The sequence below is a fragment of the Toxotes jaculatrix genome, chromosome 6 (genome assembly GCF_017976425.1).
Source record: "Toxotes jaculatrix isolate fToxJac2 chromosome 6, fToxJac2.pri, whole genome shotgun sequence".
NCBI classification, from domain to species: Eukaryota; Metazoa; Chordata; class Actinopteri; family Toxotidae; genus Toxotes; species Toxotes jaculatrix.
The window spans coordinates 23272519-23377952 of NC_054399.1; the positions used below are offsets into that span (position 1 = coordinate 23272519).

A 105434-nucleotide genomic window follows, 5' to 3' on the forward strand; every position below is an offset into this window, starting at 1 on the left:
GTAAACAAATTAAAACAAACAAGTACTGTTGAGAAACTATAATACAAAAGTTAAATTAAAATTCTCAACAACAAAAACAACAACTGGTCAAAATGTAAATAATAGTGTTTCCACTATACTTGACTAGCTTTTTACAAATCCCACATTTTGCTGTTGTCTCGTTTTCGGTATGAAAATACAGCCACACGGCACTCCTCTTCCTCTCTGCCATTCTTCTGTTGTATTTTCTCCCTGTGCTGATGAACCTGAGCCGGCAACTTGCTTGTTTGCTTTGTGCGTCTAAGTCACGTCACGTGACTCACATGATGGCGCAACATCCAGGGGGGAGGGGGAGCAAAGTGTGCCTGCTCTGCGCTGACACAGCAGCGAGTACGGCGACCTGGCTGTTTCCTCTTTGCTGAAACCGCAGCATTGCAAACAAGAGCGGAGCTTAAAGTAAAGAATCAATCTCACCAGGCTAGTATCATTCCAATACCAATACCAACTTGGTATCGATACTATCAATATTTTGATTGATCTGCCCACCACTACACCGCTGGAGGTAGCCGGTGGCCTTTGGATGTAGCTGCCTAGCCCAGTCGAAGCTTTAGCAAAGAGCTAACTGCCAGTGCCTGACTATGAAGCTGTCGCTCAACGTAACCACGCCAGAATTTATGTAAGAATTTTAAGCGGGTGAATTTTTTTGTACCACAACCATTTTATTGTTATTTAGGCTTTGAGGTCTTACTAAAATATGACTTTTTTTGGCCGATTTTGACGCCTTACTATACTATGTCCATTTATATGACATTTTTAGGTTAAAAAAAATTGTTACTTTTTTTGGCCGATAAAAAAACGCCTTACTATACTATGACGTTTTTCATGACATTTTGAGGTCATGCAAAAATATGACTTTTTTTGGCCGATTTTGACACCTTACTATACTATGTCCATTTTTATGACATTTTTAGGTTAAAAAAAATTGTGACTTTTTTTGGCTGAAAAAAAAAACGCTTTACTATACTATGACGTTTTTTATGACATTTTGAGGTCAATTTTTTTTTTGACTTTTTTTGGCCGATTTTGACGCCTTACTATACTATGTCCATTTATATGACATTTTTAGGTTAAAAAAAATTGTTACTTTTTTTGGCCGATAAAAAAACGCCTTACTATACTATGACGTTTTTTATGACATTTTGAGGTCGAAAAAAATTTTGACTTTTTTTGGCCGAAAAAAACGCCTTACTATACTATGACGTTTTTTATGACATTTTGAGGTCGAAAAATTTTTTTGACTTTTTTTGGCCGATTTTGACGCCTTACTATACTATGACGTTTTTTATGACATTTTGAGGTCAAATTTTTTTTTGACTTTTTTTGGCCGAAAAAAACGCCTTACTATACTATGACGTTTTTTATGACATTTTGAGGTCGAAAAAAATTTTGACTTTTTTTGGCCGAAAAAAACGCCTTACTATACTATGATGTTTTTTTTATGACATTTTGAGGTCGAAAAAAATTTTGACTTTTTTTGGCTGATTTTGACGCCTTACTATACTATGACGTTTTTTATGACATTTTGAGGTCAAAAAAAGTTTTGACTTTTTTTGGCCGAAAAAAACGCCTTACTATACTATGACGTTTTTTATGACATTTTGAGGTCCAAAAAAATTTGGACTTTTTTTGGCCGAAAAAAACGCCTTACTATACTATGACGTTTTTTATGACATTTTGAGGTCGAAAAAATTTTTTGACTTTTTTTGGCCGATTTTGACGCCTTACTATACTATGACGTTTTTTATGACATTTTGAGGTCAAATTTTTTTTTGACTTTTTTTGGCCGAAAAAAACGCCTTACTATACTATGACGTTTTTTATGACATTTTGAGGTCGAAAAAAATTTTGACTTTTTTTGGCCGAAAAAAACGCCTTACTATACTATGATGTTTTTTTTATGACATTTTGAGGTCGAAAAAAATTTTGACTTTTTTTGGCTGATTTTGACGCCTTACTATACTATGACGTTTTTTATGACATTTTGAGGTCAAAAAAAGTTTTGACTTTTTTTGGCCGAAAAAAACGCCTTACTATACTATGACGTTTTTTATGACATTTTGAGGTCCAAAAAAATTTGGACTTTTTTTGGCCGAAAAAAACGCCTTACTATACTATGACGTTTTTTATGACATTTTGAGGTCGAAAAAATTTTTGACTTTTTTTGGCTGATTTTGACGCCTTACTATACTATGACGTTTTTTATGACATTTTGAGGTCAAAAAAATTTTTGACTTTTTTTGGCCGAAAAAAACGCCTTACTATACTATGACGTTTTTTATGACATTTTGAGGTCAAAAAATATTTTTGACTTTTTTTGGCTGATTTTGACGCCTTACTATACTATGACGTTTTTTATGACATTTTGAGGTCGAAAAAAATTTTGACTTTTTTTGGCTGATTTTGACGCCTTACTATACTATGACGTTTTTTATGACATTTTGAGGTCAAAAAAATTTTTGACTTTTTTGGGCCGAAAAAAACGCCTTACTATACTATGACGCTTTTTATGACATTTTGAGGTCAAATTTTTTTTTGACTTTTTTTGGCCGATTTTGACGCCTTACTATACTATGACGTTTTTTATGACATTTTGAGGTCAAATTTTTTTTTGACCTTTTTTGGCCGATTTTGACGCCTTACTATACTATGACGATTTTTATGACATTTTGAGGTCAAAAAAATTTTTGACTTTTTTTGGCTGAAAAAAACGCCGTACTATACTATGACGTTTTTTATGACATTTTGAGGTCGAAAAAAATTTTGACTTTTTTGGCCGATTTTGAGGCCTTACTATACTATGTCCATTTATATGACATTTTTAGGTAAAAAAAAAATTGTTACTTTTTTTGGCCAAAAAAAAAAAAACGCCTTACTATACTATGACGTTTTTTATGACATTTTGAGGTCGAAAAAAATTTTGACTTTTTTGGCCGATTTTGAGGCCTTACTATACTATGTCCATTTATATGACATTTTTAGGTAAAAAAAAAATTGTTACTTTTTTTGGCCAAAAAAAAAAACGCCTTACTATACTATGACGTTTTTTATGACATTTTGAGGTCAAATTTTTTTTTTACTTTTTTTGGCCGATTTTGACGCCTTACTATACTATGACGTTTTTTATGACATTTTAAGGTCGAAAAAAATTTGGACTTTTTTTGGCCGAAAAAAACGCCTTACTATACTATGACGTTTTTTATGACATTTTGAGGTCCAAAAAAATGTTGACTTTTTTTGGCCGAAAAAAACGCCTTACTATACTATGATGTTTTTTATGACATTTTGAGGTCAAATTTTTTTTTAACTTTTTTTGGCCGATTTTGACGCCTTACTATACTATGACGTTTTTTATGACATTTTGAGGTCAAAAAATTTTTTTGACTTTCTTTGGCCGATTTTGACGCCTTACTATACTATGACGTTTTTTATGACATTTTGAGGTCAAATTTTTTTTTGACTTTTTTTGGCCGAAAAAAACGCCTACTATACTATGTTGTTTTTTATGACATTTTGAGGTCGAAAAAATTTTTGACTTTTTTTGGCCGAAAAAAACGCCTTACTATACTATGACGTTTTTTATGACATTTTGAGGTAAAAAAAAATTGTGACTTTTTTTGGCCAAAAAAAAAACCGCCTTACTATACTATGACATTTTTTATGACATTTTGAGGTCAAAAAAAAATTTGACTTTTTTTGGCCGATTTTGATGCCTTACTATACTATGACGTTTTTTATTACATTTTGAGGTCAAAAAAAAATTGTGACTTTTTTTGGCCGAAAAAAAACGCCTTACTATACTATGACGTTTTTTATGACATTTTGAGGTCATAAAAAATTTGGACTTTTTTTGGCCGATTTTGACGCCTTACTATACTATGACGTTTTTTATGACATTTTGAGGTCAAAAAATTTTTTGACTTCTTTTGGCAGAAAAAAACGCCTTACTATACTATGACGTTTTTTATGACATTTTGAGGTCGAAAATATTTTTGACTTTTTTTGGCCGAAAAAAAAAAACGCCTTACTATACTATGACATTTTATATGACGAAAAAAGTCCAAAAAAAATTTTTGACTTTTTTTGGCCGATTTTGATGCCTTACTATACTATGACATTTTTTATGACATTTTGAGGTCAAAAAAAAATTGTGACTTTTTTTGGCCGAAAAAAACGGCTTACTATACTATGACGTTTTTTATGACATTTTGAGGTCGAAAAAAATTTTGACTTATTTTGGCCGAAAAAAACGCCTTACTATACTATGACGTTTTTTATGACATTTTGAGGTCCAAAAAAATTTTGACTGTTTTTGGCCGAAAAAAACGCCTTACTATACTATGACGTTTTTTATGACATTTTGAGGTCAAAAAAATTTTTGACTTTTTTTGGCTGAAAAAAACGCCTTACTATACTATGACGTTTTTTATGACATTTTGAGGTCGAAAAAAATTTTGACTTTTTTGGCCGATTTTGAGGCCTTACTATACTATGTCCATTTATATGACATTTTTAGGTAAAAAAAAAATTGTTACTTTTTTTGGCCAAAAAAAAAAAAACGCCTTACTATACTATGACGTTTTTTATGACATTTTGAGGTCATAAAAAATTTGGACTTTTTTTGGCCGATTTTGACGCCTTACTATACTATGACGTTTTTTATGACATTTTGAGGTCAAAAAATTTTTTGACTTCTTTTGGCAGAAAAAAACGCCTTACTATACTATGACGTTTTTTATGACATTTTGAGGTCATAAAAAATTTGGACTTTTTTTGGCCGATTTTGACGCCTTACTATACTATGACGTTTTTTATGACATTTTGAGGTCAAAAAATTTTTTGACTTCTTTTGGCAGAAAAAAACGCCTTACTATACTATGACGTTTTTTATGACATTTTGAGGTCGAAAAAAATTTTGACTTTTTTTGGCCGAAAAAAACGCCTTACTATACTATGACGTTTTTTATGACATTTTGAGGTCGAAAAAAATTTGGACTTTTTTTGGCTGATTTTGACGCCTTACTATACTATGACGTTTTTTATGACATTATGAGGTCGAAAAAAATTTGGACTTTTTTTGGCCGAAAAAAACGCCTCACTATACTATGACGTTTTTTTATGACATTTTGAGGTCCAAAAAAATTTTGACTTTTTTTGGCCGAAAAAAACGCCTTACTATACTATGACGTTTTTTATGACATTTTGAGGTCGAAAAACATTTGGACTTTTTTTGGCCGAAAAAAACGCCTTACTATACTATGACGTTTTTTATGACATTTTGAGGTCAAATTTTTTTTTGACTTCTTTTGGCCGATTTTGACGCCTTACTATACTATGACGTTTTTTATGACATTTTGAGGTCGAAAAAAATTTGGACTTTTTTTGGCCGAAAAAAACGCCTTACTATACTATGACGTTTTTTATGACATTTTGAGGTCCAAAAAAATTTTGACTTTTTTTGGCCGAAAAAAACGCCTTACTATACTATGATGTTTTTTATGACATTTTGAGGTCAAAATTTTTTTTGACTTTTTTTGGCCGATTTTGACGCCTTACTATACTATGACGTTTTTTATGACATTTTGAGGTCAAATTTTTTTTGACTTTTTTTGGCCGAAAAAAACGCCTTACTATACTATGACGTTTTTTATGACATTTTGAGGTCGAAAAAAATTTTGACTTTTTTTGGCCGAAAAAAACGCCTTACTATACTATGATGTTTTTTATGACATTTTGAGGTCAAATTTTTTTTTGACTTTTTTTGCCCGATTTTGACGCCTTACTATACTATGACGTTTTTTATGACATTTTGAGGTCGAAAAAAATTTGGACTTTTTTTGGCCGAAAAAAACGCCTTACTATACTATGACGTTTTTTATGACATTTTGAGGTCGAAAAAAATTTTGACTTTTTTTGGCCGAAAAAAACGCCTTACTATACTATGACGTTTTTTATGACATTTTGAGGTCAAATTTTTTTTTGACTTTTTTTGCCCGATTTTGACGCCTTACTATACTATGACGTTTTTTATGACATTTTGAGGTCAAAAAATTTTTTGACTTTTTTTGGCCGAAAAAAACGCCTTACTATACTGTGACGTTTTTTATGACATTTTGAGGTCGAAAAAATTTTTGACTTTTTTTGGCCGAAAAAAACGCTTTACTATACTATGACGTTTTTTATGACATTTTGAGGTCGAAAAAATTTTGACTTTTTTTGTCCGATTTTGAAGCCTTACTATACTATGACGTTTTTTATGACATTTTGAGGTCAAATTTTTTTTTGACTTTTTTTGGCCGAAAAAAACGCCTTACTATACTATGACGTTTTTTATGACATTTTGAGGTCGAAAAAAATTTGGACTTTTTTTGGCCGAAAAAAACGCCTTACTATACTATGACGTTTTTTATGACATTTTGAGGTCAAATTTTTTTTTGACTTTTTTTGGCCGATTTTGACGCCTTACTATACTATGACGTTTTTTATGACATTTTGAGGTCGAAAAAAATGTTGACTTTTTTTGGCCGAAAAAAACGCCTTACTATACTATGACGTTTTTTATGACATTTTGAGGTCAAATTTTTTTTTGACTTTTTTTGGCCGAAAAAAACGCCTTACTATACTATGACGTTTTTTATGACATTTTGAGGTCAAAAAAAATTTTGACTTTTTTTTGCACGAAAAAAAAAACGCCATACTATACTATGACGTTTTTTATGACATATTGAGGTCAAAAAAAATTTTGACTTTTTTTGGCTGAAAAAAACGCCTTACTATACTATGACGTTTTTTATGACATTTTGAGGTCGAAAAAAATTTTGACTTTTTTGGCCGATTTTGACGCCTTACTATACTATGACGTTTTTTATGACATTTTGAGGTAAAAAAAGATTTGGACTTTTTTTGGCCGAAAAAAAAAAACGCCTCACTATACTATGACGTTTTTTATGACATTTTGAGGTCGAAAAAATTTTTGACTTTTTTTGGCCGAAAAAAAAAAACGCCTTACTATACTATGACATTTTTTATGACGAAAAAAGTCCAAAAAGATTTTTTGACTTTTTTTGGCCGATTTTGATGCCTTACTATACTATGACATTTTTTATGACATTTTGAGGTCAAAAAAAAATTGTGACTTTTTTTGGCCGAAAAAAACGCCTTACTATACTATGACGTTTTTTATGACATTTTGAGGTCGAAAAAAATTTGGACTTTTTTTGGCCGAAAAAAACGCCTTACTATACTATGACGTTTTTTATGACATTTTGAGGTCGAAAAAAATTTTGACTGTTTTTGGCCGATTTTGACGCCTTACTATACTATGACGTTTTTTATGACATTTTGAGGTCAAAAAAATTTTTGACTTTTTTTGGCCGAAAAAAACGCCTTACTATACTATGACGTTTTTTATGACATTTTGAGGTCCAAAAAAATTTTGACTTTTTTTGGCTGAAAAAAACGCCTTACTATACTATGACGTTTTTTATGACATTTTGAGGTCGAAAAAATTTTTGACTTTTTTGGCCGATTTTGAGGCCTTACTATACTATGTCCATTTATATGACATTTTTAGGTAAAAAAAAAATTGTTACTTTTTTTGGCCAAAAAAAAAAAACGCCTTACTATACTATGACGTTTTTTATGACATTTTGAGGTGGAAAAAAATTTTGACTTTTTTTGGCTGATTTTGACGCCTTACTATACTATGACGTTTTTTATGACATTTTGAGGTCAAATTTTTTTTTTTACTTTTTTTGGCCGATTTTGACGCCTTACTATACTATGACGTTTTTTATGACATTATGAGGTCGAAAAAAATTTGGACTTTTTTTGGCCGAAAAAAACGCCTTACTATACTATGACGTTTTTTATGACATTTTGAGGTCGAAAAAAATTTTGACTTTTTTTGGCCGAAAAAAACGCCTTACTATACTATGATGTTTTTTATGACATTTTGAGGTCAAATTTTTTTTTGACTTTTTTTGCCCGATTTTGACGCCTTACTATACTATGACGTTTTTTATGACATTTTGAGGTCAAAAAATTTTTTGACTTTTTTTGGCCGAAAAAAACGCCTTACTATACTGTGACGTTTTTTATGACATTTTGAGGTCGAAAAAAATTTTGACTTTTTTTGGCCGAAAAAAACGCCTTACTATACTATGACGTTTTTTATGACATTTTGAGGTCGAAAAAAATTTGGACTTTTTTTGTCCGATTTTGACGCCTTACTATACTATGACGTTTTTTATGACATTTTGAGGTCAAAATTTTTTTTGACTTTTTTTGGCCGATTTTGACGCCTTACTATACTATGACGTTTTTTATGACATTTTGAGGTCAAAAAAAATTTTGACTTTTTTTGGCCGAAAAAAAACGCCTTACTATACTATGACGTTTTTTATGACATTTTGAGGTTGAAAAAAATTTGGACTTTTTTTGGCCGAAAAAAACACCTTACTATACTATGACGTTTTTTATGACATTTTGAGGTCCAAAAAAATTTTGACTGTTTTTGGCCGATTTTGACGCCTTACTATACTATGACGTTTTTTATGACATTTTGAGGTCAAAAAAATTTTTGACTTTTTTTGGCCGATTTTGACGCCTTACTATACTATGACGTTTTTTATGACATTTTGAGGTCAAAAATTTTTTTGACTTTTTTTGGCCGAAAAAAACGCCTTACTATACTATGACGTTTTTTATGACATTTTGAGGTCGAAAAAAATTTTGACTTTTTTGGCCGATTTTGAGGCCTTACTATACTATGTCCATTTATATGACATTTTTAGGTAAAAAAAAAATTGTTACTTTTTTTGGCCAAAAAAAAAAACGCCTTACTATACTATGATGTTTTTTATGACATTTTGAGGTCATAAAAAATTTGGACTTTTTTTGGCCGATTTTGACGCCTTACTATACTATGACGTTTTTTATGACATTTTGAGGTCGAAAAATATTTTTGACTTTTTTTGGCCGATTTTGACGCCTTACTATACTATGACGTTTTTTATGACATTTTGAGGTCGAAAAAAAATTTGACTTTTTTTGGCTGATTTTGACGCCTTACTATACTATGACGTTTTTTATGACATTTTGAGGTCAAATTTTTTTTTGACTTTTTTTGGCCGAAAAAAACGCCTTACTATACTATGACGTTTTTTATGACATTTTGAGGTCCAAAAAAATTTTGACTTTTTTTGGCCGAAAAAAACGCCTTACTATACTATGACGTTTTTTATGACATTTTGAGGTCCAAAAAAATTTTGACTGTTTTTGGCCGATTTTGACGCCTTACTATACTATGACGTTTTTTATGACATTTTGAGGTCAAAAAAATTTTTGACTTTTTTTGGCCGATTTTGACGCCTTACTATACTATGACGTTTTTTATGACATTTTGAGGTCCAAAAAAATTTTGACTTTTTTTGGCTGAAAAAAACGCCTTACTATACTATGACGTTTTTTATGACATTTTGAGGTCGAAAAAAATTTTGACTTTTTTGGCCGATTTTGAGGCCTTACTATACTATGTCCATTTATATGACATTTTTAGGTAAAAAAAAAATTGTTACTTTTTTTGGCCAAAAAAAAAAAAAACGCCTTACTATACTATGACGTTTTTTATGACATTTTGAGGTCATAAAAAATTTGTACTTTTTTTGGCCGATTTTGACGCCTTACTATACTATGACGTTTTTTATGACATTTTGAGGTCAAAAAATTTTTTGACTTCTTTTGGCAGAAAAAAACGCCTTACTATACTATGACGTTTTTTATGACATTTTGAGGTCATAAAAAATTTGGACTTTTTTTGGCCGATTTTGACGCCTTACTATACTATGACGTTTTTTATGACATTTTGAGGTCAAAAAATTTTTTGACTTCTTTTGGCAGAAAAAAACGCCTTACTATACTATGACGTTTTTTATGACATTTTGAGGTCGAAAAAATTTTTGACTTTTTTTGGCCGAAAAAAACGCCTTACTATACTATGACGTTTTTTATGACATTTTGAGGTCGAAAAAAATTTGGACTTTTTTTGGCCGAAAAAAACGCCTTACTATGCTATGATGTTTTTTATGACATTTTGAGGTCGAAAAAAATTTTGACTTTTTTTGGCTGATTTTGACGCCTTACTATACTATGACGTTTTTTATGACATTATGAGGTCGAAAAAAATTTGGACTTTTTTTGGCCGAAAAAAACGCCTCACTATACTATGACGTTTTTTATGACATTTTGAGGTCGAAAAAAATTTGGACTTTTTTTGGCCGAAAAAAACGCCTTACTATGCTATGATGTTTTTTATGACATTTTGAGGTCGAAAAAAATTTTGACTTTTTTTGGCTGATTTTGACGCCTTACTATACTATGACGTTTTTTATGACATTTTGAGGTCAAAAAATTTTTTGACTTCTTTTGGCAGAAAAAAACGCCTTACTATACTATGACGTTTTTTATGACATTTTGAGGTCAAATTTTTTTTGACCTTTTTTGGCCGATTTTGACGCCTTACTATACTATGACGTTTTTATGACATCTTGAGGTCCAAAAAAATTTTGACTTTTTTTGGCCGAAAAAAACGCCTTACTATGCTATGATGTTTTTTATGACATTTTGAGGTCGAAAAAAATTTTGACTTTTTTTGGCTGATTTTGACGCCTTACTATACTATGACGTTTTTTATTACATTTTGAGGTCAAAAATTTTTTTGACTTTTTTTGGCTGAAAAAAACGCCGTACTATACTATGACGTTTTTTATGACATTTTGAGGTCGAAAAAATTTTTGACTTTTTTGGCCGATTTTGAGGCCTTACTATACTATGTCCATTTATATGACATTTTTAGGTAAAAAAAAAATTGTTACTTTTTTTGGCCAAAAAAAAAAAACGCCTTACTATACTATGACGTTTTTTATGACATTTTGAGGTCGAAAAAAATTTTGACTTTTTTTGGCTGATTTTGACGCCTTACTATATTATGACGTTTTTTATGACATTTTGAGGTCAAATTTTTTTTTGACTTTTTTTGGCCGATTTTGACGCCTTACTATACTATGACGTTTTTTATGACATTTTGAGGTCGAAAAAAATTTGGACTTTTTTTGGCCGAAAAAAACGCCTTACTATACTATGACGTTTTTTATGACATTTTGAGGTCAAATTTTTTTTTGACTTTTTTTGGCCGATTTTGACGCCTTACTATACTATGACGTTTTTTATGACATTTTGAGGTCGAAAAAATTTTTTGACTTTTTTTGGCCGAAAAAAACGCCTTACTATACTATGACGTTTTTTATGACATTTTGAGGTCCAAAAAAATTTTGACTTTTTTTGGCCGAAAAAAACGCCTTACTATACTATGATGTTTTTTATGACATTTTGAGGTCAAAATTTTTTTTGACTTTTTTTGGCCGATTTTGACGCCTTACTATACTATGACGTTTTTTATGACATTTTGAGGTCAAATTTTTTTTGACTTTTTTTGGCCGAAAAAAACGCCTTACTATACTATGACGTTTTTTATGACATTTTGAGGTCGAAAAAAATTTGGACTTTTTTTGGCCGAAAAAAACGCCTTACTATACTATGACGTTTTTTATGACATTTTGAGGTCGAAAAAAATTTGGACTTTTTTTGGCTGATTTTGACGCCTTACTATACTATGACGTTTTTTATGACATTATGAGGTCGAAAAAAATTTGGACTTTTTTTGGCCGAAAAAAACGCCTCACTATACTATGACGTTTTTTTATGACATTTTGAGGTCCAAAAAAATTTTGACTTTTTTTGGCCGAAAAAAACGCCTTACTATACTATGACGTTTTTTATGACATTTTGAGGTCGAAAAACATTTGGACTTTTTTTGGCCGAAAAAAACGCCTTACTATACTATGACGTTTTTTATGACATTTTGAGGTCAAATTTTTTTTTGACTTCTTTTGGCCGATTTTGACGCCTTACTATACTATGACGTTTTTTATGACATTTTGAGGTCGAAAAAAATTTGGACTTTTTTTGGCCGAAAAAAACGCCTTACTATACTATGACGTTTTTTATGACATTTTGAGGTCCAAAAAAATTTTGACTTTTTTTGGCCGAAAAAAACGCCTTACTATACTATGACGTTTTTTATGACATTTTGAGGTCAAATTTTTTTTTGACTTTTTTTGCCCGATTTTGACGCCTTACTATACTATGACGTTTTTTATGACATTTTGAGGTCAAAAAATTTTTTGACTTTTTTTGGCCGAAAAAAACGCCTTACTATACTGTGACGTTTTTTATGACATTTTGAGGTCAAAAAAAATTTTGACTTTTTTTGGCCGAAAAAAACGCCTTACTATACTATGACGTTTTTTATGACATTTTGAGGTCAAATTTTTTTTTGACTTTTTTTGGCCGATTTTGACGCCTTACTATACTATGGCGTTTTTTATGACATTTTGAGGTAAAAAAAGATTTGGACTTTTTTTGGCCGAAAAAAAAATGCCTCACTATACTATGACGTTTTTTATGACATTTTGAGGTCAAAAAATTTTTTGACTTTTTTTGGCCGAAAAAAACGCCTTACTATACTGTGACGTTTTTTATGACATTTTGAGGTCGAAAAAAATTTTGACTTTTTTTGGCCGAAAAAACGCCTTACTATACTATGACGTTTTTTATGACATTTTGAGGTCAAATTTTTTTTTGACTTTTTTTGGCCGATTTTGACGCCTTACTATACTATGACGTTTTTTATGACATTTTGAGGTCGAAAAAATTTTTTGACTTTTTTTGGCCGAAAAAAACGCCTTACTATACTATGACGTTTTTTATGACATTTTGAGGTCCAAAAAAATTTTGACTTTTTTTGGCCGAAAAAAACGCCTTACTATACTATGATGTTTTTTATGACATTTTGAGGTCAAAATTTTTTTTGACTTTTTTTGGCCGATTTTGACGCCTTACTATACTATGACGTTTTTTATGACATTTTGAGGTCAAATTTTTTTTGACTTTTTTTGGCCGAAAAAAACGCCTTACTATACTATGACGTTTTTTATGACATTTTGAGGTCATAAAAAAATTTTGACTTTTTTTGGCCGAAAAAAACGCCTTACTATACTATGATGTTTTTTATGACATTTTGAGGTCAAAATTTTTTTTGACTTTTTTTGGCCGATTTTGACGCCTTACTATACTATGACGTTTTTTATGACATTTTGAGGTCGAAAAAAATTTGGACTTTTTTTGGCCGAAAAAAACGCCTTACTATACTATGACGTTTTTTATGACATTTTGAGGTCGAAAAAAATGTTGACTTTTTTTGGCCGAAAAAAACGCCTTACTATACTATGACGTTTTTTATGACATTTTGAGGTCAAATTTTTTTTTGACTTTTTTTGGCCGAAAAAAACGCCTTACTATACTATGACGTTTTTTATGACATTTTGAGGTCGAAAAAAATTTGGACTTTTTTTGGCCGAAAAAAACGCCTTACTATACTATGACGTTTTTTATGACATTTTGAGGTCGAAAAAAATTTGGACTTTTTTTGGCCGAAAAAAACGCCTTACTATACTATGACGTTTTTTATGACATTTTGAGGTCCAAAAAAATTTTGACTGTTTTTTGGCCGATTTTGACGCCTTACTATACTATGACGTTTTTTATGACATTTTGAGGTCAAAAAAAATTTTGACTTTTTTTTGCACGAAAAAAAAAACGCCATACTATACTATGACGTTTTTTATGACATTTTGAGGTAAAAAAAGATTTGGACTTTTTTTGGCCGAAAAAAAAAAACGCCTCACTATACTATGACGTTTTTTATGACATTTTGAGGTCGAAAAAATTTTTGACTTTTTTTGGCCGAAAAAAAAAAAACGCCTTACTATACTATGACATTTTTTATGACGAAAAAAGTCCAAAAAAATTTTTTGACTTTTTTTGGCCGATTTTGATGCCTTACTATACTATGACATTTTTTATGACATTTTGAGGTCAAAAAAAAATTGTGACTTTTTTTGGCCGAAAAAAACGCCTTACTATACTATGACGTTTTTTATGACATTTTGAGGTCGAAAAAAATTTGGACTTTTTTTGGCCGAAAAAAACGCCTTACTATACTATGACGTTTTTTATGACATTTTGAGGTCGAAAAAAATTTTGACTGTTTTTGGCCGATTTTGACGCCTTACTATACTATGACGTTTTTTATGACATTTTGAGGTCAAAAAATTTTTTGACTTTTTTTGGCCGAAAAAAACGCCTTACTATACTATGACGTTTTTTATGACATTTTGAGGTCCAAAAAAATTTTGACTTTTTTTGGCTGAAAAAAACGCCTTACTATACTATGACGTTTTTTATGACATTTTGAGGTCGAAAAAAATTTTGACTTTTTTGGCCGATTTTGAGGCCTTACTATACTATGTCCATTTATATGACATTTTTAGGTAAAAAAAAAATTGTTACTTTTTTTGGCCAAAAAAAAAAAACGCCTTACTATACTATGACGTTTTTTATGACATTTTGAGGTGGAAAAAAATTTTGACTTTTTTTGGCTGATTTTGACGCCTTACTATACTATGACGTTTTTTATGACATTTTGAGGTCAAATTTTTTTTTTTACTTTTTTTGGCCGATTTTGACGCCTTACTATACTATGACGTTTTTTATGACATTATGAGGTCGAAAAAAATTTGGACTTTTTTTGGCCGAAAAAAACGCCTTACTATACTATGACGTTTTTTATGACATTTTGAGGTCGAAAAAAATTTTGACTTTTTTTGGCCGAAAAAAACGCCTTACTATACTATGATGTTTTTTATGACATTTTGAGGTCAAATTTTTTTTTGACTTTTTTTGCCCGATTTTGACGCCTTACTATACTATGACGTTTTTTATGACATTTTGAGGTCAAAAAATTTTTTGACTTTTTTTGGCCGAAAAAAACGCCTTACTATACTGTGACGTTTTTTATGACATTTTGAGGTCGAAAAAAATTTTGACTTTTTTTGGCCGAAAAAAACGCCTTACTATACTATGACGTTTTTTATGACATTTTGAGGTCGAAAAAAATTTGGACTTTTTTTGTCCGATTTTGACGCCTTACTATACTATGACGTTTTTTATGACATTTTGAGGTCAAAATTTTTTTTGACTTTTTTTGGCCGATTTTGACGCCTTACTATACTATGACGTTTTTTATGACATTTTGAGGTCAAAAAAAATTTTGACTTTTTTTGGCCGAAAAAAAACGCCTTACTATACTATGACGTTTTTTATGACATTTTGAGGTTGAAAAAAATTTGGACTTTTTTTGGCCGAAAAAAACACCTTACTATACTATGACGTTTTTTATGACATTTTGAGGTCCAAAAAAATTTTGACTGTTTTTGGCCGATTTTGACGCCTTACTATACTATGACGTTTTTTATGACATTTTGAGGTCAAAAAAATTTTTGACTTTTTTTGGCCGATTTTGACGCCTTACTATACTATGACGTTTTTTATGACATTTTGAGGTCAAAAATTTTTTTGACTTTTTTTGGCCGAAAAAAACGCCTTACTATACTATGACGTTTTTTATGACATTTTGAGGTCGAAAAAAATTTTGACTTTTTTGGCCGATTTTGAGGCCTTACTATACTATGTCCATTTATATGACATTTTTAGGTAAAAAAAAAATTGTTACTTTTTTTGGCCAAAAAAAAAAAACGCCTTACTATACTATGATGTTTTTTATGACATTTTGAGGTCATAAAAAATTTGGACTTTTTTTGGCCGATTTTGACGCCTTACTATACTATGACGTTTTTTATGACATTTTGAGGTCGAAAAAAATTTAGACTTTTTTTGGCCGATTTTGACGCCTTACTATACTATGACGTTTTTTATGACATTTTGAGGTCGAAAAAAATTTAGACTTTTTTTGGCCGATTTTGACGCCTTACTATACTATGACGTTTTTTATGACATTTTGAGGTCGAAAAAAATTTTGACTTTTTTTGGCCGAAAAAAACGCCTTACTATACTATGACGTTTTTTATGACATTTTGAGGTCAAATTTTTTTTTGACTTTTTTTGGCCGATTTTGACGCCTTACTATACTATGACGTTTTTTATGACATTTTGAGGTCGAAAAAAATTTTGACTTTTTTTGGCCGAAAAAAACGCCTTACTATACTATGACGTTTTTTATGACATTTTGAGGTCGAAAATATTTTTGACTTTTTTTGGCCGATTTTGACGCCTTACTATACTATGACGTTTTTTATGACATTTTGAGGTCGAAAAATATTTTTGACTTTTTTTGGCCGATTTTGACGCCTTACTATACTATGACGTTTTTTATGACATTTTGAGGTCGAAAAAAAATTTGACTTTTTTTGGCTGATTTTGACGCCTTACTATACTATGACGTTTTTTATGACATTTTGAGGTCAAATTTTTTTTTGACTTTTTTTGGCCGAAAAAAACGCCTTACTATACTATGACGTTTTTTATGACATTTTGAGGTCCAAAAAAATTTTGACTTTTTTTGGCCGAAAAAAACGCCTTACTATACTATGACGTTTTTTATGACATTTTGAGGTCCAAAAAAATTTTGACTGTTTTTGGCCGATTTTGACGCCTTACTATACTATGACGTTTTTTATGACATTTTGAGGTCAAAAAAATTTTTGACTTTTTTTGGCCGATTTTGACGCCTTACTATACTATGACGTTTTTTATGACATTTTGAGGTCCAAAAAAATTTTGACTTTTTTTGGCTGAAAAAAACGCCTTACTATACTATGACGTTTTTTATGACATTTTGAGGTCGAAAAAAATTTTGACTTTTTTGGCCGATTTTGAGGCCTTACTATACTATGTCCATTTATATGACATTTTTAGGTAAAAAAAAAATTGTTACTTTTTTTGGCCAAAAAAAAAAAAAAACGCCTTACTATACTATGACGTTTTTTATGACATTTTGAGGTCATAAAAAATTTGTACTTTTTTTGGCCGATTTTGACGCCTTACTATACTATGACGTTTTTTATGACATTTTGAGGTCAAAAAATTTTTTGACTTCTTTTGGCAGAAAAAAACGCCTTACTATACTATGACGTTTTTTATGACATTTTGAGGTCATAAAAAATTTGGACTTTTTTTGGCCGATTTTGACGCCTTACTATACTATGACGTTTTTTATGACATTTTGAGGTCAAAAAATTTTTTGACTTCTTTTGGCAGAAAAAAACGCCTTACTATACTATGACGTTTTTTATGACATTTTGAGGTCGAAAAAAATTTTGACTTTTTTTGGCCGAAAAAAAACGCCTTACTATACTATGACGTTTTTTATGACATTTTGAGGTCGAAAAAAATTTGGACTTTTTTTGGCCGAAAAAAACGCCTTACTATGCTATGATGTTTTTTATGACATTTTGAGGTCGAAAAAAATTTTGACTTTTTTTGGCTGATTTTGACGCCTTACTATACTATGACGTTTTTTATGACATTATGAGGTCGAAAAAAATTTGGACTTTTTTTGGCCGAAAAAAACGCCTCACTATACTATGACGTTTTTTATGACATTTTGAGGTCGAAAAAAATTTGGACTTTTTTTGGCCGAAAAAAACGCCTTACTATGCTATGATGTTTTTTATGACATTTTGAGGTCGAAAAAAATTTTGACTTTTTTTGGCTGATTTTGACGCCTTACTATACTATGACGTTTTTTATGACATTTTGAGGTCAAAAAATTTTTTGACTTCTTTTGGCAGAAAAAAACGCCTTACTATACTATGACGTTTTTTATGACATTTTGAGGTCAAATTTTTTTTTGACCTTTTTTGGCCGATTTTGACGCCTTACTATACTATGACGTTTTTATGACATCTTGAGGTCCAAAAAAATTTTGACTTTTTTTGGCCGAAAAAAACGCCTTACTATGCTATGATGTTTTTTATGACATTTTGAGGTCGAAAAAAATTTTGACTTTTTTTGGCTGATTTTGACGCCTTACTATACTATGACGTTTTTTATTACATTTTGAGGTCAAAAAATTTTTTGACTTTTTTTGGCTGAAAAAAACGCCGTACTATACTATGACGTTTTTTATGACATTTTGAGGTCGAAAAAATTTTTGACTTTTTTGGCCGATTTTGAGGCCTTACTATACTATGTCCATTTATATGACATTTTTAGGTAAAAAAAAAATTGTTACTTTTTTTGGCCAAAAAAAAAAAACGCCTTACTATACTATGACGTTTTTTATGACATTTTGAGGTCGAAAAAAATTTTGACTTTTTTTGGCTGATTTTGACGCCTTACTATATTATGACGTTTTTTATGACATTTTGAGGTCAAATTTTTTTTTGACTTTTTTTGGCCGATTTTGACGCCTTACTATACTATGACGTTTTTTATGACATTTTGAGGTCGAAAAAAATTTGGACTTTTTTTGGCCGAAAAAAACGCCTTACTATACTATGACGTTTTTTATGACATTTTGAGGTCCAAAAAAATTTTGACTTTCTTTGGCCGAAAAAAAACGCCTTACTATACTATGATGTTTTTTATGACATTTTGAGGTCAAATTTTTTTTTGACTTTTTTTGGCCGATTTTGACGCCTTACTATACTATGACGTTTTTTATGACATTTTGAGGTCAAAAAAATTTTTTGACTTTTTTTGGCCGATTTTGACGCCTTACTATACTATGACGTTTTTTATGACATTTTGAGGTCAAATTTTTTTTTGACTTTTTTTAGCCGAAAAAAACGCCTTACTATACTATGACGTTTTTTATGACATTTTGAGGTCAAATTTTTTTTTGACTTTTTTTGGCCGATTTTGACGCCTTACTATACTATGACGTTTTTTATGACATTTTGAGGTCGAAAAAAATTTGGACTTTTTTTGGCCGAAAAAAATGCCTTACTATACTATGACGTTTTTTATGACATTTTGAGGTCGAAAAAATTTTTGACTTTTTTTGGCCGAAAAAAACGCCTTACTATACTATGACGTTTTTTATGACATTTTGAGGTCTAATTTTTTTTTGACTTTTTTTGGCCGATTTTGACGCCTTACTATACTATGACGTTTTTTATGACATTTTGAGGTCGAAAAAAATTTTGACTTTTTTTGGCCGATTTTCACGCCTTACTATACTATGACGTTTTTTATGACATTTTGAGGTCGAAAAAAATTGTTACTTTTTTTGGCAGATTTTGACGCCTTACTATACTATGACGTTTTTTATGACATTTTGAGGTCGAAAAAAATTTGGACTTTTTTTGGCCGATTTTGACGCCTTACTATACTATGACGTTTTTTATGACATTTTGAGGTCAAAATTTTTTTTGACTTTTTTTGGCCGATTTTGACGCCTTACTATACTATGACGTTTTTTATGACATTTTGAGGTCAAAAAAAAATTTGACTTTTTTTGGCCGAAAAAAAAACGCCTTACTATAGGCTACTATGACGTTTTTTATGACATTTTGAGGTCGAAAAAAATTTTGACTTTTTTTGGCCGAAAAAAACGCCTTACTATACTATGACGTTTTTTATGACATTTTGAGGTCCAAAAAAATTTTGACTTTTTTTGGCCGATTTTGACGCCTTACTATACTATGACGTTTTTTATGACATTTTGAGGTAAAAAAAGATTTGGACTTTTTTTGGCCGAAAAAAAAAACGCCTCACTATACTATGACGTTTTTTATGACATTTTGAGGTCGAAAAAATTTTTGACTTTTTTTGGCCGAAAAAAAAAAACGCCTTACTATACTATGACATTTTTTATGACGAAAAAAGTCCAAAAAATTTTTTTGACTTTTTTTGGCCGATTTTGATGCCTTACTATACTATGACATTTTTTATGACATTTTGAGGTAAAAAAAAAATTGTGACTTTTTTTGGCCGAAAAAAAACGCCTTACTATACTATGACGTTTTTTATGACATTTTGAGGTCGAAAAAAATTTGGACTTTTTTTGGCCGAAAAAAACGCCTTACTATACTATGACGTTTTTTATGACATTTTGAGGTCCAAAAAAATTTTGACTGTTTTTGGCCGATTTTGACGCCTTACTATACTATGACGTTTTTTATGACATTTTGAGGTCAAAAAAATTTTTGACTTTTTTTGGCCGATTTTGACGCCTTACTATACTATGACGTTTTTTATGACATTTTGAGGTCCAAAAAAATTTTGACTTTTTTTGGCTGAAAAAAACGCCTTACTATACTATGACGTTTTTTATGACATTTTGAGGTCGAAAAAAATTGTGACTTTTTTGGCCGATTTTGAGGCCTTACTATACTATGTCCATTTATATGACATTTTTAGGTAAAAAAAAAATTGTTACTTTTTTTGGCCAAAAAAAAAAAACACCTTACTATACTATGACGTTTTTTATGACATTTTGAGGTCGAAAAAAATTTTGACTTTTTTTGGCTGATTTTGACGCCTTACTATACTATGACGTTTTTTATGACATTTTGAGGTCAAATTTTTTTTTTTACTTTTTTTGGCCGATTTTGACGCCTTACTATACTATGACGTTTTTTATGACATTATGAGGTCGAAAAAAATTTGGACTTTTTTTGGCCGAAAAAAACGCCTTACTATACTATGACGTTTTTTATGACATTTTGAGGTCCAAAAAAATTTGGACTTTTTTTGGCCGAAAAAAACGCCTTACTATACTATGACGTTTTTTATGACATTTTGAGGTCGAAAAAAATTTTGACTTTTTTTGGCCGAAAAAAACGCCTTACTATACTATGATGTTTTTTATGACATTTTGAGGTCAAATTTTTTTTTGACTTTTTTTGCCCGATTTTGACGCCTTACTATACTATGACGTTTTTTATGACATTTTGAGGTCAAAAAATTTTTTGACTTTTTTTGGCCGAAAAAAACGCCTTACTATACTGTGACGTTTTTTATGACATTTTGAGGTCGAAAAAAATTTTGACTTTTTTTGGCGGAAAAAAACGCCTTACTATACTATGACGTTTTTTATGACATTTTGAGGTCAAATTTTTTTTTGACTTTTTTTGGCCGATTTTGACGCCTTACTATACTATGACGTTTTTTATGACATTTTGAGGTCGAAAAAAATTTTGACTTTTTTTGGCCGAAAAAAAACGCCTTACTATACTATGACGTTTTTTATGACATTTTGAGGTCAAAAAATTTATTGACTTTTTATGGCCGAAAAAAACGCCTTACTATACTGTGACGTTTTTTATGACATTTTGAGGTCAAAAAAAATTTTGACTTTTTTTGGCCGAAAAAAACGCCTTACTATACTATGACGTTTTTTATGACATTTTGAGGTCAAATTTTTTTTTGACTTTTTTTGGCCGATTTTGACGCCTTACTATACTATGACGTTTTTTATGACATTTTGAGGTCGAAAAAAATTTGGACTTTTTTTGGCCGAAAAAAACGCCTTACTATACTATGACGTTTTTTATGACATTTTGAGGTCCAAAAAAATTTTGACTTTTTTTGGCCGAAAAAAACGCCTTACTATACTATGACGTTTTTTATGACATTTTGAGGTCAAAATTTTTTTTGACTTTTTTTGGCCGATTTTGACGCCTTACTATACTATGACGTTTTTTATGACATTTTGAGGTCAAATTTTTTTTTGACTTTTTTTGGCCGAAAAAAACGCCTTACTATACTATGACGTTTTTTATGACATTTTGAGGTCGAAAAAAATATTGACTTTTTTTGGCCGAAAAAAACGCCTTACTATACTATGACGTTTTTTATGACATTTTGAGGTCTAATTTTTTTTTGACTTTTTTTGGCCGATTTTGACGCCTTACTATACTATGACGTTTTTTATGACATTTTGAGGTCGAAAAAAATTTTGACTTTTTTTGGCCGATTTTCACGCCTTACTATACTATGACGTTTTTTATGACATTTTGAGGTCGAAAAAAATTTTGACTTTTTTTGGCCGATTTTGACGCCTTACTATACTATGACGTTTTTTATGACATTTTGAGGTCGAAAAAAATTGTTACTTTTTTTGGCAGATTTTGACGCCTTACTATACTATGACGTTTTTTATGACATTTTGAGGTCAAAAAAAAATTTGACTTTTTTTGGCCGAAAAAAAACGCCTTACTATAGGCTACTATGACGTTTTTTATGACATTTTGAGGTCGAAAAAAATTTTGACTTTTTTTGGCCGAAAAAAACGCCTTACTATACTATGACGTTTTTTATGACATTTTGAGGTCCAAAAAAATTTTGACTTTTTTTGGCCGATTTTGACGCCTTACTATACTATGACGTTTTTTATGACATTTTGAGGTAAAAAAAGATTTGGACTTTTTTTGGCCGAAAAAAAAAAACGCCTCACTATACTATGACGTTTTTTATGACATTTTGAGGTCGAAAAAATTTTTGACTTTTTTTGGCCGAAAAAAAAAAACGCCTTACTATACTATGACATTTTTTATGACGAAAAAAGTCCAAAAAATTTTTTTGACTTTTTTTGGCCGATTTTGATGCCTTACTATACTATGACATTTTTTATGACATTTTGAGGTAAAAAAAAAACTGTGACTTTTTTTGGCCGAAAAAAAACGCCTTACTATACTATGACGTTTTTTATGACATTTTGAGGTCGAAAAAAATTTGGACTTTTTTTGGCCGAAAAAAACGCCTTACTATACTATGACGTTTTTTATGACATTTTGAGGTCCAAAAAAATTTTGACTGTTTTTGGCCGATTTTGACGCCTTACTATACTATGACGTTTTTTATGACATTTTGAGGTCAAAAAAATTTTTGACTTTTTTTGGCCGATTTTGACGCCTTACTATACTATGACGTTTTTTATGACATTTTGAGGTCCAAAAAAATTTTGACTTTTTTTGGCTGAAAAAAACGCCTTACTATACTATGACGTTTTTTATGACATTTTGAGGTCGAAAAAAATTGTGACTTTTTTGGCCGATTTTGAGGCCTTACTATACTATGTCCATTTATATGACATTTTTAGGTAAAAAAAAAATTGTTACTTTTTTTGGCCAAAAAAAAAAAACACCTTACTATACTATGACGTTTTTTATGACATTTTGAGGTCGAAAAAAATTTTGACTTTTTTTGGCTGATTTTGACGCCTTACTATACTATGACGTTTTTTATGACATTTTGAGGTCAAATTTTTTTTTTTACTTTTTTTGGCCGATTTTGACGCCTTACTATACTATGACGTTTTTTATGACATTATGAGGTCGAAAAAAATTTTGACTTTTTTTGGCCGAAAAAAACGCCTTACTATACTATGACGTTTTTTATGACATTTTGAGGTCCAAAAAAATTTGGACTTTTTTTGGCCGAAAAAAACGCCTTACTATACTATGACGTTTTTTATGACATTTTGAGGTCGAAAAAAATTTTGACTTTTTTTGGCCGAAAAAAACGCCTTACTATACTATGATGTTTTTTATGACATTTTGAGGTCAAATTTTTTTTTGACTTTTTTTGCCCGATTTTGACGCCTTACTATACTATGACGTTTTTTATGACATTTTGAGGTCAAAAAATTTTTTGACTTTTTTTGGCCGAAAAAAACGCCTTACTATACTGTGACGTTTTTTATGACATTTTGAGGTCGAAAAAAATTTTGACTTTTTTTGGCGGAAAAAAACGCCTTACTATACTATGACGTTTTTTATGACATTTTGAGGTCAAATTTTTTTTTGACTTTTTTTGGCCGATTTTGACGCCTTACTATACTATGACGTTTTTTATGACATTTTGAGGTCGAAAAAAATTTGGACTTTTTTTGGCCGAAAAAAACGCCTTACTATACTATGACGTTTTTTATGACATTTTGAGGTCAAAAAATTTATTGACTTTTTATGGCCGAAAAAAACGCCTTACTATACTGTGACGTTTTTTATGACATTTTGAGGTCAAAAAAAATTTTGACTTTTTTTGGCCGAAAAAAACGCCTTACTATACTATGACGTTTTTTATGACATTTTGAGGTCAAATTTTTTTTTGACTTTTTTTGGCCGATTTTGACGCCTTACTATACTATGACGTTTTTTATGACATTTTGAGGTCGAAAAAAATTTGGACTTTTTTTGGCCGAAAAAAACGCCTTACTATACTATGACGTTTTTTATGACATTTTGAGGTCCAAAAAAATTTTGACTTTTTTTGGCCGAAAAAAACGCCTTACTATACTATGACGTTTTTTATGACATTTTGAGGTCAAAATTTTTTTTGACTTTTTTTGGCCGATTTTGACGCCTTACTATACTATGACGTTTTTTATGACATTTTGAGGTCAAATTTTTTTTTGACTTTTTTTGGCCGAAAAAAACGCCTTACTATACTATGACGTTTTTTATGACATTTTGAGGTCGAAAAAAATATTGACTTTTTTTGGCCGAAAAAAACGCCTTACTATACTATGACGTTTTTTATGACATTTTGAGGTCTAATTTTTTTTTGACTTTTTTTGGCCGATTTTGACGCCTTACTATACTATGACGTTTTTTATGACATTTTGAGGTCGAAAAAAATTTTGACTTTTTTTGGCCGATTTTCACGCCTTACTATACTATGACGTTTTTTATGACATTTTGAGGTCGAAAAAAATTTTGACTTTTTTTGGCCGATTTTGACGCCTTACTATACTATGACGTTTTTTATGACATTTTGAGGTCGAAAAAAATTGTTACTTTTTTTGGCAGATTTTGACGCCTTACTATACTATGACGTTTTTTATGACATTTTGAGGTCGAAAAAAATTTGGACTTTTTTTGGCCGATTTTGACGCCTTAGTATACTATGACGTTTTTTATGACATTTTGAGGTCAAAAAAAATTTTGACTTTTTTTGGCCGAAAAAAAACGCCTTACTATACTATGACGTTTTTTATGACATTTTGAGGTCGAAAAAAATTTTGACTTTTTTTGGCCGAAAAAAACGCCTTACTGTACTATGACGTTTTTTATGACATTTTGAGGTTGAAAAAAATTTGGACTTTTTTTGGCCGAAAAAAACACCTTACTATACTATGACGTTTTTTATGACATTTTGAGGTCCAAAAAAATTTTGACTGTTTTTGGCCGATTTTGACGCCTTACTATACTATGACGTTTTTTATGACATTTTGAGGTCAAAAAAATTTTTGACTTTTTTTGGCCGATTTTGACGCCTTACTATACTATGACGTTTTTTATGACATTTTGAGGTCAAAAATTTTTTTGACTTTTTTTGGCCGAAAAAAACGCCTTACTATACTATGACGTTTTTTATGACATTTTGAGGTCGAAAAAAATTTTGACTTTTTTGGCCGATTTTGAGGCCTTACTATACTATGTCCATTTATATGACATTTTTAGGTAAAAAAAAAATTGTTACTTTTTTTGGCCAAAAAAAAAAAAACGCCTTACTATACTATGATGTTTTTTATGACATTTTGAGGTCATAAAAAATTTGGACTTTTTTTGGCCGATTTTGACGCCTTACTATACTATGACGTTTTTTATGACATTTTGAGGTCGAAAAAAATTTAGACTTTTTTTGGCCGATTTTGACGCCTTACTATACTATGACGTTTTTTATGACATTTTGAGGTCGAAAAAAATTTAGACTTTTTTTGGCCGATTTTGACGCCTTACTATACTATGACGTTTTTTATGACATTTTGAGGTCCAAAAAAATTTGGACTTTTTTTGGCCGAAAAAAACGCCTTACTATACTATGACGTTTTTTATGACATTTTGAGGTCAAATTTTTTTTTGACTTTTTTTGGCCGATTTTGACGCCTTACTATACTATGACGTTTTTTATGACATTATGAGGTCGAAAAAAATTTGGACTTTTTTTGGCCGAAAAAAACGCCTTACTATACTATGACGTTTTTTATGACATTTTGAGGTCCAAAAAAATTTTGACTTTTTTTGGCCGAAAAAAACGCCTTACTATACTATGACGTTTTTTATGACATTTTGAGGTCGAAAAAAATTTTGACTTTTTTTGGCCGAAAAAAACGCCTTACTATACTATGATGTTTTTTATGACATTTTGAGGTCAAATTTTTTTTTGACTTTTTTTGCCCGATTTTGACGCCTTACTATACTATGACGTTTTTTATGACATTTTGAGGTCAAAAAATTTTTTGACTTTTTTTGGCCGAAAAAAACGCCTTACTATACTGTGACGTTTTTTATGACATTTTGAGGTCGAAAAAAATTTTGACTTTTTTTGGCGGAAAAAAACGCCTTACTATACTATGACGTTTTTTATGACATTTTGAGGTCAAATTTTTTTTTGACTTTTTTTGGCCGATTTTGACGCCTTACTATACTATGACGTTTTTTATGACATTTTGAGGTCGAAAAAAATTTGGACTTTTTTTGGCCGAAAAAAACGCCTTACTATACTATGACGTTTTTTATGACATTTTGAGGTCAAAAAATTTATTGACTTTTTATGGCCGAAAAAAACGCCTTACTATACTGTGACGTTTTTTATGACATTTTGAGGTCAAAAAAAATTTTGACTTTTTTTGGCCAAAAAAAACGCCTTACTATACTATGACGTTTTTTATGACATTTTGAGGTCAAATTTTTTTTTGACTTTTTTTGGCCGATTTTGACGCCTTACTATACTATGACGTTTTTTATGACATTTTGAGGTCGAAAAAAATTTGGACTTTTTTTGGCCGAAAAAAACGCCTTACTATACTATGACGTTTTTTATGACATTTTGAGGTCCAAAAAAATTTTGACTTTTTTTGGCCGAAAAAAACGCCTTACTATACTATGACGTTTTTTATGACATTTTGAGGTCAAAATTTTTTTTGACTTTTTTTGGCCGATTTTGACGCCTTACTATACTATGACGTTTTTTATGACATTTTGAGGTCAAATTTTTTTTTGACTTTTTTTGGCCGAAAAAAACGCCTTACTATACTATGACGTTTTTTATGACATTTTGAGGTCGAAAAAAATATTGACTTTTTTTGGCCGAAAAAAACGCCTTACTATACTATGACGTTTTTTATGACATTTTGAGGTCTAATTTTTTTTTGACTTTTTTTGGCCGATTTTGACGCCTTACTATACTATGACGTTTTTTATGACATTTTGAGGTCGAAAAAAATTTTGACTTTTTTTGGCCGATTTTCACGCCTTACTATACTATGACGTTTTTTATGACATTTTGAGGTCGAAAAAAATTTTGACTTTTTTTGGCCGATTTTGACGCCTTACTATACTATGACGTTTTTTATGACATTTTGAGGTCGAAAAAAATTGTTACTTTTTTTGGCCGATTTTGACGCCTTACTATACTATGACGTTTTTTATGACATTTTGAGGTCGAAAAAAATTTGGACTTTTTTTGGCCGATTTTGACGCCTTACTATACTATGACGTTTTTTATGACATTTTGAGGTCAAAAAAAATTTTGACTTTTTTTGGCCGAAAAAAAAACGCCTTACTATACTATGACGTTTTTTATGACATTTTGAGGTCGAAAAAAATTTTGACTTTTTTTGGCCGAAAAAAACGCCTTACTATACTATGACGTTTTTTATGACATTTTGAGGTTGAAAAAAATTTGGACTTTTTTTGGCCGAAAAAAACACCTTACTATACTATGACGTTTTTTATGACATTTTGAGGTCCAAAAAAATTTTGACTGTTTTTGGCCGATTTTGACGCCTTACTATACTATGACGTTTTTTATGACATTTTGAGGTCAAAAAATTTTTTGACTTTTTTTGGCCGATTTTGACGCCTTACTATACTATGACGTTTTTTATGACATTTTGAGGTCAAAAATTTTTTTGACTTTTTTTGGCCGAAAAAAACGCCTTACTATACTATGACGTTTTTTATGACATTTTGAGGTCGAAAAAAATTTTGACTTTTTTGGCCGATTTTGAGGCCTTACTATACTATGTCCATTTATATGACATTTTTAGGTAAAAAAAAAATTGTTACTTTTTTTGGCCAAAAAAAAAAAAACGCCTTACTATACTATGATGTTTTTTATGACATTTTGAGGTCATAAAAAATTTGGACTTTTTTTGGCCGATTTTGACGCCTTACTATACTATGACGTTTTTTATGACATTTTGAGGTCGAAAAAAATTTAGACTTTTTTTGGCCGATTTTGACGCCTTACTATACTATGACGTTTTTTATGACATTTTGAGGTCGAAAAAAATTTAGACTTTTTTTGGCCGATTTTGACGCCTTACTATACTATGACGTTTTTTATGACATTTTGAGGTCCAAAAAAATTTGGACTTTTTTTGGCCGAAAAAAACGCCTTACTATACTATGACGTTTTTTATGACATTTTGAGGTCAAATTTTTTTTTGACTTTTTTTGGCCGAAAAAAACGCCTTACTATACTATGACGTTTTTTATGACATTTTGAGGTCGAAAAAAATTTTGACTTTTTTTGGCCGAAAAAAACGCCTTACTATACTATGACGTTTTTTATGACATTTTGAGGTCAAATTTTTTTTTGACTTTTTTTGGCCGATTTTGACGCCTTACTATACTATGACGTTTTTTATGACATTTTGAGGTCGAAAAAAATTTTGACTTTTTTTGGCCGATTTTGACGCCTTACTATACTATGACGTTTTTTATGACATTTTGAGGTCGAAAAAAAATTTGACTTTTTTTGGCTGATTTTGACGCCTTACTATACTATGACGTTTTTTATGACATTTTGAGGTCAAATTTTTTTTTGACTTTTTTTGGCCGATTTTGACGCCTTACTATACTATGACGTTTTTTATGACATTTTGAGGTCCAAAAAAATTTTGACTTTTTTTGGCCGAAAAAAACGCCTTACTATACTATGACGTTTTTTATGACATTTTGAGGTCAAATTTTTTTTTGACTTTTTTTGGCCGATTTTGACGCCTTACTATACTATGACGTTTTTTATGACATTTTGAGGTAAAAAAATTTTTTGACTTTTTTTGGCCGAAAAAAAAACGCCTCACTATACTATGACGTTTTTTATGACATTTTGAGGTCAAAAAATATTTTTGACTTTTTTTGGCCGAAAAAAACGCCTTACTATACTATGAAGTTTTTTATGACATTTTGAGGTCCAAAAAAATTTTGACTTTTTTTGGCCGAAAAAAACGCCTTACTATACTATGATGTTTTTTATGACATTTTGAGGTCCAAAGAAATTTTGACTTTTTTTGGCCGAAAAAAACGCCTTACTATACTATGATGTTTTTTATGACATTTTGAGGTCAAATTTTTTTTTGACTTTTTTTGGCCGATTTTGACGCCTTACTATACTATGACGTTTTTTATGACATTTTGAGGTCAAAAATTTTTTTGACTTCTTTTGGCAGAAAAAAACGCCTTACTATACTATGACGTTTTTTATGACATTTTGAGGTCGAAAAAATTTTTGACTTTTTTTGGCCAAAAAAAACGCCTTACTATACTATGATGTTTTTTATGACATTTTGAGGTCGAAAAAAATTTGGACTTTTTTTGGCCGAAAAAAACGCCTTACTATACTATGACGTTTTTTATGACATTTTGAGGCCAAATTTTTTTTTTGACTTTTTTTGGCCGATTTTGACGCCTTACTATACTATGACGTTTTTTATGACATTTTGAGGTCAAAAAAAATTTTGACTTTTTTTGCCCGAAAAAAAAACCGCCTTACTATACTATGACGTTTTTTATGACATTTTGAGGTCGAAAAAATTTTTGACTTTTTTTGGCCGAAAAAAACGCCTTACTATACTATGACGTTTTTTATGACATTTTGAGGTCAAAAAATTTTTTGACTTTTTTTGTCCGAAAAAAACGCCTTACTATACTATGACGTTTTTTATGACATTTTGAGGTCGAAAAAAATTTTGACTTTTTTTGGCTGATTTTGACGCCTTACTATACTATGACGTTTTTTATGACATTTTGAGGTCAAAAAATTTTTTGACTTTTTTTGGCCGAAAAAAACGCCTTTCTATACTATGACGTTTTTTATGACATTTTAAGGTCCAAAAAAATTTTGACTTTTTTTGGCCGAAAAAAACGCCTTACTATACTATGACGTTTTTTATGACATTTTGAGGTCGAAAAAATTTTTGACTTTTTTTGGCTGATTTTGACGCCTTACTATACTATGACGTTTTTTATGACATTTTGAGGTCAAATTTTTTTTTGACTTTTTTTGGCCGATTTTGACGCCTTACTATACTATGACGTTTTTTATGACATTTTGAGGTCCAAAAAAATTTTGACTTTTTTTGGCCGAAAAAAACGCCTTACTATACTATGACGTTTTTTATGACATTTTGAGGTCGAAAAAAATTTTGACTTTTTTTGGCTGATTTTGACGCCTTACTATACTATGACGTTTTTTATGACATTTTGAGGTCGAAAAAAATTTTGACTTTTTTTGGCCGAAAAAAACGCCTTACTATACTATGACGTTTTTTATGACATTTTGAGGTCGAAAAAAATTTTGACTTTTTTTTGGCTGATTTTGACGCCTTACTATACTATGACGTTTTTTATGACATTTTGAGGTCCAAAAAAATTTGGACTTTTTTTGGCCGAAAAAAACGCCTTACTATACTATGATGTTTTTTATGACATTTTGAGGTCAAATTTTTTTTTGACTTTTTTTGGCCGATTTTGACGCCTTACTATACTATGACGTTTTTTATGACATTTTGAGGTCAAAAAATTGTTTGACTATTTTTGGCCGATTTTGACGCCTTACTATACTATGACATTTTTTATGACAATTTGAGGCCCAAAAAAATTTTGACATTTTTTGGCAGATTTTGATGCCTTACTATACTTTGACGTTTTTTATGACATTTTGAGGCCAAGAAATTTTTTGACTTTTTTTGGCCGATTTTGACACCTTACGACAATTCTGTCCTCAAGCTCCACTCACAGGTAAGGATGCATTGGAACACACAGAAGGTTACCAGAAAATGTATTAGAGTAAATTCGACTTGCTGAGACTGGATAAGGAGCTTCATATCAGTATAATTATAATGTTTAAGGTTCTCAGTGACCTGCTCGTTGCAACATGTCAGAAACATTAACAGAGATGTAGCTGGTCGTTATTCATTTCACACTTTTATTCATATATGAAAAAAATACTGTGTAAATCCCCAGAGTTTTTAGGGATGGTCAGATATTCAGTGAAAAACACAGAAGGAAAAAATATTTTTCTTCACAAGAGCCTTGCCAAACATTTACACGCTCACACACACACACACACACACACACACACACACACACACACACACACACACACACACACACACACACACACACACACAGCAGAGCCATAACACGTAAGTACAGAGAGCCATTGACAACATTAGCAAAGAGTTTAGTCCTTTTCTTTTTCTCATGACACGCTTGATTTTTTTCCTAATTAGAAATATATATATAAATATATATATAAAAAGATATAAAGATCTGATTACTCTGCAGAGGAATCGTGTTTGTCCCCTCTGACTTTCTGTACTTAGGAATCTGAACGACCATGGCACAAGTATTGTACATACAAAACAAAAACGCACAGGCCATGGGAAAAAACACACAACATTCATTTGTAGCTGGACCAAACAACAATGTGCTACAGTTCTCACAATTCTAGTTGTATCAAAATCTTACAAAAAGTTCAAATATGTTAATCAAAACAAAAAACTAAATTCCACAAACATCCTCATCTATTGTTCTAATAGTGGCTAAAACACAGTACTGTGGCTGGACTTTACAACGTTCTCCGAAGCCATAAAGAACACAAAGATATAAGACACAACACAAAACTCCTTTAAAAAAAAAAAAAAAAAAAAATCACACCATGTCATGTTTTTCCTACAGAATCTTTTAGTGCCACATTTTATTTCAAATAAACACAAACTCTCAGTGTGTTTCATGTTCATTATTGCAGCGTCAGGTCGGAACTACACAATTAACAGCAGCTGTTTCCTTTTCAATATTCACACTGCATTTAAAATACCACACTTATAAAACATTAGATCAAAACCTCCCAAGTGCTTTTAATAATCCAGAAAACAAAACTAAAAAAAAATATTCTCCAAGAATACCGATCTGACGATGAAGTCCAGCATCATACTTACAGTAAAGTATCGGTGGATGAACTGATCCAAATCCATCAAAAAGTCCTCTCAGTTCCTTTTACATCCGTTATGTTAATGCTACGATACATAATGTTATGTAAAGTTGAGCAAAGGAGCTTTTACTAACGTTTTCCTTAATTTTCACAAACTGTGTCAGTCGGGTTCGTAGAGACAGATTCTATAGACAGAAGTAGTCGAGGTACATTAGAGATGTGCTGATCCAGGGAGCTAATGTGATCAAATCTATGTTTTTCCAAAACTCGACAGTTGTACATCCAGTGTCATAGGGGTAGGGTCTAACAAAGAATATATGCATATAGTTGTGTTTGTGTCACCTGCTGTCTGTGTTGCCCTTGAGTAATTAAAGGCTCAGCGACTTAAAGATTTGATGCTGGGCTCAAATATTCGTTGACTGTTCATGGATCTGTGTTTCACAGAGACGTTGGTGACGATACCTGCATGAAAAGAGGCTGCGCTGACGTGAAAATGCTGCTACACATCATCTGTAAAATGAACCAGGGAGTCCAGGGAGAGGTAAGACTTATGGTATGTTTCACTATGCATCATTTGCTCAACACTGACTGCAATAAACACTGTGTTTATTTTAACAGCCCGTGCACAAAATGTATAGCCATAAACTGTTATCGAGCTACAGTTTGTGTGGCAGCTCAGACTAAACTCCAGATCTCTGGTCCCTTCTCTTAATTCTCTGGCTGTGTTCAAACAGTTGATGATTCGACTCATCACTCGGAGTCGACTCCGGCCAATCACTGCACTTTTTGTTTTAAGCTGCGTCGTTGTACACAGAGCGATGCAGAAGCAACAGCAGGCAGGCTGGACTGTAGGATTGTCTGTGGGCTGCTCCGATGCTTCGATGCTGTTTTAGCCTCAGTTTGGGCCATGATGGGTAAATTTGCTTTTGTTCATCAGTCTGTATGCAACCGTCATCGTACCTTGTCCTCCACTGCTGTGATTCCCTGAGTTGCCCTCTGCAGTCCTGCCTCAGTACATGGCCTCAGCGTCTTTGATGCTTCCAAACGACAAACTGAAAGTGCTTCCTAATCTCTTGGTGGCCCCGCTGCCTTCCCTGTTTTTCTTTCTGTTCCAGTTCAGCAGCGAGGCGGAGCTCTGGCCCTTTGCCCCGCCCAGCAGACGCTGCCGAGTGTTTTCCTTATCGCTGCAGTGAGACAACATGATGGTCCTCCTCTCCACCTGCTAACACAGACAGGTAATGTCTCAGTCACTAAACAGGTCAGCACACATACACCAAAACAGAAGCAGCCACAGACACCCCAAACACACAAATACACTCACATACCTGTGTTTCATGTGAGTGTAAAGTCACCACACTGAGCTCCACTCCTCTGTCGCTGCAGCTCTTCAGCAGGTGGACAACCTCGCCATGTTTGGCCCATTTACAATCCTGTCCATCCACGGCGACTATGTAGTCTCCTTCCCTCAGTCCTGCCTCCTGCACAAAACACACATTAGGAGAGAATGTTCATGGTGCAGCTCAGAAAATTCAAAAGAGCTTCAAATTATAAAAACAGACACTACAAAATAGAACAAAAAATGAAAGAGTGTAGATCCATTACAGTGTCCTCACCAAGATTTCAGCATTGATGTTTTTTCCAATAATCAAAATAAACACTAGTAAATAACAGTATTTTTTCCTCACAGAACCTTCCTCCAAATGTGCTGATTTTGAGTAACTTGTCTGACCTGCCTCCAACCATCTCACAAGGAAGACGTGAGCAGTTCTGCTGTAACTGATGCACATAAAAGGTGGGTGGATTTCGTCTTACCGCTGCACAGCCTCCAGGTACCACTCCTGCCACCAGGACGGGGGAGTCTCCTCTAAGTGTGAGGCCCAGTCCCCCCTCTCTCCTCTGCAGGCAGATCACTCGCACTGGGCCCCAGCGAGCCCGCGCACAAAACACTGACAGAGGCCCCTGCAGCACAGAAGAGTCACCTTCAACTCAAGTACCAGTTGTTGCCACAGTTTACTTTAATGGCCGACTTAACTGCATGTCTACTTTCTGAGGGACTTACCAGTCTTTGGAAGATATCAGTAACTTGAACTGTAGAGAAGTTGGGTGGAGTGATGTCTGGTTTCTGGTGGGTTTGAGCTGTCAACAGAAGAAACTGACTATCACTAACTGTCATTCCATTACAGACTGAATATTACAGATTGATTAATTATTGATTGTTGTATGTCTTACACTGTATCTCTGGAGCCTCTGCAGTTTCATCAAAGTCATCCTCTCGGTCCAGCTCCGAGTACTTGTCCAGAGAGCGTTTGTGTGTGAGAGACAGCACGTCCTGCAGGATGTCCATCTTTCTCAGGATCTTACACAGACTGTGGACACGCATTGCCTCCTCATGTCTAATTACTGCACGCCGCAGGTGAGCTTTACCTGTATACATGTAAGCAGAGCCCTTTATTTAAAAATTTGTTAATATAACATTTATCCAAAATATAATTTAAAACATTTAGAAAAAATCATTTTGTACATTGCTTTCCTAATATTTGCAAAAATAATATATAAAATAAATAGTATATATAATAATACGACCAAGGTTCACATGGACTCACCAAGCTTTCGTCTTTTTTCGGGGTCTTGCAGAACCTGGCTGAGCGATGGCCCTGCAGGAGTGCTGACATAGAACTGGAGGAAAACCTTCTCTGCTTCCTCCTCATGCCCCTCCTCCTCCTCAGCAGACGCTACATAACAAGATAAGTCTTAAGTTACAAGATATATTTAAAATATGCATAGGTAGTTAAAGGAGCCTCGAGTTTAGTGGTTAACTAATTAAGTTTGATAATGTATATGTATGTAAATGTCTGTATACATGTATATTATATTGATATATATTTTTTTAATAATTAGCGTGCCACATAAAGCAAAGTTAAAAAAAAAAAAATTAAATGAATAAGGTGGTTGAGGCCGAAGTTTCATTAACAGTAACGTTAAATTTTATACTTACACATGTGGTCACAAAGTGCAACAGCAGTGTAGTAGTGTGACAGAGCGCGAAAGTGTTCAGATTTGACCTGTACCATGGAAGCCCACGAAAATGGCACGTAGTCCTTCATCAGAGGCTGCGTCATGGTCTGCTGCACTAACAGGTAGACGTCTGACACCTACAGGACACACGCGTATGTGAGTATCACAGGACGTAAACAGTAACCACAAAAACAAACCAGAGACATGTGAACTCACTCGTGCAGCCTCTTGTGCCAGGCGGAGTTGGGAGATGAAGTGTGTGTCCTGTGTCGTGAGTGTGACACGCTCAAAGATGCACTCCTGCACCTGGGCAACCATCAGCCGGACCAGCATGCAGAGCGATGGACCGCTCATGTCCAGACTCGGAGCGTTGGAGAAATTCTCCTTAAGGTAATTAAATGCACCTAAACACACATGGAAGAACACAAAAGATGAGCTGAACTGTGGGAAACACTGATAAAACCTATAACTGTTTAAAGTAGATTACACTGTTTAACACAGAAAAATAAGCTAAATCTTTTTAATCACTATTTTCATCCTAAGATTAATATATGTAAATAAATATGAGCAAAATGTACAAACAGAACCATGATTTAGCACCGGGGGTGAACAGGTTCAGCTGTTTTTGTGTAAAAAACGTATTCACAGGCATCCTGACTGCGTCGTCTCACAAAACGAGTGAACAAAGCCAGTGGGACAGTCAGCAGGTGTCTGTGTGTTGTTGCAGTACCTGCAGCTCGCTGAAAAGCATCTATAGCTCGGTCTATGCCAGCTGTGGCAGAGCGGTCCTGCCGTGCTCCAATCTGCGTGTAAAGAGCACCAATGTTGAACAGCACACTTCCTTTCTCAAAGGCCAACGCACGCTGACATGATGGGACGCCTGTCAGAGAGTCGTACCTGAGAGACGCATAAAAGACATGAAATTCTACGACTTTACAAACAAATCACAGAGCTCATTATATAAATATGTCCAACTGCTTGTTACCCCCCCCACCCAACTAACAAATAAAGCTAAACGAAAAAAGAGTTACTGACTGAGAAAAATCTTCAAAAATAAAGTTCCACTTGTCCATGTTTCCTTACGGTTTGTGCATAATTTAATAAAAGTGTTTATATCCTACCAGTGGAAGTGGACGCCGAGGTTCCTGTGTGGAGGGAAGAAGCGCTGGTCCAGGTAGAAGAGCTGGTTGTAGTACTCCATCAGCAGCTCCAGACCGGCCTGGTTACGACTGGGTGTACGCATGGCCTGGCCCAAAGACAACACACAGCAATACACTTCTAACATCATTGACAGACAGACTGCAAGTTCTCTACATGTACTTTTTTTTTTTAATGCAAGTCATTTTTTTTCTAACTCTGCCAGGAGGTAAACTGATTCTCCACAACTAACTAATAAAAACAAATTTAATGCTGAACCAGGTGAATGTTTGTTTTGTCTGATGTATGAGTGAAGTTATTAACCTGTCTGAGCTCCATAAGATCTTTGATCTCCTTGTCGTAGAGGGAGCTGTCCTCTCCGTAGTGCTCACAGATGAAGTCCTGTGAGAGGAGACAGACATGACAGGATGATAAATCAGTTTCACAGCATCTAAAAACCTTTATGTACATGTGTGTAACAAACTGCAGAAGGGGGTTAAATATGTGTGGATGGATGCTGTCTTCACCTGGATAGAAAGAGTGAAATCCACCTCTTTGGTTTCTTTTAAGCCGAGTGGGATCATGGGAACGTTGACAGCCTCACTGTGAAAATAAATAAATATAGTTGGTGTTTGTGTGTAATCTGTCACAGATTACACTGTCAATATGAACGTGTGCACACACACAGTGCAGGTTTCAACCACGGTCAAGTCAGCACTGCCATCTGCTTGTCTTCAGACCCAGCAGGCACACTGCTCAGTGCGCCATCCAGCTAATAAGCAAAGCTAAAGCCAAGTATTAACCCTTACGGCCCTGACACCCTCCCATAGTCACCTCCCCCCATTTACAATAAACACAAACACGGGCACACACCACGGGGTCATTAATGACAGTCTAATCAGGGGACTTATCCCTCCCATGACCCGGGGCTACACAGGGAAAAATCTCCTCACTGTGACGGACTACTCTACCCTAAACAAAGTCTTTACCGTCAAACAGTCCTTTGAAGAACTGAGAACGAGACAAAATGTCTTTATTCTCTCAAGGTCCAAAACATTCACTGGACAAATGGTACAAGATCACTCACACACACACACACACACACACACACACACACACACACACACACACACACACACACACACACACACACACACACACACACACACACACACACACACACACACACAGTGCACAGTGCACAGTGCACTGTGTGAAGAGAAAAATGTACTGGATGGTTGTTTTCCCCAATTATAATTCTCATTAGTCTAATGAGCATGGCCTGGAATGCCTGGGACAAACAATAAATGAACCATTATTAGTGTGTGTGCGTGTCAGAACTGTCCACCTGTCTGTCTGGTAAACCTCCACGTTGCTGTTCAGCTCCTCCAGTTCTTCTTTCAGCAGCTGCAGGTTGGAGTTGACAAAGCTGAGCTCCAGAGCAACGGTCTCCCTCACCTTGTTGTTGGTCGTCGCCCTGCAGAATAAAAACACACACCCGGTCAGATGTCAAACTTCATTAACACTAACATCACAGAATATAGCAGAACACAGCAGACATCAGTTTCCAGCGTGACAGGAGAAAAGGTGAGTCTGTTTGACTTTACTCCAAGTCAGCATGATACCATCTTCAAACGAGGTTCAGCCACCAACATGACAGACACAGGCCGCCTCTACCATACCCCATACGCAGTCCCTCTGGATCCTAATATATACATGGTAGGTTCATTAGTATCAGTCCCTGTGTTAGAGAATCAGAAACTGTCATGGTCCACACTCAAAATAACTTACATCTGTTAAGACTTTAGTCCCAGAATAAAAAAATAAAAAAAAGAAACAAAAAGACACAGCAAAAAATGTAACATTTTAACAATAAATACTTATGATATCAGCGAGCAAGGCACTAATACTGCTGAATCATTTGACATTTGTTTCTAATGTTCTCTGTAATTTAAGAATAAAAATGAGATGTGAATTTGACAATGCACACAAAAGTCTGACATTTGTTGTGCCATAATTCACAGCTGCCAATGTCAACACTGCACTTCATAAAACAGTACATGGACATTATGTTACCATGTCTCCTAACTTACTCATACAGCCTGTTGCAGGTGTAATTTTGCATCAGTGAGTATGAGCAGCTTTGACTGACACATAAACACACAAAGCAGTGGACTTGTCTGTCAGTTTAAAGCCTGTCTGTCTCTCCACCCTCTCCCCCATCATCCTCTCTTCATTCAGTCCTGCTCCAAACACTGGGGGAGGGTGTTGGTGCCGTGTAAGGCCAGCTCACACTGCCGTGCAGGGGGGGTTGACATCAACAACACACACAGTTCCCAGAAATCTGAGGCATCACTTGGTTACCGTGGTAACTAATGGTATACACTTTGTTGGAGAAGTGGCCAAGTAAAAATCCCCTTAATTATGCAACCATTGAATTTCACTGGCTCAGTGATACAACGAGACTGAGCTGTATGTGTCTAAAGCACAAACAAGACAAGGACAAGAGGCTGAGCACTGGCAATCAGAGCACGGCAAAACAGCACTGAGTTAATAAGACAGGTAACATTTTGCACATGAATGCAGACTCCATCACTCTTTACTTTCAACTGCATCTCCATGCAAACATTTGAAAATAACATAAAATAATGATTTCAGCTGAGCAGCAAATGTAAATACAGGATGTAGGAAACACTGAGAGAGTTTTCTTCATTTCAGTGTCTCAGTTTTTTTTTCTGATAAAAGGACAGATTAAAGGTCTCTGGGCTGAATGAGACATCAGATGCATCATCACTTGGAAGAATTGTGGAGGAAAGATAAACAGAAGCTGTCAAAGGTGAACTATGACATATTCATAGAAGCCACAGAAGCAGCCAGGTGTGGCTATGCTTTGGGTCATAGATAAAAACTACACTTAAGCTAAAAAGTAACATCTCACTCTGTGTGCAAACAGGCTGTAAGAGCTGAAGATGAATATGTACACTAATCCAACACCCTCCCTACTGACATGTCTGAACTGTCAGGCTTCCTTCATGTAATCCCTCTGGGAAAATGGTTTTCTCTCATTTTTGTCTCTCTCAATATCTGAGCACACATTTGCATTTTAAGACACTGTGCTCTTACAAAAGTCAGTTGAGTCTCAACTGACAACATATAATCTGTGGACAAACTTTTAAACTAACTTTAAATTAGTGTCATCACCTTCCAGTGATGGCAAGACACATACAGAGCGGGCTCTATTCTCTGCTCGACATCATCCTGCACTTCACCTTTGACAGTCTCTAATTAGACACTGATCGTAAATTAAGACAAACATGTTCTTTTTAATGCATCCACAGAATAAGCTTCTGGTTATTCCCTCCACTGCTTACACCTTTCAACAGTGTTTTTCCATTTAAATTTAGTCTTTGCCAACAGCTTTATATCAGTATTTTTTTCAATTGTCAACACAGATTAAATTAAAAAAAAAAAAAGCCTGGCAGCCAGCTCCAGGCCTGTCCAAAAAGAACAAAATCAGAGGGTAGTGCATTTTCATTTTTGGATATGACTGTTTTTTTCTCGTTTTAATCAGCCCCATTGAAAGGGCTGTACATCTTTGAAGATATTTTACCATTGGAATTAAAAACAGCTGATACATTGGCTTTTGACACTTTTTAGACACTTTTTAAAACTGAACCAAAATATGCTAACACTATCAGAAAATTCCAAAATAATTTAAAAAGGCTATATATATGAATGTACATGATACATGATAAACTTTTACTATTGTTTGCCTCTGTCAGAGCACAGCGACCACCAGAGAACCTGAAAAATGTGATTCCCTGAGCACATGACCAAACTTGGCTCCAACACACAGCTGAAGCTCACCTTTCAGCTCCTTTTAAATAATGTTAATCTGTCCAGTTAGACCACCTTACATTCACCTCTGTCTTCGTCACGATTGCACACTCACACACGCATACACACACACCTATATCTAGGATCAAGCCAAGGTCAAGCTGATTAGTCAGCTTTAAATGGGCTGCCAAATATCCCCTTCACACACACCCACTTGCACGCACGACATTCTGCAGCTTTTGAGGGAAAAAATAACTCTTTCTAAGTAGAAAGTAAAAAGTATCAGAGAAGCTGAAAACAGCTTTTTTCTGTAACTTATCAAAGTGTATCAATAACCAAACTAACTGACATGAAGACCAGAATTAAACTAGTTATTGTCCCTCAGCTGAATTTCCACAGAAGTTCACACCGAGGGATACAACATGACGTCTTCATTAGCCAATCACAGACCCTGATGAGTTACAACCCATCTTTCATCTGTAATTAGCATCTTAACCCCCCCCCATCCCACCCCCAATCACCCCCCCCCCCCCCCCCCCCCCCCACCAGCGCTCATACCATGACCCCATTCCACAACAGTTTCAGAGAGAGTGAAGTGAAAAAGAAAGCAAGATGTTGTGTGTGTGGACTATTCCAGTTGACCGGAAAGGGGGAGGACAGGGGGAAAAAAAGGTCTGACAGTGCCAGACAAATAAGTGGGGGATGAGCTTGCCAGGGCTTCGTTGGAAATCTCTGCATGGGAACGGGACGGGAGGCAGACACAAAGCCAGCTGATTACAGGCCGGCAGGCTGTGTGGGGGTACTCTTTGTCTCTGTGACCCACCGTCCCAATAGAAAGGGCAGGACTAGAGGACTAGTTTTATTTCCCATAAACTGAGTCATCACCTTTTAGGATAACAGCCTGAAACCAGTCAAACATGAAGCGGATTGTGAGGATTTGCTGCTTTTCACTGTTTTACTGTCAAAATAAAAATGCCCATCACAGTTTTATAAAGACCAAGGTAAAGGTGTCTTCAAATTACTTTTTTGTTTAACCAACAGTCAAAAACCTAAAGATATTCAGTTTGCTGTAAAATAAGAGAAATGGGTGATAAATCATCACAATATCACATATAATAATATGTTTCAGACACAAAATGCAATGCCAGGTCTTAGACTCTGGAAATACATGGGGGACATTTTTCACTTTTTCTGTAAAAACTTTGATAAGTAGAAATCCTGATGTCTATCATTCATCTATCCCTGAGACAGATATTCCTGAAAGTGAATTAGCTGTAGCCAAACAAGTCCTGTGGTAATGGTGATGGGTGCCCTTGGTTGTCTTTTAATTAAAGACACTGTTATTTTCTGTGTTGATCTGATTAGATTCTGACACGCACAACGGAGGAGGCACAGAGCAGCTCCCTGCTTTAATTAAGTGGCTCCTCCTTTTACTCCAAAGCTGAATCTTTATAAGTAAGGGAGCGGCAGTAACTCCTCTGCAAGTGTGTTTTCAGACTTTTGCACAACAGGCTATTCATGTTGTAAATGTTCTCAAAACTGCCACAACAAAAGTGTAGAAGTAAATGTATGCACATAAATTAAAAGTATACTTGGAGAGTCTGCAGTAATCTACCTCTGAGGGGATAACAAACACACACTGCCTGAGAAATAGTTAAGGAGAAAGCAAGGGGCAGAAAGTAAAGGCACAGAGAGATGGAGAGAAGTTGGAGAGGATAAAGATGACGCTAATGTTCTCAGAGAGAATACTTTCATGTTGTGCCACCATTTTTTTTTTCATTCCCCTCATTTCTTCGCCAATAAAACTCATGCATGCTGTGTGAATGACAGCCTGCTGCTTAAAAACACAAAGCCAGCACAGTTCATTCAGGTGATTAGCCCTGTTGGTGCTCATGCTGCACAAGTATGCAGTGTTCAATTACTGTTTTGCACAAGTATTAAAAAAAATACTAATGTGAAAAAAAGGAGACACACAAGCAGGCAGACACATAAACACCCATGTTCACACACAGTGAACACAAACAGCACCATAAAACTGGGTGGTACTGGTGTGTGCGTGTTTTGGAGGGGAGTGATCTCTGACCTTTTCCCATCAGTGGACTGCACCACAAATGTCACAAAGCCAACGAGTTAACAAAGAGCAACCAACGCAGAGGAGAAGTGAATAGCATTTATCACTACATCTTAAGCAAAAGTCTGCCCTTTCACATCAGAATGAACACCATGAACAATGGGTCCAACTTACAACTACAGATGTCAGGAGAATCGATACTTGGGCACAAAATTGATGCCAAAATGTGACAGCACTTGTTTCACTACACTGTTTGTCTTGGACTTTACAAAACACTGTAATGTGTCATGTAATCAACAAAAACAATGTTCATCATCAGAGAGGTATAAAATAAAGAAAAACAGCCATCTGACACGTCCCAGCACCTCACCTGAACAGGTTCTCTGCTCCGGCTCTCATGCGCATCTCTTTGTTGATCTGCTGGTTGATGCGAGCTCGTCTGTGCTGCAGTTTGCTGCGCTGAGTCTGGGCGAAAGGATCACACCCCTGCAGAGAAAATTAAGAAAGAGAGGAGACAACGGAAGTGATGAAGTAATGAATAATGAATTATTGCAACAAATCTGGCTATTTCATTTTTCTGCTTCTACATCAGCTGTAGTGTGGCTCTTTGAAGGTCATAAACATGAGCTGTGTTTGCTGGCTAAGAAGTACCACACCAACAGAGAGCACCTCTTATTTTTGGGCAATCCCATCCAGACTAAATGCACATTGACCTAAATTCACCACCAAACTCAGAATTTCAAATAACTAGTTGTTCATCATCTAACCAACAAATGTGAATATTGTTTTTTGCTGTTTTCTGCTTTATTTGTGCAGCATGTTTTGAACATCCGAGCTAAATGTTTAACAGACAACATCAGAATAAATACTACAATAAAGAAGCACCTGTTCCCACAAATATCCTGTACATTAACAGGGATAAATAACAGGGAATATTTAGGAACTTTTTTTTGCCTAAAGTTGAGCTCTCATTGTAGATTTCACATGGCTTTAACCATCAGTAAACTATAGTTTTATTGGTAGAGTTTATCGATAGCAGTACAGTTGAGGCTGGACAGGAAGTACCTGAAAGGCAGAGCAGTATGTCTAGGCTGGATAGGAAAACATGCCAGAGATGACAGGTGTGTCAAAGAGAGTGTCAGAAATGTGGGCTCAGGAGAGGAGGGTCTTGTTGATGTTAAAGATGGAAATAATCTGACATGGTAACTGCAAGAAGAGAGCCTTCACCCCAGCTGAATATTATATTTAATAGTAAAAAGGACCTGGTAATATATCAGAGTTATGTATCTGTCTGAAGACTTAAAGACCTCTTAAATCTCGCTCCAACAGGCATTTTGCCAACAGCTTCCCAACAGCTGATTGTTAAAAGTATGCTCACTAAAATCAGCTATCTATCATACAATTCATCACTGTTTCACACTTAAAAGGTAAACAGATGTACAGTAACATGACAGATGAAGCAGCTGTGCTGCAAACATGCTGAATACTCCCCTTTCCTTGTCCTTGTGGCTCCTTCCATCAATTTGTATCGTATATGGACATTTCACATCTTCTCCCACTTTCTTCCTTTATCTTTCTTGTTCCCTCTCACCCAGTTAAGGTGTTTGTTTAGCATGTGCACGTCAAGTAATCCTCAGAGTGCCTGTGTGGATTAGGCTTCTGGCCGAGCTCCCACCTCTGCTCCACCATCAGGCAGGCAGGAGGATGGAGACTGCTTGACATCTGTGCAGTTAAAGTCTAAAAACCCGAGTCAAAAACCTTTAACGTCCAAATAACTTTCCTTAAGCATGCATCTTGTTATTCAGCAAACACAAATACAAACATGTAAACCTATAAACTACTGTTACGGTCAGTTTTCTTTGCAGTAAAGCAACAGAAGGTGAGATGCCTTGCTTAAGGGCACCATGTCTGCGATCATGAATTTTGACCATGCATGCTCTTCAAAGATGGATCAGTTGAATAAAATTACAAAATATATATTTCCCCGCTTATTTTTAGTGATGTGTAGCCACAGATTTAGTTTCATCTGCTGTGGTCTTCAGATACCTAGCTCTGCTGCTACCCAAATGCAATGGAGATGAATTACATTTGAAAAATCCAACAACAGCACATGCCAAAGAAACTCTCCCAATGAAAACAGTCCACAATAAGTCTGTGGATTATCCTAAGTATAGTTGGAATTGTGCTTTTGTGGAGATACACATACATGGAGAAGAGTTTTATGGGTAACTGTAGGTTGTAGAGGTGCACAGAGGAGTTGAAATGCACGTCCCAAATTTCAACAACACGTGAATCCCTGAGTGACAAACAAGCTGACTGTTAGATACAACTCACTTCAGTGACTCAACTGTATACACAGAGATAGACCTAAAAACAGTGCATCTATAGAAGAAAATCTCTGAACAATCGCTCTGCACCTTCACCCACTTGCAGACCATCCATAAGGAGGACAGTGTCTATCAAAAGACATTGCTGCTGATTTTGTTCTATTATTACTTTTAATTGCTTTAAGTGCATGATATTTGTTGACAGAAACAGTATCTTCACCGTTTTTTTAGTGTTTTTCATGTTACTGTCATCAAGTATCAGCAAATTAGATCAAATCACTCTATTTATGAGGTTTTACCAGAGGAGCTTCATATAGGGAAGGTTTATTTTCTTGTTTCTTTAATTGAATCCCATTATCTGCCTAAGGAGATAACAAAAGAGAGGGGATTTCCAGTATGGTAACATGTCTGCAGCTACCTCACTCTATTTTATGGGGCTACCCCAAGACCTAGTTTGAGAGTGTATTTCCAGGTGTCTTACCTTTCGGATGCTCCCACTGTGGCTGCTCTCTGTGGGTAACGTTAAGGGCATTTCGTCGTCCGAGGCACCGTCTGACAGCGACATTTCAAACTCTCTGTGGAGAGTATTGTCAATTTATATATGTATTTTTTTTCTAAAACGTGTAACAGGCTTGCCACACATCACTCTGTCTTTTAAAAACATTCCCTCACACCAGTAAACAGCTTTCACGCCAACAATATTTAACTAAAAGCGGTACGTTAAGTTAGCTAACTAGTCGCGGTTTCAACACTTGCCTTGTCGCAGGTTCCCCCATCCTGAAGCAACGGCGGTCAAAAAGTGACCTACATTTCCAAGAGACAGTAGACTACAGTGAGACAGGAACAGTAGATTACGTTAAACAACGTTTCACTCCTAAAAACGTCCCAGCTACAACTCAATGCATGAGGACACCACCTCCACCTCCTCGTCCGCTTGCTTTTCTCTGAGTTTTGTGCAGCTGCTAGCGCTTATTCACCGAGGCGGGCCGCTACCGTGGAAACTAGCCAATCCTGTTTCGGTCTACAAGAGCGACAGTAGATATAACAAATCATAGGGAGGATTAGGGGCGAACGGTAGCACGATCATACCAATCACAAGGCGCTCAAGGCGTCCCCTTTCCCCGCGGGCCGTTGCTATGACAATGTGAGGGTTGAGGCTTGTGGGTGGGCTCCACCTCCGCGTGGGACTGAAAACATGAATAATTAAAACTTCATTTTACGCAGAGAACATTTCATAATAATAATAATAATAATAATAAGAAGAAGAAGAAGAAGAAGAAGAAGAAGAAGAAGAAGAAGAAGAGGAAGAGGAATTAAAGGGAACTTTATGAAATGTCTAAAATTAAATTTACAAACAACCTGCTGTAGGTAGTAACGTTACTTGTTTTGTGATTTCTCCAGTACCATTGTTTGAGACCTCTGATGTCATGCAAAATTTACGCGTTTTATTTATTGGTTAATCAGTTCTTCCATTTTCCCACCCATTTCCCTCTGCTTATCCACGTCTAAGAATGTTTAGTGATTAATTAATTTTATTACCGGGAATTTTCGTTGTATACTGGAGAGAGTGAGGAAGAAATGTGATGTAAATGTCAATAGATTCATACACCTGGTAAAATAATTTTTCTTCCTTAAAATGTCACCATTTTAAAACTTGGCCTTACCACTTCACTCAATTTTCAGGTGCATGTACAGCATTGTGAAGAAATCCGCTTCTGTTCACACTCTCTATGCTGTTTATACTGTGTTCATACTGTGTACAGTGGTTCAATATTGTATATACTGCTCACACTGTGTATATTGTCATATTGTTTATAGTATTTATTTTCCGGAAAATCTTATCTTGAGTCTTTATATTTTAGATTTTTTGTATATTCTGAGTGCCTGAATCTGTCTCTTTGCTGCTGTGACGGATGCAATTTCCCCATTGTGGGACTGATAAAGGTGTATCTTATCTCTTATTCTTATCTAACTAATTCAACCTGATCCAATTTATTTTAGTTCCATTAGACTGGACAAAACTAGATTGTTTTAGGATAGCGAGGACTTAATGAAATGGCCCTAACTCCTCCAGTCTATCTGTGCATTGTTGCTGTCTAACAGAGGTTGGTGCTCATCCCCAGTGCTTCTCAATTTGTCTGCCCACATATCCATATGGCGGGTCCTCCTGTCCTGGTCCCTGGCCGATGTTATATATAGCTCTTTCCCAGAAATCCATGACTTTGTCCACACAGGCAGCTGCTCAGCTCGGAGGAGAAACCTTCTACCGTTAAAATCTTGGTCTGAAACCTTGAAATAAGACCACTCCCCAACAGGGATTATGTTCGGACAGAGATCCTACATAGGGAGAATAATTAGCTGTGTGTTCTGGATGAGTTGGTAACAGGACTTGAGCTGAAGATGAAGAGATACTTGGAGGTGGTTGAGGGAGAGTTCATTTTAAGGATTTTGCAAAACATTGTGCATTTGAATAAAACAGATATTTTGAAGGCTTAACTTTGGTTTCTGGTGATTTGTCACTATTTTCTTAATTCTTACAACCCAAATAATCAATTGATTAATCATGAAAAATGAGATAAATTCATGTTTAAAATAATCATTAAATCATTAGCTTCAGTCCTGTATAGAAAAAGTTAAAAATGAGCTCCACCTCAACCAATTGCAATCAGTGTTGCTTATGCATTGATGTGCAATAATAGTCTAACAATATCATGAATGATAGCAAAACATTCACACTCACTTGCAAAGGAGAAAGTTTACTATTTTTACAGGTGTTAAGAAAACCTGTAGGTGACAGTGACATCGTACAAGAGCACGTTGTGGGCAGACATATTTGCATGAACCCACAGAGACCAGTTTCTTACAAAAATTTCCTGAATCTCTTTGCTCATCAGTTACCACTGCCTCTGAGTGTATTACACTCTCACCACAGGTATTCTGTTGTTTGGCCACTTGAGGGCACTTTCACACAGTAACTGTCACTTAGTGTCTCTCATTTTTGATCTGATTTTTGACCACGTGTTTAATGTTTCAACATGTTCGAAATTTATCAACTACTTTGCAGTTGGGGGGAACAGTGGGGAATATGAAACACTATTTATTCAACACATTTATTAACTAAATCTAATCTACAGTATAAATAAAGATCTAATGTTCACTCTAACTACTGTGACGAAGCTCACTCATGTAAACCTTCCTTCCTCTGTGAGAATCACTATCAAAGATATGACATCTACTTCATTTGGAAGAATCAAACTTTTTGCCGCTCAAATTTACACAAGGAGCTACTTGCATACGAGCCTGCGTGACATTTTCAAACAATCAATAATTTAGTGTGCTTTGCTCTCTCTTTCAGCACAAACAATGAGGAGGACCTGCTGTCACAGTGAAAAGTGTCTCTGTTTAGTTAAAGCTCTTCTCAAAGTCAAATGAACATTTTACGAGGCTAAAAAGGATGAGAACAGAAAAAGAAGAGGAATGTGCACATACATGTTGACAATTTAGTTTACATATTCATATTTGTTTATGAAAAATAGGACATAATTGAAAAGGACAGTCAATAAGGCATCATTCACTCCAGACATGATTGCTTTTTTTTCTGAAAACATATGCCTGTTATGTATACATGTAATGTATGTATGGCTGTAGTTTCAAAATACTCTAGATTGTGCTGTTTATGATGTGCCAATCAACATCAATAATAAATTCCTATCAAGCAGACTGAAGTGGCTCCAGCAGCACAGCTTTAGTGACCGCAGAGAAAATGCTGTCTTAGAGGAAGTAGGTATCCTCTGGAATTTCACATCCTACAGGCTGAAACTATATCTTTATGCTGTAGTTTATCCATTAGCCCAGTACTTCTGTGCAGAGTCTCCAGGTTGCAGTTAGAGCAGATTTTGGTTTTGGCCTCTGCACAGGCACAATGGAACCAAACATGGCAACCTCATGGTGCACACAGTCACTACACCTGAGTGTTGTTCATCAAGAAATAGGTCCAGCATGCAATGTTTCCTAAAATTACGAATTATTGGATTTACATTTTTGTGTGTATTCTAATTACTAGTCTTGGCTAACCATACTCTGAATTCAGCTACATACTTAACATACAGGCATGACATTGAGATCAATCTTGTTATCTAACTCACAAAAAGAAAGCAAATGAGTGCATAGCCCACAAATGTTACAGGAAATGTATTTTAAGATCTACACTTGGAATGATAGTAAAAGTGTTGCTCAGGTTTTTACTGAAATTGTTTATTTGGTTGATAGAATTGGAGAAAATACAATCAGAGAATGATTCAGTAGCTGCATAGTGTTATCATAATGTAGTTAAGAATTTTTCATAGTTTGATTTTCAGGGGATAATAAGTGTAGATAAAGTTTGTTGTATTTTATGTGACAATAACAAAAACACAGGGACAAACAACCAGCTGGAGGAGAACCATCTCAGTGTGTGTGGATGTTTGTGCTGGTTAATGAGCTTGTAACTGAATGAGTTGCAAGGATGAAGCAAATACCAGTTTCTACACAAAACTTTAGTGATTTTGGCGTTAGTAAGAAAAGATGTCATGCACTCTAAAGAAGAAAGAAAAGTATTCTCCCTTAAGAAGTGCAACATAATACAGTTATGATGGCAGGGTACTATAAACTGAATGAATGATAGCATACATGTTCACAGCAGGCTTGCAAAGACTGACCCTGTTGGATTCTGAGGCTGGTTGTGGTTGTGGGTGCTGGAGACACTCGGTGAGTAGCAGTCAAGCACGGAGACAGCTCTCGGGACAAAGCTGATGAGGTGACAGGAGGTCTCACTAAGTGAACGAGGGGAAGGTTTTTGGAACAGATGGTTACCTGGGTGGGCAGGTCGCTGGCAATCCTCGCTGCCCTTTCATTAGCTCCTGTGTCATGCACCTATTTAACGCGAGGGGCAGCTGACAGGCAACGACTAACACTCAGCAGTGTGGGTAACACAAACCACACTGATTTTTTTTAAGACTAAGAAACTGTCTTAAGGTGAGGAGAAACCTTCAGAGGTAGTGACACTGAGTGTGGATTGTTAGACTAAGTGTTTTAAGGACATATTCTACTCTCAAATTTCACAGCAATCCATCCAATAGTTGTAGAGATATTTCACTAAATAACACTATCTCATGGAATGAAAGACGGATGTTACCGTTCATCGGCTGACTCCCATCAGAGTTGGCCCAAGATTTTTTGGAGGCATAAGTAGAAATTCACAGATGTCTTTTATCCATTGCCATGGTATTAAACATGTGAGCCGTGTGCTATGCTCATTAGTATTTCCACTGCATCCTCACAGCAGTTGGTCACTGCATTGAAGAACCTCTGAGGCTGTGAAGTTGCTGAGGGTGGGGTAGATATAGGAAAAACATACTGCAGCATGCATCCTCAAGGTCGTGTTACACCAGTTCCATCTTGGATTTTCTGGTTTTATAATCAAACTTCTGTGCTGTGCATGAGTGATTTTTTCCCTGGTTCTGTGATGTAAGGAAATGCCATTTCACTGCTTTACTGCTTCAGGAGGACACAGCTGGAATTACATCTGTATTCTGTTGTCCCTTTGACCTCACATAGACATTTTAGACTGCCCTTCATGATTAGTGTGAGTTCAAATTGAAGAAAAGTATGACTGTAAAGTCATGTCTAAAAGTTTAAGAGTTTTAAATAAACCACCATATTATTTATTATACCGTTTTGTTTGTACAGATGTGTTGCTTAAGCAATGGTGATGAAACATGAAGAAGTATAAGTTCAAAGAATTAGACTGAATATATCCTCAGTTTTATTTTTGTCAACAAATCCTGAGTATCAGAGCCTGATACATCTGATTCCTCTGAGCCATTGAGCTTCATTGTTTCCAACAACTATTAAAAACACATCAGTGAGTCATGTTGTGGTACTGGGTGACGTGAACACACACACTTAGTTAGTTAGTCTGGTTCAGTCCCAAACACACCGTCCTTCACTGAAAATAGTCCCAAACAAATGGACTATTTCAGTGGGGATTTGTTAAAAAAACACTTCTTTTTTTCCCTTTTTTTTTTTTTTTTTTTTTTTGGAATGAAACTATATATTTGTGAGATGTTTTTAAATACTTACGTAGGCTTACGTAGGCTTAGGGCTGCGAGTCTCAGACAGGGTTGGGAAGTTAAACTGTTGAGAGACGAACAAACACATTTAGTAATAATAATTAATAATGGGCTGGATATAATTACTCAAACACTGTATCCAGGTTAATTGATTGGTACTCATCTGTAAATCTGTAAATACATTTTTAAAAAGTGTGAAATTATAGACATGTTGTATTACCTTCTCAAAGTAAATCACTTATAAGAATAACTCTAGCACTTTTGCCCATGAGTATTTATTGGACGATTTGAAAGGAAAACAGTGATTGATGGCATCAGTGTGGTGACAAAAAGGTTCAGATTCTGAGTTTTTACACTGGGAAATGATAACTGCTGCAGAATTTAACACCATTTTATTGTATTGCCCTTAAAACAAGTACTTTCAAGTACCACTTTAGTAAAATGTGTGAGAGTGTGTATGAACTGTTATAGTCCAGACAATTTCAGGAACGGCAGCCAAATCTTTTTTGCTCTGTTGTGATTCTAATCTATTTCAAGCTGCCTTAAAGAGAGTAATATTTCCTCTGTACCCTTCACTGCAGTTCATCACATCCTCCCAAATGCACAGTTTACGGTAGCTGTGTGTGCAGAGTACAATGATCCCAGCATGCACAGAAAAATGAGCCCCATTAGTTGTAGCTTTGAGTGGTGTGTTACAGACTCATTGGCAGCGTTACGTAGCCCTTAAAAGTGAGGTAATACAGGTAAACAAAGGCTTTGACAAAAGCCAATTCACATGAAATATTAACCACTAAAAAGATGACCAACAGTTTAGACATTTAACCAGAAGAAATCATAAACCTTCAACAACTGAAACTACTGAGATTTTTTTTTGTTTTGTTTTTTTAAAACATATGAACAACGACTTTGATACTTTTATATTTGATTTTTTGCCATCAGGTAAAACCGGAGCTCTTAAAGATGATTTAGCACTTGTTCACATCAAGCTAATAACATGAAATTACAAAATGCTTCTATTTTATCATCATGTAGTGATTTTTTTTTAACCCCAGTAATTACAGCATTATTACACAAAAAAGGAGACGGTCTTAGTTACACTACCTGTGTCATTTGAAGCACTTGACACAAATTTTACAATTATTACAAAAAACTTCAAGCATCAAGGAATTTTTTTTTAAGTTGATGTGATTGTTTTTATGAAGGTGAAGTGTTTGCTTCCAGTAATATTACGATAAATACTGACCAACATGTATATTTAGAGTGATTACGTGCTGTGTGTTGTTACTGTGAACTGCATGTGTTACACTTAGTGGTATTTTCACAATGAAAATTATGGAGTCAAATTGAAAAAAAAGGAGCAGAATAATGAAAAAACAATCAAAGACAAAAAACAAAAAATTTTTTTCCTCTGACTGCTTATCCAAAAAAAACAAAAAACAAAACTGTCCTCTATAGTCATGGCCATAGAAAGGAGTCCGATCAGACACAAAAAATCAGCATCTGATCCCTCTCATGCTCCTGCAATGGTTCACAAGTCAGAGTCCTTTATCGGCCCAACGTTACACAGGTATTACAGCCTCCTGCAGGTGATGAAACAGTGGACAGAGCTTCCATTCATGACAGACTTGTAAATCCACTTGAACAAGAAATGCAAGCAAATATGCTGCTTTATTTTTCTCTCGGGGAAGGTCAGAAGGTCACAGTTAGGTCCCAGAATGAGTGTCTGGAGGTCGCTGCTCTAGCGTCTCGTCTATGGTGACCACTATCTCCTCTGGTCTGTTGGAGCTCAGGCAGTTAGTGTGGTTCAGGGAAATGTAGCTCATCTCCACCAGTCGGGGCCTCTCGCCCAACTCCCTCATCTCATTCATGTTGTTGGTGATGCAGTTTATCTCAGTCTTGTTGCGGTTGGTAACTCGATGAGACCCAAATACCCAGTCTGAGGAGAGACGAAGGGATAACAGTGGTGTTGGTCTGCCAGGCAGTGAAGATGGAGATCATTGTTTCAGTAAAATTAGCCAAATGTGAAATAAGTCAGTAAACTGCCGTCCTCACAGTTCACCTAATCAGTATTTTCTCCTCTTTGGCCTCTTTTAGCTCATTGTTTTGGTTTCACAGCATATTATATGTGTGGTCCAGTTTTGGACCATAGCTTAGATTTTAGAAACACTGAGATAATAGTCATCACATAAGGGGATTCACCACTGGGGTGTCACAATTCTTTCCTGAAGTTGTTTTTGGGAAACAAATACTTCATCTTTCTCTCTTTGACTTTATCTGTCCTCCTTTTCTTGTTTCCATCCATCCAGCCATCCATCCATTTTCTAATGCTTAATCTGTCAGGGTCGCGGGGGAGCTGGAGCCTATCCCAGCTGACTATGGGCGAGAGGCGGGGTACACCCTGGACTGGTCGCCAGTCAATTGCAGGGCTGACACACAAAGACAGACAACCACACACGCACACACTCACACCTACGGGCAATTTAGAGTAGCCAATTAACCTAATCTGGAGAGAACCAACGCAGGCACAGGGAGAACATGCAAACTCCGCACAGAAGAGTCCAGACCGGGGTTTGAATATGGAACCCTCTTGCTGTGAGGCGACAGTGCTAACCACTGCACCACCGTGCCACCCTGTTCTTGTTTCCTTCCTTTCCTTTTTTCTTTCCTATCCTTCCTTGTTTTCTTCTTTTCTACCTTGTTTCTTCCTTCCTTCTAATTTGACCTCTTTCTTTTCTTGTTTACATCTTTTCTTTTGATGAATAAATTTGTCAGGGACAGTGTTACATCAAATGTTACATTAAATACAACAGTTTTAACCAAAGAGAAGAAAGGTTCTGTTGCAGCTTTAGTTGTTAGCAATTTTCTATTTACAATCATTGGAAGGCAACTACAAGCCTACAAAAATACTTTTGCATCCAGTCTGTATGTTCTTCACCTCACACAATGAGTTTGTTTACTTTTGATACATTTGTCACTTGTTTTTCTTGTATAACTTTTAAAACCTGGATGTAAGATTTCTTTTCTTTGTTTTTTTTTTTGGCTGGACTGTGAGACTGCTTCCACCAGAGTTTATGACAAGACTTCACAGATGCAGCCTTTAAGGAGAGGAGGTATAAAGTGTGACCACATAAATGCTGGAACATTCAAGCACAAGGCAAAAACAAGCAGGCTGAGTATTTAGAACATGCACAGAACAAGGCTGCAAACTTCATCTGACAGAAAGTCATGATGGGTTCAGGCTCTGTAATTCCATTAGAGGCAAAGCACCATAAAATTGTTTCTGGGGGAGATGTCTGTTGCACAGCAGCCCCATCATGTGTGGTGGAGCCCTTTTTGAATTGGGACACATCAATCATTGTTCTGTCAGATGAGGCGCTGAGATTAAGGCTGACAGCCGTGAGTGTGAAGAACAGACAGAAGGCAGAACGGGATTCCTCAGACCCACAGAGCTGATACATGGCCAGACTGTGTCCACTGGTTAAATCCCCACTTGTACAGTACATTCAGAGCTCTGCTGCAAAGGGAACTGAAGTGACTCTGAGCAGAAAATGAGTAGGACCCTCTGTTACCCCATTGATGTGTGGATCCTTCAGTCGCAACAAGCTTCTCCATAGCTTCCACACAGATATTGACAAGGCTCCAATTACTTTTAAACTGTTATCTTAAATTATCTTCAATACTCAACAGTCGACTTAGTTTTTATCGCCAGTTTATCTATTTATACATGAACATGTCTGTAACAGGCTCTTCTGCTTTTTAGATGTTGCACCAAGTCAGAAGAGCAAAGCATCCGACTGTAACCAGGAGACTGGACAGTGTCTTTTCAACCTTTCCAGATCTTTCACATTTACACTTCAGCAAAATCCCCAGGAGTCCAAACATTGTGTCGCCTGTGTGTTTGTGTAAATGTGCATGTGTGAGTTTTCATATGAAGGTGGGAAGGTCAGGTGAGGTGAAGGTAGACAGACATATAAGCTGTTCCTCCTGACCAGATGAGGAGAGGGGTCAGCATGTCCCTGTGGCAAAGCTGAGTGCTGCAGACCGTGACCCATGTGAGCTTTGTTTTTTTACCTGGTTCACTGGTTTCACCGCCATCACCTTCAGCAACAATCGACCTGCCTCCACCTACATGCAAAGAGGAAGAGAACAGGCATGTCTGAGGCTGACCACAGGCTCTCTTATTGTCTTTGGAAATGATAAAGACAAAGCAAAAAGGCTGAAACAGAAGTAATTTAAGCACAAGTGGACAGGCAATGTGACTGAAAAGAGAGAAAAGCTCACACACAGTGGTCAGTGACGGACTCGTGCCTTTTTTGAGGCCCTATCCATGTGCTAAAATTTGCATGGCAACAATTAAATGCACTTAATGAAACTTAAAATGAGTTAAAGAAAATCCAAATCCTAAATAAGACCTGTTCTGTTTTATGGAACAGACCAACATAAAAGGTGGCACTGCATTGTTTGCCAGTCCAAGAATTGGCATAATGGCACAAAATTTGTTGTTACAACCACAAAACCTGTTGGTGCCACCAAAAAACCTACAGATATGAAGTTCAGGCTCAGCATCTTGAGACATTTCAATTATAACAATTTTATCCAGAGTACGTTTTCCAAGCATCAGCCTAGTAAACCCTTTCCTCTGTCCTGATCTGCCCCTGCAGAAACATTATTGAGTGAAACCTTGTATTTCATTTGAAATCACCTGATGCAATAAGCTGATCGGGTTCAGTCAGCACTATGAGACCACACCGTATCTTAAAAATAGACTCATTGTTTCCTTCATTCATTCATTATGTATCGCTCACAGGAAGCGCTTCAGAAATAGAAAAACAGCTCACCTCTTATCTATTTCTCATACAGACACTTGCTGATAGTGTAGTTTGTCAGGACATCTTCCTTACAAGGTCATCGGCTGATCGGCTGAGAGCAGAGCTCCTGTACATCTGCATTAAAATTAAAATTAACCCTTTTTTTTTGAGGGAAGGCAAAATACTCTTCGCTGTTTACGGGTTCCTTTTCCTAGACAACTTATTACATACTTCTGTTATTAATGTGCATATTCAATAAATAAAGAACCTGTCAGAGAGAGATCCCCAAATCACTTTGTTCATCTATTAATTAAGCTGTTAACATGTATGGATTCTGTGTTGTCTATTTCAAGCAGTAATTCTTTTGTTCAAAGCCTCGGACTGGAGTATTTTTCTGTAAACAGTGACTCTGGACGTTGAGTCCAGGTGGGGGCCCTTGAATGAGTTCCAGGGGTCCGAATGCAAAATTAGGAAAAGGTCAGACTTTATTTATTGCAAGTTACTTTAGTGTGCATGTGTAAATTAACTGACTGTTAGTTGAATTTATTTTACTTTTATACGTTTATCACATTTTATTAGCAGTAATTTCAGTTATTTCCATGTTCGTTTCAATCATCCCAGTGGGCATGTATGCACACACACACACACACACGCAAACACGAGGGGTCACATACCGACAAAGTCATTAACCACATCTTTGACCAGGTGTCCAACGATCGCGTAGGCCACTGCCACCACCACCAGCGCGGCCATGACCAGGTAAAGAACCGCTTTGGGCAGCGGGATGGAGTCGCGTACAGGTGTCCGGTAGTCCGTGTACAGCAGGTCACTCTCCGAATAAGAGTACTGAAAGACGTGCTCCATTCCCGAAGTATGGTTGGAGTTGAGAGGCGGGTTACTTGCGCTCATGGCGCTGTCCGGCTGCAGAGCTGTCACCATCGTGGTCGTCACAGCCTCCGCTTTGTCGATGCTGACCAGCCCTGATGTTTTATTCATCAGAGGCAAAATCTGAGACAGAAAATAGCTCCAGTCCTTTATGGCACTCGTATTGCATAAAAACATTGTTTCTACCACGTAATCAGCACAGGAGGGACTGAATTTTAAAGAGTCATATGGGTGCCAAAAAAAAAAAAAAAAACACCGAAGACGCACCAGACTCAGGAACACCAGACCGTCCAAACCTGTCCTCCTTGAAGGAGACAGATTGTTTTTATTATCCAACCGATTCCTTCAGATGCCAGAGTCTGCGTCCGACAGGAGCTCATCGGTGCCTCTGAAAACTTAACCACCCTTTCATTGAAGAAACGCACAACGCGTCATTCACTGACGAGGTGCGCGGTTTTTACGCACGGATAGGAATTTAGTGCGTCTCGTCTTTGGTTTATTTCCACAAGTGAAATAAAAAGAACACAGGGGCAGAGTAAAACCGTCTACGATGTCAGAACACGGAAAGAAACGTACCAGAAAACGAGTCATGGTTTTCCTCCCGACCTTTAAAAACTGTAACTGTGGATAGTGGATGATGGAACTAAGCATGTGACTGTGGTACCGGGGTCCCAGCGGCTGTCACACGCAGCTACGGTGATAATTACACACTAAATTAGAGAGAACGGTCCGGTGAACAGGAGTCACGAAGCCTCCTCCTCCTCGTCGCCCGCTGCTCTGAGGTGCTCGGAACAGAAATGTACGGCTGGTGGAAGAACCGGGGATCCACATGTTTGCCTTTCTTGTCGACTTCAGAAATGCTCAGTGTACTCCGCAGCCTTTGGTGAGTCCAAGTCTTTATTCAAACCCCAGTCTGGCGTCTTAGACCTGGCTTTTGCGCTCAGGAATGGACGAATCCAACGGCGACTGGAGGACAGGCGAGAGAAATGGTGCTCTGTGGTCGGACACGATCTTTTTCTTTCACTACAGCTCAGTTTAAATCAGATACAGTCTCGTTAGAAAAAATCACTAAGGGTAAAAGACTTACAAACAGACAGACTAGCAAAGTAAAAAAAGGAGGGTGTGAAAGCGTAAAAGTATAAAATAGTTACCCACCAGAATCAATCACAATAAAAAGAAAAAGAAAACTCAAATGCAATGAAATTTAAATTCAGCTTTCTTGTTAAAATAATTCAGCCAAGGCAATAAAGCAGAGGAGGAAATTCACAGTGAAAGACAGTGAAAAGATTGAAGCTCAAAAAACAGGCAGGAAAACGATAGCAGGACTGGTGAGATGGCATCAAATCACCTTTCACATTACTGTCATCTGATTGATCAAATATTGATTATTTGTATTAGATGAAGTCACAGTATGAAACAATAGCCAACTCCATCTGCTGCACACTAAGTTCGTTAAACCAATTCCTGAAGTTCCTCCATTGTCCCTGACCCAAACAAAGATGGCAAACAGAAAGGATATCTGCTTAACTGTCATCTTTGTTTGGGTCAAGGATCTGAGATTAAGAAACGTGATGAAATTCTATTAAATGTGCTTTAATATGTGCTGTTCTCTGTTGGGTAGAGGAGCTGTTGTTGATAGGGTTTGAGTTATTTCCCCTTCATGCCTCCAAGAATTGTGGCTTGTTTCTTCCTTACTCTTCTTCTTGCTGTCAGGAGGTCACCATAATTTTCTAGGGGTCACGAGTGATACTTGTCCACGCAGTGTGTGTCTGCGTGCTGGAGGATGGCTGGGCTGTAGTTTAGTGTGTTAGCATGTTTAGTGTGTTAGCATGATTATATGTGTTTAATTGCATCAAACACAAAGTACAGTGGATCATAAGAGTTATTACAAGTCTTCCCGAGTGGAACATGAACGTCTTTTAGATTCTGTGACTGAACAACACCACAATAGGCATCTATTATCATCTTACAACAGAAGAATAATGTTGTCCCGACAAATGGGGAAAACAGATTTTCTAACAGGTTTTCTAATGGAAAACCAGCAGAGAACTGAACCATACTGTCTGTTGTCACTGTGATATTCCCTGTACCTCTCTGGATCTGAAGACCTTGTGTTTCTGTTCTCCTTTTTTTTCCTGGGAAGATGAACCAGACTCAATTAAGATCACATCAGCCGTTCAAAGATTGGCTCAGAGGAAATGTATTGGACTCACCGACCCATAAATCAATCAAGGCGTCCACTGAGTCCCTGTGGATGTCTCCAAAGCTGTCAGGGGCCCAGCTGTTAGTAAGGAAGAGAATATTTTTTAAGATTCAACCATCTACAATTTCAAAATGGACGTCAGCTTCTTGCAGCTTTGCTTGATCAATAGTACAATTATTAAATGTGATAAAGATGTGATGTAGAATCAAGCGTGTTGATCACTGACACAGATTGGCTGACGAATTTTTAGAAAATCAACTCAAAATTATTTTCACATTCATCATGAACCAGGATAACACTACATGAAACTGTATCTGTCACTATGAGAGATTAGGTGGCCATGATGCCTTAAATTCCTGTGACTGGGCAAAACTTGTCAGACTACATGCTGAACCCTGACCGATCATGCTTATGATCTTTCACGGTCTGCGGTGATCGGGGAGGAGAGGGCAGAGACAAACCAGCCGTGGTGTCCAAAATGTCACAGAGCACTTCATAGCCGCTGTGAAACCTCAGGCAGATCTGCTTGTCTCCCTCCTGGGGACTCGTCCTAGACACAGAACTGGTTGTATTCCACTGTGAAACACTGCTGTGCATGTGTTAAAATGACAAAGTCCCACTACTGGGCTGATGTTGTGTGGTCTGACTCCTGTGTTAGTACCAAAGCAAAGTGGGATGGATTTATTCAGCTACAATTTGACAGTTCAAAACCTGAGGTTTATGCACACATCTCAGTCTAAAATGAAATCCAAATGAAGAGAATGTCGAGGGGATAATTAGAAATTTTTGATTTTTGGCTGTTGCCACCACCAGTTGTTAATCAATAGAATATAATTAAACCATCAGTGGGAATATCTGTCACATCTCACATGTATCTGTACACAGATGTGAGTGTCCTCGTGCACATGCACAAACTGCAAAACCAGGGGGCCCACACAGAAAAGCAAAGTCAGTGGTCAAAAACTCCATATAGTTCTTTTTTTCTCTGTGTTTACAACCTACAAAGCTCTGATTGGTTAATTGTTTAACTGTTTACTGGACCTACCTTATTTAAATAACTGAAAAATACTGAAAGTGATTCAGAGTTCTGGAGCCGATTTTGTAAATTGATGGCAGCATAAAAAAATGATTAATTTGAGATAAAGAACTGAAGGGTACAAAGTAACTGAGATAAAAGAAAATTGGTACATTGAGCAAACAAATCAGTTTAAGGGAATTATTCTCAGTTTAAGGGAATAATTTATCAAAAGTTTTTCTCCTGACACAAATACCAGGCTCTGTTTGATAAAGGAAGACACAATGGAGATTTAAACGAAAAGTGAGAAAGGGGGCTGTAGAAATAGAAAATAGGAACAGATCATCCTCCCTGTTCCTGTGTTAATCAGCAGGGATTATGACGGCAGCAGAGGACACACGCCTGCGATCAGGTCCTGCTGAATAACAAAGAATCTCTGTCTGTGCGGCTCTGGCTTATCTAGCTGCCTGATGAATATTACCCCTAATACTGGACTCATATTCTTTAATCAGATGTGACCCGAGACAGACAAATGCTCAATTCCACCTCTCCCATTCCCTCATCCATCCTCTGTATCCTCCACCCCCTTCTTCCATCCCACAGGCTGAATTAAGCTCTCTTGTGTCATTCGCCAGCCCTGATCCTCACAGGCATCATGGATGAAAAGTCATTTTCTCTGCCTAAAACCATCAAGGTCACACACCCTCTCTCTCTCTCTCATGTCAGATCCTAATCCTCAGCAACCCTCAGGTGAGCTGAGTCTCAGGAAGTGGATTCACTTTCAGTACACTCTGTCTATGATCCTTATCCTCAACCCTTTGTCCTTTTTCCATGAAACCAACGTCAGTGTTTCATGGTTTTTGTGCATTTCTCCTTTTTAACAGTTTGTTTTTGCATTTTGTTACATGTGGTTTCTTGAGGGCAGAGATAATCTGCATTATCTTATTCCAGCTTATCACTGAGCTCTAGATTCCTTCTGCATTATTTTATATAGATTTTCCCAAAATTCACGCTGACATAGTTGGTGTTTGGCTGCAAAATGTGTCTTTGTGATGAGTGATCACTTAAACTGGATAATTGATGAAATAAAGCAGGGTTAGGCTTAAATCTAGAATACTCAATCCTCATACTCATCACATAGGGCATATCCAGGCTGCCCAAACCCAAAGGTAACATCACAGAAACCAAAGTAGACCAGCAGATGTCGACATCTGTGAAGTTGGAATCATAATCATTTATTCTAAAAAAGAATTATATATATCTATATATTTAAACTGTTCATCATCTCTAAAAAATAGTTATCTGTCACCTAATCTATTGGTCAAGTAATTATCTCAGCTCTAAAAAAAAAAGTCCAGTATATAAACACAAACTGCAAAGCACAGCATCAAAAATACAGTTAGAAACTAAATGTCGCTGCATCTTGTAGTTTGATTCATTAGCAAGAACCCAAGCAGGATCGTGTTTAGATGGTCAGAGACATTGACTTCATATATCTATATCTATAGCACACAACAAACCCCTGACCACACACAACGCTCAGCATAACCAGACTTCATTTGAATAACCCTCAGTTTTAAAACATTTAAACTTTTCTTGCATCTTGTCAGACTTTTACTTTAAAAACCAGCAGTGTAGCTTGTTCACTCCTGAGTCATCTGGAGGATATCTGTGTAATCATGTCAGGAACAGGTCAGCCTTCATCTACTCCTCCATTCCTCCCTGGATATTGTACAGGCAAATAGGACACTGGGTTATATTGATTTTCCTGCAATGAAATGAAATTGGCTTGATGTATTTTAAGGTCCTCTATCAAATCCAAAGCATCCTCTTCAAACTGTAGGTCAAAGGGACTTTCATCTCCTAACTCCTGTTTGCACTGAAGCCTGCTCTGTAATTTGACCAGTGAAATGCACAAACACACAGAAACAACGCTTAACTAAAGCACAACACCCTGGATGACATTTCTATGAATTTTCATGTGTTGTGGTTTGACACAGGTTTTGTTTTTTTTGTATTTCAACATCACAGCTTTCTGTCAAATTAATTTCACCACAGGCTGTGTCTGTCTACACATCTGCAACTTCTGTCCCCCAATTCTAAGTCATCCTTAATTATCCATAGGGCCATAGTATAAACTTAACTGTAGCAGCTTATGCTACATGGGGGTGTCGGCTAATCTGTAACGTCTGTAGAGTCACTTCTGAGCTCTACAGAAAATTCACTGTAAACTGATTAAACAGCAGCAAATAAACCACAAAATTCACTGTACAAACATGTGCTGTTGCTGAGCTCTGGTGAAGCGAGGTCTGCGTCACTGGTGTGGAAGATGTCAGTCAGCTGACAGTCAGGGTTTGAGTGTCTGTGGAAGGAGGAGGTTGGTGACAGTGTCATGATGGTTGAAGCAGTGATGTTCCCTCTCTGCTTGTTCCCTCCCTTCTCTCTTCAGCTTCATTCTTTTCAAATCTAATCACCTGACTGAAATTAATGAACCAATTACACATCTTATACATAGAAAACAATTCCTGCCAGGGGCGTTCAGTATATTCTGACTTCTGTTCTGTGTAAGTATGTGCTTATTTTTGTCTTTTGACAGCACGTTTGGTCTGAACAGCTACAGGGGGCACAAAATCTGGATTTAACTTTCATGATCATTATCCTTTGATCGGATGAGCAGCGACTATTTTCATGGCATTAATCACATCAGGGCAGGCATCTCATTTCAACAGGAGATTAATTTCAGAACCCAACATCGCTGTTTGTGTTGTGATCTTAATATCCCAAATGGAACAAGAAAGGTGAGCATAAATTTAGGAAGTGAATTGTGTTTATGTTTTTTAGAGGAATTGGATTGTGTTTATCTGTCAGACTCAGGTCACACTGTTTATTTGTGTTTTCATTCAGTCTGAAAAACAGTATTTTCACCTGTGCCAGGTGGTGTTTTTCTGTGGAGAACCAGCTGACATTTGGAGAAGAGCAGCTCCATGTTCACCTTTGAACTTCTGTATCATTGCAACACCTTTGACCTCATGCCAGCTGCAGTGGCCGCACACTGAGGGATCAGATGAAAAGTACCAACACAGTGGCCATATCTAAACCTGAGACAATTTCCTGTTTCACTTCTTAATTATTTCCTGTCTGTAATGTGATGTGAGACACATTAAACACTGACTAAAGTGTATACACACACCTGAATAATAAAGAGTAGGTGCTTGAATCTCCTGAGCCAGGTTTAGGGTTACATTAATATCAAATGTGGGAATTTATCTGATTATTTAAAAATTAAAACTTTAGGGAAGAATCTTGGATGAAAACTGGATGATTTGCTGCACAAAACCAGTTTTTACATTACTTTTAAGAATTTAATCACAAACTCAACTGTTCTTTTGCATGTGCTCCTTATTTTTCTCTTAACTTCCTGTCAATGCAAAGCCTTTTCTGAGCAGTTCATTGTAAACAGAAGTGGTTAGCGCCTTTTTGAAACAATAACCGATAACATTATATTATATAATAATTCCGGTGCTGCCTTGACCAAAGACGAGGCAGAAACAGGTTTTTACCCGAACATTAATGGGGATTCACCCTTTTTCCGAAACAAGTTCCCAGAGGGTTTTTCCAGAACGGCTGAGCTAATTACTCTCAGCGATAAGCAATACACCAATAATGTCAGTGTGAGTTGATGTTCGGATGTGTCTGTCCCACAGCTGATCCACAGGCACATCCATCTGGCACAGGGAGTCCCCCTCAGCATGCCTAATGATCCAACTCATCTCTGTTTAATAACTGATCTGTAGCACCAACAGTTTACTCTTTCCCCCAGTGGATGAGTGATTGCAGTTTTTTAAGGCTTACAGGAGCAGAGATGACTCACTTTCATGTCTTTTCAGCTGGTCAGTAGAAATAAAAGAAGAAGACTCGATTGACTCCATTAACTGTCAAGGTCAAGAGCTTGTGACCACAAGGTCTTTCAGGCAAGACAAAAAGTCCAGAAGATAATGAGAGCATTCTGTCGATATCCAACCCTGTTACAAGACAAGAACATTATCGAACAATTCTGTAAAACCCCCACACCATGCTCAGTGTTAACATACATGATCTGCAATCTGTGCATTGGAACAGTCACAGTTAAAGTCAACGTCAAGGAAATATTGTGGCTATTGCAAATAAACCATGGTTAAGCTATGGTTAGTGTTAGGCCAAACAGTTAATAACAACCCAAACGCTAATTTCCAGGCTGCAAACTCGGGTCTCCACATAGAAGTCACTCCACACTCTTACTTTCTGCTTCATCACATAAAGGACAGATCACACAGATCACAAGCACAATCCTGCTCATAATCAAAGCAGCTCAGGGACTTTTTTGATATTGTGATATTTATGTCCATTGACTTCTTCCTTCTGTCAGGGTGAGAGACTGGACACACAAGGTGAAATCAGAGTGAGTGACTGCAACCTTTCTGTGCGTCTCCGCTGATGGTACTGTCACTGTGATCAATACAGCATTAATGCATTCCCCTTGTGCTCTCTCCTTCCCATGGATTCCAAGGGTACCTGTCTCAGCCCGTTCCGCAGAGTCGTTCTGGTTCTTTAGTCGCCAGCGTCACGAATCATTAAACGGTCAATCTCTGTTCTGCTGCTCACTAGCAATTGTTTTGACTACTTTTTAGTGATTACACATCAGTGAACTTCTTTTGATGAGTTTGACATGATAATGTCATTTCTCTTGATCAAATTTAGGCTGATTTTAGTTGCAGAGAACAAAAATAAATGCAAGGTATTCACTGAAATCTGTGCAACTTAACACTGGTGACAAAACAGCCTTGGTCTCCTTTTAAGAAGTCAGTATTTCTTGCAGAATATCTTTATTGCTTCATGCATTTTTGCTTCAGAAAAGATTTATTTTGTGATCTTCCCTCCCCTCCCGGTGTCCTCCATCACAGATGTGATGATGGAAACCCCTGGCAAATGGAATTGTTTTGAATAGGCTTTCCAGGCTGTGTTTCCCCTGATGAAACACATTAGTTTCTGCTGCTTTTCCCTCCTCGGACGGGAAAATGGTCTTTTCACAGCTTCTCCTCAATGTGTCAGAAAGACTAAATCTGCCCTCTGAAAATGTAATTATCACAAATGGCGAGCTGGAGGAGCCGGGGCTTGCACAGACAGGGCCGCCTGGTTCAGTTACAGTGGGAGATTCCCCCAGTCTCAACACACAGACATCACTCTGAATCACCTTGGTACATTTAGCCTGAGGTCCTCTATCAGCAGATAGAGTTAGGGTCTACTCTGCATCACACGGATTCACATGGATTCATTATATACAGATTCTCACACATCAGTCTGCATTGTTTCTTATTTCACAATACGATGCTATAGGCATGAAGAACAGTTCTCATCAGCTCACATCAGAAACTGACAATAAATATTAAAGGACTACTCCACCACATTAACATTGCCCTCCATTTACATTGTCAGTCTCACGATAGATAATTTAAAAAGACATTTAGAGGCATATTGTTCTTTTAATTACTCTTCTTTCTTGTCAAAACCTGGTGCCGTGTTTTAAAGGTTTGGTTGTATTATGCTACAAAATCATAAATGATGACCCTGAAAATGTAGTTCTGGTCAACACTTTAAAGGGACACTTCTGCAGTTCAGTACTGTATTTCCATAAATTCGAGGCCCCTGCTTCATAACTTTTTCTAGCTTTAGCTAACTGAGTTGCCTAAAACAACCTGTTTTAGTTTTCATTTAGTTATGATCATGCCTGCACAACACTCCTATAAACAAACATGATCAATGATCAACATGGGATGGGGCAATAACTTTTCTAGATCATGTTGAGGAGAGAGGCGAGCTGAACGAGGAAGTCAACAATATATTTTCCATTAATCATAAAATAAAGTTTTTTGTTGTTGTTCATTATTTGACTCCAATTCATTCTCCATAATGATGTCATTCATCAGTGTCTGCAGGATAAGGACTGCTGCTGTTGTTTGTGTAGCTGTTATGTAACCGTGGTGATTGCGGCGGTTTAATCTCATGTAGTTTATAGTAATGTGGATGAAAATCTGACCTTGCCGTGGTCATCAATGTTGTCTTCGTGTGTCATTCAGACCGGGTTCCTTCAAGGTGAACAGCGAGCACGCTCCTCTGAGGCCACAATTTTTCTCCTGGCTTTTACCGTCTCATCTCAGGCTAACGGTGGGAGGTACTGAAACAGCAAGGTTGCACTGAGCAGGATGTCAGGATGGTAAAAAAATGATAAATGATATTCAGTAATGTAGATTTACTCACAGCAATCGCATTTGTTTAATTTCATTACAGTGGCACTGATGGAAATCAGCTGCCCGCCTGCATGACACTGTCACTGACCCTGCAACCAGGAATATAACTCAAATGGAGTCTCTCCCTCTGTGTTGGAGCCATAGCCTTTAATGGCAATTATCTATCCAACAGCTATTAACATCTTAATGTGATGTATTTGGTGTTGAGATGGTGCAGTTTGTTTCTTGTTGTGCACAGTGGCGGTTTTTGGCACGGGCGAACCGGGCCGCCGCCCAGGGCGGCATCATATGGGGCAGCACAACCACGTGAAAAAATCTGCGCCGCTAAGCTATCTATCATATTACTTTGTGGGGATAAACACAGCTGGAGTCCCCTCTGACACACACCCCCTCTGACTCATTTTGGATATCCTTTTTCGACGAAAAACTGTCCATGTCACATTCCAGCTTGTAATATTGAAAATTTCGAACCACAGAACTGTTGGTAGAACAGCAGCAAATGCACCACTAGTAAACCCACAGTAAAGGGGAAGGGAGTGTTGGGGTGGGGTATGAGGTGTGTTTTTTTTTGGGGGGGGGGGGGGCGGAACACCCGGAGTTAACCCACGGTAAAGGGGGAGGGCGTGTTGGAGTGGGGTATGCGGTATGGGGTGTCTTTGGGGCAGTGTTCATGTCTTTAAATGCCAATTTGATGCATAAGACATGGTTTTAGGGTTGGGACTAGTGGAGGGGTAATTATTCTACACAAAGCAGCACTTCATGCAGCACCGGAAGGGTTTTGTTAAAGCTGAGAAAAACCTGGCAGCTCGGTACTTCTTCTTCTTTGGGTCAAGGAGGGCACTCAGATGGATTTTTATATACTTTGCAACAGCGTTCTCTAAAAATGAGTCTTTTGATGCCATTGCACCCTCTAGTGGTTTCTCTAGAGAGCCAAACTCCTTTTGAAGGTCTTTCATCACAGCCTTGGCAAGTTTCTTCATGTTTTTCTCGATTTTTCTGACCTTACACTCAGGGATGTTAATCTCGTCCAGTGTGTCTTTTATCAATTGATAAATGTTACTTAAATTTAGTTTGTGAAAAAAAACAATCGCTTTTCTCCAGGGATTTCAAGAAAATCTTCAGGAGAAGAGAAGTGGTGAGGGAGCTGGTCATGTTCTCTGATGTAGAAGAGAACGGTTTAAGTGGCATGGATCCATTTTGCTGTTGCTCGATTGACACTGGACTTTGGGAGGGGACTGGTCTAGGCTGAGAGAATGTTTCAGGAGTTTTGTTGCCTGAAGCATCCACCACTGTCATCACAGCACTGCTGGAGTATTCACTGTGGGACACAAAAAATGGCTGTGCTGAAGTATGACTGGAGCTGTCTCGAAAGCATTTTGTCCTGGTGGTCTTTTCCTTCAGTCCTGTCAGCATCTCTGTCTGTACAGATGACGCACAAAATAGAGTATTGTTGATTTTACTTATTGTTTCCTTGGTTTGGTTTGGATAGGTTCTGGTATTAGAAAAACAAAGGGATAATTAATGGGTGAGCCTCCAAGTAATTAACATAACTTAATACTAGCCTCACAAGCAGAGTAATACTAGTGTGTGTGTGTGTGTGTGTATGTGTGTTGAAAACAGAGAGCAATGTAGGGTATAAACTGTCACTGTCCTTACTCTTCACCCCACTTTGATAATGTAGATGAGACGTGAGTGTTATTAATCCATTTTTAAACTCACTGATCCAATTAATAAATACATGACATCAGATTGCTGAAGTGATGAGATGGCTGACACTCACTGCACTAATCACTGACAAAAGACAAGAATATATGTGGGATAGATGAGGACACAGCATCTGGCCCTTTCATGCCTCATTGAGTTGATGGAATACTAATAAAAGCCATATGACAACAGCATACTAAGTGTGCAATTAATATTCTAAAATATTCCTGCACTGCATGTGGTAGAGACCTGTTCCAGGCTCCCTCACTGGCAAAGTGACAGCGAAGTCTCTCCGGTAAAGAGGGGATGTCCTTATTAACCTTTTTCCCTGAGCTGTGTCTCTGACAAACCTACGGGTTCTGCTGGACGCTCAGGGAACACGTGGCCGCCGATTGTTGTCCTGTCGCCTGCAACTGTCCTGACAGCAGATAAATAATCTCTTCTAAAGCCTTTTCTCTTCTGCGTCAAAGGGCCAGAAGGACCTAATTGATTGATTTGGAGATGATTTACAGCCCAGAGTGAAGGTGAAAATTTGTTCTTTTACAGTCTGGGCCTGAAGGTGAAGATACATAGTTTCAGATCAAGGTCGGACAAGGTCTACCAAAATGAAAAAAACATGTTTTATACAGCTTTTTTTTTTTTTTTCGAGCTGTGATGATTGAAGTTGGGAGTGACGAGCTGGATGTCACGACTGTCCTCCACAGAAAAACATAATTTGTGTTCAGTTTCAAAAAGTGTCAAAAATGGAAGCAGCATGAGGTTGTCTCAGTGTGTCGCTGCATCTCCAGATCTCAAATCAAATGTCATCATCGATAGCGGCTCAGCAGGTAGAGCAAGTTGTGAGACATTGAACCCCATGTTGCTCCAGCAGTCAGGGCAGCACCTTGCATTGATGCTTGCTGCCACTGGTTTGTGAGAATAGTTGCTTTGGTGCATTATAAACATAGCTGTTTGGAAAAGGACAAACGTTTAAAGGTTAAAAAAAGAAACAATAAGTGACACATGAGCAAAAGTTGGTATCCTAAAAGCAAATATAACCTATTTATCACTTCAATTATTATTGAATTTCACTATGCTCTTTCCTTGCTGTGATTCCTCTTTTACTTTTCTTCTCTGTAACATCTGAGGATGGCTTTGTTGTTGCACAGCAATAGTCTCTGGTCAGACACACATACAAACACACGGCACTCACAGATTTATTATATGTCTCTGTCTCCTGGGTGTCCTCTGAGAGACAGATAAGAGGCGGCAGAGGAAGCCCAGAAAGGCCCTCTGCTGCAGATGATTGTCAGATCCAGAAATTCAGACCAGATTTACGTCAGTCTGCTGTGAGTAGAAGCTTTCCTCTGGGCTCGCCCCACTAACATGTTATTTTAGCTTAATATTTCATAGTGCAAGCTGCTTCGTATCCATCTGAGGAATGTGACTTTATTAGTGCAGCGACGGTTGGAGAAATTATCCTGTACATATGCAATGTGACCCAAACTTAATATCAGCACCACAATCCTTAGTAAGCTCACTGTGGAGCCTGAGGTAATTTTTACTATTTTACATTATTTTAACATGGAACAGAAAACCAACTGTTTTACCATAAAATTCCCTTTTCTTGTGAAAATAATTTTTGAGTGATCAAACAACCAAATTTGACCTTTAAAAAAATCCAAATGTTGGTTGTACACCTGAGTTTGCTTTTAGATTAATAATTTGGAGTTGAAATGACTTAATTTAAGGATTTCTTAACCCAACTCTAATTAACACAGTCTTGGAATGAGAGTTGAGACATTTCATTCACAGATTTAAAGGAACAGTCCAACATTTTATTCACCTCGTGGACAAGTATTAGATGAAAAGATCAAATCAACTCTCATGTCAGTAAGCTAAATATGAAAGTACCTCTAGGAGCCAGCTAACTTAGCAGAGCATAAAGGCTGGAGACCAGTTAGCCTGGCTCCGTCCAAAGGGGACAACACCAACCTACAGATCACTGCTTAAATTAAAGCTCACTAATTAATGCATCAAATCTCATACAAAAACCAAAGTGTAAGAATAATCATTCACTGTTTTGAGGGGGATTATGAGCCAGCTGTGGGACAATGAGCAACGACTCCAGGAGGTCACTGGTCACAGCTAAGATATAACACGGCACACAGCTGCCCATAAAACAGCGAATTATTGCACATGTGAAATAAACACGATGCAACACGTTAATTAGTGAGCTTAGGTGGTGTTAAGCCGTTTCCCCCTGTTTTAACATTTTTTACTGAGCTAAGCTACGCAGCTTCTGGCTGCAGCTTCATACTATAAAGACGTGAGAGTGGTTTCAGGCTGAACATCTAACTCTCTGCAAGACGGTGAATAAATGTTGATTCACTGAAATCTTTTTTCAGTGGATTTTTATCTGTTTTTGCATGAATAATTTATCATTTTCAAACTTTTTTTTTTATCACTAATAAATAACTTTTCTAAGGCCAGCAGATCACTGCAGGGTCCCTCAGCAGGTCAACGAGAATGCAACCCCTGCATATAAAGAGCTTTAATTAGCTGCTTTCATCCTCTGATTGTTAAAGGCTTTCAGAATGTCCAGCTGGTTTACATGCCTTTGATGAAGAAATTCTATAAAAGAGGAAAAGAATGTCTAAAGATAAAAGATAATAATCAAAACAAAGCTGCAGATCTTAGCAAACACCAAGCAGCTTGTTAAATCTTCAGCACAAAAGAAGTTGTCAGCTGTGAGTAGGCAGAGAGAACCCCTTTAACAGAAAGCAGATATTTTTATGAATGATTCACTTTTGAAGAATATAGAACAACACTTGGAAATGTCGGCTATGGGGAAGTAACATTTATAGCTTAAGTTTGATATTTTAAGAATCAGATGCACCTTAAATCCACAGACTGAGTGATTTCCACCTTAATCCTTATAAGAGAAGTTTAAAGCTATTGTGATGTATAAATAATCAGGTTCAGTTTCCATGACAATGTAAAGCAAAATTGCAAAAGCGACCTCAGACTGCAGAGGGTTAATGCTATGCTGTGTGGGAGTATATTTTGGTGTTTTTGTCTGGTTTGCCGGCTACTGTTGCTATGGACGATGTTATCTGCTAAGCTGTCTCGTCCTGTCAGCACCTGCTGCATCATAGGTGTGCGGCCTTTTGAGGGAAAAAGCAGGTCACTTTGAAAGCTACAGGCCCTCCCTGTCCACTGCGGAGGGGTCAGGAAAAAGCAATTTGCATTTTAACATGGGGAGCAGCGCGAGTGGAGCGTCGCTGCTGCTCCAGCTCCCTGAAGGGTGGAGCAGAGCCCTCCTATCACGTTTGACACCTCCTTAATAGAGAGGCATGGCCACACTGCAGCCTGTCAAATGAAAAACTAGATTTATAATCCTGTGCTCATACGTGCCTTTGATTTATTAGATTACATTGTTTATTTTTCTGTTTATTTGCATGAACATGGGGTCAGTTCATTTCTGCTCAGTGATCATCTCCCAACATAAACTTTTTTAGAAAATCTTAACAAATTTGACCAAATCACTTTAGGACAACACACAGGATATATTTCCATTTTGACCTCTAGAAACAGGCAGCTGTATAAGTCTCTGCAGCTCCACTGAAGGATCAGTTCTTGCTGCAGAGGATCATTTCTGTCCAGTTCAGGACCTGGACTGTAAATAGGGATGGTAGCTGCCACTTGTGAAGGGTACTGAAAATGTTCTCTGAATAACAATGTTGATGCTCATCTACTGATGCTTTGATTCATAAAATCTGTGATAGCAATTAAAGTTCATATTTTTGTTGCAGACCAAATTCACTTTCATTCATTTTAATAATATGTTCATGATCAGAGGCATTTTTTTTTTTTTTACCTCAGTTAGGTGTTATGGGCCAACCAAGCAAAAGGACTGCAAGCAACATGTGCTGCATCAATGTTGTGATTTTAGGTCAGCTAGATTTATTCAGACACCTACACAACATGCACAGTATAATTTAGATGATGAATAACAGCGAAGAAAAGAAAGAGGTTATGTTTGCATTAAGCAAACATGTCAGATCAGAAGTAAGGTGAAGCTTATCTTGCTCTCAGGTTTGCTGATCAGTGTAGAGAGAAGGCCTTGTTTCTTTAGAGTTTAAAAACTTAGGCAGTCTGGGTAAACTTAGACTTTTCGTCTTTCGTTTGAGCTTGTTTTTGGCTTCCAAAGGGGACATGACAGAAAAAAAAAGTTTGAGAAGCACTGATCTAACACAGTAAATGTTACATGTCAACATGAACGATGATCTGTACGTGTCATGGTGTCTCCAGGGTCAAAACTTACAGTGAAGGTGGTGGCACTGGCTGATGTGGAACACACATTTAAACACAGGAAGGTGCTCCAACCATTCTTCTGATACACTTGCACATTGTTAGGTAGATGGATGAATGAATGGATGGATGATTTATACATGAAAGGATCAAAAACATGAGGAAAGAAACAAATTACATATCAAAAATATCAAAAACAGGAATCTAATGTAACGTAATACAAATGACAAACATTCAAAAAGCCATGAAACAATAATTTCCATGAAGTTTTAAACTTACCGGGGTTCTAGGATGGAAGCTCTCTGGATGGAAAAAGGCCTTTGCAGGCCCAGAGGGTTGGGTTACATATCTTCCTGGCGTGTGGTCAGCAGGGTGAAAGGCTATGCAGTACAGAGTTAGGTGTGATGATTTCAGGTGAGGCTGGGAATTTAAACTTGTGTGACAAATATGATATTGACAGTTTGATGTGGAACACTTCCAGAAGTTCAGATCTCATGAGTTTGTGATGTATGTAGACGTCAAGACATCACTTTTTCTGTTTTTTTTCTTTTCTTTTTCAAACAATAATTCATTCCTAAACATAATAAGTTTGGATGAAAATAACCTCTCGCTTTTCATTTGAAGGCAGCATTAACAAACGAATGTTAGGATGTCAGCAAGCTGAAAATTTAGGATACTGAACATTCAGGGGTCCTGTTGAATGCTAACATGAACAAGTTAGAATTCAGCTCAAAACATAACAAGGCCTAACAAAGTTCATGTTCTGCTGATGAAGTCTGATGATTTGAAGCTGACCTGAGTCTGAAATGTAGAAAACAGTACAGGAGATAAACCCTTTAATTCAGTAACAACATGACCTTTACTCTGATGCCTCCCTCAGGACAGACTTTACATTTCTCCCCCACTAATTGTAATGATCTAAAAACAGCAAAGTTGTCTCTCCATTTTTCATCTATCCAAGAAATGTGATTTCTGAAGTGTAACAAGCGTTACAGCCTCACAAGTTTTCAGGCTGGGGTGCAGACTTCTGTGTTTTATGTCCTTTGGTATCCCAAACGTGTGGCCATTAGATTGTTGAAGGACATTATAATGTCACACATTTCCTGTGCAGGTATGTCGAGCAGGAGGCATTTATAAAAATGTTAAACGACACTGCCATCTGAACCAGAGGAGAAACTGGTGATGGATGGCTCAGAGCACAGCAGGAGTGTTGGAGATCATGGATGTGACGCTTTGATCAATGTGTCTCTCCACACAGCCAGTACAGAGATGTAGTGCCTGCCATGTTCAGACCCCATTGTTTAATCCAAGACATCATTTGCACGCAGGCGAAGGTTAACGAGACAGAGATAACCCATTAAATGTTGAATTAATCATTCTCGTTTTTTTTTTGCTCTCCCAAAAATCACAAACAGTGATTCACAGACAAACAAGGAGGTGCAGCCACTTACAAGCACATCTACAAACACAAACACTCCAGAAAGTCTGATAAAACCCTTCAGGAGTTCTTCTGTTTTTTGCTTTTTTTTTATTTTATTCCTTGTACTTTCCTCCTTGTGTAATTTGTCTGCTTTGTCTCAGCTGAGGGGCTGAGCTGGCTTTTGGGTGCATGTTTAGATAGCCCAGACATCCATTATCAGTCTGAGGCAAACCCGATTTAGAAACTCTGTAAAAGAATTACTCAAGAGGAGAGGAGAGCTCCGTGATTCTGTCACCTTCTCTTCCACCCTCGGCCCCCGTCGCTGCTCTTTAATTGGGCTGCTAATCAATTAAGGCCTGTGTGCAAAAAGATTGTCTGAGCCAAGTGCATAAATGAGGCTGGCAGTCAGGTCAGTGAGACACAGAGAGGTGACTAAACAGCACGTTTTACCTCAGTGATTCATACACGACACAAACATTTACAAAATTAAAAGACACGCACAACCTTCAACTTGCTTCACTTGAGACCCTGCAGGATTATTAATTTAGGCTGCACTTAGGGCCCAGGTGGATGATCTGAAGATCACAAGTCAGTCTAATGTATTCTGTGTTCAGATTTTCAAGTGTGTGAAAAGAGGGTAGCCCAGGTCTTTCTGAAATCCACAAAGCTAGTAGCCTCACCAAACTACATCTTATGAGCCCAGCAAGGAACACAGTGCAACTGACTTTACTGCTTTTCCACTTTCCTGAACTTTGTTTAAACTGATTTACATGTAAAATCTGGACTGCTCTTAATATTACTGAGCACCATGTGAGCTCAGACATGATTTCACAGAAGCACCAGATGGGCCTTTGAGGATTCCTCTGTCAGTGAACAGGCTCTCAGTTTGGTGTTGATGTCTCTTTCCTCACAGCAGCAAACATCCTACAGCTGTTTTGTTGCTGCTCGTTTGATCATTAAGGTCTGGACGTGGTGTTTGACTTTCACACTTCAGCCGCGGCAGGACATTTAAAGAGGTGTGTGACGTGTAGGGACTGACAATGCCACGAAGAATGAGCAGCCATTTCCACAGTTATTAAGACCATTTAATAACTTAATTCCTGCAAATCAAACAGAGCGAGGCCATGCTCCGGTGGCTGTGACTGGCGGCGTGCCAGACTCAGGCTAAAGGCGTACAGTGGTCCAACTCCTGCTTTATTCTATGGAAAGATTAAAGGGTTGCAGAACTTATTGACTCAGATTTCTCCTCCAGGTATAGAGTAATTAATGTAATTAGGCCCTCTATCTCTGCTCAGGCCTCTTATCAAAGCTGTTTCTTTATCTCTTCTGGAAATTTAATTAGAAAAATCCCTCTAATTAATGATTTTGTAAAATTTAACTTCAACCAGTTGGTTCCCGTATTAATTAATTGATGGCCAGGGGAGTATAAAGACAAGAGTTGGACAGCTGGACAGACGTGGAAAGGAATAACAGTTTGTACAGTGCTTAAGTACTGTACTTAAAGAGCAGACAGACATCAGGCAGCTTAAGAGCCTGAGATTTTCCTCATGACATTTCAACTTTATAAGGTGATAATATGTCCAGGCTGTGTGTCTGTAAACTCACTGTGGACTTCTTCTGCCCTCTAGGGACACACAGCAAAACAATCATGTGCACATAAAAGAGATGGAACAGAAAATATGCAGTAAACGGTCATAAAATGAATGTCGGGTATTTTGTTTCACCTTTACCTGTAGGTCACCTTTACCTGTTCTCTCCTCTACCTTTTCACACACTTCATTTTAATAATGCCAGCAGACTCAAATGTAAAACACACACTCATAAATCACCTGTGTTTGTGTGCTGAAGTGAGTCCCAGTCCTCTGCAGAGCGCTGTAGTGTGTCGGGCGTTGCAGCTCAGGGGCGGGAACAGAGAGGTAACCATGGTGCAGAAAGAGCAAACAGGAAGCCCGACACCTCCGACACAGAAACACAGACACAGACAAACAGGGTCAACTTGGTCTGGGAAAAGTAAAATGGAAATGAGTAAGAACTGGAAAATGGAAATGGAATAATTGTACATGTAAGTAAAGGATCATTTCACAGACAGAAATTCTTGAACTGAAGAGAACCTTATTTTTTAAAACTGTAGGTGCTGCTTTTGTCCTGTTTTTCACAGGAAGCCATTACAGCAAAAACAATTTTCCTGATATGTGATGATCATTATAATAAAGGTCTGAGCAGTGCAGCCATCAATCAGCTGCGTGACTGATGCACGTCCTGCTTTGATTGTCTGCCTCCAGGCAATCCCGGTCACATCACCTCCATCATGGCTCAGAGAAACACGTCAGGAACAAACACAATCCCCAGACTTGTTGTCAAGATCATAGGCAGCAAACAAGTCAAGCAGTTTATCGAAGAGCCACAAGGGTGAGTATAATGACAAGGTTGCACATGGTTAGGATCAAAATATCAGCTGCAGATCAAAGATTACTCACTAAAAATATTATTGAACCCATGATGTTTGCTAACAGTAAAGCTGGTGATTTTTTTTCATTTTTTCTTTTTCACTACTTTTTGTTCATTGTATTTTATCTAAGTTTCCTTTATTGTTGTGTCTTTGTTTTTGCTCAGAGTGGCAGTTTGTAACTGCTTCTTATTTTTATGATTCTGACGTGCTGGCATTTGGATTCAGGATACTTACTCTGATAGTTGACTGGTGACTGTATGAGGAACTTAATCATGTCATTTAAAGTGTAAAAGGATGCTCATAATCAAAATGTGTGCTAACCCTTCTAGTATGAATTTGTTGGCATCTCTGCTTTTGTTTTCTTTACCTTCCTGTTTTGAAATAATCCCTTTTTTCAATAACTATAACAGACACTGAGGCTTGTATGGGAGTCTTTCCTCATTATGACAGGTTATTGTTTGTTGTATATTTTTGAAGCTCGTTGGTGCTTTAACTGGGATTATGGGCTGTACAAATACAGCTGACTTGATTTAATTTGGCTCGCATTAAAGTTTAATTTCTGTTTTTCAGCTCTCTTTTGTCAAACTCACAGCAGATGTGCAACACTCATACTATCCTGATGTGTTTTTCCTGAACAGAGATACAGAAGACACATCAGACAAAGAGGCAGACAATCCTTCTGCTGGAGCTGCAGAAAGACAAGACATGATGGTGTCCAGGTCTCACAGAGAGCTTCAGCTTAGAATGGACTCTGCGCTTCAGGCTGCAATCAACCAGGTGAAGTATGTGTGTGTGTGTGTGTGTGTGTGTGTGTGACAGTTGGCTGATATTCAGAGGAAATGATGATAAATTATTCATTTAGAAACTTTCAAAATAAAGGTGCAGTGTTGATTAGAATTATTACATGAATGCATCAATAATTATAACCCAATAATATAATTTACATTATTCTGAAAATGTTCTACATAATGTTTTCACTTTTGGTACTTAAAGTATGTGTTGATGCTGAGTTCCAGCACTGCATTCATGTGCTCTGAGGCCTCACCTGACTGATGGTGAAGGTCTTTCTCTTCAGGTTCCTGACAGGTTGTGTGTGACTGCGCCCTCTGGTGATCGCTCCAGGTCCTACATTCACCCGAATACTCAACGTGTCACTAAACGCAGAGCAGCAGAAGTCCAGGAGACAACAGATCAGGTTCTTCTGTAAAACATAACCTTTACCTTTAAAAAGTCAGTTCTCAGTTAAAACGTGTTCAGATGAAGCTGTCATGAAGGACTCATCGCTCTTAAGAAGTGTGAACATCAAGGCAAAACTCCTATAATGAAGAAGAAACCTGTAAATCCAATTTAATTATTGATTAGCTAAAGAAAGGAGAATGAATTATCAATGTCTAACAGACAAAATTTAATTTAAAAAAAACTGTAAAGATATTCACTCCATTAATATAAACGCAATTTTTTAAATTTAACCTCCCAGATTTGGCTTTGATTTATAAGATTAAGGCTCAGGCTACTTAAATTAAAACTCTTTGATTGAGGAACATGGGCAGCTTCACTTTGGTCTGTTACTGATCTCAGTTAAAGTTTCCAATTCCAAGCACATCTCATCTTAATCATTTGCTAAATTCATCTTTTAAGGTCATTTTCTAATGAATACAAAGCAAAATTGCACAAATGACCTCATACTTCATTGTTTCGTCTGCACTACATCATCCAGATCAACGATCCACGTCCCAGATTCATGGTGCTGTTAAACTGGAGCACTGCCACCATGACTGAAGACGAGCTCTCACATTTCTCTGCTCTTTTCCCAGAGAGGTGTGTCTGAGGACAGAGATAAGTCCGAGCTGTCCTCGGCCGTCAGAGAGGAGCTGTCTGATTGGCAGCTCTCCTCTCTGAGATCAGCAGAGGACGAAGTGGCAGCTCTTGATCCGTCCTCCAGTGGGACAGTGAATCGATCTGAGATCACTCACCTGTTTCTGAAAAATGATATTCCACTGAAATTACCAACATTTTCTCTGCTTCTCCGCATTTTTTCGGATAAAAATGATCCAGTCCAGGTAAGGAAAGAATAATAGATTTCACATTTTTAGATACACAACACTATGACTCTAAAAATTGAAATGTCAACTAGTGTGACCAGTGCTGGAAGACGTAAAAGGAACTATACCAATTTATCAAAATACTCCATTACAAGTCCAGCATTCAAAACCCTGCTCAAATAAAAGTATAATCAGTCAAAATTTACTCAAGAGTATAAAGGTAAATGCACCAAATGTAAAAATGAAACGACCCTGTCAGAATTCTGTTCTTGTACATTTCATGTCCACTGGATAATCATTACAGAACTGCATTACTATGAAAACAGCATTTTAAAGCTCTAGTTTACCAAACTGGAGTGGACTGTAGTTATTTTCTAAACTGTTGGGTGTTTTAACATACTTAGAGTTATCTAACATCAGAATCGATGAAGTGACAGCATAAATGTAGAGGGATGAAAAGTACAGTATTTTCCTCTGGAATTTAGTGAAGTGCAAGTATAAAGTAGTGTAAAATGAAAATACTCGAGTGAAGTACAAGTAGATCAGAATTATAGAGTACAGTTCTTCAGTAGTACAGTGCTCAAGTAAATGTACTGCTCCACCCATGGGTGCTCTGAGACAGCAAAGGACAGGACAGGAAAGGATAGGAAAGAAAAGGAGCAAATAAGAGAATCTTACAACAGCGCCCCCTGTGGTCGCAGCATATGGCGTGACACTAATCCTAAAGTTGAACATGGAAACATTTTCTAAAAAATTACATTCTACTAGCAATTAAAAAATAAACAACAGCTGTTAATTAATTTCAGAGTTATCCATTTTGCACTGACGTGTTGTCTCAGATTTATTACAGAGATCTCCTACAGTTCATTAAAACATCTGCATTCCCTGAGGAACTCCACAATGACAGCCAGGTAACGCCACAGCTTTCAGGCTCAAGATGAGCAGACTCTGAAACTGCTGAGATTGAAATGAACTGAGGATGCAGCTTGTTCTCCTTTCACCTCTCTGCAGTTTCAGTGCACCTGAAGAAGGATGAAACTGAATCTGAATCTGAGACTCAATGAGGCAAGAAACCAGAACCAAAGTTGTCTGACCACAGCTCTCCAACACCTCAAAGGACTATAAGTCATTATAACGTTGTTGTGATAGAAACTGTTGTGTATTGGTGTCTCCCTATATCATCTTTATACATATGTAGGATTGTTGTTTCCCTGCACTGACCTTCTTACTTGGAATAATTTGATGTTTAGTGTCTCGCTCAACGACAGTTCAGTATAGGGACAGGACCTAGGGATCAAACCACCGCAATTAGTGACTGATCCCCTCCACCACATGAGCTACAGCCTCCTCTTACATATGCACATTTGGGAAACAACAGCAGCAGCAGTTAGTGTTAGTAAAGTTTACAACACACACCAGGTCACAGAGCATCACGTCACCTGACATGCAATGACTGACGACTGTAGCTCACACCCAGCTGTTTCATAAGGACAGAGGGAGGAGTCCGGGGATAGTGCCAGTCCAGGGAGTGAATGTGATACATGGGAATGGGACACTGGAGGCCCGGTCCCAGACCTGAAGTCACTGCTCGCAAAACAATTTGTTCAGTGAGTCAGAGGTCTGGTGTTGTACTCATTGAACGTTTCTGCAAGTTGAAGAATCAGTCAGAGATGAGCAGGTGGGATAAAGAATGTGATCTTCTTACAGAGCTATCCAGCAACATCCATGAAAATAGTGACCATGGCTACAGAAATGGTGACAAGCAAAGTCACCTGAAAAATTAATTCTGAAAACCTGGGTGAGGACTGATCAGATTTGACTGACAGTGGCCTGGGAACAGACACAAGTGTCCTCATTTTTAAAATCTAATGCTACTATATCCTAACTCCAAGATGGCTGCCATTCTTCTGAATAAAAACTACTTGTTCAGATCAAAAGCCAAAAAAGCCTTCTCACTCCCTAGTTTGCTTCTGTCCAATAAGTCCACCAAGCAGAAGACCATATACAAACGGCTAAGGTTGTGGAATGGTCATGGTCAGAATAAACAATGAGGACGATTGGTTTCAAAACTAAGAGCGGCCTGTGTTTTGTTGACCCCTCTAATTAACCCACATGACACAACGAACTTGTTTGCTTTTTTCTTTATTTTTTTTTGTAGCTTTTTTATATTTAAGATTTTTTCCCTTTTTTTCTTGCTATCCCTGCTTTTGGCACTACATACCTAGGGTGACATGTTAGATTGTTTTTAAAACAAACGTCTATTCAAAGCCTTCATTTTGTTGCAAGCAAAGTATGAATACAGCTAATAAAAATAAAGGTTTACATTTTTCCTCCTTACTTTACACATAAAATAAAAACACTTTTTGGACCCCCTCAAAAATGGGGGTATTAAAATATTTGACATTTGTATCACAAATCAATGTAATGAGACAAAAAATAAAACATAAAAACTGTACAAAAATGATAAAATTCATTTTAAAAATTCCTGCGATCAAATGATGCAAAGAGTACATAATTCTGCTTTTGTTATGTTACTGACCATAAATCTAATTAAAAGGAGATACAAGTTCACTTCTTCTGTTGGATGAAATTCAGATTGACTTGATGTCGGACATGGGGGACCAGTGGGAAGTTTGGATTCGGATTTACCATGGAACCTGAAGAGAAAACAAAAAGTCAAGTCAGTGCAAATGGAGAGCTTGTGATTATTTTTCTCAGCAGTAATTAAAAAAAAAACTGTGTCATATCTGACCTTGGGCCATGAAGGGTTTGCCGGGCTGGTAGCCTCCGTTGCCCTGCTGGAGGAAGCTCTGGGGCATCCGGTATGCCCAGGATGGAGACAGGGTGTACTGGGGTGTTTTATTGTGCTCCCATAACCGAGAGCCTTGGCTCACACCAACAAACTGGGCCGGGTGGCCTGACTCTGCAGAGACAAGATCCAAACACACTCAAACTCACGATAAAGAAAACATTCGGGCGAATCCAGTAATAAAACCTAAGTAATATTCCAGTCTGCGTAAAACAAACAGTGATGAACCATTACCCACCACAACTGCATCTTACCTCATATAACCCTTTACTCTGTAAACCCATCCACTAATTTTAAAGAGGAAGAGATTCTGAACTACTGATTGAACACCAGAAAAGCTCTGTGTGAAAACAGGCTGGGCCTCATACTGAGATGGTATCTGATATCTAAATTTGTTTTAAAAAAATTGAAACTGAACTTTGAATTGAACAATTTAAATGGCTGAGGTTTGATATGTAGATGTGTTTACAATGTTGGTTGGTGGGAGGCTGCTGCACAGATCATGGTGTATCATCATGTTTTTGCATGACTATCAAAAATTAATGATGTGTGTCCTTGTGTATCTATGCGACACTTCTTTTTGTTGTCATTTCGTCCAGGTCTCTCTTGTAGAAGAGGTTAATTATCTCAACAGAATCCCGGGTGAGATACAGTCTACGAAATATGTCAGACTGGAACCAGAACCATTTGCTAGTGTAATAAAATAACTGAACATAACATTTACTTTCTCAGAAAAGTGGAATTAATGTGAAGTTCCTCTTCAACTACATGAAGATACTGACAGAATCACACACAGAGGGTGCCACCAAAGTTCACCCAGTGAATACCTGACTTGATTACAGTGCCATTGCCCATGAGTGACCCTGGTTGTGCCAAGTGGTTGTGCCAGTGTCCTTCCCGTCCTGGCCCACCAATGCCCAGCTGTCTCCCCGCCGGCTGGGCGAAGATGATGCTGGGGTCGTTCAGGTTCATGGGGCTGGAGTTGCCCCCTGAGCCTGTGGGACTCCCATTCCCTGACGCAGAACGCAGGGCGAATTTCAGGCCGGGTGGGGAGGGGGCGGTGGGAGAGGACGTAGTGAGGACCGGTCCGTGGATGGGCCAAGAGGTGGAAGGGATGTGGACTGGGTGATGAGGCTGCCCCTGGGACTGGTGGGAGGGAAGATGCCCCAGTGCAGTGAGCGTCCCTGGATGGTACTGGCCTGGGAGGGAGGTAGGGAAGCTGAAGAGGGACAGGGGGACCTGGGGGTGAGCAGGCTGCTTCGAGGGACCTGCAGAACTGGTCTTACTGTGGGAGGGCTGGGGGGAGCTGGAGGACTGGGAGGAACTCTGAGGCATAGCGGTGGGCTGTGGGGAGTAGGGCGGAGTCTGTCGACTGTCCGACTACCAAGACGAAGAAAGACAAAAGTATTTGGAATCAACAAGCAGACACAAGTCACTTTTATTTTTACATTCGAATACTCATTCAGCTGGGAAGATGAGTGAATATTTGATTAGAGTTTGATTTCCAAATTATGATTCATGGATGTTTCTGCAGAATCAACAGAGGGTTAAAGAGCTTTTATTTGCCCACATTTCAAGATATCAAAGTTTGGCCCACGGAGCTAAATTTAATCAATTTTGCGATTGTTTGTATATGTATTCCAATCTGCACCCCCTTCCTCTCATTTCTGCTGTATTTGGATGGAGGCAGAAATCTCTATGGGTTTGCATGAAAACATATTTTTAATAATTTTTTTGTAAACTTTTTGTAACTGTACTCACACATTCAGAGGGCTGTCTGGTTCTTCCAGGACAGTCTGCAGCTGCCTGAGGAATGGGGATGGACTGGGAGCTCACCATAGTTCGTACCATGTGAGGAGCTGGGAAGTCATACAGTTTTATTTCAACCTTCTATTGAGTGTTGAGAATATTAGGCGTGACGTATATTATGCATGTCCTTCTAAGCTAATGATTCAAAATATGTGTATCAAAGGAAATGACTAACAAGAATGTCTTGAAGAAATATTCTGTGCGGTTATTTTCACTTGTGTAGATACTTTTTGTGAGAAAGAGCGTGCGGATACCTGGTGCTCCGGCGGTCCTCTGTTTGAGGTGGCGGTATTCAGGACAGTCCCTTCGCACGTGACCCATGTCCCCGCACTGGAAACAACGTCTGTCCTTTGGTTCTCGCTCCTCCTCTTTTATGTCCTCATCTTTGTCATTTTCCTTCTTCTTCATCCTGGTAAAGACAAAGTTCAGGGCACAACAAGACGGGATGAATAAATCTGACTGGGTTCAAACACATAAATGAGCGTGCAAACATACAAACAAGAAAAATTACAATGGTACAGGTTTTTCTTAATATCAAATAAGACTTGAAATTAAAAATACCTTAAAATACCAGTACATTTAGTAATTATTATAGTAATTAAGTTCTGATTGTGACTAAAATGATCAAGCTTTTAACAAGATTCCTAAACAGACCATCAATGTTCTTTGAAACAGTAGTTATACATTTTTGGTATTAGTTGGTGCATCGCGTTTTGCTCCCTGATATGTTTCATGTATAAAACAGCAGTACAGTGAACAGTGATGCTGTAATAACTCTGTACAAATTATACTTTTACACAAAATAGAACTTATGTGAATTTATAAAATATCTATTACTCCATAGTATTGTTTTTATTTTTTTTAGATATTCTTCAGTTCTATAGCGGTGGGTGAAATAGTTCCATGAACGAAGAGTGGACAACCTGCGTCTCTTTGGACAGTCCTTCATGTAATGTCCAATCTTTCCACAGATCCTGCAACACCTGTCATTGGGCGCCAACTCGCCGTCTGTCAGCACCTTTGAGTCAAAGAAGTAGTCCTGCAGCAGAACACAACAGCACATATTTTACACAAATCACAGCTTCCTCAGTACAAGGAGCAGACAGAATGAAATTCCTCACATTTAATCATATTTTGTTTAAGTGTAGGGGTCAGGAATGACGTACCACTTCAGTGCCGGGGACGGGGTAGAATGGAGTTCCAAACAACTTCCTACCATTTATAAAAGCCTTCATGATGAAGTTTGTCACTAGAGGAGATAAGACAGGCAGCGTTAGGGAGTTTTAAAACAAGCATTCCACACCAAGAAACAAAACCTGAAATAATGACAAAGTTTGCATGATCTTTAAATTCATTCAAATAGATGAAACTCAGACGGCCTGATCCTCTGGACTCATCAGTCAGCGTGAATGAAATTCTTATACAGTACATATGAGAGTACATCATGGAAACTGTAACTGAAAGAAGGAGGACATGCTATGAAAAAGAAATTCTTCACAGAGTTTGTGCACAGTCATCCTTCAAAACACAACATGGACACCTGCTCTTTCGTTCAACTGCTGTCATGAACTGCCATAGAAAGCTGAACAATTCAGAGTTCATGTCTGCAGGTAAGGAACAGCAGAGTCGGCATCAGCAAATAACTATTATTTATTCATTTTCCAAAATGATGGTGTGATATAAAAAAAAAAAGTGGTTTAAATTTTATGCCAGAAATATCTGAATGATGCTCTCAGTGAAGTTAAAATATTTTGGTCATGATGAACTACGCTGGACTAAAGCACTTACTTTTGCGAGAAACTCCAGCACCAAGATTATGATTCAAATCAAAGGGATCTGAGGAGAAGAACAGATGAATGAGTAGAAAAGAAAACCCTGACTATAATGTGAAGAAGCAGCTTAAAACAGAGCAATAAAGCAGATTCACGTGAAAACCTTCAATAGCGATGCATTTGCTGGTCCACTGTTTCTCAAAGGTGGTGAGGCGTTTTCTTTGGCGGATGCTGATGACGTGCTCTTTGAAGTCAAACTCTTCAGTGTAAAAGCGCAGGAGGCCCAGCCAAAGCTCTCCAACGGTCTCTGTGTTCGGCTGCAGCGCAGAGAGACGCCGACGCTGTGAAAACAAACAAACACAAGAAAACATACTTAAAACTACTAAACTTAAACTTAAATTCTGAAAGAGCAGAAGATATGCGACAGGATCAAAAACTGATTTGGACTAGATTCAAATAATGTCAAACACTGTATTACTGCCCCAAGTTAAAGGAGACCTCAGCTGTGTGTCAGTTTTTGTGATTTTGTAATTTTAATGAAACTCACCAGATCTTCAAGGTCATCAAAAAAGAAAGCATTCCAGCCATCGACCATTCGCTGTGGAACAGTCTTCCCATCAAAGATCTGAAAATCATACAGATTTATTCATTTTCAATTCAAAGCTAAACACCTTTGATTGGGCTGTGTGTTATTTCTTATGAATTGAAAGAGTGATAAGTGGCTGGTACCTCCTGCAGGACAGGAATGACCGGCGGCTGCCTCTGCTGCAGGAAGTAAAGCACCATCAGGATGTACGCATAAGATGAGAGGCTTCCTCTGGATGCATCCCCAATGTCGCAGCGCTGTGAGCACAGAGGCAGGTTAGTCAGGGTTCGGGTTACAGACAGTAACACCTCTTTGCTTCACTGGGGAGGGTTTAGGGTTTGCCCTGCTGAATGTCCACGTCTGTTACAGATCATATCCAGTAATTTCCCAGTGGTTAAAATGCAGCTTAAAACAATGAGTTAAATTGCAGAGGAGCACAGAGAGCACTTCACTCCCCACCTCCCCCTGCTATGTTAATCCTATTCAAAATGGGGCTAAAGTGCAGATTTGTATGCCATTAAATTAAAATGCTTTTACCCCACGAATTATTTCATACATACAAATGTGTGTTACTAAATATAGACAACTGCTGCATTCTAGGTCAAACTGTAGCACAGTTGCCTGTAGAAACCAATAAAACATAAAAAGCGCAACAATATGAGCAAACCCCATGAAGGCAGACGACATGCGGTTGGGTTAAAGTTAGAAAAAGCTAGTTAGTGGAGCTGAAAAATATACTCCCCGCTCAGAGTGAGCAGAGGAGGCAACAGAGAACATAGACGACGAAAAGCTGTTTTTATTTTGGTATAAATTAGATTTAAATGTGTGGGCTTGACTCACTAAAACTCTGAGCGACAATAAGTGATGTGGAATTATACTTCACAAAGTGATACATTTCATATTTTGGCAAAAAAAATTTCACATTAATCCAACAGCAACGTTAGACTACACAACCTAGTAAGGTCCATCTCACTTTAGACTGTACTTTACTTTTTCCGAGAATATACTTCACCATATTTGCATTTTTAATTAAACTAAGCAAAGTTTACTGAGGATTAGCAATTTTAATTGTGACACATTGCACGGCCCCTTGAAACTGTTTGTTTTTGAAAGTTATGTTACAGCTTGTGATACTGCAATGATGACCATGTTTATTTTGTTACTTGTTTTCTAACTGGCTGCTAACAAAATGTCCAAGAGATGAGATCATGAGACCTTAGTAAAAATGTTACAAATTTTGAATAGCTGATGAAAACCAATCCCAAAATCTGTTTTGTTTTTTTGTTAAGATGAGTGGTGTAGTTATCGGATATATCCAGCCAAGCTTGTGAATATCAATAAAATTTGAATGAACAGGCTTTTAACAAACCCTTGACGGAGGAACTAGAACAGAAACCTGCACACTGAACAATCCAAAAACCAGCAATTAGGGGTTCCTCTATCAGCTGGTCAACTTTCACATACCTTTGCAAAGACCTTCATTGTGTATCCCAGGAACTGCACACGTGGATCCAGGGCTGCATATGTAGCCAGCATTCTGGTGTTGTGTTGAGCCTACAGAGATGATCCGTCCTAATTAATTCATGCAGCAATTTCAACAGATAAATTCCTGTCTGACTTTATTGCCCACTCTATGTAACAGTGAAGGCACATTCTGCTATGAGAGCCTTGTTCACTCACCAGGGTGTTATAAAGGCTAATGTCTCCCTCCAAACCACTCTGTCTGTGTTCAAACTTCACAATAGGCACTTTAGCTGTTGTAATAGGCAAGATGTTCCTCAAACCTGTGATGATGGGAAAACAGGAGATCATAATGAGTCAGATTCAGTCCCTGACACGCCCAAATATCACAGTGTTATGATGTGATAATTATTAAAATGTTAATTCACCTGTATGCTTCTTTAGCACTTTTGCAAGGCCTTCAATGATCTCTTTGCAGTTCAGCTTCTGTTCAGATAGATCACAACGTTTAACAGTGAAAGACTACAAGGGCCATATTGAGGAAATGTGAGTCTGCAGTATGTTTGTGTGTTTTGTTTTGTCTACCTCTGCAGTATCATGGCCCTCCAGAGTCATGCAGATGTCAAGGTCACTGTCACGGAAGCCAAAACCGTTTTTGGAGGAACCAAACAAGCAGAGCTGGGCTTTATCTGTGGGTTCAGATAACATTATGTCTTATTCACAGCTGGAAACATTTTAACATTACATGCGATGAGGAAGCATTTACAGTTACCAGCAACAACAACAAATTAACACAGTAAAGGGGGAGAAAACAAGAAGGTTTGACACAAAAATATGTTGTGTCACTTGCAGACATTAGGAAAAAGGCTTAGCTCTCTCTTCATGGGAGGAACATATATAAAGTCTCAGGCAAACATTTAAGAAATTGTTTTCTGTAACAGTTTATGCCTACTGCTCACCATTGTACTCTTTCCTTATAAATCTCTCCAGGCTGCCGAGGATCTGCTCCCTCTTCTGCTGCTCAACAGGTGAAGGTGACAATTCATCTAAAAACGAAAGCAGAAGAGAAATTCAGTTACACTGAGCTACAATGATTAATGGATTAGTCAATCGTAATAAAACACATTGGCAACTATTAAAGATGGATCACTCATTTATGCTATTTTTCAATCAAAAACTAAACATTTAATGTTTTGTTAGTCCCAGTTACAGTGTATTGAATATTTTGGCTATCTGGACACTGATGATGAAATCGCCACACGATTAATCTTTTAATCTAGAGAATAATCAACAGATTAATCAGTAATGAAAATGCTTCTCAGTTGCAGCCCTACAATCACAAAACATTTATTATACTGATTCACTGGATTAGAGAAGGTTTACCAGGGGTAGCTGAGAGTGAACCTACGATGGTTGGCAGTAAATGTAATGATGTTTACTCCTTAATGGGTTCAAAGTACACACAAAATAACAATGTGTCTGTCTTTTGTTTTTCATAGCACCTGCTTAATTTAAACTTAATCTGCACTGCGCAAAAGTAGATGAGATCATATTCAGTACTCTGAGTGTCAACTGTCAATTTCATGTTGGTTGTGAATGAGAATATTCATGTTTTACTCAGATTCTTCCAAAAGACAACGCAACTTCAAAAACAAAAATGTTAGAGAAATTATTCTCCAGAAAAGACAAAAGTGAAAGAAAATTCAGAACTGCACTGCTGACTGCGTACAGTAGCACAATCTGCAGAGCCCATCGAGGATATCTCTGAAGCGGTCGTTCATAGGAGGCAAAGGCTTTAGTTCAATCTTCTTGAAGTCTTCAGGACACTCGTCCTTCAGGTGACCATCTCGTTTGCAGATGCTGCACACTACAGTTGGAGGCTGGAGGGAAACAAAAATTCTTCTATTAAATGACTAATTAGACATGACAGCTGCAACAAACACAAAGTGAAGCATAACTGCATGAATAAAAATTACAAAATGATGTAACACTAGTTACAGAACATCATTGTGACAAAACATTTCTGTGGGGCAATGTCCCATGTTGCATAGGTTGAAAATAACATTTCTTAAGGCTCTCTAACAACAACTGAAGCCAATGTAATGTGATAACTTGGCACTCGAAAACTGGACTCTGTCATCATGTGTCAATAAAGACTGTCCTTAAATTTGATGTACCCATCAGTGCTTGCAGGTGAGATGATGCAACAACAACATTTTAGGATATTTATTAGCATTAGCATTAAATTAGTATTTCAGGTTGACTGTGCTACTAACTCTAATGTGTATGCAATATACATATATAAAGAGTGAGTGGTGTTCGACATAATTACCTTCCCACCAGTGAAAATCATCTTGTCAAACACATAGTGCAGATCCTCCGATGTAAAAGGCCCAGCCTTCTCTGAAACACTGTTTTCCTCCTCGTCTTCCACCCCTCCCTCCTTGTCACTGTCCAGCAGGCCGTTGGGGGAGAAGGAAGGTTTGTTCCCCTCATTGATAACCATGTCCATGAGGCTGGCATCTAAAGTCCTCTCATCCTTCTTTCTGGACGGATCTGAACCATCTTCATCATCGCTGTCGGGCTCCTCGTCCTCCTTCAAACCCTGGTGCGCCCTCTGAGTGCTCGGACTTTTTTCACCTTTCCCGTCGTTGTCTTCCTTGCTCACAGAGTCGGCCTCCTTGTTCTCGACCCCTTCCAGTTTTGCACCTTGCTTGCCTGCTTTCTTGCTTCTCTGGTGGCCCCCAGAGCCCTTTCTCTGAGGGCACGCAAAGTATCTGTAAGCTGTACGGAAGCGCTCCTGGATGTACTCAAACACCATTTGGCTGTTCAAGCTTCGTGCAACATTCCTCTTCAAGGCAAAAGGATCTAAAAACAAGGAGGAGAAAAAGAAACAGAGTGAATGTCTGGTATATTTCTCCAGACTTGTACGGTGAGATTTCTAACGGAGAGGTCTCTTACCTTCAATAGCGAGCCTACGACGTGGCCAGTTCTTAACTTCTCTCGAGAGGAGTACCTTTAAGCGGATGCTGATGATATATTCTTCAAGAGCAAACTCCAGTGTGTAGAAACGTAAGAGCTCTAACCACAACTGGCCCAGCGTCACATCTTTACTCAGGTCAAAGGTTAAGGGGGTCTTTAAAGAAAAGTAACAGAGGGATAGTTAAATGCAGGAACACAAAGCAAGAATATCAATACTGCTCTTCATAAAAGTATGATGTGAGATCTGAATCAAAGGTAAGCTAAACTCTCCTTGTACTATATAATCAGCTATTGTGGTATGACTCACCAAGCCCTCTGAATAATGAGTATCATCAGGTTTATTCTGCTCGGGTTTGGGTCTGCTCTGTCCTCTGGCCTCATTTCGGTTCTCCCCCCGTCCCTCTGTGGAGCTTGGAGGTCTGTGCTCCCATCGGACAAACATATCCAACGTGATTCCAGTTAGATGATACTCATCCACACGTTTCACATCAAAGCCTTCGATCTGAAAGAGGAAAAGGAAGAGAGGAAAACTAGCAGTATGCAAAAATGTGATGGTTAAATTCTTCCAGATACTTCTGGTTCATCATCACTGCATCTTCTTCTCTGTTATATAATCAGAAAATAACATGACAAACATAAAGAAGTAAACTGTCGGCTACAAAGAGCAGGGAATGCCGACTTGTTGCACAGCTGGAGATGTCTGATCTCTCAGAGTGGAACAGGAACATTTGGGTCACTTGGAGTTTCAGGTTAAGTTTTAGATTTGTTTGTCTTATAACTGTTTTTTTCACTGCTTGAAAAATACTTTGGTGAATAGTTAATTGTAGCTCAGAGCACACAAATGATTGACAGAAGAGTGTGTGTGTTGTCCTGGAACAGGAAGCTGCCTCTCACTACGAAAAGGTTAAAAGCTGCAAGTGTGTCTCTGCACCTCACGTTTTAGGCAACCACAGTGATCGTCACTTAAGGTCCCAGTTCACATATTGTATCCTCTGAGAAACACAGCCACGGAAGGTAGCTCCTTCTGGGAAACTGACAGACAGGCTGAACCTGTTCCTCCTCGAAAACTGAACACTGTCACTTCTGTGAAGGAGGATTTATTGCAGGACTGCTGTATCAGACTGCATTAGTTTTAGCTAGGTGCACCTGATAACCTGCTGACTGTATATGGTAGATATAATATCATCACATGATATTTCCTGACTATACAAGTTGATAAAGATTGCCTGGGGCCCCATTGTGCCCTCCAAATACAGGTGCAGCCTTTAAAATGGGACAGATCCATCTGTTAAAGAATTTCTTCCAGAAATGTGGACTTCGTATCCTGAATTAGGAGAGCGCTTCATTATGAACAAAAATTCTTTGCTGCTGACGTGGTGCAGCGCCACACTGCCAGGACTACTTGTGCATTATGACATGTGGTGTCCCACATCTGGTTTAACTGGCACAACAAGTAGCTATTGTCGATCATCAGGTGCTGCCATGACTCACTGATACATTCTGGGCTCCGGGGGGATGTTTTTAGACAGTGAAAAGCAAGGTTCACTTGCAACTTCAGTAAACCTCTGTTAATTTTAATTACGTCATTCTTCAACCTGTGCTCACACAGCATCTCACATTTATCATCATCCCAGTGAACACCCTGTGGCACAAACAGCCAGAAGGTCTGAAAAAAAAGAGAATGTTTTTTTCACCTCAAGGAGAAAAACTAGAGAAAAGATTGTTTCCTCCTCCACTTACATAACTATTACTGAGCTGTTCTTCCTGTTGGCAAATGCTGTGCACTAAAATACAACTTGTACTTCACGTGAAAACACCGTCTAACAGTGATGCCAGAAATGATGATGATGCAATCATAGTTAAATGGGTCACCATCAAATCAGTTTCCCTCATTAATATGAAAATGTAAGGAATGCAATGATAAAAAAATGAATGAGATCACCTAAACAGCAGCGGAAAGATGCTTTTTCTGTTGTGTGTGTGTTTCTTACGTTAAAGTGCCTGCTCCCAATGAGAGACACACACACCCCCCAACGTCTTGTTTCCCGTGTTTCCCAACACACAGACCGGAGCCACGTTTTTTTTCACAAAATCATGACACAATACACAAAGGGGTGGGGGATGGGGTGTCATCCTGTGAATTACACTAAATGGGCAGATCCTGTCTACATTACAGCAACACTTGAACTATTAAGGCAGGCAGGATGGCACTAAAAATTAAGCAAAATTATAATTTTCATGCATTTTATCAACATAATCATTGCTCATTCAAGAGAACATTTTAAGACAGTTGAAGTGTACAACCAGAAACAAGGTAAGATACATCAGCAAATCTTTAGCAGTAGGACAGATATGAGCAGTTTATGTGAATCTTAATTTCTCCATTACAATCTGTGTACAAAAACAAAAATGAAAAAGGACTGCTCAGGAAAGCAGACATGAAGCAATACTTTTCCAGTGACAGTGGAAAAGACTAACACCTGAAGAACACAACACTTCACCTACCCAGCGGCCCAGGTAGACAGGGAGGATGGGCTCCTTCCTCTGCTGCAGAAAGAAGATAACCATGAGAGCGAAGGAGTACGAGGGGATGCCACCCTCAGCCTGGCAGTCAATATGACACAGCTGCAGAGACACATACAAAGAAAACCTGCTTTCACTTGGTCTGAATTTTAGCCTTAAAATTAAGCAATAAATTTGAAATTAATCTGCTCAATTATAAAAATCATTACATTATACTTTATTATATAGAACAAAATATTTGTTTCTCTGGTTTGGGCCTTTGGACATATAGGTGATATAGAGTGTTTGTGCAGACACAGAGAGGTGCTTTATTTAAAAAGAGTAATGTGGGCAGAGAAAATTAAATATAATATATGGATGTTACCATTGCAAAGCATTTATTTCTGGTCTGTCAGCATTAGAATCCAATGTGTCCAGTATCATCGTGTAATTTTTTGATTGTGGAAGTGGAACGTTGGATGTGTCATTTTAAAAACATACTAATTAGTAAAGGAAGATAACAATTGGGGTTTATAATACTTGATGTAAGCACACTCATGGTGAAAATTTGAAGCTGCTAAACCTTTCCCATTGTACTAAAGATCTGCCAGGATTATACTGAAATGTTGTTGGAACATGAATGGAAGTAAAAACAAGCAAACACACTGAAACCCATTTGAAGCGGTGTCAGTCGCAGTCTTACCCTTGCCCAGTAGCGGAAGGCCAGCACCAGGGGCACTAATCTGGGCTCCAGTTTAGCCAGGGCTGCCAGGTGATTGGTCGTGAGACAAGCGACGTCATTACCGGCACTGACTTTACACATCAGGCCGCTGAGCAGAAACAGAGGCGAGGAGAGACAGCAGGGAAATTGTAATTCTAATTGTTTGGCTCACTGAGGTATATGTTTTTAAAAAATCAATTAACATGTCTATGCTACAGTGAAGGCCTTATAATTAATATGTACTGTAACAATGTGCAGTTACATAAATACAAATAAGATCAAACACAGTTGGCTCTGTTGGCACAATCTTAACATACCAGGTCACAGTCACAAAAAGGTTGTTTTCTTCTAATCATCAATGTAAAGTCACAAATAAATATTTTAAAATAGAATTAAATACTCTATACACTTTTACTACAATAAACTCCCTTTTTAGGCATGTATGACAAATGACTGAAACTCTAACAAGTGTGTATACAGAAATGATTTTTTTTTTTTCATTTAAACCAACACTCACCTGCTAACATCCCGACAGAAAACCGCAGGAACTTTGGCATGAAAATCTGACTCAACCTCAGAAAATTCAGCTGAAGAAGAGGAACACAAAAAAATATATAATTTGTAGAAAGTTAGAAAAATGTAAAGAACTGCAGGACTTTTACATAAAGGTGGATCCACACTAAGTAGCATTCATTATCCAAATCACTTGGGTGAGGTCCTTAAAGATGAACATTTTATCCAAACTCAAGACCAAAGCAGATAATGAAATTCCAAGCTATGTGCATCTTGGAAATATTCTGTAAAGGTTTAACTTGCAAGTGCTATCAGACATATAAACTAACAAGGAAAAGCCGATAATTCCAGACCAACCAGAACATTTGGTTTATTGACAGTTAATCATGTCTCAACTTTAGGGAAATGTTGAATGCACTAAGCAAAACTTACAGCTGTTCTTGAGGATCTCCAGCACTTGAATCAAGACCTCAGGTTGTGTCATCTGAACAGACAAAAGTAGTGAGAGAATGCGAGATATCAACAACAGAACCAAATGTAACTTCTGATTTACAATGTCTTTTGTATGTTATCAGAGAAAATGCATCACTATTTTGTGAAACAGCAGAAAAGGACTCACTGAGGAAGGGTAGGTGACATCAATGTTGATATCACTGGTTTTGAAGGCAAATCGGGTAAGACATGAACCATAGAGACGGAGAGAACAAGCTGGAAAACCAGAGAAAAGAAATTGGAAAAAATGTACAGGATATACATATGCAGTATTTTTCATACTGAGAGGGAAAGCAAACCTTATTCAAATAGAAGAAAACTAGACACTGAGGATAACCAAAGTGTAATTTCAATGAGATCTGAAATTCAAATGTTTCTCAAGACTTTTCCTTCTTTACACTGCTCTCTGAAGCACACTCAGACCAGGCTCAATGACATCGCAGCACACAACCTGAGAGGTTCCTCTTTATGATCTTCTCCATCCTGAGGACCACGGCCTTCCGAACTTCAAAGTCCTCCTCTGAGATCCCGTGCTGCCTGGCTGTTTCTATGACAGCCGCATCCACGGCCCTCAGCTGGGCAGCGGTGGGGGGTGGCAGGGCACGCAGCTCATTCTCCTCCTGTTTTTCCTGATACACCAGAAGCAGAATATGTACAACACTAAATTGTAAACCCTTACTTCCTGCCTTTTCAGAAGAGCATTAATAAAGTACAAGTCCTGGGATGGACCGCACAAGGTCAAACTTTCCATACCATTATGTTCTTCTTGTGTCTCTTCTCCTTGATGTGTTTGTGTGCTCCTTGAATGTTCTCAATGTGCACAGAACAGAGCTTGCATAAGTATTGATAGTTTGGGTACTCAGGGGACTGCTGTGAAAACAGAGAGAGAGGCAAAACCAATCAGTTTATGCATGTTCTCTTGCAGTTTTTGGATTTTGCCCTTGACCTGATCATAATCATAACTATTAACCCCTCTGCTCATGCTAGGAGGAGACAAAAACAAACAAATCCCTACTACACATGCTGGAGATGACTGCATGGGGCAAAGAGATGACACAAAGTGAAGGGGAAAGAACAGATGGGCTGGGATTCCATTGTTATTTGTATTTATCAAAATAAGCCAAACTTCTCCAGTGTATCGCCTTTTATTTTTAACTTCTGACAAAACAGCTGTAACAGAATGATGACTCTATAAATTGACAGATGACAGCTATTTCTTTTGCTATTTTTGCATAAAAGCACTTTAATCGACTGTCAAAATTGTTACCCGTTATTTTTCAGCCGATCGACTAATTGATAAATCGACTAATCCTTGCAGGTGCCATCTTCAAAGAGACCGTTTTGCCTGAACAACAGTCCACAATCCCAAGAGACGGCTCAGCTTACAATGATGTAAAACCAAGAAAATTTACCAACTATATACATCAGCCACATAAATTAAATTCTCTCGCTGTAATTGTAGAAGAGACCACTATTTACTAGATGGGTCTGAATAGTTATGCCGACTACACCTATAGTCATCTGACAGACACTCAATTACAAACAGCCAACCCCTCCCAAACATTTACTATATAGTATTAGGCATGATGGGATTGTTTCCTTACTTTCAACAGTCGGTGGATGTAATCTCTGTAGAGGCGCTCCTCTGCCTGTCGGAGGCCCAGCTGTTGCTCTGACAGGGGTCCTTCCTCTACAGTGGGCCTCACCTCTGTGCCCTCTTCAATGGACTGATGCATTAGTCCCGCAGCTTTCACCCCTACAAACAGCAAAGACAACAGTGTACCAAAGATACATTTGGTGATGAAGACACAAGGAAAGACACTCAAAAACATCTCAAGAACCCACCATGGGACTTCTCCTTTGCTGGAGTTACAGAAGAGCTCTTGGCCTGTGCTGCAAGGCCCTTCTCAGGTGTACCAGGCACTACAGGAGAGTTGGTCTCTCTGCTTGCTGAGGGGCTGCTGTCTGTAGAAAGAGAAGCCCTGGAGTCAGGAGTCTGTGCTGCCAGCTGCTGTTGTGAGCTTGCCACTTTGCCTTTGCCTCTCTCCCCAGAACTTGTTCTTCCAGTCAGTCTTGTCAGCCTGGAGGGCCGTCCCCTCCTCCTGTCCTGCGGTGTGTCTGTGGAAGTCTTGCCTTGCCCCCGGCTGCCCTGGCTGCCTATATTATGTTCATCCTTCGCAATGGTGAGGTTTTCTTTGCTGCGGGGCACAGACTTGGTACCCTCTCTCTGCGTAGGAGCCTCTTTACTTGCCTTCTCGCTGGATAAAGCTTTGGCTCCTCTGGGATGTTTGACTGATTTTACTGGACTTATGGACTCATCCATCCCTCCTGTCCTGCTGCTGTTGTCCCTGGTGGAGTCAACACCACGCTGAGGATCACCAGGGAGGCAGGCCACCTAAAATCTGTTTAAAAAAAGAAAAAGAAAAAATCATAGCTATCAGTCTAAGTAGCAAAACCACACTATAAGAAGCATTGTGATAACCTGATGTGTCTTGTTTCACCAATAAAACATGGAAGGGTGTCACCTCCAAAACATAACTGAGTTTTATGTCTAATAACAGTTCAAAATATTTTGGTGCGAACACACTGAAAGGAGCAGATGTTTCCTTGATCAGTCATGCAGAACTGCAACATCTATCGATTTTAAATCTTTCAAAAGTTTGGGTCCACAACTACAGAAAGTAAAGTCACTGTACTTAGTTTTCAGTACAGTGAACAGCACAGTCTGTGGATTTACAGGCTCTCCCTGGGACATATCTTTGAATCAAATAAACTGTGCTGTGGAGGAAAAGTCTATTAATACATTTATCCTAAACCTAACTTGACGCCAGTGCAGGGACTTAGGAACAGGGGCGATATAAGAACTTTTCTTCGTTCTGCTTGAGTTGTAATTGATTTACATACTTTTATAGGGAGACCTGTGAACAGCATAAAAACCCTTTATTGTGTATTATATGACTTTTTTTGACCTCTGTAATACAGCGCAGAGCTGAAACCAAACTAGCCAGTGACAGAAAACAAAGGCTACAGTTCTGATTACTGATTAATTCCTATCTTTGGGTTTTGAACTGTTGGACCAACAAAACAAGAAGACATCACCTTGAGCTTTCAGAATCTGAAATGGGTATTTTTCCATATAATTTTTATATTTAATATGCTAAATAATTAACCGATATATCACAAATAACAATAAACAGATTAATCGATAATGGGAACAACTATTAGTTGTAGCTAGAATATAGGGTTTATCACAGACTTCCCAATGAATCTAGTGAAGCAGTTAAATTGACGGTGGCATTAACTGACCCCCTAACTATCAGTGGTGGAAGAAGTACTCAGATCCTCTACTTAACGAAAAGTATCAGTGCACCAATGTAAAAATACACCATTACAAGTAAAAGTCCTGCATTCAAAAGCCTGCTTAAGGAAAACCACAGGGGCATTCGCAGTAAAATGTACTTCAAGTCTCAAAAATGAAAATACTCATTGTGCAGAAAGATGGCCACTGTTAGTGATATACAATTATTATTATTAGTAGTAGTATTAGTATTATTAGATTGTTAGTACTGATTCATCAATATAGAAGCAGTACTTTACTGTTGTAGCTTCTCAGCGTGGAGCTAATTTAAAGTTATTTATTTAAATTTTAGCCCAGTGGAATTGGGCCCCTCCACAGGGTCACCAGATAAATCTGAGATGATAAATGGGAGACCAGCACAAATTTATGTCAAATTTTAGGTCTTTTTTATTATTATTATTTTTAAATCTTTTTTTGTTGAAAGTTTCCGACAGTTTTATCTGACAGGATCACAAACCAAAATGAGCCAAAATGGGGAACCGCTGTATTGCACTGCAAGTTTTATATGTGAAGTCTTAATCTGAGAAGTAACTTATATCTGCCAGATAAATGTAGTGGAGTAAAAAGTACAATGTTTCCCTCTATAACATAATGGAGTCGAGGTATGAAAGTAAATGCACTTCGTTATTTTCCACGACTGCTCAACACAAGCACATCATATGAACAAAGCCAGAGTGCAGTGATGTTGTGTCGAAATTTCCTCATGGCGGAGTTGGGGGTTCATTTTGGGTTTGATGTTATTATGATTTGTGTGTGTGGTGTGTGTGGTGTGTGGTGTGTGTGGTGTGTGTGGTGTGTGTGGTGGGGGGGGCAGACTTCGACACAACACCGGGACTTAACGTTAGCTCAACTTCCAAAACCAAAACGAAAGCACACGGTTATCATCGACTTGGGTAAATGCTCACCATTAAAAGCAAAAAGTGTTTCCTGTGTTATAGAAACGATTCGCGCGGACTTCCAGGGGACTCTCTGCTCTCTACTCAGCCGACTTTGCTGTTAGCTGCCTCCGTGAGCTAACTGTCGTTAGCCGCTGTGCCCGGTCGTCCGGCTGAGCTAGCTAACGGGAAATAAATAATACTGGCACCCAGCTGCCACACAGCAGCAAGTCATTAAAAGCAGGAAAAACGGCTTCGACCATTTTAACACACAAAAGCGCGTATTACCTTACTTTCGAGCTCTGAAGTTGATTTCGGATTATTGTTTAGCTATCTCCATGGTTCTGTTCTACATAATGTTTTTCAAATCCCACGGCCCTGGTCAAAACAGCAACCATTGACGCCATGTTAATACATTACCCCGCTGCATTGTGGGATTGCCAGTGACGATGAAGAGGGGCGTGCAACGTGCTGCGTTAAAGTACCGCTGGGAAGCTCTGGAGTGTGGATGCACTGTTCCTAAACCCATCTCTTTTCTTTCTTGGGGACACTTCAAAATAGCAAAGTTAAATGAAAGTAGAAAATAATAATCACAGCACTGTGCAAAAGACTGGAGGTGCTAAAAGCAACGTGAGGGTGTTTTAAAAAAAAAAATAAAGCCACAGATAGTTTTTATTTTTAATTTAACTTAATTTTAAGTGTGGTAAAGAGAAAGAAACAGAACAAATCCATATTTGCTGTGACCGCCCTTTGACTTCAAAATAGTGCAAGTTCTCCTCGGTACACCTGCACACAGTTTCTCAGGTACTTGTCAAGTAGGTGTGATCCAGCATCTTGGAGAACTTGCCACAGTTCCTCTGTAGATTTGGTCTGTAAATGTCTTCTGTCACTTCAAGTATTCCCAGACTGACTCCACAATGCTGTGATCAGGGCTCTGTGGGGGTCAGGCCATCTGTAGGAGTCCCTGTTCATCTTGTCACTGAAGATAGTTCTTTATGACTCTGGCTGTAAATTTGGGCTCATTGTCCTACTGCAGAATGACTCTGGGTCCAATCAGATGCCTATTTAATGATACTAGGAAATGGATAAACAACTAAGCATCTAAAATACCTAAAATTAGATTAGGAAATACTTTTCTGGAAATGGCTAATTGAGAGCTGCTGTCTCTTTTCTGTTCATAAACCTACTGAATCATTAAAAAATCTGATGTAAACATTGCCAACTGGAAATGCAGCAGAAGAAGTAAAGAGCTGCAACAAGTCATATGTTGTCTTTTTCATCCCTTTACTTTTTGGGGTCAAAAAAGCATCTGACCTTTTACTTTGTAGATAAAAATAAATACAGCTAACTGTTGAAAATGTTCCTACTTGTACATGATTATGTGCATACTGGGTAATTGTATATTTGTATATTTGAAAATATTTTCATATTTTATATACTAGAGAGACAACAACTGCCGGCAAAAAAATTCCTTGTATGTGTTTGCGTACTTGGCGATTAAACCTGATTCTGATTAAACCGGATTCTGATTCTAATACAAAATAAATGACAAAATGTGGAACACTTCATGGAGTAATTTAGTTATTTTGGCATCAATCAAACCAAACCAAAACCAAACTTCCCAAACAGAAGATGTTACCAAAATAACTTCTCAACTCGGTGTAATTATTCATTCTCTGGTTCTGAATGTGGCACAGCCTAAATTCCCACACAATGAGACCCAGTTTGTGGAAACTTTTCTTACAGAGGGATAAGCCTCTTATCAATATGCAGAGAGGTTTATGTTTTGCTCTGTATTTTTGGATTGTGTTCATTTGTTTGCCTCCAAAGAAAAAAAAAAAGTAGGCCATGGTGTGCATGCCTTCATTTGCCTAATGAGCTGAGAGTGAGAGGTGGAAAAGTTTTTGTTCCAGTTCCAATTCTTTTCTATCCAACACACCTTCAAAATAAAGCTTGAGACTACTTATCTGCAATGGAGCAGGTCACCAAAAATGTCTCACTCTGGTTGTGATGAAAAGGACTTTCACAGACTTCAAACAAATTTTGTTGCTTTCTGTAGGCTATCAGATTTCATTATATTTTAATTCTGGGCTTCCATTTAAATTTAAATCTTCATCACTGTCCAAAAAATTTAAATCTTATGAGATAATACTTCCTCATGTACTGTTTACTGTCATCAGTGACCATTATCCCTTGCAAATAAGCTACAGTAATAAACTAAATTTACTACAAAACAAAATGGAAAAGGCTAATGGAAAGTCTGAACACTTGTGGTAGGTCAAAACTGTGACATAGTAAGTGACAAATATAACACACACAAATATGACTATCATGATTTTGACAAAACATAAATGTGCGGGGACATGCAGTGACAAATTAAAAATAAATTATAATTACAGGCACATTTAAACACTTGAGTGGGAAAAAATAAATTTAAATTCAAATCCATATAACTGCATTTCAACATGAAAAGAAAATGCAAGAAAAAAAATTTGTTGTGCATACTTGTCAGATATTATGGATACACACACACATGATATTGAAGACGAAATTACAAATTGTAAATTGTTGTTTGCTTTTTCTGAGTGTCGTGTGGAGAATGTTTTTTTTTTTTTGTTTTTTTTTCCATTAATTTATTTTAAATAATTTGGACAAATTCGCCAGCGAGGCTTTTATTTTGTAAGAAACGGGCGGTCCTGGAAATGCCATTCTCTCGGTCCGTAACTTTACTTACAGAGACGGAGAACTACCGCAGGAGTTTGGAGAAGTTTTCCTGCTGTTGCGTTGGCAGTTTCACTGTAAAGATGCTTCCCGGAGTGCTCACCGTGTTCCTGACTTTACTCAGCCTCACTGAGAGCAAACAGAAAGATTTTTATACTTTTAAAGTGGTGAACAGCAGAGGGAAGTTAGTGTCCCTGGAAAAATACCGGGGTTCGGTAAGTCTGGGTCTGAACAGCTGAGTGTAGCAGTTCATACCGGTGATGTTACAGTGTCTTTACTGTAACCAGTTACTTTGCATGTCAGACGGTTGTATGAATGAATGTTGCATGGAAATGTTTTTTTTTTTCCCGTCTCCCACTTAACGCGCTGATTGTAGATGTAACTAACATAGTACTGCAACGGATCAGTTTGACTGCAGCCTTCTCGAGATGCCCCGTCCTGTAGCCCCGCTGGCCTACGTGGCAACAGGCCTGCAGAGCTGCTGGCGCTGTAGGAGCCTCAATAAGTTTTCATTCAAACAAGGTGCAGACCACTAGCCCGGATTGGCTTTGATCTGCCTGCAATCGACTGATACAACACACTACCTGGAACTACTGCAGACTTTATTTAGCATATTGGGAAACATTAAATGAGACAAAGTAGATGATTTTTTCTGTAGGTAACAGTTTAATGTAGCGTTACATCTATTTATACTTTGGAACCACTTTCTGATAAGGCAGCATCTGTAAAGGGTTTAAAGCTGTAATTAATGATTTTACTGATGTTAATAAATATTTTACTGATGCTTTAGAGATCAGTTATAATCGTAATTAATTAATTATTAGTTAATCTTATTAATTAATTAATAAGAAAGTTGTGGAAAATCCTTCTCAACAGGACACTTGCCTCTCCAATACTGATTGACTGTTAGGCTGCTTACTGTCTGGAGAAGGGTCGCAGGACATCTGGACTAAAATCCATTTCTAAACTACTTATCAACATTGACAGCTGCAGACTTCAATGGTTATTGTAGAACCTTTTATTAACTGAGTGATTAACTTTTGTAGAAGACTTGTTAGAAACTGAGAAACCCATTACCTTTTATTAATCACCTGCCTATCTTCACAACTTCAGACATAATGGGTTAATAGAAAGAACAAAATCCTAAATATTTATTAATGGTTTACCAATATTTATAACTGCATTATTACTGAACAAACAGGACACACTGAAGCCGTCTTTATTTAAACAACACAAGGAGAACTTCTTAAACAACTCTCACCAACAAGATTTCACAATGAATGTATTGTTCTATGTTTTAAGTTGTCATACATATACTGTATGTATAAGTTAATTAATGCTTATACCATAACAAGTCTGAAGTTTAAATGTTAAAATAAGCAGCATTTATTCAGCCTTACTTAGTCCTCTTCAACAGAGCTTCCAAAGGTATGTATCCTCCTCACTGTCCCTGGTTAAGGTGTCTTACACAGATGCTTCCAAATTCTCACAATTACCACTGCAAGTTATGCACAGAATGTAAAACACTTATATAAAGTGCTATGTGGTTTCTATGTAGGATTTTTAATGTACCTAACTTGAAATTGCTTGACCATGACACTAGATGTCAGCACTAGATGATGGAATCATCAAACAGTTTGTGGTTAGACCGAGGGAAAATGAAATCAAAGAATGCATGTACTTTTGCAGTGATAAGCTGCTTTTTCGTCCCTTTCAGAAACTATCCCCCACTGACTGTGAGCTGAAGCATGAAGCTGCACTAATCTGCACTAACACACTCAACTGTTCTGTCCATGGCCTCTTCACTAACATGTAAGATGATAATATAAAGATCCAAAGTAGATCTGATCAGGCATGCAACATCTGATGCACATTCTCTGAGTTGGGTTAAGCAAATGTACCAATTATTCTCTGGCTTCAGCTTACAGTGTGAGGGCTTTTGCTATTTTTAATCACTGTAAATTGAATATTGTTTGGTTTTAAACTGTGGGTCAAAATATTGAGGCATTCAGATGCCTCATCGATCAAAGTCAAGTTTAAAACTAAGTGAAAACCATGTTTTTGCTAATAAACCATGGTTTAACTAGTGGTGGAAGACATATTTATATTTTTTATGTAAGTGCTCCATCACAAGCAAAAGTCATTCCTGAAAGATCCTACTTAAGCAAAAGTATTGATATAAAATATCTATTATTTTGCTGATATTAAATTATGTATAAAATGTATATGGGCCTTAAGATAAATCTGAGGTCTCATGAGATGATTATTGGAGCAACAGAGAAGCAAAAACAAAGTTCTGATACATTCTTATCTCTTTGGTGGAACTGCTAACAGCACATAGACACCTGAAACATATCAAGGTGTTCACAGTTCCGTGACTGTTTCTGGTTGTTGTTTGGCTACTACAAGGACTATTACTGCAGTGTTTCACAGTGTATTTCTGTGGCTTTAGGTGTCACTGGTAGTGAATGTGGCCAGTGAATGTGGCTTCACTGAAGAACACTACAAAGACCTGCAGCAGCTCCAGCGGGATTTTGGGCCATATCACTTCAATGTGCTGGCCTTTCCCTGCAACCAGTTTGGGCAGCAGGAGCCCGGCAGCGACAAGGAGATCGACAGCTTTGTGCGCAGAGTATATGGAGTCTCCTTCCCTCTGTTCAGTAAAATCGCAGTCGTTGGAACTGGAGCCAACAATGTCTACAAGTACCTTGTTGGTGAGTGAGATGTGATGTGGGTACAATGGTTTGTAGCCTGAAAGACAACCAGGTTTCTAATCAACACAGTGGAACCAGGTGAATCCCATCATGACAAGGAAAATGTTAGATATTCAGAAATTATAAAAATGAATATGACATGAAGAACAGAACATGCACTGTACATACAAAATATTTGATACTGAAATCATATACATAGGTTTTACTGTGTTAACCGAAGGGGAAGAGTTTATTTGTGCAGGTCAGCTCTATCAAGGGGAAGGCGGGTTTGCCAAAATGTGAGATGTCATAAAACACACTTGTCCTTCACAAATTAAATACGTCAGTAGAACAAGAGAAATCACCAACTGAAAAATGGAAAAGCTGTGCTATAGCAAAACTGTAAAATTTGGAACAGCAAGAGGAATTGTAAGAGAAAGCCTGTCAAAAGTAGTGCAAAGTTTAGGAGAAGGAGATCATCACTGGAGGTTCTGAGAGTCCTCTTTTAAACAACCTTGACTTTAAAGTATACAAACCAAAATGAAAATTAATAAAACTGTAAGAAGTTGTGTAAAATGCTGGCGAAAGGGCAGGTGTTATCACAATTTGTTCACCATTTGAGAGAATATTTAAAATCTTTTTCTTCTTTTCCCATTTTCTGCAGAATTTTCTGGAAAGGAGCCTGACTGGAATTTCTGGAAGTATCTTATTGATGTAAATGGCCAAGTGGTGGACGCATGGGGACCGAAAGTTTCTGTCAAAGAAATCCGACCAAAAATAGCTGAAATGGTGCGGCAGATAATCTTAAAGAAGAAAGAGGAGCTTTAACCCCTGGTTTCAAGACCATTCACTACACAGTGTTCTGCAGTTTAAGAGTCAGATTCATTGGTACATGAACCAAAGGGATAAAACTAAAGAAATTTATGTTGCTTGTACAATCTCACCATTCAATTCATTTCACATAGTGAAAGCAAATTCGACTTGCTTTCTGGAAGCACTGATTAAACACCACTATGTTTTTAAAGTCAATGTCAGGTTTTGTATCAAGTGTATGGCACTTGAAGCCACAGTTTTATGCCAAAGAACTCTTGTTTCCTTGTTTGTTAGTCATGTGGATTATGTGTTCTTTCTGATTTGTGGAATAAACCTTTACTGTGATAAGAATGATACCTAGCTTTTGAATTTGTGTTATAATGTTTTATTGCCCCAAAACACTAGTAATATCAATCTATAGGATAGTATACTGTTTTTCAGTTATTATCATCAGTTTGGCACATATAGGAGTAGGGTCTGTCAGACCCCAAACAATGTGGAAATAAGGCCAATCTCAACAAAACACAAGGGTTAAACTTCTAGGCCACCACCAGATGTCGCCTGAGAGTGTCCTCTAACGTTTTAAGAGGAGAGAGAAAGTCTAATGTGTGTGTTTTGATATCTGACCTTTGGGTGCATCAGCAGGCCTGCAAGAGCACAAGTTCACGCAAGGAACAGTGCAAATGAACCTCAAAAATAACAATGCTGACAGCAATGGAGAACAGTAACTATGTAGGGTGGAGGCCTTCACAGGGTCATTCATTTAGATCCAATCAACATACCCAGTGGAAACCTCACATACAGATTTTCTTTTTTTTTCTTTTTTTTATTTAACAATCATCATATAAGTGATTTTGCCACAGTATTCAGTATCTCGGGGTAATGGGTTACCACCTCCCGTGGACCCACCACCCGTGGTTTGGTACATTGTGGACTGGGTGGCAGTCGCCCCTGCAACCTGGGCCTGGACCCAGATAAGCGGCAGATGATGACATACCAGTGATTTTGCCATTGTTGGAGCATTACCAGTAGAACAGATGACAGTATAACATCAAACTTCACCATGCCACAACATAACAATTGCATGTATGAGCACAATATGTCATTGTTTTGGGTTATTTATTGGTATCAATCACATTGGAGTCAAAACATTAAAGGTATAGTTGTGACATTGTGGAATATTTTGTGTGCAGCTGGGAATGTTGTTATAAAGGTGGTACCACAGGAAAGGTCAAAGGATCATCAAAAACAATCACAGAGACTTGAGCTTAAAGCAATATAGCATTGGCACAAATTGTACCTCAGCACAAAAACACTGTATATTTTGAACAGATCTAACATGTCTTTGGATTTCTCCAGCTTTTACAGTTCTGCTGGGCTGTGAAAACATTGTCACACCTGTTTTTGATGAATAGCCACTGCTACACCCTCTATTTTAAATCATTGCACCCTCTATTATTAGCACAGTGGTGTAACTCCCAGTTTTGGAACAGCCCAATGTGCATCTTAATCCTAATGTCATTTATCATTGGGAGATCAC

General features: G+C 37.4%; 3 protein-coding genes across 7 annotated transcripts; 1 reads left to right on the plus strand and 2 right to left on the minus strand.

Annotated features, from left to right (window-relative positions):
- Positions 1–31326: 31326 nt before the first annotated feature.
- Positions 31327–45142, minus strand: rhpn1 (rhophilin, Rho GTPase binding protein 1). Of its 2 annotated transcripts, none has more exons than XM_041040502.1 (15): positions 45056–45142; positions 42618–42733; positions 37688–37816; positions 36867–36942; positions 36664–36741; positions 36324–36448; positions 35933–36099; positions 35419–35606; positions 35183–35339; positions 34791–34919; positions 34417–34611; positions 34247–34323; positions 34000–34146; positions 33513–33665; positions 31327–33406 (listed from the first exon to the last, which is right to left on the minus strand). In XM_041040502.1, exons 1-15 carry the CDS (start codon positions 45137–45139, stop codon positions 33197–33199), a joined length of 2031 nt encoding a protein of 676 aa, XP_040896436.1. In that variant the 5' UTR covers positions 45140–45142; the 3' UTR covers positions 31327–33196. The 2 variants fall into 2 exon arrangements, with proteins under 2 accessions (XP_040896436.1, XP_040896435.1); XM_041040501.1 differs by having other exon boundaries at positions 31327–33409.
- Positions 45143–79424: 34282 nt separating this feature from the next.
- tut4 (terminal uridylyl transferase 4) lies at positions 79425–98089 on the minus strand. Of its 4 annotated transcripts, none has more exons than XM_041040262.1 (31): positions 97961–98075; positions 97698–97880; positions 95280–95836; positions 95039–95190; positions 94188–94304; positions 93886–94063; positions 93562–93650; positions 93375–93426; positions 92947–93016; positions 92412–92538; positions 91712–91831; positions 89514–89708; positions 89186–89360; positions 88557–89092; positions 87954–88104; positions 87184–87270; positions 86810–86913; positions 86653–86710; positions 86444–86547; positions 86228–86317; positions 84907–85020; positions 84725–84802; positions 84341–84518; positions 84194–84241; positions 83572–83654; positions 83329–83444; positions 82660–82814; positions 82358–82455; positions 81424–81976; positions 80540–80710; positions 79425–80444 (listed from the first exon to the last, which is right to left on the minus strand). In XM_041040262.1, the coding sequence occupies exons 3-31, from the start codon at positions 95755–95757 to the stop codon at positions 80356–80358; spliced, it is 4566 nt and encodes a 1521-aa protein (XP_040896196.1). In that variant the 5' UTR covers positions 95758–95836; positions 97698–97880; positions 97961–98075; the 3' UTR covers positions 79425–80355. The 4 variants fall into 4 exon arrangements, with proteins under 4 accessions (XP_040896196.1, XP_040896194.1, XP_040896195.1 ...); XM_041040260.1 differs by having other exon boundaries at positions 97956–98075; XM_041040261.1 differs by lacking the exon at positions 97698–97880 and having other exon boundaries at positions 97956–98089.
- A 2308-nt stretch (positions 98090–100397) lies between these two features.
- Positions 100398–104236, plus strand: gpx7 (glutathione peroxidase 7). Its single transcript, XM_041040628.1, has 3 exons — positions 100398–100603; positions 102841–103102; positions 103746–104236. Exons 1-3 carry the CDS (start codon positions 100472–100474, stop codon positions 103907–103909), a joined length of 558 nt encoding a protein of 185 aa, XP_040896562.1. The 5' UTR covers positions 100398–100471; the 3' UTR covers positions 103910–104236.
- The last annotated feature ends 1198 nt before the right edge of the window (positions 104237–105434 follow it).

Excerpts from the sequence above, each read along its gene's own strand:
- rhpn1 (XM_041040501.1), bottom strand. The coding sequence starts at position 45,139 with ATGTCGCTGTCAGACGGTGCCTCGGACGACGAAATGCCCTTAACGTTA. Across the intron at positions 34,920-35,182 it reads TGCACTTTGTGACCACATGT|CGTCTGCTGAGGAGGAGGAG; the intron begins GTAAGTATAAAA and ends CTTGTTATGTAG. Across the intron at positions 33,410-33,512 it reads TACACTCACATGAAACACAG|CAGGTGGAGAGGAGGACCAT; the intron begins GTATGTGAGTGT and ends TGTCTGTGTTAG.
- tut4 (XM_041040261.1), bottom strand. The coding sequence starts at position 95,757 with ATGGATGAGTCCATAAGTCCAGTAAAATCAGTCAAACATCCCAGAGGA. Across the intron at positions 81,977-82,357 it reads CCAGACAGCCCTCTGAATGT|TCGGACAGTCGACAGACTCC; the intron begins GTGAGTACAGTT and ends TCGTCTTGGTAG. Across the intron at positions 80,445-80,539 it reads CAAACCCTTCATGGCCCAAG|GTTCCATGGTAAATCCGAAT; the intron begins GTCAGATATGAC and ends TTTTCTCTTCAG.
- gpx7 (XM_041040628.1), top strand. The coding sequence starts at position 100,472 with ATGCTTCCCGGAGTGCTCACCGTGTTCCTGACTTTACTCAGCCTCACT. Across the intron at positions 100,604-102,840 it reads TGGAAAAATACCGGGGTTCG|GTGTCACTGGTAGTGAATGT; the intron begins GTAAGTCTGGGT and ends CTGTGGCTTTAG. Across the intron at positions 103,103-103,745 it reads TGTCTACAAGTACCTTGTTG|AATTTTCTGGAAAGGAGCCT; the intron begins GTGAGTGAGATG and ends CATTTTCTGCAG.